This window comes from Lethenteron reissneri, chromosome 41 (genome assembly GCF_015708825.2).
Source record: "Lethenteron reissneri isolate LAM-NWPU_2019-01 chromosome 41, ASM1570882v1, whole genome shotgun sequence".
In the NCBI taxonomy this organism is placed as follows: Eukaryota; Metazoa; Chordata; class Hyperoartia; order Petromyzontiformes; family Petromyzontidae; genus Lethenteron; species Lethenteron reissneri.
Window position 1 is genome coordinate 3,078,285 of NC_083819.1, and position 141,489 is coordinate 3,219,773.

Here is a 141,489-nt window from a genome sequence, read left to right on the forward strand (position 1 = left end):
GACAACCTATTGGCTCTGTGATATGGTAACACATGATTTCCATCTCTTTGGACGCAAGAATGCTTAAAGATTGACCTAAAAAATGGGACCGTCCTGGGAAAACCATGGCAGGTGACAGCCCTCGTTGCACCACCTGCACACTCAACAGCTACACACAATCAAATCCCAGCAACGGTGTTGGCGTCGTCGTGATGACACTGGTTGGAATGCGGTGGTTGTGGTGCAATGTAAGCCGACAATTCATGCGCAGAGCCATCTGTTGGTAAACTCAAATGGCTATAGTTGACTGGCGATAGGGTGAGGTCAAAATCAAAATAGACATCAGGCACCAAGGTTTGGCCCCAAAGAAAACTGAACCTGACATGCGCATTAAATTCTGCATTAATGACTTAGAAATTATTTAAATTTAATTGTCTTAGGGCTAAGCCAAATCATTAAAACAGCCATGGGTATTTCGTAAATTCAAATCCAATAAGCTCATTTTGTACATTAAGCGAGTGACTACTTGTGCATATATATATCAACATGAACAAAGATGTTAAATAGCAAAAAACGATACAGAAGCACTGCATAACCATTTTGCATATTCTGTCAGGTGGGAAAGTCGACTGTTGGCATTGGTTCTGACAACCTTTTTGGGGACACAAAATCCATCTTGTCCCACCGAGAACATTCACAACATGCATAGATTTTAGGGCTGTAATTAAATACTTATATGACCTGGTACCCGCAGGGTCAATAGTATAATCTGTTTTTTTTTTCGTAAAGACTTGTCAATCATGCAACACACTTGAAGAAATCAGGAATTCTATAAAGGTCTTGCCCTACCATTTAATTACACTCAGCTCCAGGGATTGCTAAATGTTAACGCTTTGCATAAGTGGCGTGGGTTAGCCAGGGTGGCAGCAAGGATTGGGCTACTGAGCATTCTTACCAGCAACCTGACTTTAATGGCAGCTGCTCCCAGTCACGTATCCACCGCAATTTAATTTGCCCTATGATCTTCACGAACACGTGTGTGTGATAACAGGCTCATGGTTCCCTACGTCTTCAAATCATCGAGGTATTGTTCAAAAACGGAGCGCAGTGTGTTTATTTTCTGCATTAAAAAATCGGGTGAATTCTAAACTCTTTGGTTCTTTCGGTAAAGTCACGTAGGTATAAAATAAAATAAATTAAATCACGACGTTTCGGGCGCAACACAATTGCCCACTTCAGCAATTGTTTCTTGCTGGGATTGTCCCAACTGATGACGGGCACTTGTGTTGCGCCCGAAACGTCGTGATTTAATTTATTTTATTTTATACCTACGTGACTTTACCGAAAGAACAAAGAGTATGGATCCCTGCCGTCATGAAAACTTCAAATCTAGATTCAGGTAAATTCTGTACTGTAGCTCAGCGGGAGAGTGAGCGGTTCACAATAGTAAGGTTGCGAATTCTAATTTGGGCTGACTTGACCCATCATCCTTCGCGAGTTGATAAAATTAGTACCACTTTGTCAGGAAGTCAACGGTAGTTACCCTATGGATATACTCACCCCCGCCATAGGAATGTGGGTATTACAGCACTGGTTCAGGGCTGTGAACATATGGCCATGGCCAAAATGTTCTTTTGAGCAGGATATCACTTTGATTCTGTAGTTTTAAACAAAAATTAGTTTTCTTCTTTGATGGCGTTCAAATTAAATTTTACAGGGTGCTATGAATTTAAAACTAAATTTAAATAATGAAAAATAACATACTAACAGTCCTAAAAGAGGAAACCTTCAATCAGTGCACACTAACTGCTATCCTCGCTTGGATCAGCAACATGAATACTCCCAAATATATTCCAATAGAAGCTAAAAGCAGTCACAGCAGCATGGGAATTATATTGTGAAACCCAAAAAAAAAATCCGCATGGTTCAAAGAACAAACGCCCATTGGAGACATCATTGCGACTTTAAAAACAGATTGTCAGCTTGGGCAGAACGCATTGTTTGAAGGGTTGACGGCTGATGGATGAGTCTGATGATGGAGTCGCAGTAGGGGGAGGGATCACGCCTCTCAGTGTGACCACAGTCGAGATGGGAGTGATGAGATGAGCTCGTGCCAAAGTGAGACGGATTGTGGAATCGCGGGAGTGCGGAGAGCGGCGATGATGTGCGGTGGCCTTCATCCAACAGTGGAGAGAACACTGTTGATGGTGATCTATTTAGCTGTTTATCTGGATGATATATGTTGTTCCATGATCATTGCTGTCCTGATCGTTATTATGAAGATACATTTATACATGTATACTAGCAGTAAGTACCCGGCGTTGCCCAGGCGAAAAAGGCAGACATACACATGGACTTACACACAGACATCGACCCACACACATAGAAACACATAGACTTAGACGCACACACACACATATGGTTAAACCCAGGATGGATCATTAGCAGGCCAGCCTAAATGTTTCTAACCGGCGAAGATGTTCCATTAGGGGGGTACAAGTTTTGCAAGCGTAGATAAGGGAAGGATTGACCGTGTGCGAGATGACCTGGAGGTTCGTGCGGAGCGAGAGAGCAGGTAGCTTCCACACAGTGTAACGCAGTCAATGAAAAGATAATGCCGCTCGACTGTTCAAGTTCAAGTTCATTTATTAGGTATAGCCCTGTGAGCCATTCAGCTCTTGAATCGGGTGCAACCGCAACAACAGACTGATTCGGGGTGAGACCTCTGCTGTGAAACCGGAGCTGGTCATGAGCACACTGGCCAGGTATGGGAAACTCTCCACTCTCTCCACAACTGCCCCATCACCAATTGTGAGTTGTGGGGGTGGATTGGCCGATGGTACAAAATAGCCAGGCAGGTGCCTAGTTTTGGTGGGGCTGATGGTAAGGCTCCACCTCTTAGTGGCAAGCTCCAGTTTCAGCAGCAGTGCGTCCAACTCCTCCTCTGAGTGAGCATCAGGGCTTCATAAATTAATCACAACAGATTTCATTATTTTATGTTCACAAATCGTTGCTGTTCAAATACACAATCTCAGTCATTACACGTTGCACGCGAACGGTTGATGGTTGGTTATTCACACGGGAGACATGCGTACACACACAATATGGGAGACACAAAGACACACACAAGATGGCAGACGCACGTTCATACACAAGATGCAGTGTGTATCTCCTAATCAGCATTCTCAATGTCACTTTAGACATGTGTAGCAAATCATCAGCGGGATTAATACACTATAAATTGGAGTTTCACTCCCACTTTGATTCGGGTCCGTATTATCCAATAGACACAGTAGGCACTGTGCCCAGGGGCCTACGAAAACTAAAGTGCCTACGAAAACAAAATTTGACCATGTTTGTATGATTGAAAAAAATTGTAAGCAAGATATCTTCTCGAATAAATATATCCATATCGCAAGGATAGGCGCAGTGTTGCAAATTAAATCTGCTTATCTGCGGCACACAGCGCGCTCCCATCGAATTAGGGCACAGACTAAATAATGAACGTGTCCGTAACGACGTCTGTCCAGCGGCTAGACGGAGTACCGCATGCAACAAGCGGAGTGACAGTGGCGGTAGTAGTGGCATGGGGCAGCAGCAGTAGCAACTGTTGGAAAGTTATCACTGAAGGCCGACGAAACAGAAGTGCCTAGGGTCTACAAGAACCTCAAATCCGGCTCTGCTTTGCATTGCAAAGAAGATTAAGATGAAACAAAAATTGGCGTCATTCACAGACATGATTTTTTTTTTTATATGGATACATTTAGATATCTCCAGAAGAATCTGAATCTCCCAGCGCATGGTGCAAATGATCGGTCATCCATGCCGAAAAATGCCTTTGGACAGACCAGAATCGCATTGCAAAGTTATACAGCACAGTCGTGAAACCGACGCAGTGGATTAGTCACTTGTTATAGAGATATGGGCTACTGAATTCTAATTATCTATCTGGACAGATGTTCAACAGTGGTCCGTGTTTATGTAAAAATGGAACTCTTTGAAAACTGTTTCACAATGTCTCGAGTAAGACATTTCGTTTTCGAAAGTTTACTTTTATTATTTTGTCACGGGAACTTTCTCTGCATGCACGAGTGTTTTTAATCAGTGCCTACATCCCATGCCACATATAGATCTGAATGAAAAATCACGGTGTTTGCAGAAGAAAAAAGAATAACGCGACACTAAACGTGTGAAAAAGATGCATTGCATGCAAATGCATTAAATTAAAACAAGTAAAACTTGGACAGTGCCCAAACTAATATAGCGATTTGCCTTTCTTTTTTCTTTTTATTGTGCCTGTCTTACTCAGCGTTGTTATTATAAACCTCATTCATTGGTTAAGATAAAACATAGTCAATGTTATGAAAAATGAAGGCAGCTCTAACGAATTAACTTCATTAAAAAAGTTTTTTTGTTTCGTTTCACCACTTTGTATTCCAGCATGAGGCTCCATGCACAGAATGTCTTCACAGTTTCTGAACCTCTGCGGACGACACGGAGGTGGGACGCAGCGTCGTGAAGTTATCAAAGGTGGCCAAAGGTCAGAGGTCGAAAAATATGACGTAAACGAAGCTCGCGGAACACACACTGTCGTCATCTTCTTAGGTTTTTTTCGGTAAAGTCAAGTAGGTAAAAAAATTAAAATTAATAAAAGTTAAATAAAAAAAATCACGACGTTTCGGAGGCAACACAAGCTACTGTCGTCATCGCCAGCCTCGATATATCCACTGCTGGATGGAAGGCCTCCCAAGCCATCACACCGTCACGCATGGATTTTTGATGTAATGATCCATCCAGCTCCTGCGCGCAAGCTGTTATCGTCGCTCCGTCTCCTGCAGCAGACGTTCACTCTCGGGAGTGTTTCCCACTTTTGACTTCCACTCCACTGCTAGTCTCGCCCACCAGCTACCATCCCTTCTTGCGACGTGTGATACCCAGGCACACCTACTTTTATACTCTCTGGTTCTTTCGGTAAAGTCACGTAGGTGAAAATAAAATATAATAAAAATAACTAAATCACGACGTTTCGGAGGCAACACAAGCTTCCGTCATCAGGTGGAACAAGCCCAGCAAAAAAAAAATACACCTACTTTTCGATTTAAAGCTTTCGTGACTGCAGTGATTCATCTTCTTGGTTCTTTCGGTAAAGTCACGTAGAAGGGAAATAATAAAATAATAAAACATAATAAAATACAATTCTCACGACGTTTCGGCCACAAGGCAAGCAGCCGTCCTCAGGTGAAGAACAGGTCTGTCGGAAAGACAGCGTCTGAATGAGCACCACCAATCTTGGCAGCGTATATTTAAGCTGGGTTGGAGGGAGAAGGGCGCCTTGACAAAGGAATTTACATATCAAGAGGAATTTAGCATATTTATGGGAAATGCAGATATGGGATTAGTCATTACTTGTGGAATGCGTAGGAGGTGGGGGGGTTTCAAAGTCATATTATGCCCGTGCATTATGTAGGATTAGCAGCATCAAAGGGAGGGATGTAGGGTTAGCAGTAATTAAGGGAAGGAATTTTAATAGTAACGAGCTGCAGCAGCTAAACTACCACGTAAAAAAACTAACATATAAACTACATCAGTATCATCAATATACTAATTATACTATCCAATAAGCTGAGCTACTAACAGTAAGTCATACATTACAATTCAATGTCGCAAAAAATATAATATGCCTCCAGCTAAACTTTTTTTCTCTTACATCTTATTTTGTCTTGTTATGAAAAAGAGACTCATTGTCCAAAACTTCACCTGTTGTATATATTTTTTATTTTTCAAGGCAGTGTTATTGATGAACATGTTTTTTTTATGTGCTTGTTCACCAGCCCCTACTCTGTATGACACAATTATTGTTTATTTCTCTGAACAGTCAATGGGACATCACCATCTGGCGTCTATTATTTAATCCATGTTGTGCTCTTTCTGTCTCTCGGGAAAATTTCCGAGCTCGCATCTCTCCATGCTTCCTCTCTGTGGACGTTTCAGTATTTGTTCTCGCATGTCCATGTTGCTGTTTCATTAGTCATACGTTGTGAAATCCATACCGACCTGATATGAGACGGACACTCCAAAGTAGAACGTATCCATGTTCCAACTGTTAATACGCTTCCCTGTCCTCAAGACACGCTGAACACTTTGTACATATTTAAAATAAGCTGCGGATTTATCAACGTAAATTTTTGTAAATTGTTACTCCATTGCAAAGGCTTCACTTGTCGGTGATTATAAATATGTAACCGCTCAACTTCGATTGCATAGCTGTGCTTTTTGTGAATAAGGATTTGGAAACTAAATAAGAAATGGGGCACGCGAGAAGCAAAGCAAATAAAATATGCATTCACATCAATGTACATTCTCCATCTTCAGGGATCATTTCAAAGTTTCAGTATTTTTTTTAAGTCGATTAATTAATGCTTTCCAACTGAAGTTGTGCTATGCATTATTGCTGTTCATCTGTGACAAGGGGCACGATTTCTTGCGAATATGATCCAATATGAACCAACTTGTCATATAAAGTTGTGTTGCTATTCAGACGCTATCCTTTTACAAAAAAAAAACTGCCCACATTGATCAAAAAGTTGCCTAAAAGTTGGATACACTAAACCATTTTGCCGTGACAGCTGTCAGCTTCTGTATCTAATTAAATACTTCCGAAGACAACTGTTATGATGCATTAATATGTAATGCTTTCTGTCACAGTTGGGGCTTATATATTTACCCGGCGGCTTATTTTTTTCCATGTTTTATTCATTTCAAACATATTTAGACAAATATCATTAATGACAGCTGCTGCTGATATGTATCTATATACACGATGGAGTTACGAATAAAGTTATAGTTCTTTTTCATTTCGTAAAGTGTATTTTGTTGAACTCTTAACTCATCCCTTTGTGAACACTACAGCTCTAAACTCAATATTTATATGGATATATACACATAGGACCTGACATTTATTTTTGCACAAGCTATCATATATTCATGATATTGTATACATTGTAAATCCACTGCTGGATGAAGGCCCCCTTACTCCATATCAAGATACTCACTTGTACCACATTGGTCAGTGCAAGTTGGTGATTTGGTGATAGCTACTGCTCAACAACGATGTTAAGCCATGATTGGAAACTGAACTCAATGTTACCAGGTTCATAGCACAGGGCAGCATCAACTTCCTCAACTGCTCTCGCAGTAAGGATTGTGGCACATTAGGAATGGATCACCCACGTCCTTCATCTCGAGTGTGCAACAGGATGAACTTTCATAGCCGGAAATGTTTCTAATACAATACCCGCAAATTTATATTGGCAATCGAACAAACATCACGCATTTGTGTTCTTTAATAACGTGGATATAGTTGAATAATTAGTCAGGGTTAATAGTGTACGTACATAGTAAATGCATAAGCAGCCTCCGCTTTCCTTTGGGCAATTAAAGCTACGTGGGGTATATTAAACCACTGAGCGTTCATATGAGCCGATCAATAATCAAGTAATGGTACTTGATATACTTTTTTATTTGCAGAGTAGTGTTTCTTCTCATGCTGTGAAACAAAGAAAAATACATTCCATCTCTTCTCATCCCCCAATGGATGAAGGCCTCCCCATGCCACAGTGGGCGAGATGTGAACTAGCTCCCCTGGTATGCAGGAGGCCGTAAGTTCAATCCCAACCCTGACGCTTGTATGTTGGAGTTTGCATGTTCTCCCCGTGGTCGCATGGATTTTCTCCAGGTCCTCCAGTTTTTCCCTCCACATTTAAAACATGTGTTTAGAGTATTTGGCTGCTATAAATGCCACGTGATAAGCCACTTTATTGGCCTATCATGTGTGGCCAGGTTATTTCAAAATAAGTAATATTAAAAAGTACTTTTTTTTAAACACGCTTGAATGAAATGTACCGTACGAGTATTGGAAGAACTCCACGACTCCAGGAAGTGGCCCCGAGGCTTGCCATAACGTAAGGGACCGTGGACAATTACAGCCAACGTCAGTTGACCGTGGACAATTAGAGCCAAGCTGAAACATAACATATTAAAAGATGGTTTAAAAATATGTTTTTTATTTTTAATGATAGAATATAGTATTGTCATCATTATGACATAAGTATACCAAGTTTGCAGTCGACACCATATTGGGAAGTGGGTTAAAATTGAGTTACAAGATTTGAGGATACGACAACAACAGACAGAGTGAGTTAATAGAAAGCGCGTATAAAGATTGTTTAAAATATATATTTTATTTTTATGATAGAATATAGTATTGTCATCAGTAAGACATAAGTATACGAAGTTTGCAGTCGATACCATATTGGGAATTGGGTTAAAATTGAGTTACAAGATTTGAGGATACGACAACGTGGACAACGTGTAAAAAGAGCCATGTAGCTCAGTGGGCCTTACCTGGTAAATATCATAATAAATTGATTAGTTTAGTTTTTAGTTCACGTCAGTCAGATTTTAGTCACCATATTTCACCGCACTGATCAGTCTTGGTTGATGAAGGTGTGAGGAGGTGGAACAGGGCTAGTTCTGCTATCACTCGCCAAAGATGTTAGTCGTGACCGTTAATCAAATGTACTTTGGAAGACAAACGCAGATTGCAAAGCATTACATCATCCATGCATATGCATTGTCGGGTTCATGGTGAAGCACACGAACCATTGCATTACCACTGCTCCCTTCCATGCTGTAGCTTAGCATGATAGGCGAAAAGAGCCACATATTAAATTATGTACGTATGTTGAACTTAATAATTGTTTTTTTACCCTTCTATCTGGCAACAAAACTGACATCTTTTTTTACAAGGAATCATGTTTGCATAGGGAGTGTGCATAAGGAGTGCGCCTTTTGGCGTCATCTGGTCCAACCCATGTGAGACTAGGCTCTAAGGAAAGCTGTCTCGGGTGTGGACCAATCAACTTCAAGGACAGTGCATACATTATCAGAGTTATGTTTTTTGTTTGCATTATGACTGCAGGTATTGTGGTCTAGTGCAAACATGACTCCTTGTAAAAAAGGTGTCAGTTTTGTTGCCAGATAGAAGGGTAAAAAACCTATTATCATATTTTTTACTGGCAAATGAGGTTCCAATGGTATGTTGAACTTCTTACCAGCTTATTTAGTTGTCCTTCCGCCGCACCTCCGATTAGCACGCTTGGCTACGTATCATGCGAGAGAAGTTCAACATACAGGGTAGTCCAGGTGTCTTGTGTCAACCATATAATTATCTAAATCGTAATATTTTATATGTGAGGTTGATTTAAAACGGAAATGAATATGCAAGACGTCCGGACCACCCTGCACATACATTCGCACCGTACGTAGCCAACCGTGCTAACCAGGTGCGAAACTAGAGGTTAACGCAGATGTAGCGGTACACATGTCTGTGCAAGTGTAGTGACTGACTTGGAGACGTAAGTTCTTGGAGGCAGTTCTTTAATCAACACCGAGCACACTTTGTACAATACACAACCTACACTGGCATACACTCTGCTGTCTCTCACTTATACGCAACTCTACACAGGTTGATCGCCTACACACAACGCTAGCCGTCTGACACTGACGGCGCTGAACCGCGACAGCCAACTACCGTCTGGCAGCGCAAGTGACGACGACAGCGACGAAGGCGGCTAGACGACAGCGATGGTGGTGACGATCTTCTTGGTTCTCTCGGTAAAGTCACGTAGAATGGAAATAATAAAATAATAAAAATAAAACATAATAAAATCATTCTCACTGATGACGATCTTCAGCAGCAACGACGACGGGGATCCCACTCCAAACGACAGCCCCGAGGTCCCATCCCGGGGCCCCTCTTATACTCTCAGCGTGGCCTGGCCACGCCCCCTTTCTGGAACCTTCTAGCGGGTTCCCGACGTGCCCCTTCCGTAACCTTTCCACTAGATCCCTCTCTGGTCTATCACGTGGCCTGCTGTCAGTCAGGGCTGCTGTAAGCTGCAGATCCCCTTCCCTGCCAGCAGCCAGCGCTGTGCTGCTCAGTGACCAATTCTATGTCACTACACAAGCAATGAGCACTCAGGTGTCTTCCTTGCATATTGGCCACAGCCTTGTGCTAGAGCACCCGGCATTGGCTGGGCCTGGACACAGACCTCCTCAATATCAAAGGCTCCGCGCCTCAACCTTATGGCTCCTCACTAGGGAGTTGCCACCTCTAGGGTACACACAAAAACACCGAAACATATACCGGGAAGAAGAATAGCTCACGATCAGTGCCGGATTATCCTCGTAGCAAAAGTAGCTGCACATGCGGCGGGCCTCGCACTTTCAAGGGCCCCGCGCTAAATGCTTTCAAGCTATCAATTCCGGTTCAGTGATTCTGCACTTGCTATATTACTATAGTATTATACTGCCTTCAACTTTTATGAACGAGTGGGTATTTAAAGTTAGCAATTTATTGTATTATCTGGCTTTATAGCAAATTAAAAAAATACAATTACTTTACTATGCAAGTTAAAAACGTGTGTTTTAATATTTATGTTTGTTTTTATTTAGGGCCCCTGAATAACATATGCTACAAGCCCCACACCAGCTTAATCCGGCACTGCTCACGATAGCAGAGGCAGGGAGATCTACATGTGACTGCATCGTCTTGAGTGGTGTATTATGGCACACATTGACAACAACAAAAGATGGGAATGTCAATGTCCAAGGAAGACTTGCACATTTCTCCACGCAACTACCTGCACAACAGGGTGATCCTGGGAAAACCAGGACAGGTGGCAACGCTACGTTTGACCTTTACCTTAGCCTTGGGTGTCTCATGGGGGCCTTGAACCCAAGACTAGCGAGATAATCAGGGGTGGTGCAAACATTTTTAGGATTTTAAATGCGAGTGTAGAATCCACTCCATTCCAGCTAGTTGCCCAATTCCTACGAATCTAGCGTTTATTTCTGTTCCCATTGTGCTGGCCGTGGTAATAAAAAACGGTTGAATGCATGGGAGAGCAGAGGCCGGTGGCTGCTGCCACATGTTAGACATCTGCTCGATATAATCTGCTGCAGACTGGTACAGTAGAGGTGATAATTAAGCGCACCACCCCATACCTCACACGTCCTCCGTATTCAACAACGCCCGATCCTTACCACTGACCCACGCCGATTATGAGTGGCACCTAGGTTTGTTGACGCACATTCTATTACCATCGGTCAATAAATCAATCCTTCATTTATGAGCAGGTGATAGCCCGTTGACACCAACGGTCTCTTTTTTTTACGGGAGAAATGGGTTAGAAACAAGAATATCAGGGTGAGGGGGAAAAACCAAAGCACAAATGAGTAATCATCACCACCACCATTGTCATTAGCCATTGTCAATCAACTTTTGACTGAAAGGCTATGCACGCCATTACCGGTCCACATGGGTCACTCGATGACAGAATTCAAGCCACTCCGGCAAATGGGCTGAGCTTGTCACTGCATAGCCGTGGCATCACTCACGCCGTGAGAAGATGTATCCACTCGGATGTGTCGCAGAGCAGTGCTACCACCTCATACTAGAGAATGGCCCACAGAAGCAGACATCACAGAGTTACGTCTGAGACATCGTCAATCGATCTATGTTCCGCAGAGTAGGGGGCCAGCGCTTAACCCACCCATTCTGCCAGAGAGAGTAATGTTCAACACGTGACGGTAAAAATGATAATTCCATCCTCAGAACGAACATTGTTTTAAATTAAGTGTGGAACCAAATGTGTATTGATGGGCTTGTTTAATGCTGTCATTGGTGGCTGCTGGATTGAGAACCTGGGATTAATCAGAGGTGGCTGTCTATGTTCTAATACTACTTTTATATTTTAGTGGGTAAGGCCCACTGAACTATGTAGCTCTTTTTCAGAAGCGACCTGGCCACGGATGATAGCTCAACGAAGTGGCTTATCATGTAGAAATGTATAGCAGCCAAATAATCTAAACGTGTTGTAGTCGATTCTAAATGTGTAGAGAAAAATCGGAGGACCCGGAGCTAAATCCACGCGACAACAAGGAGAAAGACACGCAAATTCCAAATATGCAGCCGTCAGGTTTAGGATCGAACCCACGACCTCTTGCATACCAGGCGAAGTAGTTAACATCTCGCCTCCGCGGCGCTCCTATATTCATCTCCGAGGTTTTCTTGGTTAAAATGAATAATGATGATGGCGAGAATCACAATGATGATGATGATGATTAAAGGCCTTGGAAACGGCCTCAACCTTTTTTTGTTACGATAGACATATCAACGTCTGACATGTCCTCCCCTGCGGTGCTCAAGCTAAGCTGTCCAGTTGTTTATGGTAAAGTCCCTAATGGGGCTCGGCGTTGAAACATTACGAATGTGCACAGTCCACCCACCCACCACTGCTCCGTATCGCGAGCGCGAATACAAAGAATGCGCTACGGCTCAATGCATCTCCTTTTCAGACGCGCCGGTGTGGATAGTGCGCAGTATAGATTACAGGCAACCTTGAACCATTGTGCATTAATGTGTAAGTGTTTCCGATACACGGGCATATTTAGTGGTATCTGTAAGTGAATCCAGAACAAAGGTAACCATTTATAGAATATAAGAGAGTGGACCCCTTTTCTTGTGGTCGACTATCCACAGTGTATAACCAATATTTTTTACATTAGTCTTACAATGTAAAAAAAAGCCAAGCCTGATTCCGCAATGCCAATAGTTATTGCCGATTATGACACACTGTACTGGCTTATACAACTTTCTACATATATATTAACTACAACAATGAAAGGAGTAGCAATGAAAATAATAATCTGCTAAAATGCTATTACGGTTATCCCGATGAATTGATGTAATCTTATTGTAAACACCCACAGCTTACAAATCTCTCTCCCGAAAGCAGTAACGTTCCAATTTCTGCGTGGCTTGCCACTGAAATGACAGCAAGTGCTTGAAGCGTATAGGGAGTGGGTCTAGACACGACGAGATTACGTCTCACAATTCACATCTTCCACGACACCATTCCCCGGTGCATGGCTTTTCAGCCACTGCCTGGGTTGTTTACCTGAAATATAACTGTTCAGCAATTTTTTTTAAAGCCTCCATAATGGTGCGAACATAGTTAACTCGTGCGTATTAAGGGGGAGGGGGGGAGGGTTCGTGGGGTGCTGCTATGGTGTCGTGATTATCGCAGTAGACTTGCAATCCAACAGGTCGCCGGATCATCCCAGAGCAGCACGTTTCTTAAATCCCAGCAGTGGTTAGCCGATGCGAAGGTTGCGCGTTGGTGGGGTAAAGTGTGGGGAACCCGGCCTCTTCCCAGATGTCTGATCAGCGTGGGAGAGTAGGCCAAATACCGTCTAGCGAGGCTCTCTGGAGCTCCATAAAGTGAAGGCTAATTCACCAGCGGTGGCGTGAGCAATAATTTGCAGGGCTGCTCTTTTGCTCTCTTGCCGATGTTTCCAGCGACGTCTGTGGCAAAGGAATGCCACCGAAATATCTGCGGATAAACTCTGAAGTGAATGTCGTGTCTTCTTTGTGTTGTGGTCTGTAGTACCCAGACAGTAAACTCTCTAGTGGATGCCTTTTTTGCTGGCAATGGCAGAAGCAAGCCATTTCATAGTTGTACCTTTACCTAATGAGGCAGATTTTTTCTCTTTTCAAAGGAAACCACCTTTATTGTGCTGTTTTGCTATTTCTCAGCAAAGCCACTGCAATCCTACCCATGCACACCAGACATGCCCGATCTCCCCAGCAGTCAAATCATATAAAATATGTCCCCCTGCATATAACGAATGAGTGGGAGTAATTTAAATCTGCAGGAGTAATAAAATGCAATACAATTAGGATTTATATAGCGGCAAATAAATGCCACAATGTCTCAAGATCCTGTGCGGAACATTGCGTGAATTTCTTTTACAGACAGAGACAGTCAGTCATCGTGTAAAAACAAAACTGGAATAGCATGCTGGTTGTCAGGTAAGCAGACATGCAGACACAGTCAACACACGAATATAATGAAATGTAAGTTAGAATCATCCGCCCTGACTCTTTCCCTCGTGGCTCTGAATATTGGCCATTGTCTGAAATGTTAACATATACATGATAATTGACCAATATCATAATTCACAGCCCTTTGTCAAAGCACTGCTGGATAAAAGTTATCCCCATGCTGTCGGTCATGGGATGTTTGATTGGTCATTCAACACAAAGGTCAATGCGGGTGGGTGAAGCGAACGAGAACTGGTTCGAATATCACTCACCACTGACGTTGGTCGTGACGTGGAATCGAACTGCGGTCACCAAGGTTCATAGCGCAGCGCGTGGCCCACTGCACCATCACTCCGATCGGAGCGGCGGTGGGTCTTGCTCATGGCAATATTGGCATGGCATTTTTTGTTGATCATCAAGGTAAAGTAAAACAGCTATCATCATCACTCTCAATTAACATACAGGTGAACTCAGTATTAAATATATTTTTGTGGCTAGCCGCACGGTCGACCGTGTGAGTTCTGTGGCCATATCATTCTCCCGACGACCGTTTAGAGTCGGACGGTAGATTAATCGGCGTGGTCCGCCACTCTGACACGCATTGTTATTCATGTTTGTGGGCCGGCTGGTCCTCCGCGGTGGTGAATCGCAACCATCGGGCTCCTTAATCGCAAGGGGGGCACTCCACTTGCACTCTCGCGAGAGAGAACAGCGCTCACGAATCGCAAGCCCCCCCCTCCGCCCACCTTTCCGGAGATCAAAAGAACGGGGGTGTGGGGGGGGGCATACACAGATGTTACCTTGCAAACAGGCACTCACACAGAAACAAACAAAGATCCCCGTATAGCGTGTAACAGACTGTTGAGACAAGTGCTGTTAGCGAGCACCTATGAAGGCCGGCACAGCACACGAGGGGGTGGGTGGCCAACACCACGTCCGGCTCTGATTTTTTCACCCTCGTGGCGATGTTTACACATCGCACCAGGTGCTCATTTGCTGCTGAGTCGACATAGGGGAGGCCCAGGATCGGTTCAGATAATTATTTCTAGATTTGAAGCTTTCGTGACTGCAAAGATTCATCCTCTTCGTTTTTTCGGTAAAGTCACGTAGGTAAAAAATTAAATTAAAATTAATTTTAAAAAAAATTTAATTTCATTTTTTAACCTACGTGACTTTACCGAAAAAAACTAAGAGTACAGATAATTATTAATCATTCGTGGTGTTGGCCGTGAGCGGGTATGGAACCCGGGTCGCAAGGTCTGTAGCGCGGCGCACCAACCGCTGCACCACCGCTCCCTACGGACACGCGCACGCACGCACGCACATCAGAGCTCAGCCTAATTGTTCCCCTTTGATTCCAACAATCATTACAGTGGCAAGATCACGAGCAGCCACGGAAACACTGTAAGGCAATAGAATGTTAACATCGTTTCAGACGCTGCAGTTATTATTATTATACATGCCTTACGATTTACCGACGCTTTTTTTTATATCAAACCCTCCTTGAACAGCTCTAGCTGCAGAATAGACATCGTATACTGATGTGACAGAGATCTACTGCAATGCGTCAGAAGTTCACCGACAATCATATTTTACAAGCGTTCGTTGAATGCATTGATGCTGTAATCAGCTTCTAGATGTAAAGTAAATAAAATGACATCTTTCTACCAGCAGAAGCAATATACCTGAACGGGTATGAACGTAGGCGTATCGTAGTATATTGCATTACAATTATCACCAGCATCTCAAAATAGAGTTAGCCTATAGTACACGACAATATCTTACAGTGTGAAGTAGCTTAATAAAACTAATTTAATGTGAATGCAAACATATATTACATTTATGCACATGACATCATTGCTTCTATTACCTGAACAGACAATGTACTTGTGTCCCAACTGCAAAAGAGCATCACGCTTTTTGCATGAACTTGCAAGTTTAACGTTATGTCCATACTCGTACGTGATGAGTCTATAACGGTGTAATAATCGCACGACAAATTATAACACGACACATTTTTTGGTTTGGAATAGTGTGGGGTCTTTCTGTCCTGTGCAGCCCCAGTAATGTCCACAGGCAAACTACAACGCCAAGAACTGTGATTTTTTTTGCTATCGCCGGAGCGAAATGAATTCCAAATGGTTTCCTCCCACGGCAAGATTTGAACGCAAAAAAACCCCCCAGAGGCGCGGGTTTGTCCTATTGTTGTGCCGCCCGAGTTTTAACCCTCTAAGCCACCCAAGGGCATTTTTAAATCAAACTTGACATTCATCTCATAATGAAATTATTTTTTTAACGTAATTGACAACTGCAATACTGTAGACCATCGTAAGCATAATTAAGGATAATTGGAAGAACCTGACAGTAATCCTGTACTCAGGAGCAAAGCTGGATTATTATTGAAACAATTTAGGGGGGGTGGGGGTATGAAATGTAAGGTTCGTTCTGGGCCAACAACTCCAGAGAGACACCACAAAAATATATACATGACATGTTTTATTAACATTTTTTACAACTGTTTATTGAGCGCTTGGCATCAATAACCGCAGGGGACGGTGTATCTGTGTGTGTTTGGGGAGTTGGATTTTACTCTGGTGTTCTGGAAGCAAAGATACCCAAATCTGACCCTCCACAGGAGGTAGGAATGGTAGAATGATTCTGGATCGCGTGTTTGTGTGTGTGTGTCAGACAAGGTGGAGTTACATTCATGGTTTGCTAACCTATTTGAATAATAAGGAATGAACAGCTGAGGCACGGGCTGCAACTGGTAGGCCCTCTACTGAGGAGATGGAATGATGAAACTCGCTCGTGTGCAGGTGCAAGGGGGATTATTACATTGCAGATTTGTGGAGGATGGCGATGGCTTGGGGAGGACCTTCATCCAGCAGTGGATCGATCACTGCCGATGATCATCCTATTTATTTGCATTTTTATCTCGTCAGTCTCTTGTGCACATTTTCATTGGGCAATTCAGCTTGCTTCTAAAGTAAACGGACAGCGGTTAGTAATCAATTGGGCACTCCTTTTTTTAGACTTCAAATTACCAAAATATTTCTTATGATGACAATGCGCTTTGATTTCGGTGAATGGAAACCGTTACAAGGGCAGCACTCTACATTATACAACACTGCCCTCATGTATCCCCTCATGGAACTTACCACGTATTTAAGCCTGGAGGTTTGAATATATGGAACGTTTCAGAAGAGCCCAGATTAGCCAATCGTAAGGCAGCGGGGTTAATATATTCACGTGACTTATCTATTGACCACCGCATGCATTCACACTCACTTATGCACTAGTGCCGCCTCACGATTGCATGTTGAATTTATTTTGCACCGTACGTAGCCAACCGCGCTAATCGGAGGTGCGGGGGAAGGACAACAAACTAAACACTAAAATCAGTTCTAAAGAAATTAGTTTGGCAATCGAGATGATGATGATGATGATGATTTAAAAGTGCATCATAGCTCCCAGCAGCTTCATAATATCGGAAGGAAGAGCGTTCCAGACGGCCGCGGAAGCGCATCTGAATGCGCCGCGTGATGGCTCGCCAAAAGTAATTTATGTGGGCATGATCAGAGTTCGCGTGATGGTTTATACGATTGGCCACATCCCACCCGGTTCCCAGCTGCAGTACCCTTCCCAGCACTGCAATAATACTACTACTGTATTGACATCTCAATACACTGGGAAACAGCTAGGAATGAATTAGTTACACATTATCGCACACTAATTGTTAACGATTATCATGTTGCAAGTAGAGCAGATGCGTTTAGGGCATGTCATGCATTTTTTATGTTCAATACAGACAATGGAGATTGTATTATCAAGCACAGCGGTACTAAATTCTTAAAGTTATTGCAGGTGCAGTCTAATTTTAAAATTGATGCCAATAGAATACATTACTGTGCAGGGCACAGCAGAGCACTGGGAATTAGCCGGTGCTCATGGAAATGTGCTCTGATACTCATTGAGCCTTTTCTGAGTAAACAAAGGCACATACGGTATAACACATTTTAGGATGAAAACACACACACACACATGGTTTAAAAAATACTTTTTTTTCCAACACTTGGAAAAGTCCAAAACATTACATTTTTCAATTTCGCTCGGCAGAAAATGTCCATATTGTTATGAATGCGTTTATTTTGAATATTTACGCGTTGACTGGAACTGAAAATAAAATGTCAGAACAATTCTTCGGATGAATCCTCAGGCAAGTATCAGGATAAACATTCCTGAGATTTATTTTCAGCTTGGTCCGTGCATTCCGTGGATCGATGTCCGACGTTTCGCCCCACCAGTTGCGCTGGGAGAGCTTCTTTAGATCCACGTACTGCTGGAAATTCCTCTTCACGCAAACAACAAAAGAAACCTCCCAGGGCCTGGAGTGAAAGATACAGACGTCGTGCTCCACAACAACCACGCAGTACAACCCACAAACACACCGGAGAGCGATACAAAACAACCAAACAGTAGATTTTATATTCTGCGTGCAGAGTTAGAAATCTTGTTGGAGCCGTTTTTTGTCTCCCGTGGTCATATTGCCGACCCCCCCTCCTCTCTCCGAGGTGCAGTTGGCAAAGCGTTCTTGGCTGAATTCAAAAAGGACGTGGTGAGCATTACAAGTTTGTGAATGAGCTACATAACTTTGCAGTGTGAAGACCCCTTTGAATGTGGCGGAATGGGGAAGGAGGCGGAGGGGCGGTCTATGACAGATGCGTGACTACAGGCAGGTCAGAGAGACACCAAGAATAACCAATACCCAAAACTCGCCCCGGTGAATTATGTTTGAACTAATCCATGTTTTAAATTGAAATTGTAGCATAGCGCGCGTGGGGGGTGGGGGGGGGGGGATCTCCACTTGGAATTGATGTGTAAAAAAAATAAACGAACGTTTGAGTAATGAATTCCATTTCAAAGAACTGCAGGATAAAAGTACGTACGACCACCATGACCTTAGATTGAAGCCAAATAGTTAACAGACTCTGGCGATCACAATTCCTCTTCTTCATCCCCCACGCTCGCTTGGCCCCCATGTGCGCGTTGCCTAACGTCCACCAATCAAGCCGGCTGGGCGCATTGCTGCCCAGCCCGCAACTCGCATCCAACCCCCACCCGCCTTCCAGGCTCAACAACAAAAAAATCGAGTGGAGCAACTAAGCGCTCCACTCTCTCTTGCCCTCTCTACCTTGCCCCAATCGACCAAGCCGCTGCTAATCCCACAAAACTTCCCCGAAACGAGACAGCTCCCCTCCCTCCCTACCACTACCACACCACCAATGCTCGTTTACGCCTCAATCATTCCACCCACCCACCCACCCCAAAACACTCCACCGCCACACACCCACACACCCACGGACAAATAACATCCACCGGTCAAACTGAACAGCCCAAAATGTCGAATGGCAAACTTATCGGCTGCCACCGGTGTGATGGGTGTCCCGACTTGGTAAGTAATAACGCTGCTTGGTCGAGGTGTTTGGGGGTCGCGTGCGCGCACACGGAGGGATAGGGAAGTGTAGGGCAGGCTGGGGTAGAGAAGGGGTGGGGGGGAGAGGAGGAAAGGCAGATAGGTGGAGGCACGGGGGACTTTGTTTGGGCGGAATGTGGTGACGAGTGCAGGCGGAATGGGGTGCTGATTGTTGTGTTGGTTTGGCATTCTCGTTGTGGAGGGATGGGGGTTGATTGGAGGGGGCGTGAAGGGGGGGGGGGGGGTGCCACCCTGCCACTGCCGACCTGGGGAGTGGAGCATGAAGGTGAAAGAAAATTAGATGTAAGACACGGCCGCGTTGTCAGCGAGCGAAGTGCTGCCGCCCCACAGGCGCAAGAGCATAATTGCTGCTGCGTGGAACTGCACTCTATCCACACTGTCACTTTGCTTAAAATGTTTTTGTTAATGCAATAGATATATAACGCGGGGGGGGGGGTGTAAACAAATAAATAAACAGGCACGAAGCATTTTTCACTCAACGGGAATAAAGATTTAGCATTGTGCTGACAAATCTTCCTCAAGAGCCGTCCGATGAAATATTGTCACTTTCTTATGCATTCAGCATAAATTGATTTTTCTCTTCTTCCTTAACTCGTGAAATGGGCGAATAATCACAAAATGCTGCAGCGTGTTTTTACTTTTGTATTCTCTTGATATCCACTACATCGCATGTCCTTGCACACGATCATATTCACGATATATACAAACATTCATTACCATCTAACTAGTTTATTACTTTGACATAATGAATGGCGGTATGATGTACCACTGGAAAAGTGTAAATAAATATTCCATGAGCTGCAGTGCAAACAGGATTTAATATCCCTGTAACGCTGCAAACCATCTAATACATTTTAGAAGCGTGACACGAATAATGACGTTTATACACTCGGAGATCTTGCAATCAAGCAATTCATTTGACGCATTATTGCCACGCGGTTACGGTAACTGACACGCGCTATAAATAGATAATCGAGACGATGCTCTCGCGATATTTCCAAATGCTTATTGTTTGCATAATTCAGGCACAAGCAATCTCATTTATATACAGACGTAACTTTTAACACGTCCCCTGTGCATTTCCTGCTGGAGACAGAGGCAATATTGTGGAGTCCTTTAAACTGGAAAGTGCTGAGATTAAGATGTAATCGCTTAGACATTTGTAATGCTCCTGCATGCCCTTGCCACGCTGTCACTTTGAATCTGAAATGCAAGTGGCTTCATCTTCCGTCTCAAGTTTTACATGTCGACTTAACCATATCGTGGAGCCAGTTTGAGTCTCAAATTGCTCGCAATTAGCGCACGATTGTGCAGGCCAATTGCTTTGCACCACTGAAAGCTTGGAGAAATGAATACATAATTGGCTTATATTCTTGGTTCTTTCGGTAAAGTCACGTAGAAGGGAATAAATAAAATAATTCAAATAAAACAACAAAATTCTCACGACGTTTCGATTGCAACACAAGCAATCATCATCAAGTGTGAAAACCACAGCAAGAACATTTGAAAAAAGTGGCGATTTTTTTATTTTCTTGCTGTGGCTTTTCACATCTGATGATTGCTTGTGTTGCAATCGAAACATCGTGAGAATGTTATTGTTTTATTTTTATCATTTTATTTATTCCCTTCTACGTGACTTTACCGAAAGAACCAAGACTATGAATCCCCGCAGTCACGAAAGCTTTAAATCGAAGAAAATCATTGCCTTAATTAGAATGTTTTGTAAGCAGGGATTGAGGGTGCACGTTTTTTTTTAAAAATCGTTTCTCTTCGCAAGAATATGTATACAGCATTCGTTTCCCCATCCACATGTCCCGCTATCGTCGTTGCCGTCTATCGGTTGCACGAATGGTTTCGAGGCAATAGGGTCGCCTCGACACCGGTAGGAGCTTCTATTCAAAACCCTGCAAACATTCGTCTTGAGGACACGCTTTGTGCTCGGCTCCTTCTCCGTAAAACAATACCAATTAATCACTCGGCGCGCATAAATGGCGCGATCAAATCTGCCCGTCATATTAAAGTTCACACAAAATTACTTTAATCGTAACAGCTCCAGCCATGCCCATCGTCACCACCACCACCACCATTATTGTCTCCACAGCAATTACCGCTTCTTTTTGTTGTTGTTGTTGTCAAAAGCGAACGCAAAGTTGAGTCGTCTGAACCTTTCCCCGCCGACGCTGTGCTCACAGCTAACGAATGCCACTGCCTCGTCTCGGTCCCACATCCCCACCGCCGTACTCCCCCCCCCCCTCATCTCGACGGTGAAGTGGTTGTGCCCACCTGTGACCTCATCGCCTCGTGGATTTGGTGCCGAGAGCGGCGTGCAGGAGGGGGAGGGCTCCGAGAGGAGGGCTCCAGTGAGCGAGCGCACACGGCGGAGGAGGAGGTTGTGGCTTGCGGCCGCGGCTGCTGCTGCTGCTGCGTCGGTTATCAGTGCTGCGTCTCTCGCTGCTCATCCTTACCCACCAACCCCCCACCCCGCCACCCTCCTCGCCCTCCAATCTCTCTCGCGCGTTCTCTCTCTCTCTCTCACTCTGCCTCGCGCTGTCATCTGTGCCGGCCAGCAAGCTGCGCTCACAGGGCATGACAAGTGCAAGTGACGGAGATTCTTCGAGGAAATCGCGTGTCACCACCATCTGTTCTTTAAAAAAACTTCATAGCCCGTGGGTTCGGAGAAAGAAATGAACAATTAAAGAGGCTCCGGGTTGTGTTTGCGTAATCAAGACAGAGGGTGGTGAGTTGCTGTTTTTCATTATTCTCCTCCGACCACCCGACCCCCTGCGTCGTATTTGTTGATGAATACCATTAAACAAGGAAAACTGTTCCCGTGCGTACATGCGGGCATGCATGCATGTGCACACACACACATGCACCGCATGCACACACATGTGCAAACTGTACGTGCTGAAGTGAAGTGTGAATGACAAATTAAGTAGGGGTGTGAAAACGACCGTTCGTGTGGGTTTGTGTGTTTTGCGTTGTTATCGATATGTGCATGTCTGGCTTTCTTTTTTTATAATTTTCGCTCGCCGATTTTGTTTGTTGTTGCGGGGCGCACATTCGCTTGGGCGTGCGCGCAGTGGCATGCCGAATTATTCACTCGCGTGCCTTCGATGTTGTTGTTCCTTGAGCGTGCGCTGTCCGATGGCCGTGTTCGTGGATTGCGCGTGTGAGAGTGCGAGTGTGGGGAGCGGCGCTCAGCGCTACGCTGCGCTACGAACCCGGCGACCCGAGTACGATTCCCGATCACGGCCAAACACCGCTGACGATTATCTGTACCGGTCCTGGGCCTCCCCTAGGTCGACTCAGTCTCAAATGGGTACCTGGTGCGGTGTGTAAATATCGCCACTGGGGAGACAAAGGCGGCCGGGCGTGGTGCTGGCCACCCACAAACCCTCGTGTGCCGTGCCGGCCTTTCATATGTGCTTGCTCACAGCACTTGCCTGTGCGTGCACGCGCGTGTGTGTGCGCGCGCGCGCGTGCGTGTGCGTACGTGCGCGTATTTACCAGCGAAAGTGTCGGCTCAGGAATGACCTAAAGTGTGCGCGGCTGTGTGGTGAGTATGTCTGTGACTCACGGCGCTGCACCGTCGCGTTTCAAGTGCGCTGCGGTTTGTGCGCATCCACGCGTGTGCACACAATCGCCAGTCGGGAGACAAAGGCGGCCGGGCATGGTGCTAGCCACCCACAAATCCTCGTGTGCCGTGCCGGCCTTCCCGTAGGTGCTCGCAAACGGCAACTTGCCCCAACAGTCTGTTCAGGCTATGCGGGTGATCTCGTCGTCTTTGATAGCTCGCGTGAACACGTTGCGCTGATGGGTGTGTGTGTGTGCAGCATTTTGTCCCCTCGGTCCAAATTGCTCGCAGTGTGCCGGTCGGATGGGTTTTGAATGGAAAACGTTGAAACCCCCCCAAGGAAAATATGCGGCTATATTGGGTTCCCCCTTCGAGAACCAGAGCCATGGAGATGGACAGGGGATTTAGCGAGCAGGGGGACTTTGATTTCCAGTTGTTTATTTGAGACGCAGGTTGCTTAGACGGATAAAGGGGGGGGGGGTGGTGGGGAGGCTGGAGTGTGGAGTCAGACAAACCAAGAGAGGTGAGAATGATAGCAATTTAAACGTTGCAGTGGATTTGAAATGTGACTGTGAAGATTAGGCTGTGAAGCCACTCGGCAGCTCTCTGTCTGCTGACATCTCTTTAAAAAGAGAGGAAAAAAAATTGAGGTAGTAACAGCATCGCTTCGCCAATTTCGAAGAAATGATTCCAATTCGCATGACAGACGGCACACACTCTATGCCCTAACCCCAACCCCAACCGAAGTGCCCCCGTGTTCCATTTAAGATGCGGGTAGAGGTTTTGGGAAAAAGATAGCAGAGATAAGACAATCCCCGATATTATAGCCTGCGCTGATTCCCTGAGCTGTAGATGGTTTAATCTGTTTATATATAATACATGATGTGCTGTACATATCCAGATTCTGGCTTAAATTATTCACCAGTGTGCTTTTAGATAACGAACCATCAAATACATATTTAGAAACCAACAATACTTAAGCAAAATATATGATGGCGATCATACTAAGAGTAAAATATATCGCAACCTCTTTTCACAAATCACTATAGAGACAAAATTCAATAATATAAAAAGGAAAAAATGAACTGCTAAATTAAAGTTTAAATTCATATAGTGTCATCTGTAGAGGCTGAAAAAAGAGAGGCAATTTCAGGGTCCTAAATTAAGTTTTTTTTTTCAAGAGAGATAAGACATTTAAAAAAAGGAAATGAAAAGTGAGACGTAGGTGTCGCATTTGTCAGTGGTCCAGAAAGGCAGTGAGAATGAAAAAGTGACCAATATTGCAATCTGTTTGTCCCTAACCATTTTGCTCATTTTTTGTTATTATATTTCTCTGTCTCTCTCTCTCTCTCTGAGGTCCACACTAAATTGATTTTTGTATAAGACTATAAAATGAATTAAGGGCACGTGTTTCAAAAGATAAATTTCCTTGTGATCCGAATGGTGGAGAGAAGGGAAAAAATAATCGAGCTTAATTCTGCTGTTATCTAGAATGGGTCTCTCACCCCCCAACTATTGCATTAAAGGCTCAGGGCTATGAAACAGCAGCTCACACGAAGCTTCCAGCGTCAGCTGCACACACGGTCGCAATTGACTGCTGTTCAGAGTACCACATCGCGAGGTGGGTCTGTCTGCCTGTGTATTATTATTATTCCTGAATATTAGCATTGAGCAAATCGATTTCCGGTAATGAAAGTCGTTGTAAAAAAATTGTATATTGTATTTTAAGCAGACACAATCGAGGATTGTATGACACTCTTCACGATGTTCCAATGCGGGTTTTCTGCGTGATGTCTAATATTTCTAGATGCGGCCACGCTGTTTGTGTTTTTTTTTGGGACGTATCTCACAACGGCTCGTAATTTGTTATTTAATATTTTTTTTCCAGTTAATGGTTAACACACACACATACAGAGACGGTATTACAAGGTAGAGCATTGCCCAGGGTTTGTGATCAGCGGCGCTGTGACGGTGCTGTGATGTGCGTCGCTGTGCATTGCGCTATTGCGACCATCGCCAGTTGCGTCCATCCAGCGTTCAGCCTGTCCCCGTACCATGAATGACCGAATGCAGTGGTCTACAGAAGAGGCTACCGGTTCTTAATTCATACTCTGGGGCTGCCCGGTCGCTGAAGGAGAGAGTGTTTGTGAAGGCATGGTTATTTCACGCGCATGAAAACGCAATTAGCGCGCTAAGCACTAATACAATCGCCCAAAGGAAATCGCACAAGGCTTCCGTTATCAAGACTGATGTAAATATAGTGCACCCGGGCAGATTTATTTTAATCAGCTCAATGTGACTAGTTTCACCACTTGCTTCTTAAAATAAAAAAAACGTTACGTCCATGTAGATTTTGATCATTTATTTTTACCATATGCATTCCTTTTGATTCGTTCTGAAATGTAATTCACTTGGCTGCATTGCTTCCACAATAAATTATCTTGGTAACACATTTCATTTGCAGAAAAAGAATATTATTTTTTATTTGATCTCAGCTGATGAATGCTAAGAAATCAAATAGAGAGGATACCTCGTGCACGAATGTGGAAACTGAGAAATTGCTTTCGATGTTGCCTTTCTTTGGGGGGTGGGGGGGAAACATTCCAAATAAAAGATGATTATAGGTGTATCTCGATTGGAATACGATGCGTTAATCATGCATTGGAGATAACCTTGACTAAAAAAAATGCAACACAGAGAGAACAACTTTTATTCATAATTCACGAAACAACACCGAGCAATGAGTGCAGCAGTATTCTGTGGATACGATAGCTGACCTGTGCTTCGTGTGAGACATCACCCAACGTGTCTCTGAAGGCATTTACGAATGCATTCAGAGCTTAAGCATAAACTCGACCAACCTGACGACACACCACATGCATGTATGCACACACAGCCATCAGCATGCATAAAAGAACACGAAGCAAATATTATCTCATATATTAATAGAGCCATACGGATTCAAAATACTAACCCCCCTTCCAACCGCCCATAGCGTTTATCAGACTATTAGAGCTCGATAGATTTATTTATTTCAGCAGGAAGGGCCCAATAAGCTGTTAGGCTCCATTTCGTGGGCGTCCTGCAACGGTACAGATGTGATTACACGGTACGGATCTCAGCTACAATCATGGTTACATATGTCGCAAATGGCGAGTATTGGAACAGGCTTAGCATGTTACAGGAATAGGGAATATGGTAAGAGCAAATGCAGTTAGGGGGGCACTCATTAAGGCCAGCATGTTTTACAAACGGGTAGTGTGACACAATAACACGTCTGGCCATCTTTGTCTTCCCAGTGCTGATGTTTATACACCAAACATGTTACTGAATTCATTATCCAAGCCTGGTTCAGGTGGCAATTGACACTGATGTGAGCAGTGGCTGGGAGTCGAACTCAGGCTCGAAGTTCAGGGCGCCAACCGTTTCAGCACCGCTCGCAATATACCCAAAGACACACGTTCACACATCGGCGACGATATACTCTCGCACACATATACACACTGAGCGGCAACCTCTATTCGCATCTCAAGTCTCACATACCTCCTGTAGATACATACACACCATTAACAGAGCAGCACCAGTGTACTTTAATAATTGTGGAGTGGACCGTTTTCGTAAGTGCATAATGGTATATATATATAGAATGACTCATCAGATAAACAAGAGCAAAATGAAATGCCATTCCACTATAGTTCAGTATATTGTTTGTTCATACAAATTGCCATAGGTATGCGGCTGTCAATTTATGCACGCTTTTGTGCCGCTATTAGAATAAACCAATGTTTCCGACAAAATTGGTAGGTTTTGAGCGAGAAGGTGGTAATTTACAGAGGCAGTGAGCATGGAGGAGATTAATGAATGTGAAAATAAACTACTAAATACAACACACACAGACAACAAAGAGACGTAAATACGGCAAGGGAAATACGGACAGACAGGAGAGGGAAAGTGAGTGGGGGGATGAAGCAAATCCACAGACGCTCCACATATTAAATGACTATGGCAGAAAAAAGGCATGGAGAAACCATGGCGTTAGCAGCGTCTGCACGATGTCATGGGAATGACATCGCATGGAAACAAACGAAACATTGTCAGCTCTAGAAGGGCGAAACTCAGATATATTCGTGAAATAATTGGGGTCTGCAGAAATAATGATAATGCACTATTAAACTCTTTGGGTATTTCGGTAAAGTCACGTAAATAGAAAACTAATGACTTTATCGAAAGACGCAGAGTATGAATTCCTGCAGTTACGAAAGCCTTAAGTCAAGAATGCACTATTAGGTTTTTTTTTTGCAGATTCTCAGATGCTGCTGATTCGTTTCCATTCTGCGCGCACCTTAACGACGGAGTGAAGAGGCCTGCGAGCTGCGAGCAGCAGGGGATGTGACATTGGTGGGGCATGCCGATACATTCTCGGAATCATATTTTGCAAATGCAGATGATCAATTCTTCGGAGTTTAAACGGTATAATAGACCACCATTAATTATTGCTGTGTTTGTTTTCTGCAACGCACGTAATGTTTTGTTACTGTACCAACACATATTGTAGCATGGACCAAATGGCCCAAGTTTGAATTCTGGCCAGGTCTAACATCCATGGCGAGTTGATATCTGAACCAATCCTGAAGCCCACCCCCGTCCCCCAGTTCCCTTCACACTGACCGGCGTGGTGAAGTATAGCGAAGCAATTCACATTACAGACACACCATGGCAAATCCTTTATACAGCAGTGCATTGACAAGGGGCTGTAGACACGAGAAATAAAAAGCTTACTTAATGTCAGCACAAACACATGCCAGCACTTGAAAGTCTTTACTGTCAATGACAGGACCGTGGATAGATATATCATTTCATCAAGATTTGTGTCTGATTAAAGCTCTGCAGTTGAAATATTGTCAGTACAAGTGGGAGCTTCAAAAGGGACAATCGAATGCAAATGTTGGAGATTATAGCCGGTTGCTATGTGTGTTGTTGTTGTGTAGCGCCATGAAGATGTGAACCCACCAACAAAATGCAGCACTTGTTATATAAATGGTTGATGATCATCAATAATCCTGCTCCAAGCAATAATGATACATTACAAGCCCATACGTTACAAGCACCCCAGGGCACGAAAGAAATGTTAACCCTTTTGTAAATAGACATCCGTGATATAAACCTGCTGATTTTCTAGCTATCCACGTGGTCTATTAAACCAGCCCTTGTTTACATACACGTATTGTAAGATGCTGCCGTGGCAGGATTGTGAGTACGCTGGACTTCCAAACTAATGGTCACCGGTTCAATCTCCCAGCGTGGCAGTGAAAGCTGGGGCATGTTGGCAAATCCCCTCGCCTCTGTCCACCGAGCAGTGTCGTTGAAAACACCGCAGTTGACCCGACAGGCCGCATGTGTTGGAGTACAGTGTGGGAACTTCCACCTCAAGAGGGGCTCACTAGAACACCCTCTGGTGGAGGCCATTCCACCAGCAGTGGTAAAGATCCCCCGTATAGCCTTTAACAGGCTGTTGGGGCAAGTGTTGTTAGCGAGCACCTATGAAGGCCAGAACGGTACACGAGGGGGTGGGTGGCCAACACCACGCGCGACCGCCTTTGTCTCCCCAGTGGCGATGTTTACACAGCGCACTCATTTGAGGCTGAATCGACCTAGGGGAGGCCCAGGACCGGTACAGATAAGTGTCACTGGTGTTGGCCGTAAGCGGGCATTGAACCCGGGTAGGCAGGTTTGGAGCGCAGCGAGCTAACCACTACACTACCGCTTCTCGCTATCCCATATATGTACACACACAGCATATAAATAGACTGATCTAACATACTACGCTGTTTTTCTCTGCAATTTTTGCGAATTTTTGAAGGGAAGCCCATTTGTGTCATTTGCAATGTTGTTGTTAGATGTGACATTTAATTTGATGCAAAGTATCTTGCATGAGGCAGTACAACAAGTAAGCGGTTGACCCATCTATGAAGATATTGAACATTATACTCTCATACACGTGGGCGATGGCTCGTCTAGCAGTGGATAGATAATGTCTGATGATGATGATGATAATGACTGACCAAATGGTATTTTATTTTGCATACGCTGATCAAACGTCCCTTGCAGTCTTCGTGAACAGAGTTCCCTGACTCAGTGGAGACTTTTTCTTTTCCTGAATTAATTCGGGACCACACAACTGACGTTATTACGAATGCGAATTGCTAAAATTTAAGATTGCAAGATATTTCACTGCATGGAAATTCGAACTTTTTCAAGTGATGTCGGCTATACATAGTATGGTGAATAAAAACAGATCACAAAGAAAATATAATACTGTGCCCTTTAATTCCAAAATACGATTTTTATTTCTGGTGGTGTATTCATAGCAATGAATTTTTAAAATGTGCATGCCTTTGCAAATGTAAGAAACAAAAGTTAATCTGATATCTAAGTGTGCGTACATTTGCTTGCACCCTTGTGTGCAAGCTTTGCATGGCATTTGAAACGAACAAGGAAATGCAGAAAGATTAAAGATTAATGCAACGTAGAGAATACATGACTGGGGAAGAAGCCGTTTTATGAGATAGAGAAAATATACATTACAGTAGAGTATAATCTTGGTAGTGTATCTGTCAATTACGTAGAGAAATACTTTGAAGGGAAATTAGACATATAGGCAGTAAAACGGTTTAAAATTAACAAAGCCTAATAGAATATGCATCACACTTGACAACTGCCATGGGTCCTAAGGAGACATCAACTCTTAAGCGTTGACCATTTGCGCCAGTAAAACATGTTTACGATAAAACTGCGTGGCTACTGTGGAGTGAAAACCAAAGAATCAAACAGCAATCTCACAACAGGTCAAAGAGGTCAAGGGGCAGCCATGAAATTCCCTGCTGAGGCCGCTGCTGGCAGAGGGACATCCACAAGATGGAGCTCAAGAGTCGGGTATTTGCCCTACTCTTCCACATTGGTCAGACAATTTGCAAGAGTTCATCTTCTTGGTTCTTTCGGTAAAGTCACGTAGAAGGAAAATAATAAAATAATACAAATAAACCATATTATTTTATTATTTTCCTTCTACGTGACTTTACCGAAAGAACCAAGAAGATGAATCCCTGCAGTCACGAAAGCTTTAAATCAAAATTTGCAAGAGGTTGGAGTACCCAAACTAACCCACACCACACGTAACCTGCCAATCGACGGTCACGTGTGGAGCTGTGTATAGCGCTGGGTGGACCGCGGTGGGCAGATTAAGGACACGTGTCCATTGCCTCAACCGCGGCGCTGGGAGATCGAATCAACCTCCAGACGCGGCAAGTCCAGTGCCCTGACTGCCGCACCACGACTTGAAACATGTCTAGTTACTTTGTTCGTCAACTATGCTTGATTCCACATCCCCTCTCACATCACACATTGCAACATCCTGTATCAGGCACACCAGATTCATCAAAGCAGGTGGGTGGGGGGTTGGCCGGTCCTTGCCATTCTGGGCTTAGGTATTTAAGACTCGTCTAAGGTTTAGCAATGGACCCCATGCACGTGCTGTATTCTTCTTCCTTGTCTTTGAGCTTATGGCTCAGATGCTCATACATATACAATTCTACATGCGTGTGCGCGTGTGTGAGTGCTTAACAATGGCTTATATTTTCAATGTTAAAATGGAAATGTGGCATTTTTCAATTACCCTAAGCTGCCATGTAAAGTGATGATGCATGCAAGGGAGAACAAATAGTAAACAGCAGCATTGCAGTCCCCTGAAAGTGGACAACAGAGGCCTTACAGCTTTTTGGGAAGTTGAAAAACAGCATTGCTGGACAAACATAAACCTCCGTGGCAAATCATAAATCTCCCTCTTCCGTGATGGTCTCAGCATCGTCGATGCGTGCACGTGGGCATAGCGTGTGTATGTGCTCTGGAAGTGGCACGTGTGTGTGTGTGCTCTGGAAGTGGCACTCATGTGTGTGTGCTCTGGAAGTGGTACGTGTGTGTGCGTGTGCTCTGGAAGTGGCACGTGTGTGTGTGTGCTCTGGAAGTGGCACGTGTGTGTGTGTGCTCTGGAAGTGGCACGTGTGTGTGTGTGCTCTGGAAGTGGCACTCATGTGTGTGTGCTCTGGAAGTGGTACGTGTGTGTGCGTGTGCTCTGGTAGTGGCACGTGTGTGTCTGTGTGCTCTGGTAGTGGCACGTGTGTGTGTGTGTGCTCTGGTAGTGGCACGTGTGTGTGTGTGTGTGTGCTCTGGAAGTGGCACGTGTGTGTGTGTGTGCTCTGGAAGTGGCACGTGTGTGTGTGTGTGCTCTGGAAGTGGCACGTGTGTGTGTGTGTGTGCTCTGGAAGTGGCACGTGTGTGTGTGTGCTCTAGAAGTGGCACGTGTGTGTGTGCTCTAGTAGTGGCACGTGTGTGTGTGCTCTGGTAGTGGCACGTGTGTGTGTGTGCTCTGGTAGTGGCACGTGTGTGTGTGTGCTCTGGAAGTGGCACGTGTGTGTGTGTGCTCTGGAAGTGGCACGTGTGTGTGTGTGCTCTGGAAGTGGTGTGTGTGTGTACTCTGGAAGTGGCACGTGTGTGTGTGTGCTCTGGTAGTGGCACGTGTGTGTGTGTGCTCTGGAAGTGGCACGTGTGTGTGTGTGCTCTGGAGGAGGCACGTGTGTGTGTGTGTGCTCTGGTAGTGGCACGTGTGTGTGTGTGCTCTGGAAGTGGCACGTGCGTGTGTGTGTGTGCTCTAGTAGTGGCACGTGTGTGTGTGCTCTAGTAGTGGCACGTGCGTGTGTGTGTGTGCTCTAGTAGTGGCACGTGCGTGTGTGTGTGTGCTCTAGTAGTGGCACGTGTGTGTGTGTGCTCTGGTAGTGTCACGTGTGTGTGTGTGCTCTAGTAGTGGCACGTGTGTGTGTGTGCTCTAGTAGTGGCACGTACGTGTGTGTGTGCTCTGGAGGAGGCACGTGTGTGTGTGTGCGCTCGCGCGTGTGCCCTTGTTCGACCGTCTGACCAAATCTCTCTTCTCCCCCCTTATCCGCCCGATCTCATCAGATCTCGCAAACTAATCTGGATTGAGCTTGGCTCGTACATGGATTGGAGAATGTCTCGGAATATCAGGCAGTTGTAAGCTTGAGCTGTGAGGCAGCCGGCAGATGAAAGTTCAGAAGTGGAATATTGCATCTATCTGTGCTGAGAAGAGAGAGAGAGTTTTACCTCCTCGTGTGCGTGATGGGTTTTCTCCACGGAGTCGAGTTAACTCCCATACGGAGCCAAAAGTTCGTGGGTGGAATTGGCCAAACCTCCCAATGTAGGACACTGCTGAAGTAGTCTTAAAGTGTCGGCGACGCTCGCCTGGAGAAGCACATGGCATGGTTATTACGACACGTGCCAGTGCTTATGTATTCCGCTTTTCTGGATAAAACCGCGGTCGAGTTACGCTGAGCTTGGCATGCGCCGTAATCCTCTGTGTAAATTATTGTCAGTGTAATTTTTTTTAAGCACAGCATAGATGAATAATCTCCGAGTTAATGTTGTTTACGTAATTGCTGTACAGAGCCGGACATTCAACGCACAATCAAGTGATCTAATTTTTAGATAAGTTAAGACAAGTATAAATTAATTTGTTGTAATAAATGTCCTAGCCTTTCCTGGAAAGTAGTTTTTAAATATTATGTAAATTTTTTTTTATAACTGGTGACATAGTTATCCGTTTCTTCAAGGATACAAATCCATATAATTTAAGATTCCATTTGTTGAATTTCCAATGGTCGCTAATGATGGCGGATTTGCAGTCAAGGAATGGAATGCCATCTGAGAGGATGCGCACGAGGAAGATGTAGCAATGAAATCAGCTTGCGTGCAGGTGCCAGGTGGATTATTACGTCATGTCGACAGTTCACATGGCCTCGACGTGCACATAGACCAGGGGTCGAGAACCTTTTTGACTGGCAGAGCCATAAAAGCCAAATATTTCTAAATATATTTCATTGAGAGCCATATAGTATTTTTAACGTATAATAAATTAAATATGTCTTACTTTGAATGCGACTTCTGGTGCTGCGTGGTTTTGCTGATGGCCTTGTAGTCTGGTTCATACGTGGTGAGGTTGAGCTTCATGCAGGCGTGACCCGTGAAATTTATCTTCAAAACTAATTTCTGTTTACTTTAAAATGACACACTATTATTAAGCAATATCACAAGTATTTAAAATCAGTTCCAAACTGATTTTTTTATTATTTTTTTTCAACTCAAAATTGCCTGGGAGCCATATGCCGTCACCGGAAGAGCCATATATGGCTCGCGAGCCATAGGTTCCCGACCGCTGACATAGACTGACAAAAGCGCCGTGGTGACGTCACCGTCACTTCGTGGTGAATGGCGGTTGTTGTTATTACATCACAGGATCAGAAGAGATGGTGATTCAGTGGGGGAAGGCCTTCATTCAGCAGTGGAACGATCATGACTAATTATGTATTTTTAAAAAATTGTTTACATGTTGCTTCTGTTGTTGAAATAAGATACCATTGATATTAAGACGACCTATAATGTAAACGTGAACCGTTTTAACGTATTACAAATTGCCAGGAAATATTTGTGCTTTCACGTATTTTTGTTATTTCCACAATGTTACCAAATGTCGGGTCAATTTAGGTGAAACGACGCCTTAACATTGCACGGCTGGTAACGTTTTTGAGCTTTTAAACTTAGAAACACCGGGCAAGAATTGCGCGTACATTTGTTCCCAGAATTTCAATTTGTCGGTTCGGTCACATCTTTACTGATGTTAGTGACTTAACAATTAGAGTTTCATTCCCAGCCACGGCTAACATAATTTATTTTATTTTATCAGGTAAGGCCGTCCGAGCTTTCCAGCGCTTTTTCAGCAGCAATTTGGCTGTCACAAATGAAAGCTCAGCGGAGTGGCTTATCACGTGGACATTTAAAGCGGCCAAATACTCTGCACCAGGGGTCAGTGACCTGTGGCGTCGGAGCCGCATGCGGTGGATCTTTAAGGAGCGTGCTTCGTGACGTCGCCTATTAAAGAACCACCACCGTCTCCTATTCACCACGTGCATTGCAGCTCTTGAAATATTGAGTTGCTTTACCGAATTCGAAAACGAAAAGATCTTCTCGTTGTTTTGGTTGCCGACCCCTGCTCTGAACGCGTGATGTTGATTTTGTAATGTGGAGGGAAAAACCGGAGGACCCGTAGAAAAAAAAACATCCACTAGACCACGGGGAGAGAGACATGCAAACTGAAAATATACAGCAGGTGTCAGGGTCAGGATCGAACCCATGGCCTCCTGTATACCAGGGGAGGTAGTTAACATCTGACGAGGGATATTCTGAACTGGTCCTGCCACCCTCCCCCTTCCCTCTCCACTCCACACCACACAACCACCTTTTAGAAACCCCACACTGACCAGCGTGGTGAAGTATGGTCAAACAACCCCCACGACCTAGACGGCGAGGGAAGAACATTCATCCGGGCAGAGAATTGACAAGGGACTGTAAATTATAATTGTTATTTTTCGCATGACCTTTAATGAAGAGAGGGAGGGAGGAGAGGCTCGACTTGATGTATGCCGTGTCAAGTAAGCGCCAGGAAACGCCGGGCAGCATGCATTAAGCGTGTGGTGCTTAATAAACGCGGAAATAAAATTCAGATGCACATCCATTCCAGATATTTATACGGTACTTACCGAGGCAAACGATGCGCATTGTGCACGTTCCGTTTGAGGGTGTAAGCTTGACGAAGGGAGTTCTTGGAAGGACGGATGTTGGGACAGGGGCCTCGAGTCAGATGCTTGACGACTTGTAAGGAATTGGGGGCTGGGCCGTACAGTCAAATGATGAAGAAAGCTCGAGATTGGATAGCGTCAAAGGGGGTTTTCGTCAAACAGATCTGCCATAGGGCAGCGGATTCTGAGTATTTGCATTTTTTTTATTAAACGTAGAGCTCACGACAACACCTAGGATGATGGACTAGCTCACTTGATGGGCATATAAGCATACTCACAAACACTTCCACGATCCAGTTGATCCATCAACCGACTGACCTTAGTTGAATCCGTTTTGTGACAATAAATAGATTGACAAACGGATTGATCAGAAAGCAGCCCCTTTTGAGAATGTAACTCTGTTTTGTTTGGGCTTTGTGTTCAACGTGCTGTTTACACCACCGCAGAAGTACGCTTTTCACGAAAAAAAATTACGTCTGCAGATGGAGTTGATTTTCCTTCGGGCAGTAAAACATGATGACTAAAACTCCATTTTCTTGCTCATCTGTGAGCAGTCCCTCTTCTCGCCGTGGCTTTATTTACGCTTTAGCTGCTAAACTATCTGGGGGGAGGAGGGGTCTAATGACCACAGGGTTTTGTCGAACGGAGGATGAGATTGGAGTGGCCGTGTGGTTGAGATGGATGTTGTGTTGTGCTGGTGGAACTGGGTTTTGCTCTTATGCCCTTCGGGTATCGGACTTTGTCTCAGGGGACCGGGTGGTGTTTAACCTTGGTGGCTCTTGCGCCCCTGACAGGCCGTGGGCAGGGTGTTTGGATGTCCTCTGCAGGATTTTTAGCCATCAGCATTGTTCTCCTTATTGTGTTTTTCCTCCCCTGTTCTCTTGGCCGTGCCTCCGCTCTGGCAATATCGGAATTTCTTGGCGACATGTTGCAAAGCGCTGTGAAATGCGGTCGCACATAAGCGCTAAATATATGCAAATCCGTATCCTAAATTTTCTGTACTCCATATGGCCATTTGTCAGAGCTTCACAATACAAAATATAATTAACATTGATGACTTTTTTTTTATTGGGGAAAACATTCGCAATTACGTATTTTTAGCTAAAATAACACACGGGCACAACGCGTTCGAAAACAAGAACCATTCATTCACAGTTTCCATGACCAAAAGAGCCCCTGAAATTCACACGCACCCTAAGCTTCTCTCCAATATTCCCTAAACACGTTAAGTCTGCCTCCTTTCACAACGCTGCACGGGTTCACTCACAGCACCACGATACGGCTCAGCCTTTCGGTCTCAAGGGACCACTGCGGTCCAACTTTCTAAAGTCTACCAATCAGCAGATGCACTCGCTATAATCTGCACAATTTACATGTAAACGGATACCTCATTTACATACAAATGGAGTCGTCTGCCTGATGATGAAATTTGGACGAGAGTGGCCTCTGTGGACTGGAGGATTGTGAACTCACGGCTCTACGACTCTTCAAGGAAGAGACGCTTCAGCAAGCTCACCGTTGCGCTGTTTGTCGCATGGTAAACAGGAACTCTCGTTCCACGGGATGCGTTTGAATTAAATATTTTACATTCGCAAGCCCCATTAAACTTTTATTATTATTATAATTTTTTTTAAACCTCCCATCACATTCCCTCTTCCACTCTCCACTGCTGCAATTAGTCCCAGTCCCTTCAATCTGTCTTCTTTGCGCACACGCTTAAAGGTTATTAATGTGATTAATGTGCACTTGACGACCTGTTTAATAAACTTAACCTTTTTCGGCATACCCAATTTACGCCAAAACCATTGTAGGAAATAATATCCATTTAAAATAGAATAATTAATGGCAGCGAGATATGGCGTGATGTACATTTGCATGTTACATGCTCTGCAAAGCACATTTATAATTGGGAGATATTTTCGGTGCGGTGTCCAAGTTGTATATTACATATTCGTGCGTGCAGCGACGATTCCCTGAGTCTTGTATCCAAAATGCTAAGCATACGGCGGGGGTTGATGTCACGCTAATAAGAAAACATTAACATGCCCCTTCAAAATCCAATTTACATTGATCTAGACATTGGCAAGCACATTAAGTGTGTTGCTATACTCGGACTACAGCCCCTCGCGAATGGCTACGCGTAGATGCTTGCCCCCTTGCGACAGACACTGAAGGAGCCCCAACCTCCCACCCTCCCGCACGCCATTAGATTCCATTTCTGACCACCATTCACACCGATAATTGGTGGTAATTATGTCCAGTGGGAAAAGGGGCCAACACTGAGTGTGACCAGGCTGCGAGGAAATAGAATTCAGCTCGGTTCCCCCTGTTGCAACACGAGTCTGACGTCTCAAGATCGTGACCTTGCCTCTGCCTTGCCAAGCGTCCGTACACATATGGACCAGGAATGTGATCATGAATACAATGCTTGAGCTGGATTCAGGCTTGTGTGTGATTCCACCTTCTATGAATGCGCATGCATACATGCATGCATGCTAGGTAGTGTGCCTGTCTTCAAGACAAAGAACGCCCATTTTGCCATGCAGATTGTCAAAGCAGATCGCAGTCCGTGCCTGCACTGCGTGCTAGGGACTTGTATTCCCAGATTTATGTTTGTCTGGCCGCTTGTTTATTCAATTTGTGCTATCGGAATCATGTCATGAGACAAAGTATCCACTCAGAATTCTTGCAAAGTGGTGAATCACTCCCGTGTTAGAGAATGATCCGCAGAAGGAGATATCGAATTCAATCGGAGATCCCTTCAAGTGACCTATTGAGCCATAACGGCTGGCAGAGCATTTCAGGACGCCTATCCATCGGTCTCGAACGCTCTGCCAGACGACCGTCGGTCCATCCCATCTCACGAGACGTTAAAAGAAACGTTTACAAACAGCTTTGCTTCGCGCAGCCTTTGGGACTGGGACCGATAGTCACCGGCACCTCTCCGCACCCCGAGCATCACCACAGGTCTCGTGACATCGCCTCTGAAATATGGCTCCGGACAAATAAATGTGATTATTATTATTGCTGCTGCTGCTGCGATTCAGATAAGTATTCATCACGTGGAATGGGAACACGCCAAATCAAGTGAAACACCAAATTTAATATGATGGGGGCATTTGTGTGCGGTCATTGGTGCCTTGACCAAGACTGCTCACTCACTGCACTTGAGAATGCAGTTTAATCACGTGTTTCTGAAACCTAGATTATGTGGCTGAAAGCTGGATTTTAACCCTGGATTTGAGGAGTGTTCGCTAAGTGCTCTTGCCACCTGGGTCACCTGGTTATTTCTCCCTCTTGCTGATGTTGATCGCACCATGGCCAGGTGCTCATTTCGGGCTGAATCGACCGAGGTTCAGACATCAATTTCTATTGGCGTGTATGGCCAGGAATTGAATCTTGGTTGCTAAGATTGTAGCACAGCAAACGATCCACGATGCCCCTGCTCCCTACGATTATATTTAATAACGTGATGGCTTTGTTTATCTTTCGTTTTTCATTTCAATAAAATCACAGTCAATGTGCTTCCATTGTTTCTTAGCACAATGACTTTGTATCAGCTTACAGTTAATAGCATGCAGGGTCATTACCACATTCAGTTTAGCGTTTAGTCTAGCAATCTTGCACTCCAGACGCACCCATATTTTAAACTGGACATCGGCTGCTGAAGTCACCTTCCACGCGGTAAGAAGGATTTTAAATTTCGATTTAAAGCTTTCGTGACTGCAGGGATTCATCTTCTTGGTTCTTTCGGTAAAGTCACGTAGAAGGGAAAGAACATTTTATTATTTGTATTATTTTATTATTTCCCTTATTATTTTATCATTTCCCTTCTACGTGACTTTACCGAAAGAACCGAGAAGAAGGATTTTAAACTCATATCAACTGGGAGTGGTGACGTAGTGGTTCGCACTCGGCACTATGAGCCCAGCGTCTCGAGTTTGATTCCTGGCCTATGGTTAACACCATTGCCGTGTGATATATGAACGAGTGTGTGGAGCACCCCCTTCAACCAGCTGGCACCGAGCAGCGTGGAGAAGTATGGCCAAACAACCCCCATTATCGGCACAGCATTGGAAGACCTGTATTCAGCAGTGGGTTGAAACTGTGCTGAACATTGTGAATTGTAGATTTGAAGCTTTCGTGACTGCAAGGATTCATATTCTTAGGTTTTTTCGGTAAAGTCACGTAGGTAAAAAATTTAAATTACAATTAATAAAGTAAAATAAAAAATAAAATAATAAATCACGACGTTTCGGAGGCAACACATGCTTCCGTCTTCAGGTGGAACCGTCACAGCACGATTGTTGCATCAAGTAATGATGCAATGATGCAGCAGTCGTGTTGTGACGGTTCCACCTGAAGACGGAAGCTTGTGTTGCCTCCGAAACGTCGTGATTTTTTATTTTATTTTTTATTTTATTAATTTTAATTTTTTACCTACGTGACTTTACCGAAAAAACCTAAGAACATTGTGAATTGTCATTATATATATAAACGGATACAGAGAACTCTAGGGGCCGTTAATCAAGACTGGTTTTGGCTCCTAATAACCCCAAGCTGAAGGAAAATTATATTCGCAGGATATTTTAAGAATGCAGCCTGATTTTTAAGGGTGCAAAACATTGCTGAGGATTGGCATTCATTATGGTTTTACTTTTCCAATTGACATATATAATTCCAAAACTCTTACAATTCATCATCGGTGATAAAAAAAAAGTTTCGTCTGTGATTGATTGCAAAATGCCTTACAGCAATTTAATAAACCGGTTTCTAAAATAGCAACAAACAACCTGGTGGAATTTTCATGTTTTTGGTTTTCATTTTAACTTTTTTTGATCAGCTGGAATTTTGAAGAATACCCAAAACTTATAAGTGGACAAACATAATAATGACTTGAGTTTTAATTTCGCAGTCATGCTGCGGTTACTTTAACTTTTCAGAAAATTGCTGACCTAACAACAAAGCACACTCTGGGATTATTATGCAGTGACAGTGGTACCTGTCATGGTCATGCACTTGTGCTTGCAAATTAAAATTCAGCCTCAACTGCTTTTTGGCTGACGGAACAATTGTCTTTGAATGCCTCTCAGCCGCCTCTCCTTAACGTGTGCACGCGCAGCATGCGAATGTGTGGGAGGCCCAGGTGACAGTCCAACCCGGCACCTGTCTCAAAGAACCTACGCACCAACCCTCTTCAGTAACAACACGGGGGGGGGGGGACACTGCGGCTCATGTATTCACTACAGCTGGTCAACCCGTGCACACATTTGTCTGTAATCTGGGCCTCAGGACTATAACTCTCCTAAGCCTGAACCAATATAATTATTATTTCATTATAATGAGTAAACATGTGTCATTTCATTACAGTAATTTGCAGGTAATTTTTATTTACATTGGGATCTTTGGCCAATACCAGTTACATTGTACTGGTGTTTTAACTATAGCAGTCAACCAAAGAAAGAGCAGGAACTTCTGCAGAGAAGGGGCAAAAATATCCATACTCCACACTGAAAGGTGCTGAAATTGGGAATAGAACCCATGCCCTTCTTGATGTGAGCTGCGAGTGTTACCACTGCGCCACCCTGGGTAACAGGCATATGCACCTGAAAACCGGCCAATTCAATCACACGGTTGTCACCAATTTGCGGACCCAACCCAGAGCAAAAAAGGACATCGTGAAAATATGCAAATGTATTTTGCCCTGACAGCTACAGCTACTCATCAGCTTCCAAACTTGATTATTATCAAATACTTCCAAAAGACACACGTTGGAAAACACGCAATTTTGTTTCTCCTGGCTTGTAATTTTTTTGTCTAGCGGTGTAAATTAACCTCATTGCAGATCACGCTTGCTAAGTGTGTCACGAACACGGGCGAAAAACGGGCATGTCCACGTACAAGCTGGGTGCGCGCAAACCTCACCACAGGATAATGTGCGTCAACACTTGCAAGCACAATGGCAGCATTTTCTAAATTCCACCCCACCACACATCTTTCCCCTCCTGCACAAGTGCTTCTTAATTAAATGTAGACGAGATTATGCACGCACTAATTGTGAGCCGCTGACCGAAGCGAACTAATTAATGCCTTGCGCAAGATGCAATTAATTACGTGTGTGAGCTTTACGGAGGATGGAGGTTTGTTTGATCTCAGCAGGTAGCTGCTAAGTAATTGAAAGAGCCCAACAATGATGCTTATTTGGAACCTTTTTCGATAAATACTACCATATGTTTAAGTCACCACGTCGAGTGAATTGCCAGAACCATTTACAAATAGGCCTCTTTTAATATAATGGTAAAATATGTATAAGCATGTGACTGAAATCTAAGTGTTTACGTTTGCAGGACATTTGAATGATGTTCAAATACACGAGTATATATTGTGGAGTGTGACATATTGCGCGTGTGTGTGCATGTGTGTGTATGTGTGTGATCACACTTATTGCAGAATGCCATTTGTACAAAATATAACAGTAACACTATCATCAATACACTTATTCTATGATCAATATACAAAGATGGGGGGCTGAAAAATAACCTTGACAATAGGTCGTAGTGGCGTTTTAGTCTCTCCTCCGCCAACCATGTACATCACTTCGTTTCGCGTCGTTTCCATGTCCGGCGTCGCACCTTTCAGGAACCCATCCCCGACTTAAAGCGGGGTATTGCCGTGCTCGCATTCGTAAACGATTACAGAAGAAAACAAGTGACACAAACTGAGACAGAGCAGCCGTTATTGTTCACCCCAATAGATACCCGTCCACAGTCGTACCAATCCTTCCGAACAGAGGTCGCTAACGGGTTTTGATTCCTTACCCGTACCGGGCCGCATCAGGGTCGCAAACGGGTACCCAATACCCGTACCCTACCCGATACCCGGCTACCCGTACCCGGCCGGGTATCGGGTAGGGTACAGGTACGGGTACCCGATTGCGACCTCTGGGATGAAGCCATGTTGCAGGCGCGCGTGGGTTGATTCTAGGAACTTGAATTGTGAGAAGAGACAAGACGTTGGGAAATGAGTGACAAACGGTGATTCACCAGTGAATCACGGCTTACACGTACCCGTACCCGGCCGCACCAGGGTCGCAAACGGGTACCCGTACCCGGCTGGGTACAGATAGCCGGGTATCGGGTAGGGTACGGGTATCGGGTACCCGATTGCGACCTCTGCTTCCGAAGCAATTGCTAAACGTGCATATACTGGACGTAAATAACTGTAGATAAATGCTGTATGGATGGTTTAGGTTAAACTTCAAGTAAATAACCATCCCAAATTCGTTCCGTGTCCCCACCACCACGAATATCATTGTGGAAGCATCCAGATTTGTTAAACACTTAACCTGGCCTGGGCACCGTGCTTATGTCAGGAGCGCAACAATAATGTTGTACAATAAATTATATTAAAGCACCACCCCATGTTTGTCTCTTCACGTAAACAATGTAAATTTATTTACAGATTCCATTAACCACACCAGCTTCTGGGAGCACACTAGATACTTATAATATTCAGTGTCTAATCAACAGCCAGGCTTTGCTTAAAGCAATCATTGTGAACTGCCTCACGTTTAAAGGCACTCTCTCCGTTCGAAATTGGTGGTAGTTCGACACAAAACTATACCCACACCACGTAAAAGGAACGATTAATCGAGCGTCGTTATGATGAATGTAAATTCCAAAATTAATGAGCAGACAAAACGCATCCTCTCCATATTTGTCCGTCCACTTAAATTTTTTACAGTTTTACTTTTTTACACATTCCACCGGTCACACATTAAACGTCGGGCAATTTCAAAAGGGTGTGAATCCTTTGGGGGCGTGTGATCTGACAATGTCCTCTTTACATCTGAACCCCGGGTTGAGAACAAAGTCCTCAGTGACCAATCCAATACTGCCCGTTTCGCATTGGCCACACATGCGCAGGATAATGCCACCACCCACAGGAGCCACTTTAACCATGACCCTGAGAGTTGTGTGATGGAGACACTGCTCCACTGCCATTGATTGCCACTCGGTAAAAAAAAAAAAACTTGAAATTCCTCTCGCTGCACTGTCCCCTCTCCGTGCTGGTCTCGTCAAGGTGCATAAACCATCGCGGGCACTCTGGTCTCACAAGCAGCAGCAGCAGCTGCTTTTGGCTGGCCATCGAACAAAGACGGTCACCGTATAGCACACTTTCAGGTGCGCTTCTGCGGAAAACGCTCTTCTTTCCGATATTAGGAAGCCACTGGAGCCATGCACTTTTAAATCTAGATTGAAAACTCGTTTTTTTAGAACTGATTTGTACGTGTAGTTTGTTGTCCTTCCCCTGCACCGCTGATCAGCGCGGTTGGCTTCGTATATGATGCGATAGAAGATCAGTACCAAAAACATTCATATTCTTCTCTCTTTCTTTCAATCGGCGTCCAGATTTGCAAGAAATATTGTTGTGCAGATTCGAATAAATAATTGTGCTTTCATTCTGGCTTCTTAAAAAAATAAAATACGAAGGAAAACATTTTTAAAAAACACGATGCAAACCTTTAAATAAACATGAAAAACCGCAGGAGCAAATGCATCTGTGGATAGAAAGTAATCAAACTGTGGAACACGTTGACTCTGACGTGACACAAATTGCATTTTTTTGGAAATACTGTAAACGCCAACATGCGTGATGTATGTTGCGCGAGAAAAAAAAATGTTGGTCTATTTCACTCTCGGTACAATTTTCAAAAGATATCAAATAAAAGGCATTTTTAGTGTGCAGCGTTAACTTTGAAATGAGAGTACCATAATCGGAGCAGTCTAACATCATATTTTTTTTAAACCTTGACATTTATACAAAATCGAGTCCACAGCACAAAACGTTACTTAAAGAAAAAGCAGACGAAGACATCTCGGTTAATATGTTCAAAAAATATGTAACATTAGCAAATGATTCTGCACAAAAGAAGGATCTTTACCCTAATAGCAAAGTAAGCCACCTCCCTGCACAGTTACACGCTCCAACACACACAATCACACACACACACCTTGGCTTGAATGGTGCTCCTCCTATCTCTTTGGAGCAGGTAAACAATATCGGCAAAATCAATACCAGGTTGTTGTGTGCACGTACACGTGTGCTCGTGCATGCACACGCCCATCCCTCGCCTCCCCTTAACCTTGCTCCTCTAATCAATACTCCACCCCCCCCCCCCCTCCAAATAGACCATCGAATTGAATCCAAACACTGGGCCACCTGAGCCACAGGGTTAATGATATAGCAGTGGCACACAAAAAATAAAGAGAATTACTGAAGAAGTCAATTTTTACTTTATGCCACTGTTATTCCAACCACGTAGAAGAAATCTCTTTCAAGTCAAAACTTCTCTGCTGCGTGGCTCTCCGTTGCGTTGTCGGTTTGTTGCCGCACGTCGTTCGGCAAGACGTCTGACGTTTCGTCGCCCCCCCCCCCCGCTCCTGCCTGCTGCGAGCTTTCTCCAAGAACGAGTCAATTCGTGGAGAAAACTGCTCGGTTGCCGAATAATCTCCTCGCGCGCGAGGCGAAACGCCCGACGTCACGCCGTCAATTCGCCCGTGAAAAAAAAACCAGGCTAGGAGCAACCCGAACAAAAATCTATCGGGAGGGCCGTATAACAACAACTGCACAAAACCTGCACGGCGCTTCGTTGGCTTGGTGAATGATTTATTATCCAAGCGAAGAGGCGGCGATGCACAACAGCGAGGGATCCAGTAATAATAATAACAAGCCGGCGTGTGCACATGCGCGCATTCACGTGGTCCAAGGGTGAGGCAAAGAAGAGTGGCCAAGCAGCACGGTTGAGACGACATGGCGCCACTACGGTACGTTGCACGATTCTAGATCCGCAACAAATGGCGAGATTAATTTTGTTAAATGTTGTCATCGTCGATATTATTGTTGTTGTTGTTGTCGGCCTGGAAAGTCGAACTTTTTTGGGGCAAAGGCCTCCCCCCCATCTCCTTCCATTGCTCCCTTTTTCTTCGCCAGCTCTTGTTCAGCAGTGGCCTGTACGTGCAGTATTGTGGGGCTCACCTCGCACCGTACGGAGCCAGCCGTGCGAATCGGAGGTGCGGAGAGAAGGACCACAAACGGTGTTATGTTGATCTGCTCATGGCTTCCTTTGTTTCCGTCTCATCATTTTGCCTTCTCTCAATATACAATACAGCTCTCTCATCATTCTCATTACTCATGCTCTTTCACTTTCATGTTTTTGTTCCCAAGAATATGCATATTGGTAGAATAACAAAGGTACAATAATTACAATTTGTAAAAAGTAATAAATAGCTATTGCCAATTAAATTTAATATTTACTACAAATTTACAGCACAGTAGTTATATGACATAATTGTTGTTGAATTGAATGTTATTTCTGTAATCATGTCCTGGTATAGCTGGCAGCATATCCATTATAAGCATTAGGGATTGTAGAATTGCAATGTCTATAAATCTTACAGCAGGCTTATGCTGAGTGTACTGCAGTTAAGAGAAGTTTTAGGCAACATTTAATTACGTATGCTAAGCAGTAGTACAGCAACGCGATACATTTGAATCGCCAAGTAACATTGCAAACCGATGATAATCTTATACCGCGGTAACGGTCATATCGTGCAAAGCGATATCATAGCGCTTCGTGAAAAAAATGCATTTTTTGGCAACCTGACCGAACTGGCATTGGTGATATACCCTTAGAGTCACGCAATCTCAACCTCTTCGCTTGTCCAAACAATCAGACAGTCCGAGCCTCCGCAAGCTTTCCTACGAACCCGATGGATATTTTGAAATGCTTTGCTATTGATCTGACGGACGGTTTGTATGGCCACAGAGCATGAGATTGTCCGTGCTTCTGTGGCATTTTGCACAAAGTAGGAGCCTTCCCCCCCCCCCCCCCCCCCGTTCGCACTGGCTTTTGTTGTTTGCGATGACATTGAGCGGAATGGGATCAGACACCCGAGTGGACGCTCCAGGAGCCTTGGTCTGGCATGAGTATGAGCTTGCCATTTAAATCAACGCAAGATAAAGCATCGCCCAGACGCTGCATTTATCGTGCAAAGGGACCGATTAAAAGAAGCGATCCTTGAGTTGGAACCCGTGCCTCGGTTTCCGCGCAACAACGCGGTGCGAGGGTGAGTTTTTGACTTGTGAGGCCAAGGCAGCAGACACTAACTGGGACCCCGACAGCCACCGTGTGTGTATGGGAGGGCTTGAATTAGGGTTTTGCCGACATATGGCGATACTACAAAAAATCGCATCGTCCGAGTTTCAAATTATCGCCAAATCGTGATTCTCGTTACTTCGTCTCGTGTTCTTTAACATACATTTCATTTCCTGACAAAATACCATTTGCAGTAATGATTAAAGTGGCCAAAAAATGATATTACTCGTCAAACTAATGCTTCGTAAAACATTTCCCAGAGTCTTTGATTGCATGATTGTTTTATCATGTAATAGCTTCGTATTAATAATATAATTAAATTCATTAACTGACAGCGTGTGAATTACAGATTGTAAAGTTACAATGATTTGACGACTTACTTTGAGTGAACTGCAGCTGAAAGAATTTTAATTTGTACTCGACGTGGATCAAAGCATAAGAACAAGACGATTAGAACTGAAATACACGTACAAAGTTACAGAAAAAAAATATATCATGATAAATATAACATGTTTAAATTTATGTATATTTTTAAATCCTTTATATTAAGTTCACTTGCTTGCTTGCTTGCACGCTTACGACCGTGCAAATCTTTCGGTCGTTTTTTAACCCACTTCCCGTGATCCAATCGAGCTGACATTTTCCACACAGACTCGTTGTGCGTGACAATTAATTTTCGTGAAATTTTTTTTCAAAATTGTTACACTTTTTAGGAAAAAATAAATTATATTTAATTACCAATTGCTTAATGGTGGCAGGCAATCATCTGACCCATAGGTGGCAGCCATCTCAAGCCAGAGGACGAGAGGACTCTAGCCACCACGCATATAAAGGATTTATAGTGAAAAACTTTGTTTTTACGGGTAATTTTTTACGTGTCAACTTGGGTTTTTAGCTCTTTGTCCATCTCCTGCTGGATGGAGGCTTCTCCGCGCTGTGTTGGTTATGGGTGATATACTGGTAATATTTCACCATGCTGGTCAGTATGGGTCAGTGAAGGCAAGGGGCCAGAACCGGTTGCAGATGTCTCTTACCATTGATGTTAGCCATAGCTGGAATTCGAACTCAGGCTGCTGAATTCATTGCGCTGTGTATTTCCCACTGTACCCATCACTCCCCCATATGCTTTATAGTAAATCTCTGTTCCATATAGCCACATAATCTCTTTTCAATACAGGCACACGCTTTAGCCAGCAATCATCTAGTGCCTTAAACCAGTTTATTGTTGACGTTTGAACTTCATCACCTTGGCTCCGGAGCATATCTTCAGACGTAGAATCATGTTTAATCTTTGAGCACCTGAATGCACTTTGCACTGAACGCCACTCGTCAGCACGGACAGCCTCATACATTTTATGGATTTCACCACGCGGGAGGATTTTTCTGCCAACAAAAAAAAAATGAATAACAGCAGACATCATTTATTTTGCCACAACACATACCGGATGCCACAAACTTTTAAATTAAATTCCCAGAAGTGAGAGGGTCATGTAGTGTGTGACTGTTGAGTAGGCGGATATTATCCTGGTGACTCTGGTATTCGCCCCACCGTTGTTATAATTTCAACATTGCATTTAGAACTGCCCGTTTGAACTTGTGGGTTTTTGTGTTTGTGCTTTTCTCCAATCCTATCGTAAAAGAGCTGTATCGGTGTCATAATAATAATGTACATTTATTTGTAAGGTGCCTTCCAATAATGTCCCAAGGCGCCTACAAATATACGTTCAGAATCCTTGTTAGAAAATAGTCCACAGAAGCAGATATTACAGAACTGCTTCTGAGACCCTTTCAAGTGACTGCAGGCCCACGCAGTGGATGACGGGCACTCTTCCATCCACCCCGCTACAGAGTAATGTTCATCACAAGACGTTCAAAGCAATTATTTTCAAACGTTCAGAGCTAGAATTTCTGCAAAGTGATTGCAAAACCACATTTATCCTGATGGGGTCTTTTGTGTGTGCAGTCATTGGTCATCTGGCCGAGAGCATCAATCCACTGTGATTGACCTCCAGATCTCAGCGGTGACCGCTCAGTCAGTGTTCTTGACATTTGAACCAACTGGCCATCTCTTGGAGCCTTTAGCTTTTAAACTCAAGATCTAATTTATTAAATAATACATTGTATTTCCAATGAAGGAACATAAACAATTAGAAACCTACAAATCAATTGCCTATTACTTAATCAATTCTCATATTCCCCATTTGACCACGGATCTCCCAGCTAGCAAGCCACACTTTTCCTGGAGGTAGGATGGTCTATTTAGAGCAATAATTAGAGATGCAGATACAAGCGATTGGCCCGCTGAATTGCTTTGAGAGTTCTTGAATCGCGAGATACACCATCTTCTAATCTATATTCCGCCCAGTGTGAGTTTGTAGTGCTCCACAGTTTGGAGTTCGTAGCCGCCGTCGCACAAAGGAGAGAATCTGATTTCCTACTCGTGAGGACAGACCCCGATTTGTCAACCACCAGCCACATGTTGGCTCAGTATCAACCTTGATTCTGCACATTTCAGTTGATGAGTGGACCTGACCAGGACCTATGTGCTGGGTGCAGCGGCTGACACACAATTGGAATCACTCAGATGTAAACACGGCGGTGCATTAGCTACGCCACTGCAACTAAAATTGTGAACGCGAGACACTTAAGCGGATTCAGACATCCGCATTTCAGAAACGCGATAAAAAAACACACTTGCGCATCACAGCTAAAAATGTACGTGCGCCAATAAGGCAATGCAATGCCGCGAAGCAATTTAAATCTATAGCAGGGTTTTTTTTTCATTATTTAAAACACACACTGAACTCTCCTGCGGCCCTGATTTTTGCACCAAGTGGCATTGCATTAGCAGTTGCAATTGTCTCTTCTTATATTGTGCATGCCATCGCTATCCAGTAGCTAGAAGCACTGCGATTCACTTGATAATATTTGAGATTAGAAGAACCTGTTTTATTGAGTTACCCAACGTGTTAAATACGGAGATACTTGCAAGGCATCAAACGGGAGGCAAGCTTCAAGGGACAGCTTTGGGAAATTCAATGCATTATGGATAGCTTTGAGATGCAATATTTACTTACATTTATCCAAATTGTATATGTATGTGCTTTTAACAATTTATCACCTTGTCTTGAAAACAGTTGATGTAATTTGTCAAGAGGCAGCCATCGGTGGGATATTGCCACACACACACAAGCCCCCCCACACACACACACACCCACGCATCCATTTTTAATAACAGTGGCTCGATCTGCACGTGGGCTCTGCGAATCTGTTCTGGAGACAACGAGCAGTTTGAGGGATATTCTCCCGCTACGTGTCAGAACACCAAACATCAATTACGCTGAGCTAGGCCAAATATACAATTCATTCGGGGCAGTTTGTGGTGCAGGATTATTAAAAAGTTGTCACGTGATTAATTTAGAGTGACAGGTGCGCAACTTTACGCACGAAGCCAACAAAAAAATTGCATTAAAATAAGTGAAGGGAAGAAGCAGGTGAAGAGGTTCATTTTGGGGATGCGATGATTTTACCCCTCCAGAAATGCAATAAATGATGATTCATGGTCACGACGAATAAAAAAAACATTTCGATTTAAAGCTTTCGTGACTGCAAGGATTCATCTTCTTGGTTCTTTCGGTAAAGTCACGTAGACGGGAAGTAATAAAATAATAAAAATAAAATATAATAAAATAATTCTCACGACGTTTCGGCCACAACGGCTGTTTGCGTTGTGGCCGAAACGTCGTGAGAATTATTTTATTATGTTTTATTTTTATTATTTTATTACTTCCCTTCTACGTGACTTTACCGAAATAACCAAGAAGAAAAAATAATTTAATTCGTCTATTATTTCCTGTATCGTTCGGACAAATTTGTAGTCTCCAACAACCCGAATGTTACATTAGCATACAATTTGAATTGCGTGTACGAAATTCTCACCTTCACGACTCGATACACGGCGCTGTGAAATATATTCATTGGTGCGTTGTGGCATATGCCTGGTTATTAACCAGGCATTTGCAAATATCAAAATGAACACCATCTTTGTGGGGGCCAGTGTTTGTCTCACGGTGTCGATTGCTGCACGTTCGCCTTCCTCGAACACTCCTTTTGTGGTTTGGAATGTGGCTTCCCTGTAAAGTGTGCCTTCCCACGTGGGGTTTCACCGTGCACTGTTCTGACTGTTGATTGTTTCCGCTTAGGTGCTTTGAAGTCGAATGGGGGCATACAAAAGTTGCAAGCCACGTGGGGCTTTTTTTTTCTCCACGAGCTACAAAATTGGCATGCGAACCCAGCTTTCCAAAGCGGGCTCTGCCTGAGAGAGCCTTTTGGGGGCTGTGGACGTGACCTCGGTGGCCACCCGGAACCGTTGTTTTTTTTTTGTTGCGCACGGCCGAAAGGAGGGGCGCTCAATTTGAAGCGGAGCTTTGGGTGAAGAGAGCAAAGTGGGCGATGGGTGGAATGCAGCGCAAGCTTCTCGTCCATCACACAGTCCCACTGGGCAGACTTTGCAGTGCATAATATACTTGATTCCGAAGCACACAATGCATAGTGCATATATACATATGTGAATTGGATAGGATTGCGTTGCTTCCGTGATAATGTTCAAGTAATAATAGCAATTTGTAACCCATTGTCAATCCACTGCTGGATGAAGGTCTTCACTTGCTGCAATGTTCGTATGTATTTATGTTGAACTTCTTTTGCACCATACGTAGCCAACCGTGCTAATCGGATGTGTGGGGGAACGATAACAAACTGAACGCAAAGAGCAGTTTAAAAGAAATGAGTTTTCAATCTAGATGTAACAGGCATGGGGGTTTGTTTGACTATACTTCACCATGCTGTACTATGCGGGTTGGAAAAGTGAGTGCCTCGGGCCATTCTGATATCACTCAGCACTGCTGTGCAATGTGGCCAAGAATTGAACTCGGATCACCGAGTGCATAGTGTTAAGTGCAAAAACCAATACACCACCAACCCCCAAAACCGTGTAAAAGTTACAACATGACAAAGAAAGCATTTGTTTTTGAACAATATGAACGTGCCTCATGGGAGAGAAGGTCAAATAATGGTATCCGTAATTGCAAAAAATTCTAATCATTGACATTTAAATATAATTTATTAATAGGGCCACGCAATGAAACATGATTGAAGCGATTAGAAGACAAACAAATTGAATGTTGCCCATTCATGGCCATTCAACCACGACAAGTAAATAACGATACTCTTTGGTTCTTTCGGTAAAGTCACGCACCTGATGACGGACGCTTGTGTTGCGCCCAAAACGTCGTGATTTATTTTATTTTTTACCTACGTGACTTTACCGAAAGAACCAAAGAGTATGGATTCCTGCAGTCACGAAAGCTTCAAATCAAGAAGTAAATAATGAGACTGACATTAATAGTTGGAGGTGTATTCTGAGGACGAGGTGTATTCATATCAGAACGCAGGGTTCCTGGGTTGGAATATGGATGACCACACATGCCTCAATCAGATCCTCACAAAAGAGCCGTGAATTAATGGTCTTGCGTCTAAATGGAAAAGAACATCAGGTTACCTTTTTTCACTTCATATTCGGTTCATACATCAGCTGTAAATAAATATCTAATTCTGCTGAGCATGAATCAGAAACGATTTGCAGGACATGTAAAGTGGTACAACCTTAAATTTCGATTTAAAGCTTTCGTGACTGCAGGGATTCATCTTCTTGGTTCTTATGAATTTTTTTTTATTATGTTTTATTTATTTTTATTTTCTTATTTCCCTTCTACGTGACTTTACCGAAAGAACCAAGAAGATGGTACAACCTTGTACAGAGTAAATATGGCTGTCGAAGTGATTTTAGAAGTAGTTCCATGCCTTGATTATCTTCACTCATTGTCAAGCACGAGATGGTGTGTCCTTGCGGAATTGGAACACGTCTTTGTCTCATAAAACGTTGACTCGAAGAGCACAATTTTAATAGAATAGCGAGAGAAAATGAAAATGATACGTAGAAAGAAGATGATTTGTACTGAGGAGCGATAAATATAATTTCAGGCAGAGTAAATAACTCTTTAAATTAAGCAATTACTCCGACCCACAATGGTGCATAACACCTGGGAAACTATTTCAAAGGATCTTAATATCCACGAACATTCGCAGATGGTTAGACTGTTTCATTATTCAGCGGCTGAAACGTCTTTTTAAAATAATACAATAAAAATCACATCCCTTTATGAGTCACCAATATGAGACATAATTAATATTATTGTAAAAAAATAAAGAAATTGCGCTACTACTCATGCAGCCCGCTTCTCGGCGAATAAGCCATGAAGGCGATATAAAAAAATATATCAAAGATAGATTTATTTTTTAATCTCTTTCTCTGTTTCTTTAGCCGAGCGGCAAATAAAAAAAATCGTATATGTTGGCCATTTGATGTGACAGTAGACTTGGTCCCGTAAAGCTAAGGTAAAGCAGACGTGTGTACGCTTCATGCGAATGACAGCACTTTGGATGCGACATGCACGAGCACATGCAAATCTGGGAAGAAAAGAACATCTGGTCCGGCATGATAAATCCACAGAAAGGGAAAAAAAGCCGGCTCAACTGACAGCGTTTGATGTTTTTTTTTGTCCCTAAGCATGCCACAAACGTGCACTCATTTTTAAAGTATGGCAACTAAATGAATATTTTATACAATGGAACTATTCCCGTGACATATTTTGAATGCAAACAATAAGGCATTTATATTTTTTTAGGGATGGCAGTTCTAAAACATTTTAAAGTTCCGTAAACGTGCTTTTATTTTGTCACAATGTCAAGATGCAGGCATACGAACAGGCCCTAATGGATGGTGACTCTGGCATATTGAGTCATAAATAAATAAAAACAAGCCGTACAGAATGTGCACATTTAGCTTTCTGGAAAGCAGCTATTTCACGATTAATCACAACTGTGCGCACTATGCATACGGCCTATGGACAGAGGTTGGTAGGACAAGAATATTAAAATAAGACATTCTAAAAGCTATTCCGAATGCACAGCACTTTTCAACTCACTGGTGGATGAAGGCATCCCCACGCCATGTCAGTGGTAACACTCATGCCTCACAACCAACAAGTCCGAGGTTGGGAGTCTTTCCGTGTGGACTTTGCATGTTCTCCCCCTGTTCTACGTAGGTGGTGAGATATTAACTACCTCGCCTGGTATACAGGGGGTCGTGGGTTCTTTCCCGACCCTGACGCCTGCTGTATATTTGGAGTTTGTATGTCTCTCTCGCTGTGGTCGCGTGCATTTTTCTCAGGGTCCTCCGGTTTTTCCCTTCACATTTAGAATCAGCGTGCGTTCCGAGTATTTGGCTGATATAAATTTGCACACGATAAGCCACGGCGTTGAACGATCATTTGTGGCCAGGTCGCTGCTGAAAAAGAGCTACATAGCTCAGTTTGGACCTTACCAGGTAAAATAAAAAAAAAGTTTATAATAGTTATAATACTTCTTTGGTTTCCTCCCATAACTAAAAGCGCACAATGTAATTGGTGTTGGCCAACCATTCCAATGCAGGAATTTCCTGCTCAGTATGACTTTCCTGGGTAAGGAAATGAGCTTCACTTCACCATGCTTGGTGAAGATTTGGAGGAGAGGCGCCGGGGGGGAGGGTGTGGGGGGGGCGGCTGGGAGAGATGGGAGGAGAGGCCAAACCCAATTCAGATATCACTCGTGAATGATGTCAGCACACGGCAAGACTCAAACTCAAGTTAACGCGTTCATAGTGCAGTGAGCAAAGTACTGTGTTACCTTTCCACCCCAAAAGCTATACGCTTTTTCTCTTTCATTTTACTTTCTAAGAAATTTGTGTTTCAAAAGTCGGCTGGAACATTCGATATATAACCGATGCTCGAACGTGTTTGCTCAGAAAGTGTGCAGTTTCATGAAACTGAGAAGTGCCGACATGAGCACTAATTTTGGAGGATATGCCATTCATTTATTGATGACTGCTGTACTAAGAACTTCCCAGTGCAGACCCAAATCAGCAGGAAACAATGTACACACTGCACTGTTTACCCTAACGGCTGCCAAGTAATGGGAGAGAGTGAGAGAGAGAGGACAGGGAAGACACTGAGAAGAATCTTGCATATCGAGAGAATATTAAACAAATGGACACGAGGCTTTGAACAGCGTTGTGTCCAATTTAAGTCTCGGGCCTCAGGGAGGATACTGCCACGGTGTAACGGTTGGCACCTCTAGACTTGCAATCGATTGGTCGCCTGTTCGATTCGATCTCCTGATGCGGAATCTGAAACAAGGGGGGGGGGGGAATTAGCTTAAATCCCCCCTCCCCCCCCACCTGTGTCCACCCAGCAGCGTCGATGGGTTCACGACAGTCGATGGGCAGGTCCACGCGTCGTGGGATGGAAAAGTAGGCCAACTCCCCGCCCCCCCACCCCGCCCTGGAGGAGCTCTCGAGAACTCCCTCGAACGAATTGAGGCCCTTCCACCAGCGATGGCACAGGTCACACATTTGAAGGATGCACCGTTGCCTTTGCTCAGGGGGTAGCAACGGACGTGAAAACTCCTCTTCCTCCGATGCACCACAATGGATACGCTCGGACATATGGCAGAGGTCGTAACCGGGTACCCGATACCCGTACCCTAGCGATACCCGGCTACCCGTACCCAGCCGGGTACGGGTACAGGTAGCCGTTTGCGACCCTGGTGCGGCCGGGTACGGGTACGGGTAGGCCGTGAGTCACTGGTGAGTAACCGTTTGTCACTCATTTCGGGTAGGGTACGGGTAGGGAACGGGTACCCGTACCCGGCCGGGTACGAGTATGGGTACCCATTTGTAACCCTGGTGCGACCGGGTATGGGTAAGGAATCAAAACCCGTTTGCGACCTCTGCCATATGGAGCTCTGCAGCTGTGCAAGATGTCACAGTGATGACTGTTAGCCAGAAGGGAATCGTTTTGAACAAAACTTGGAATCTTTCAAGTTGGCAATTATATAATTGAGTAAATGTAGTCACGCAAACTGATCAACGTGTATGCAGAGAAAAAAAAAATCTTATGCTGAGATCAATACTTTTGTTCACAAACAAATTATCAGACAATAGGCAGTCGGGGGCGGGAGGTTACACATTGATATATCAACGTCGTAGTTTCCATGCGGGCCTTCAGATTCTTAACCAAACGGGATACAGATCCGTCTTGGTGTGTCAGCAGCAGCAGCAGCGCGACTTTGTTCAAAGGGAGGCTCAGGGTGGCACAACGCGGTCAATGTTAAACTTTTAGCAAATGTTCATCGTTCAAGGGAATGAGTAACGATGCCCATCTGCGATTGTCTATCGGGCATTCTGCCCTTTGCCCGCCACGCCCTGTGTATAGGAGGGGAGGCTGCGAGGCCTATGCATTTATTGTAATAATTTTTGCATTTCCCCCCCAGTGTTTAAACACTACCTCAGACGTTTTTTGTTATATATACTGCATACATTAATATCATATGACGTTTGGACATGATAAGGACACCATAGCAGATCAAGTGCAATCGATGCGAAGCTTCAGAAAAAACCGCGATCATTTGTTTTAAAATTTATACCAGCAAATGTTGTTTTTTGGACTTGACCATGAAAAATATTGAAGGGAAGCCAAGTCTTCAGCATCGACAGCGGGTAGTTCAGCCTCCTCCTCCCTGTCTCTTACAGCCCCATCTCTCCAATAGCTCCCCCCACCCCGGACGATTCGGGGCTGTCGGTATCAGATTTGAACGCCACATCAATTCGGCAGGGGGGGGGGGGGGGACAGACTGCATAGAAAACAAATCCCCGTGCTACTTTCTTGGTTCCCCAGAGTAGGCAAACGACAGCGACGAGGCCCTGGATCCGGCCAGCGTGGCGATGCCGCCTTGTGGAGTGAGTCACGCGACGTGAGACCCGGGGGGAGGTGGTGTGGTGTGGTGTGTGAAGGGGGGGGGGGCATTGCTGAGAGCAGAGAGCAACTCGGGAGGCCAGGTAACACCGCCCTTCTCTCCAATTAAGCTAAACGCTTACGCACACGACCCGTACAATGGAGCACATGGCAGCATGATGAATGCCATAATTGAGCTCTTTGCTTGCTTAGTGGCAGCTGCTATTAATGCAAAATGTGCGCGCCGCGTATGGCTTTGCGCGCGTGTGATTTATTCAGAATTCCCATCACAAAGGGAAGTTTTTTGTGAACGTTTAACCCCAGTGGGCTTGTCTGTCACGTTTTCTTTAATAGCGAACGCATTTCCTCCACTCTCTTTTACGGATGAACAATTTAAAAAAGTGATTTTTTTTTAAACGTAAAAAGACTCATCGATAACTCCCGCGACGTTATACTTAACCCCTCTTCCAACCCACGACATTAAGGTTTGTCATAAATTGCTATCTGGGATAATTACACAAATATACTTTACAAAACTTTCAAGCAATTTAGGAAAGAATTTAAGTGATTGTGTTCACGTGATGATTTTTTTTCCAGGAATCTTAAGACGTGCAATTACTTTCTTTCGAGGCTAGCCGCGTGTGTGCATCTGTTTTTGCTGCTGCTGCTGCTGCATAAGCACGGTACAGTGACATCACCTTGAGAGAGACAAATGCAAGTTAATCACAGCACCATCAGTCAGGATATTGCCTAAAGAAAAAAATTCTCACTCGGTGTCACCTTATTACCCCCTCCCCCCATAAAAGCATTAATCACATCGTCAGTAGCTGCATCGGTAGAGTACTTTAACCGTGTATATATTTTTGTTCATGTAGCACGTGTTGTTTTTACTGGCAGATTGGCCATTGCATCCCCTCTTTTGCGGGTGAACCCAGTGTCCCACTCATTGCACTAAGTGGGACAGTGTGGCAGTTTGTAAACGGGAATGTGTTCTTCCGCTGTCTTTGGGGTGTACATTGCCTCTGGTTTTCTCGTTGCCAAACCCCATACGTTGGCCAGCGAAAGAGTAGCGATCTCCGCGCCGAGTCACGTATCACTCGTAGTGTTGGGTGGTTAGCCTTTCCACCTGTCCTGGTTTTCCCAGGATAGGATCATCGTCGGGAAGTCTTCACGGACATTTACAGTCCCTACGTTTCTTAGTTGATTATAATGAATGCAACACCAAAGACAATGATGCATTAACATGTGACTCTACCCTCTTCTGGTATTGTGAGATGTTCTTATTCTTCTTCCCTGGCTCATGCCCTATTTTGTTTTCTACATTCGTAGGTGGCAACTCTTTGGGGGCACACTCAGCTACGTGGCGCCACGGAGGCTAGGAGATGTTAACTACCTCGCCTGGTTTACAGGAGGTCGTGGGTTCGATCCCAACCCTGACGCCTGCTGTATATTTGGAGTTTGCGGTGTCTCTCTCCCTGTGGTGGCATGGAGTTTTTTTCTGGGTCCTACGGTTTTTCACTCCACATTTAAAATCAACGTGGATTTATAGTATCTGGCTGCTATAAATGGCCACGTGATAAGCCACTTCGTTGAGCTATCATTTGTGGCCAGGTCGCTTCTGAAAAATAGCTACATAGGTCAGTGGGCCTCACTTGGTAGTAAACAAAAAATTGAATCTCTAGTTCCACGCGATATTGTGGCACGTGCATCGTCATATGCCATCATTACTCTTGCAACAAATGATGCAGTGAGTTTAATAATGTGTACTGATTTCTCTTTAATAAACAGCATCGAGACTGCCATTACAATTATAGAGATGTATATATAGATATACGTAGCCCTTTGTCAATGCACTGCTGGGAGAATGCATCTCTGTGCCATTATCGGTCGTGGGGTTTGTTTGAACGTTCTTCAGGAGCTCGGCAGTGTGGGTCGGTGAAGAGAGGACCCACCACCGGTTAGGATATGAGTGGTCATTGTTGTAAGCCGTGACCGGGAATTCAATGCGGGTTGCTAGGTTCAGAGCGTAGCATGCCAGCTGCTGCACCACGGCTTTACCGCCCACACAACCACGGCAGTGATTACACAACGTGGTTCCTTCACGCGTGACCATTCGTTCAATCGTCATCGATCAGGATAGCACTGTATCACGCGCATTCACGAAGGCACGAGCAACTGTAGAGCAATTCTCACGCTTTTATGGGGGCTTCTCCGTTAAACGAATAACCGGCAAGCGAAATTCCTTTCGCAGCTGAACGCTCGCACCTTTGCTGTCATCAGCGTTGCGTTTTCCCATTCATTCCGGATCGAGATTAAACATTTCCACAAAGGAAGATTAGTTAAATGTAACAACGCATCACAGTGATGCGTTCCGATTGTGGCGCTTGGCTTTTTGAGTAGTTTGCAGTTATCACGAAGAGACGCGTCAACCCATGCGTGCAGCTCAAATGTAACGAGAGGCGGTACAAGCCGATGAGATTCCACTGAATTATGTTCCTTGGCTTGCAGCTTTGTTGAAAAATAATAAAATATACACGTTTGTCTCTTTGCCTGTCCGCTAACGGGATGGAGTCATTGCGCCTTGTCAATCGTGGGACAGGGGAACGACACTTCTCCACACTGGTCAGCGCAGATCGACGAAGTGGAGGAAACACACAGGACCTGTTCAGACATCGCCCGCCACTGATGTGTGAGCCGTGCCCGAGAGCTGGGGTCACCGGGTTCACAGTGCCCGCGTGTGAACCGCGCCTCCGCGCCGAGTGCTAAAATGAATCTACAAAGTGACATACTCCGATTGCTTTCATTATATCCGTAGAGTGTGGCTGGGTCAGCACCGCCGCCGATGGGGCGGTGTGCGATTGGATTGTTGCGAGCTCAAATCTTGGTCGGGAGAAACTTGAGCTTTTCATCATCCCGCCAGGAAGAAATGGCACCGCTTTGCGCGGGAGGCTGGTTGTCCTATGGATAGACTTGCCCCCGCCATAGGAATGTGGAATGTCCAGCACCGGCTCAGGGCTGTAAGCTGAAGGTTAGCTTATTCTCACGCTCACTTAATCGGTAAACCACTTTGACTTTCAAAATAAATACGTGTAGTGCTACAGTATTATTATTACAGAGGTGCGAATTGTTAAAACGGGCATGCGCTAATAAATAACGAACGTCGTTATTAGGTATGATGATGTCATTTTCCAAAATGATCCAGCATTTATTTCCTGTCTGTGGGCTTAGGGAGGAGACTTTTGGGAAAATAGCAAACATAAGCCTGTTTGTGGGAGGGCAGACATGGAACTGAAGGACTTTACAGTTTATTGGTCAAAGCAATTGAATGCCAAGTTGAGAACGTGTACGTCTTCATAGGATGAGCCCAACGGTAGTGCTGTAGCAGTGGCATTGTACAATGCGGGGGGGGGGGGGGGGAGACCTTATCTCGTAATTGAGTGAACCAGCCAACGTGGCCCCACTGTGGCATTTGGACACTGCTGGTAGAAAGATGCAGCACTTTAATATCACCCAGACGTTTTTTTTATTATTTAAAACTCAACGTGCAATTCTTCGCATGTCAGGATCATTTGTCTTTTCCATAATATTCACAAAATTGGAAGCCCAGTGAATTATGCAAGCGAAAAAAATATAAACTATTACGTGCGGAATATTTCTTAACTGTAAGCATTATTTCTTCGTGTAGCAAGTAACCTCAATGCGGAGGAGAATGTAAACGTATTTTTAGCAAAATGTAATGGAAATTTTAATAGAAACAGCTTTTTAAATTTTAAGGATGTAAGACTTTTTAAAATAAAAAAATCTAAAAATAATTTACGTTTCCTTTCAGACGATTTTTTTAATGTTATATCCAGTTGCATCTCTTTCAATGTTTAACACAATACAACGTTTTTTTAGATATGTTATTTTCATAATGTTTGTTTTAAGGAGCAGAGAATGGGAATAAAATTGTTCCACCTAAAAAAATACGTTTCATAAATGTGCTTGCCACACGGGCTGGTGCCCTGTGCGTTGCACCTGCTAACCTGAGTTCGATTGCTAGCCATGGCTAAACATCAGTGACGAGTGACATCTAAAACAATCATTCTTGACTGACCAATGCGGTGAAGCACAGTAGAACAATTGTCATGAGCAACATGGAAAGGGGAGGCCTTCATCCAGCAGTGGATTGAGAATTGCTGAAATGTAACTTTTTTGTGTTATGAATTGTATTAACAGAATGGTAGGGTGTCTCAGCAGAATAATAGCTACTACCCCAAGCCATGGCACCTCATATAAAGGGCTGTACATTGACAAAGGTTTGTAAACTAATGTTGATATTATTTGCTTCGTGTTAAAAACAACATGTGGTTCCATTTCTCAATCCTTTTTAAATATTTTTTTTAGTTAATAATTTTGTAATTTTCACTCAGAGAAAAAAAAAACCCCTACCAGTTAAAAGTAACATTTTAAATATCGTGTTTAATTATGCTTGTCGAGTTTATGATAATTCCACAGAATGTTATCTATTAAGCAGGTTTGAGTGGCTCATAACCGTATTATATATTATTCAGCAATGAAGAGGCTTTTGTAAGGTGGCTTAATATTGGGCAGTATCTTAAAAGGACACGTATAGAATCGCTTATCTGTCTCAGTGATTAAAGCGGCTTGGAACTGGATCTTAGGATTGCAGGCCCATGGACATTGTCGCGCTGGTACAGCAGGTATGGCAATACGGTGACATTAATGGGATGAAAGTAGGGCCATTACACAAAATAAAGTGACATTGTTTCATTAATACCATAGCCCTAATAACAGCTCATGCCACAGTGCCCGGGTACCCATTGCAAAGCGTTCCACAAAATATAGCGTTCTGGATGAATCGGCGTTGTGCCCTCTTTGTGTAAAAATGGCCACTTCAACGGGAGGTGGGGGGGGAGTTAATACACTTCTATTACAATAAGTACGGTATCATAAAGACCCTTCTCTGCTCGTACATACTCTCCAGTTGTGTGTGTGTGTGAACAGAGTTAGGGAGCGTGTGTCCGCGGCAAACTACGAGATAATACTAAACCAATCTCATGCTCCGATAGCCCTTTTCATCACCCGCTCTGCCCCCCCCCCCCCCCACTACGCCTCCCTGCCACTCACAGAAATACACAGCACCTCCTAATGCGAGCGCTTTGCTCCAAGAGGCTGGATCATTAAAGCGCGCTTCCCGAGATGATACAGTGGCCACTGCCAGGCACACACCTGACACAAAACAAAGACTTTGCTTTGTGCGTGATGTCTGTGCAAATCCACAGACGGGAGGGTTAAGGAGACTGCGGTTTTTTTTTGTGTCCGTTTGAGATGATTTCGTGTTCATGCATAAATAAAGTGGCTGCATTGATGATAAGAAGATGACGATGAGTTTATATGTAGATGATGAGATGACTCGCGATAATTATTTTTGATCACTGATAATTATTAATTAAAATTTCTGCTGGTGACAATGATTATGACTGCTGATGGTGTTTCGCTGCTCATGGTGATGACAATAAGTGGTGTTGATGCTGCTGATGATGATGATTGCTGCAAATGTTTTTATGATGATCTTTGATTTTAATGATGGCTGGTGATGATGATGATATTATATGATGATTGTGATTGATATTGATTACTGCTGCTGAGGAGATGATATAATGTTGGTCTGTGAAATGCCTGATACCATTGTTACGTATGTGTTGCGAACATATATTGTAAACATTGATCATAATTACGTAACTACTGTATATTGACATTGACAGGTTGTAATTCAAAAGCTATGACGTCTGGTTGAATGACCATGAAACGATATTAAATATAGCAATCTACTCAACTGCAACAATACGTATTAATACAATCATATCACATTGTTATTTGAATCACACTTAACTTTAATTGCCAGTAAATTGAAATTGTATAAAGCCACTCGTAGTTTCAGCCCAAATGATGTTAAATAAAAAAAAGTGTCCCGTTATTTGTATCATCGCCATTAATCACGCGTGACCATTGATTCGGCGTTAACATTCAAACAATCTCTTTGATTAAGTCATAAAAGCTATGAACTGGTGTAAATTAAACATTCATGCTCCTTTAATCGGTAAAACACTGACTGTGACGGTGCAGTGAGTGGTTCGTGCTTTGCACCACGAATCCAACGGCATTCGAGTTTGACTCCCCACTCGCTGCCAACATGAGCAAAGTTACAGCTCCACTTGTCCCGGGCTCCGACCTTCATTAACGTGCAGTGACCAGCGTGGTGAAGTATGGTCAAAGAACCCCCCCCCCCCCCATTGACTGACATGGTTACGGGAGGACTTCATCCATCCAGCAGTAGATTTACGAAGGGCTGTGAATTGTTGTTATTAAAACCAACATGGATATGTGCATCTAATTGTATGACTTTTATTGGATAATATTTCAAAAATTCCCTCACATGTATCGAGAGATGAAACAGTGAGTTTGCTGTTACAGCCAATATAGCCGCGGCACATATTTGGTATTTAAGTCTAAAAATGAGATAAAGGACACTCAGAATGTGATGCTTATTAAATGTAAAGCGAAGAACGGCTGTTGCGTTGGCGATTGGCAGCCATGAATATTAAACAGCAATACGTCTTTTATTAGCTCCGAATGGAAATTTTTCATTGTCATCCTCCTTAATAAACACCGTCGTGCAATCTTAACATGCAGCGCACCATCAGCCGATGCCGCACACGGTGACCTTTAGTTGAGCAGCAACTTCCCCTCTCTAATTTCAAATTCTCGAAAGCCACTCCCAATGCACAAAAGAAAGCTAACAAGTTGAACTTGCCGTTTGACACGTGCTCTGACCGCCGTAATCACTGCCCCGCTCGCAATGACACGTGCTTTAAAATCCGAGAAATCCAAAAAGCACATGTTCCTATTTCAGCGGCTAAATCCTGACAACTTGAAGCTTTCTACGAATCAGAGTAATCTCTTGCCAATGGCGAGTTTCCACATTTACGCATAGAGACATCAAACATCCAACGAAATAACTGGCACCAGGCGCCTCGGTGACATTACAAACTGCAGCAGTGGGAAAACAAACTGAAAGCACGCCACCCGTGATTTCAATGGCTGGGCACCACCAGGGGAAGCACAGGTGGATACACAATTCGACATAAATCTGTGCAATTCACTCGGCGCCTAATCTTAGTAATGTCCCTCACTCCGTGACGAGGGGGGGGGGGGGGATATTATTTTCTATTCGACGAAGGCTGCAGTGACCCATGCGCAAGTGTGGGCAGTTAATTGGAGCGTGCGACGTGGAGCCTTCAAATTTACTACAAAAGCTGGGGGGGGGGGGGGGGTATTGTCCACTTCCACCTTCTCGACCAGTGCTGGAGGGTATGGTTCTATTCTTAGGGTAAGGACCAAAAATATTCAACTTCATTGGTAAAATATGTCGGCCTAATGATGTGACCTATTCCAGGAACACTGAAGATCCCACCGGTGTGCGTGTGCTGTGTCCGTGCGTGTGTGACTGGGAGCAGTGGTTCAGCGGTTAGCTCATTGCGCTACGAATCCTGTGGTGCGAGTTATTTCCCGCTCACGGCTAACACCAGTAACGATTATCTGAACCAGTCATGGGCCTCCCCTATGTCGACTCAGTTTCAGATATGTACCTTGGTGCGGCGTGTATACATCGCCACTGGCGTGGTGCTGGCCACCCACCCCTCGTGTACCGTGCCGGCCTTCATAAGCGCTACTCGCTAACAGCACTTGCCCCAACAGCCTATGAAAGGCTCTCAAGGGGATCTGTGTCTTTGTTGTGTATGCGTATAAGCACGCATGTGCTCCATTGAAGTGCGCATGACGTGTATGGCAATGTGTTTATATGTATGCGCGTGCTTATATCAGTGCCGTGGTGTGAGAAGTCTTGCCACAGTTGGTTAGCGCACTGCACTATGAACCTCGTAACCTGAGTTCAATTCCCAGCCACAGCGAACAGAAGCGAGTAATCAGTGCCAGAACTGTTGCTGGGCCGATTCTACACACTTAGCTACGATTAGCACGGTTGGCTCCGTGCGGTGCAAAGGAAATTCAATGCACATACATACGGACACGTGGGCGTACATAATCTTAGGTTTTTTCGGTAAAGTCACGTAGGTAAAACATCAAAATTAATAAAAAATAAAATAAAATAAAGATAACAGATAGGTGGAATTCCTCCCCGTAGAGGGCATTAATTCTAGATTTGAAGCTTTCGTGACTGCAAGGATTCATAATCTTAGGTTTTTTCGGTAAAGTCACGTAGGTGAAACATGAAAATTAATAAAAATAAAATAAAGATAACAGATAGGTGGAATTCCTCCCCGTAGAGGGCATTAATTCTAGATTTGGGCGTACCATGCAGCCATGGGCATCTGCAGAGAAGTGTTTTGTATCCAATGGCCAAGTGCGCGTCCATTCAACCGGGTGTCGATAAAATGTTGCAGATGTCGATACACCGGCCCGAGAGGCATTTTCATCTGTGGCCACCCCCACCATCACCACCACCCATTCCTTCTCTCCTGGGCATATCTCTGGTGAACCGCGCTTTAGGCGGCGTTCCAACGCTCTCCCGACTTATAGTCAACAGCACAACGAGAAGCCAACTCACGGACGGGGTTCCCCCCCCCGCCCCCGCCGCCGCCCTCGTTATTTCTGTAATTGGACTGTCACTCGTCGTGAACGTGAAACAGCGGCGCGGATTCGAGCGGAGCCTTTTAGCTCGCACCCTCAGGTCGGGCGCAGAGGCGACGCATAAACGGAAACCCGCACCACACCCCGTGCCCCCCCCCCACCCTTTGCCCCCCACCCGCTGCCCCCCACGATCGCGCGGTGCACGGAATCTGAGCGGCAGGGCCAGAGCGAGGCGCGCCGCAGCGTGAGCGCGAATGACGAAGGGTCCACGCGCACTCTGAAGCCAATTAATGATGAATTCATTAATTAAAGGTGGTGTGGGGAGTGGGGGGGGGGGGGTGCTGGACCGAGGCGAGGAGGCAATATGGATGAGGCGAGAAGTGTGGGCAGTGATTAAGAAGAGAGATGAGACAGCAGAAAGAGATTATCGCAGTGGAGAAATATGTGACATTTCCACGATTTTTATTATTTCGAATATTAAAAAGATAAAAAGGCATCCCTTCACGAGAGGAGAATTACAGGTTAAAGATAACGGTAGGAAAGATAAAATAGCACTCTGGGTTAGTGAAGAGAAACAAATAGTAAAATAATAAATTGGGGGTTTAAACATTTTTTTGCGTGAATGATCATGATGAGTGAGAGTGCCCAATGCAGTCGTACGCACAACACGGCCGGCCGGCAAGTGACAATGAACGTTTTTTGTAGAACGCTGATTTTAATTAATGCAGCTTGTCCTTGCCATTGGCATATTACACGCGTAACCATCATATATTTTATTTAGCAGTGAGCAAGTACAACTAATGTGCACCGGGCGTAGTAATTAAACGCGCTCTCGCATGCACACGTGTGCGCATGCGAGTACTCTTTTTTTATTGTTCACAAAATGTGTGTTAACAGGAGAGACTAAAATTGGATTGGCGCATTAGGAGAGGGAGAGAGAGCCACTGGGCGAGAGAGCACGCTGGTGTGTAAGTGCTGCAGGCAAACTACACTGCATTAGAGCGCAGGTAGCAAGTGGCGCTTTCATCCACCCAAATTTTGCCGTGCCGAGTCTTGCCGCCGATGCACACTCCCCAGCGCCCTTTCGTTCGTTTTAAAAAATAAAATTGTGAAAGCCGGGGTTAAGATACAGACGGCCAAGGGAGTCAGGAGGAAAAAAAAGAAATACTGGTAAGGGATAATAATAATAATAATATACACGTAGACGAGAAGTAGGTTTGTCAGCGTGTGACCACGCTCTTCAAAACTTCAAGCCTATTGGGTTCATAATTCCTTTCGCTCCCGGCGAGTAGAGGCTAAAAAAAAAATCATCTTCCGCCGGATCTTCAGCCGAGCAAGGTTTCGTGCAAAGAGGCACGTGGAGCAGGTCACCGGCGGCGTGCTTGAAAAGGACGGGATGTGACTGGGTGTTGGGAGCAAAGGAGTGCAAAGCCTCCTCCACTCTACACACGCAACACTCACTGGCAGGGAATAACGGCTGCAGCTGAAGCCCACCCACGTTCGCGCGGGGGAGAGGGGGGGGGGCACTGACAGCGACCGGTCACTTTGTGGTGGGGTGTTGGGGGAGACGGGATGAGCGGAATGATAGTTGCTGTGAGGGCTCACGCAGCGAGTGAGCCTTTCTGATCGAGGGGGAGAAGCGTTAGGAGCCAGCGAGCAAACCACGTTATTACCTCGGGAGGAGGCACTTTCTTCTCAGGCTTCTGCTTGGTCCAAGGATGCGAGCAAAGGGACTCGAAAAGTCAATAATGTGATGTGAGCATTAAGCTCGTTGTAAAAAAAAATGTGTCTAACGATGGCCGGCCTACCCACCCATCTGCGTGCCCTCGGGTAACAAGCTTTGCTCGGTTGTGCCGACACAGACCAACTGCCAGCCCGGCTTACAATCATATTATCGTCGCCACGGCACAGAAACGTCTACGGACACCAACACATATTACGTAGAGCGTTCTGCGCGGAGTTGGGTGGGCTAGTCGGCGCAGAGGATCTTCGTAGAAATAGACCCCCGTGCATGTCGACAGCGCGATGGGTTCACGTCCGTAGGATTTGCTTCCAGTGGGAATCCCTCCTCGAGGCACGAACAGGCGTGCTTATAACATCGGACGAAGGTACGCGTTGGTTTTTATTTTGCTCCCCCTCTGTCTCGCTTTGCCACGGTTTTTCACCCACATCCCTACCCCACCCCCCATCCTCGTGTAATATTTCTGGTATTATTTTTTTGGAACAATGCTGCTGATGTCTTTGTCTAGTTGGATGCTTGCTGCATCGATGCTGCATCATGGTATGGGTTCATGATTTATTGTGACAGCTGTGGTCGTTTATCATTCGGCGCCTCTGCGTAGTGTAACAAGGTCATTGTATGTGTTCAGTTGCTGAAAACCAACATACCATTATAACATTAGTAGGCATCGTTGCTTCTCAACAATTTTACCCCTGGCTGATCTTAACAACGGAGTTATTTTCAAAATGGTAGTTTTTTTTTTTGCTAGGCACTCCCAATTAATTTAACACGTTCGTTTGTGTGACCGTAATTCTGATACGTATGGCCCCTGCTGGCACATGCGTATTCTCAAATTAGTTTCATTTTTTTACAAAAATTAAACGGGACGTTTGTTTATTAAGCACTAAATGAGCTGTCCATTTTATTATTGATAATGATTTATTACCGAATCCTTCTCGATTACATTCAAAGCGGCTCTGTATTCCGAGAGATGACGGCGATTTAGGGGGATAGACAATGGGGACGTTATTTGAGAGCGCGGGACACATAAACGAGTCACTTCTTTGCGCACAACTGACTCATGCGACCAGAGTGCTCAATCAACCACAATGCTCTTACTGTACAAAATCATTTCCAGCCATCAACAGCAAAAAATCCACAACGATATTAACAACAACGAAACTTCATTAGCCCTTAATTAAAAATTATTCCTTGCAAGCTCCAACGGAACGTTTGTCGAGTCGAACTCTAGCCGCTAATTATTTCACATTGAAGAGAAAAAAATGACGAATTTCGCCGTGATGCCCCCTTAAAAGAGGCCGCAATGGCACCGCTCTGTTGAGAAGGCCGATGCAGGAGAGACGCGCATTCCACAATTGACACTTTAGCTGATCGAGAGCCAGACGGCCTGTCACGGGCTTCTTGGTAACGGCCACCGACGGAGTTGCCCAAAGGACATGGGCATCTGCTCTGACAACTCTCTTCGCCCCCGGCAAACCCTCCCTCCGCGCCCCCCCTCCCCCACCCTCCTTCACTCCCTTCTTTTTTTTCTCTTTTCCGTGTACTTTCACAGAGCCCAGCGCAAGCATCCGCTGCCCCGGTGACAACGTGTTATCTCGATAGCGATGTTGTGGCAGTAATGATATCCCAACCGCTGGCTGGCCCGGGGCGGACCAGACAGCCAATTAGTGGGCAGGACAAAGTGAAAGCGGCTCTCGGCGTGCCGCAAGGGCCACTTTGCAGGGATGCTAATGAATGTTTTGATGTCCCCCCCCCCCACTCCCACCCCACCCGCCATCCCCCACCATCTTTCGCCTGCAGAGGCGATGAATGGAACCAGGCCACTGGCGCACATTATCCGTGACGTCCCAATCCGTCTCGTCCGAGTGCTGACTAACGACTGCCATTAAAGGAAGGGACTTTGCGAGGTGGACAGCGCGTGGTGCGCACGTGGCCCAACATGGCGGCGGGAACGGGTCACTCCGTCGGCGCGGCCCCTGGACGCGAATTGTCACGGAGGAACCCGACGGCTACGCGAGCCGGCGGGGTCGGATGTCACCGCGGCGCGTCGTCGAGGCGCTCACGATGTCCGAATCCACAACGGGCCGGGCCCGGCTCCCTCGTGCCATCAACACACAAGTCGCTGCTGCACTCGCTGCTGCTGCTGCAGTTGCTGCTGCTGCTGTGCCCCGAGACGGCTGCGGATTCGTGCCCGGCTGTGTGCCGATGCAACAGCGGCTTTATTTACTGCAACGACCGCGGTCTCACGGCCGTGCCGAGCGGGCTGCCGCGAGACGCCACCACCATCTACCTGCAGAACAACCGCATCACCAACGCTGGCCTTCCCACCATGCTGCAGGCGCTGTTGTCCGTCGAGGTCCTCTACCTGTACGACAACCAGCTGGAGGAGTTCCCGGCGCACCTGCCCCCGAACCTGCGTGAGCTCCACCTGCAGGAGAACAACATCGAGGTGGTGCCGGGCGTGGTGCTGGAGCGCACGCCATTCCTCGAGAAGCTCCACCTGAACGACAACTCCGTGTCGAGCGCCGGCATCGAGCCCGCCACGTTCCACGGGACGCCGCGCCTCAAGCTGCTCTTCCTCTCCCGCAATCACCTGAGCAGCGTCCCCCGCGGCCTGCCGAGGGGCCTCGAGGAGCTGCGGCTGGACGACAACAGGATCTCGCGCATCCCCGACCGCATCTTCGGCCAGCTGACCTACCTGAGCCGCCTGGCGCTCGACGGGAACATCCTGGGAGACGCCAGCATCTCGGCCTCCTCCTTCTCGGGGCTGCCGTCGCTCACCGAGCTGTCGCTTGCTCGGAACGTTCTCACCACCGTCCCCACGCACCTGCCCATGCTTGGCCTGCAGAAGCTGATTCTGCAGGACAACCAGATCTCGCGCCTTCCGCCCGGCGTCTTCTATGGCCTCAAGCAGCTGCAGAGGATCGACTTGTCCGGGAATGGGCTTCGCAGCCTGTCGCAGGGCTCCTTCAACGGCCTCGAGTCCCTGAGCCACCTGTCGGCGTGCAACAACCCATGGCACTGCGACTGCGGCCTCATCTGGCTGCGGAACTGGCTGCGGAGCAGACCCAATGTGAACGCGAGAGGGCTCACGTGCCAGACGCCGGAGCGGTTCAAGGGGACGCTCATCCGTGACTTTGGCCTCAAGGAGATTTCTTGCATCGGCATCTCAAAGGGGATGGCGCCGGCCGGCATTCCGCCCATGCCCCTGGCCACGGTGCTGACGGAAGCCGATGACTTCTCCTCCACGTCGTCGTCCGTATTCACGTACGGGAGGGAGGGCGGGGGCGGCGGCCACGCCAAGGTCATCTCCTCGTCTTCGAGGATCCACGTGCCAGGCACGATCTCGGCTCCGATGTCCGACGGAACGCAGCTCGTCTTCTCCCCGTGCCCGGACAGGGAGAACAGCGTGCGCCTGCACTGGCAGGACGCGGGTGCGCGCTCGTCGCCCACGGCCGCCTACCGCGTCAGCTGGGTGCGGCTGGGCCTGGCCGCCAGGGGTGCGGGCCCCCCGCCGTCCGCCAGCGAGCCGCACCTCGACAGCCACGAGGCCACCGTGCTGGGCGCCGGCGAGTTCCTCATCGCCAACCTGGAGCCGCGCTCCACCTATCGGATCTGCGCCACCCCGTTGCCGCATGCCAAGGGGGTCCAACGCCGCGGGCAGTTCGCGCAGGAGCAGGGCACGGCGGAGGAGCGGCCCGCGGACGGCACCTGCGTGAACGTCGACACGACGCGGCTGCAGAAGGCCGGGGCGCGGCACCCGGGCAAGGGCCCCGCGGCGGCCTCGTCGGCGGTCGGGCCCGGCGGCGGCGGCGGCGGCGGCGAGGAGCAGCGGCCGCGGCAGCAGCAGCCGTCGCTGCTGCCGCTCGCCGGGATGGTGGGCGGCGCGGTGGCGGCGGCCCTCTTCGTGGCGCTGCTCGCCGCCTTCTGCTGGTACGTGCACCACCACCACCGCCGCCACGGCGGGTCGCGCCGCTCCGCGGGACAGCCGCTGTACGGGCGCGCGCAGCAGCGCCCGGCGAGGGGCCGGGGGCGCGCGTGGAGCCAGGGCGGCCGCCGCCAGAGCTGGAGCCGCGGACGCGCCGAGGACGGGGGCGACGTGGGGGACGAGGACGAGGAGGACAACGACGAGAGGGCGGAGGTCGGCTACTACGAGCCGGCCACCAAGCCCGGCGGCGGCTCCATCCTGGAGATCTGCGAGACGCGCTTCGAGGCGGTGCCGCTCAACGAGCCGTGCTGCGCCGGCGTGGCCAAGTCGGCGTACGCCATACGGACCATCTTCCCGCCGGCGCGCGGAGGGGAGCTCATGGTTTACCAGCGGGACACGAGCAATAGCAGCAACAGCAGCAACCGCAGCTACAGGGACAGCGGGATTCCGGACTCTGACTACTCGCACACGTGATGCGTCCCGTCATGCTTCCCCATAATAACAGATTATTGTTGTTGTTGTTGTTATAATAATAGCGTCGCTAAGGTGGCACAGAGCAGGAGGGCTACGACGATAATCACGCCGCTCGCACGGGAGTACGTACCCAGACTTGTCGATGCAAAGCAGAGAGAGGCAAAATTAATCGACGGCATAAATATATAACGCGAAACGTTTCACGAAGAACAAAACAAGAGGCGGGTGGGAAGGAACAAGAAGATGAATACAACTGAACACGACAGCAATGTATCAAATATTTTATATTGTTAATATGTCACTGGACTGTCGAAAACTGGAACCAATTATTTTGTTTCTATAGGACGAAACTGTACACGTTTTATTAGCACTTGGACTTTTAGTGTGGTTTATGGGTATTTTTAAAATTGACAAATGTGTTACCTTTGGTTGAGTGGTTTATGTTGCTTACATAAAGGTGCCGAAAGCTATCGCTCGCTGTTCGTTGTGCATAAAACACTATAAGGTAACGTTCGCTGCATTTGTAAAAGCTTATTTAGGTAAATAACACTTAAGGCTGGTTTATTTTTTAATGTTTAAACAGCCTTTGCTTCGATAACCTATTTGGGGAAATACGATTTAAAAAAAAGTTGCGTATGCTTTTGTTGTCCAGAGATAAGACTGCTGTATAAAAAAAAATCAAGAATCTGTTTTAAATATTTATGCACTGTTGCTGCAGGGTTACTGGAATGCAGTTTTTCAAGCCAATGGCAATGATCAACACACATCGACCGAATGACCATGAGTATAGCGCTATCGATTGCATTTGAATGGAAGCACTGTACATATTCACGTTTCCATTTTACACCGCATGGAGTTTCACATTTTTGGGGGGGTATTTTTTTTTTACACTTAACAAGCGTTCAGCAGGGTACGGAGACTTGTGATCTTAGCAGAAATGCATAGCGATGACACCCCAGCCACAATCAGGCTCGTCGAAGAGGTGCTTTGCCTGCTCTCTGCGTCTGCTGGGGCGTGAAGGCAAGTCGTTATTTTTTGTAATCAAATGAAGGGGGGAGGGAACAGCTGAAGGCATTGAAAATCTCCCAATATTTTGTTTGTTGTTTAAGTACACGCTACCCGAAAATATGTCCTCATGTAAATTATTACTATTGTTATTAACACTGCTGTCATTAATTATCCGTAAGGTTTTCGTTCAAATGCTTTCAGCAAGACAGACGTCAGGCATTCTTGTGTTTTTTTTGGGGGGGGAGGGAGTCCAGTCTACATTTCGCGCGAATCGCAAGACATTCGACTCACTTTGCTCGTGAATTGATCGGGGTCAAAAGACGTCTCTCCCACTCAGACGTGGCATTGACGATCGGTTGAAGCAAAAGTGTAGGCGTCTAAAGCCTGGAATGCGGTGAGTTATGAAGCTGTGGGTGTCCTCAATTTTTGGGCCCTGGCCCACAAGCGAACTTTAAGGCACGTCAATTGTAATCGTCCGCGGGGACGCTTTATAAAACTTGGACTTGTGTTCCCCAAAAAAACATATACCCTCGAAAGCAGATGGCTGTTGTTTACCTGGCAGAAGGGGAAGCCTCAAATTGAAAGTGGCAAAAAAGCTGCATCACCGCAATTTCCTGCTCACCCCACCATGGTGTTCGGTAACAAAAAAGAGTAGCGGTGTGATTATTACACTTTGCTTCTGCCTCCCCCAAGGTACAGCAAATCTCGCACGGTCCCCCATGATCCACACCATTTCATGCGGCAGAGCAGAGCAAATGGTTGTGATTGTTTTAAAAGAAACACACACACACACCGGGGGCGGACGGGAGATTAGCGGCTCAGATGATTCCATTTGCAGCTTCCGCAACTGCAACTGTGAGAAGGTTCACAAAAGGAGAGCAGCGGTGACGAGCCTCGGGTACGAACGAAAAGGCGTCTCCCGCACGACGTCGATTCGCGCGGACAAAAATGCGTCCGACCCTGGCGCACGCGGCAACGGTCTCGCAATGTTCTCTGCGCACGACGCACGGCAGTCGAGACGGGGTTGTCCTGTGCCGCCACGCGTTATGAACGGGTCACGTTGGTTCGGAGACCGCTCTTTGTTGGTTTTTTTCCGGAGACTGCGGAGGATGGCGGTGGGTGAAGATTTTTTTGAGGGGCTATGCAGAGGGACGTTGCGTTTCTCCGTACCCACGTTTTTTTTTTAATCTATTTATTCCCTTACCGTTCACAGTTCAGTGGGTGTCAAGCCTAAAATTATTTTTTATTCTGATGTAGTGTAAGAACGTGCTCGCTACATGTATATACTTATCAAGATAATATATATAATTTCGGTGAAACATACTTCAATTTATGTGGCCAAAATTTGCTAATATGCATTGGTTCTTAATTTTACGCAACTGCACGCACACACACACATCCACGCAGGAATTCATACATATTCATGGCAGACGATCACTACAGATTAACAAGCACGCATGAATTACGGCACGCAAATACATGCGCGCGCACACACACGAGCATGCATACCCATATACACACACACACAGAGAGTTACGAAAGGTCAGGCTAAGGTTACGTTTACATTGGCCTAAGGGAAGTTTCCTTCATTTAAATAACATTGCATTTTTACACGTCAAAATCTAATCCTAATTTTGGTGCATTGATTGGAGTGTTATACAATCGTCTGTGTCATTATTGCTGCCTCTGTATTTTAGTTTATTTTATTTACTTTTTAAAGCGGTAGCTTTTTTTTTATCAACCAAAGCCAAAATATCTGATTGCCTTATGGCAGCGTGTGCCTTGATGTATCTCCCTGATGAGTCGCTTTGGGAGCCCGTGTGTGCATTTAAATGTTTTGCACAAAAAAGGAGAGGAGGAAGGGGGGAAACAAAAAAACAAATCGTGTGAATAATTAATGAAAAGTGTACCTTTCCTTTGTGCTGAAAATAAACGGTCCAATAAAAAAAAACACACACTCCCGAAGTTTGTTTTTATTTGTTGAATATAAAACGTCATTCGAATGCTGCGAGCTCATGGCTGTCATCGTGTCCTTAAAATACCCACACCCCCACTCTAAGCCACCCACTCCCCCATCCCTTTAGTCACGTAAAAGCTGGATGTTTAAACCTTTGACCCCAACGGCCTCCGATTGTTTAACTAAAGTGTACCATTTGTCATTTCATTATCGTCGGTTTTCAGGCAAATCATACAAAGACAAACATCCCTCCCACCCACACCCCACTGCCCCCGTTGAGCTTTCAACAGACAATTTTGTTAACGGGTAGCACCTACTGAAGGCTGACACCGGCACACAAGGGGGTAGTGGCTGGTCAACACCACACCCGGCCGCTTCCCCTGCCCTGATGTTTACGCACCGCAGCAGGTACTCATTTGAGGCTGAGCTGAGCTAGGGGAGGTCCAGGACCGGTTCGAATATTCGTCACTGTTATGAGCCGAAATCGTGCGTAGGAATGGAGTTCTGGTCGCAGGGCCCTTAATGCAGTGCGCGAACCGCCGCCACACTACTCTCCACCGCAAAGACAAAGATCTCCCGTGTAGCCTGAAGAGACTGTTGGGGCAAGTGCTGTTTGCGAGCACATATGAAGGCCGGCACGGCACACGGGTAAGGGTGGCTGGCCAGCACCACGCCTGGTCGCCTTTGCCTCCCCAGTGGCGATGTTTTTACACACCGCACATTTGAAGCTGAGTCGACCAAGGGGAGTGCCCAAGACCGGTTCAGATGATAATCGTCACCAGTGTTGGTGGCCGTGAGCGGGATCAAGACTCGGATCGCCGGGTTCGTGGCACAGCGTAGCGCTAACCGCTACACCACCGCTCCCCGGACTCAATCAAACACACACACGCACAATCCCACACAGGCGGAGAAACGAAACATACGTGCACGGTCACGCACGCCGCACACACACACGGGAACACGGAGGGCACACATGTAAGGTCCCCAGGCACCGTTACTTCTGCTCGCAACACATTCAATCGCAGAAAGGGAAAATTAAGATACAATTACGATAAGCCTACGCGTGCACGCACCGAGGACCACGGCAACGCTGACAAGATCAGAATTTTCACGAGTAAGCACACACTCCGAGCACTTTAAACCGTGGCGCTTCATCAACGGACGTATCTCAATCACCAGCAGAAGAATATCTCACACATGCATGAACCGCCCCCCCCCCCGCGTCCGCCCCCCTCCTCGCATGCAAATTACATTTGTCTCGTTCAATCATCATTACGTTGCCTCCCCCAGCTGTCCGCCTACAGCTTTGGCAATTTCTTTATTATTATTATTTTTAAACATCTATTTGTATTCCTAACCCCCCCCCCCCCGGCCCGTAACAGTCACTTCACATATCTCTGTGTATGTTTTGTTTTCTTCTATGATACGTAACAAATAAAAACAAAAGCTAAAGGTGCAGCCCCTGCAATGGCTTCGTCACGCCGCTGCTGCTGGTGTATGGATCTCAACGAGAGGGAGTTCCAGAAAGGCCCCATCTCTAGAATGCGTTTTGGCCGACTCCGTCTGCCACCGTGGCCAGAACGCCTCGGAAGAGATGGGAAACGCACCGCGCCTCCAATGAGCACGGTCAGCTACGTACGGTGCGAAAGAAGTTCCAAAGTACGAACTTGACGTTCATGCGTTACCAACAACTTCACCATAACGCGACTTTGCCGATGGGCCCTATTGTGGCGCGCAACACACAACAACGATCGGCGTCGTCGTGACGGAATGTAGCCAAATCAAATACAAGGAGACGTTGCTCCTCGACATATGGGGATACATAAAAAATTAACGTTTTAATCGGGAGGGCTTTAGAAAACGTGCCCCATTGCTTCCCCTGCCACGCCGGGAGGTTCAGTCGCACCCGAGACCTCTCTGGGTCGCTGGTCCAGCGCGCTGCTGACCATTAACGCCACAGTGGCAGCATCTCCCCGCGCCAAACTCCGCATATGAACACACACACACACATCTATCTATGTTTGCGTAAACGGGTTTTTCCTATTCTTCTTCTGTTTGTGCAAAAACCCATACGAGGCGGCACACTCCCCCCCCCCCCCCCACTGAGGGGAGATAATTAGGGCCAAGGAGGGGGGTTAGACATGCCCATCTGCCGTCGCTTGCGTCTCCATGCGCCCGCACGCACCACGCGCAGACATCAAAACCAAACAGACACCCCCGCAGACAGGCCCCCCAACATACCTACAATTGGGGGGGTGGCGGGGGTTGGTGGGGAGAGATCTGCAAGTGGGTGCTCCGCACACGAGAGAGATGGCACCGCTGATCCTTAATTCTGCAGAGTCGGCGATCGGAGTGATATCTCCCGCGTGGACAGATCTGAAGCTTCGCTTTCCCTGCATTGCCTGCAACCCAATCGTCCGTGTGTCTCTCGAAGGAAGATAATTAGCGTATTGGTTTTGTTGTTGTTGTTGCATGCGCGTAAATAAATACCGCACCCGTGTTTGCTCAGGCTGGGTGAGAGACAATCGCGCTATTAAAACGCGGATGTGTCTATTTGTTTTGTCGGCTGTGTTTGGATAGCTGAGCATGCAAGGGAAGTTGTATGAAGGGCCGCGGGCACAATCGTGATTTTAAAATTGTGGCTCGAGTTGGCTCGGCCCATCATCTCCTCCAGGGTGTATAAAGCAGGCAACCACCTGGTGAGCGCCACATTGTGGGAAGTCAGCAGCGATCACACCATATACAGGCACTTGTCCCTGTCATAAGAATGTGGATTTTCCCGCAACGAGCCCATGACTATCAGTAGAGACATCTAATTGTCCATGCCTCGCTTGATCATTCAGGCATGGATATCTATGTAATAACAGCCATAGAGGGTTCACGTGGGGATTGGCTTGCCGGTCCTGCTCGTAGCCAATAAGGGTTGAGATTGGGACCATGGCCCATGCGTCATCACGACAGGTCATCGGAAGTGATTGGCCTAGCCATTCGGGGCCCCAGCGAATGGGGAGCCGGATGAGGGGCGTGGTCCCGGGATTGACAGGGAACCATCGAGAATGGTGAGAGCTGTCCATACATGATTGGCTGGGGGAACCACGTGACGAAGGTCTTAAGAGCGAGCGAGAGGGAACGATCGAGAGCAGACTGAAAATAACAGAAGCAGGGTCACGTGTGGACGGGGCCTCGGGTTGCCACGTGCGCGAAGGGAACTTCGTGTGGAGTCTGTCCTCTCTCTCCGTTGTCTGCCAGCAACGGAGAGTGAGTAAGAAAAGTGTATGGTGGAGTGGAAATAAAAGGACCGATTCCGAAGCCGTCTCCTGGAAGATTATTACATATATATAACTAGCTTTACTACCTGGCTTCGCCCGAGACTTGGATTCACGACGCCCGGCCGCCTTTGTCTCCCCAATGGCGATGTTCCCACACCAGTTACTCGTTTGAGGCTGAGTCGACCTAGGGGAGGCCCAGGACCGGTTAAAATAATCGTCACCGGTGGTGGCCGTGAGCGGGAATCGAACTCGGGTCGTCAGGTTCTTAGCGCAGCGCGCTACCCGCTACACTACAATGCGTCACGCTTCCACATGCGCGGGTCACATGACAGATTTGATGTCACAACTCACTTGCCATGAAAAAAATGTATGCATTGTTGAGCTCCCCCCCCCCCCCCCCCCAATGAAAAAGTGTATTTTTTATAATTTTTGCATGGTGTACAGTCTGGAAAGTACCCAAATGGCAAATTTCAAGTTTGTTGCATGTCGGGAAGTACGCTCAACATTTTGAACAGACACACATAATCACAACTTTGCCTTTTGAAGTGTGTAGTAAATGGGATATTTGACATTTGGAGTAAAATATGTAGCAGAGGAATGCAAGATAAGTGTAAAATATAGGAGGGAATGCAGTGCTACATTTTCAATTTCAATGTTTCTAATTAAATTTGCACATAGGGTAGTAAATTAGTGCCGAAAAGTGCTCATTAATACCAGGTGCCACGTCGAGAGAAAACTAAATTGCCTCTTTCCTTTAAAAAAAAACGCAGTTTACTAAGCATGGCATTAAACATGTTTTGACCAACAACAGTAGCCATTCGCCCCTAAATGGTCGTGACGTCACCGCCATGCTTGTGCCAGGCTAGGTGCACTTTGAGGCCACGTCAAGCGTCGAAGGCTCGCTGGCAGAAGGTCACGGGACGGACCCAGGTGCCATGGGTGACTGACCGAGATGACTGGCAGATGCACCACCTGTGCTCCCGACTGTGCCAGCTTGCTGTGTTTTAGCCACCCGAAGCTTCGCTCGTTTTTGTGAGCGTTGCTCCTCTGCCTTTCGCTGTTGTTGGAGGGCGACAGTACCTACATGGCCGTGCATATGTTGACACACACAACAACAGCCGTCATTCGCCACTGAGTGACGATGACAGTCACCACAGGCTGTGTGCCAGGCCAGGTGCACTTTGCAGACACACACAGATAGACATGTGAGCATACTCACAGGCATATTCTCAAGAAACATGCTTTTATACAGAGGCAACTCTTGTACACATCTTATCCCCTCTGGGCATAATAGACCCTTACACTTACCCTACGATTACCCAAAGCTGAAAAAAAAATTTAATGGGAAAAAAAGTCAATGTTATTGTTCTACTAAATTCCTTCACTTGTCTAAAATGCAGAGCCATCGTGTTCTTTTTTTTGTCAACAGCAAAGATAAATGTATGGCCCTGGTGTGTGTGTTGCCGGGTGTACTACAACATCGTTGAGTTCAGTCCCTGAAGAAGCTCCAGCCAGCACGTGGAGCGAAACTTCGGACAGAGAGCTGTACAGCTGAACCGTGAAAGCCTACACCAGGGGTCGGCAACCTACGGCTCCGGAGCCGCATGCGGCTCTTTACGGGCTTGCTTCTTGACAATATGTACGTGAGTACAGTATGTACTCAGATGCATTGCGGCTCTTGAAATACTGAATTTTGTACCGAGTTGGAAAGAAATGGCTCTTCTTGTTATTTTGGTTGCCGACCCCTGGCCTACACAGTAAAAAAAATGCATGTATATTATGATGATTCTGGCATGCGTGTAAGTAAAAACGAAACATGTATGATAATCGTGTGTTTGCAAAAACACATTTTTCTCTCTCTCTCTGCACTGGCTCATTCAGAAAATATTTCCTTAATTAATGTTTGACGTCACTGTGCCTTAAGGAACTTATTAAACTTAGATAGTTGTGACGTTTACAACAGCAAACATATAATGGCGTTCATTTGGCTTAGGCAAACTAATAGGTTTGCATATGTGATGCAAAATGAATGCGCGGTGTAAGGACAGCTGTTTGTCTCTCGGAATAAATAAATACGATGCGTCGACATGCATCCGAGCACATTGCGAGAGCTCGTCAGAGGAATTCAACCTGAAACTTCACCAAAATCGCTCATTCTGAACATCAAATTTAATGAGTCTGTCCACACAATGGAAAACATCAATAGCCATCTGCAATTCGAAGGCAAAGCGTATATATTTACGCATATTATAACGAATAAACAGCTTTCACGTGATTATTATTCTTTTATTGCGCATGGAGGGGGAAAAGGCAGCTCAAAGTGACAAAATCTGAATAACACCGAGACTGAGCGATTGCGCGGAGCAAACATCTGTTCAAAAATCCCGCACTGTACATAAAAGCGGGGTTTTTTTCGCCACCGTAGCTAATGGGTGGGTTATTCAAATGCATGCGCATCTGGAACCCCCCCCCCCCCCCCCACTTATAGTGCCGTGCTATAAAACGCATTTGCTTAAAGACACCAAAACGTTGTGGGCAGATCGATCACAATATTCACCGCGCGCGGGTAATGTGCGCATTATCTGTGCCTCCAGCCCCCCCGGCTTTGAGAGTCGCCGCAGAGAGACTGCGACCGCTGCAAATGAGGGGACACAGCAGCTCGCACGCGTAGTCCCTTCGGTTCACGTGCATGGTCACGCCTTGAAAAAGGGGTGGGGGAGGGAGGAAAGCCATAATGCCACCATTCAACGCCACAGGGGGCACCTTAGACGCCACGTCAGTGAACAACATGCCATGCCCGATGGCTCTAGGAGATAACAGAATGACTAAATGCTCTCTTGATGAAGGTGAGCCGTTCCTTGGCAGTGCGTGGTGAAGACTGCAAGGAGTGGCAGACATTTTTTTTTGGGGAGTGATGGCAACCCCAATGTTAAAAGCGAAGAATGCCACCCAGGGCACGAACATTCCCGAAAGCTCCATTTCAACCGTGTGCTATTATCCGTGAAGTGATGCTCTCGAGCGTGAACGCAGTCGTAATGCACAAGTGTGTGTGTGTGTGTGGGTCTGCCCAGTCTCTTTGTGTTTTATAGATGTAATATGATGCCAGAGTGTACCTCCACAGGAGAGCGAAGCCATGTTAATGAACAAACGTAGCGGACAACACACTGGGCGTGCAAGTATATGCACAAGGGTGCACAGACTGCACTTTAAAATACCGGTTGCAGTCCTCGTGTAGAATGCTAAGCCGCGAGTTTGTGATATTTAAGGCCTCCTTGACTTTATGGAAATGTATACATGCAACAAATGAGAATAAACGGGCAGCACCTAGCCAAGTTGGGATGGAGGGGATGAACTGTCATTTTGATTCATATTCCAAACACTGCAGCCCTGCATTGTTTGAGACCGGGGAAGCAAAGGACTATTAGGATGATTTAACCGTCCGCCATTAAGTAGCGCCACGGTACAGCGAAAAATATCGGTCTGCAAATTAATAATTAAATTGGGAACAACACATGGGGAGAATATGAACCGCACAAAGCAGCCTCCCTGGGAATTTCAAATGAGAAACTGCTGGGTGCGAATACGAACATCTTCCATTATTACTTAATTTGCAGGCGGCGTTATTTTCAAACTCTCGCCCGCGTGTGCAACTGATTATTATTTTTTTCACTTCCAAAATTGCATTTTTCATATACATATTTTTTTATGCTCAGGCAATCGCAAAAAAGTACTTTAGGTGGAAGAGTACGATTAATATGTGATTGATAGCCCGTGTAATTGGCATGTTAATACACATCCCGCTGTGTGCAGCAACTGGATAGGACCAGATCCCTCTTAACATCGTTGCCAGCTGCCCACAATGCGGTACGATGACAAGCGACGCGTATGTTGCAGGGCCTTGCCAGCACTCATTTAATGCAACCCTCATTTAAGGCCTATGCCATTAGCTCTTACATATATTGATCGGTCCCAGCTTTTAACAGCTATCACTCCAAGAGGCACCATTAACAATTTAGAGTAATTGGTCTGAAATGCTGATCCTTTAAGTCGGCCTTCAAGCGTCCTGTATACGCGCGCGTGCACGTCTGTATGTACACTCGGCCATAATAAGGGCATCGTTCTTACTTCTTTTGGCCTTGACTTTGGAAAGTTTTTTTTCTTTTGCTGGTGTCTTTTAAACCATTAGTATTGGGATGGAGGTCAAGGTCACCCTGTGGCCAGAGGTAGAGAGGTACGCTTAGCAGCGAGTCGCTTGGGAGATAAAATAAAACAATAAAAATGCCCCGAGCATCTCAGCAGGCAGCGGGCGTAACGATCGCTGGATCCACGTGTGCCGCACGCACACACATACGTCCAATGAGCATCTCCTTCAGGGAGCTGACCGATGGTTGAGCTTTGACCCTGAATTTCTGAACCGTAGGCTCTGTAGACTCTAGTACGGGAGTCCGCAGCGATGGAATGGTTAGCCCACTGAACTTGCAATCCATAGGTCACCAGTTTATTCTCCCAGCGTGGCAAATGGAACATTGGGGAAAGTTTCTTAAACTCCCCTCGCCTCATTCCACCCCAGCAGTGTAAATGAGTAGTCAGTCGATCGGCAGGTTGTGTGTGGCGTGGTAAAGTGTGGCTACTCCGTCCTCCTCCATGAAGGCTCGCTAGTGTGGAAGAGTAGGCCAAAGAGCCCACCGTAAGGATTGTCTAGACCGTCCTCGAGTTGAGGCCATTCTGCCAGATGTGGAACGGACAAGCAATACCCTTGGCTTTCATACCAACTGCGCTATACTCTCTGCTACATACATATACCTGCAAGACTCAAGCGAACACAAGTGTGCTAGAAACGTTGCTCTATTCAGTCTACACATTAATTTTGCTCGAGCTGGGTTTTTTTTTATAGCAAAAACCCATTTTTTTCCCCTTTACCACTTCATCTTCTCGTGCCCTTACGATACGTAACAGGGTCGTCTCCTCCCCCGCTCTCCCACACACACTCTCACACTCACTCCTCCGCACAATCCCATTTTCTAACCCCGTCCTTGTGCCTGTCCTGAGGCAAAAAATGAAAAAAACCCAAAAAAAAACCCACCAAGAGAAAGACACCATGCGAATCTCAAGTTGAACAAAAGAAATCTGCACGGTAATCTCAGAAAATCTCTTATTCTCAAAGGCAATCTCATTCAAAACGAAAGACAAGAACTGCACCAATGTGCACCCCCCCCCCCCCCCCCCGTTTTCAAGTGGCAGGCTTCCAGCACACATCCTTTTTAAGCCCCATCCCCAGCCTCTAATACATAGCGATAGGCTCACGCTTTGAAATAGAAGCAAGATTAAATTGTGGCAGGTTGGTTGATCGGCCTAACCCCCCCCGCCCCCGCCCCCGCCCCCCCAACAAACCTCCCTATTTCAAGGTGTTGAGCTGGCACCTCTGTAAATCCCAGTTTGTTTAATGTGCGATTGGCTAAGCGTACGGGCACGTGCAGATCCGGTGAGGCGGAGGACAATGGCGGAGCCAGGATTTTCAGGTAGGCGGGGGGGATGGCAACCCCTCCAGCAATGACAAATTATAGGAGTTGTTAGTAAGTAATGAGTTGTTAGTAAGTAAGGACTTGTCCCTTGCTTTTTATTCGACGCGTGTGTGGCGTCGATCGAGGGTCGAATTCGAACCGCGTGGTGTGATCGGCATCGCGCTTGCTGGAGGTGTTGATGCCTTCAGGTAAGTCGTGTACTGTAGACGCAACTGCGCACAATTCTGTGAGTCACTTAGTAACTGCTTTGCCGTTACTTATTGACAATTGTCCTATCATATTCTACACAGTTGTAGTGGGAGTCGCAAAATGCCGATTTATTACTAATAAACCCCAATGATCCCATCGAAATTAGGGATTTCGATCGGATCATGGGGGGGGGGGGGCACGTGCCACTCCCACCACTGGCTCTGCCACGATCGCCGGTTTAGCGCCGGTCTGAGCTCGCCTTTCCCTCAGAATCGCCCCTGCCACTTTAAGTTTTCTCCTCCCTCCCTCCCTCACTCACCCCCCGTCCCTTTCCGCCGTGCCAAAAACCCCGAGGGGAGAACGGGGCCTGAAATCTGACGGGTGATGCAATTCACTCCGACGTGGCTTCTAATCGTGCGCGAGTGTCGTTTGATGACGGCGATGTGAGCTGTTTCGCTGAGCGCAGTCAGGACTTCTGTTCAATCCCGACTCCTATTAAAATATTAATTCACTGCATGTGAAGGGCTTTTATACGTGTGTGTGTGTGTGTATGAAAAGGCGGCATATTAAAATGTTGCGAAGAATTAAACGATGTATGACTTTGCCGACATGATGTGTAAAGTAATTTATATATCTAAGAGTTTAAGTCGTAAAGTATCGAGAGCGAGATGCTGAAAATGCCACTTCAACTTAATATCTTTGTCGTGGGTTTTAAATGTTCAAATGATTATCATATTTTGGAATCGGTGAGAAAATAATATGTGAGAAAAATTACAGTTAGTTTACTCAGCAATTTATCAATGTACTGATGGGTGAAGTCCTCCCCGTACTGTCGTGGTCAAAAGAGGTGTTTGACCATACTTCACCAGGCAGGTCAGTGCGGTGTGGTGCAGGGGCTCCCTGGACTCATTCAGATATCGCTCTCCAATTATGTTATCCATGGTCAGGAATCTAACTCAGTTTGCGAGGTTCAAAGCACGGAAATTGAACCAATGAGCCACCACCCTGCCCACGATGGGTGTGTACATATATACATTTAAAATCAAAGAAAAGTTAAGAATGTGAGTCCATCAATTCTCTCAATGTCACATTCTCAAAACATAAATGCAGTACGTATGCATGCAAAGATGGTAACATGCGGTGAGAATTTGAAATCAGGCATCTAGAAATGCCTGTGTCCTAAATAATGCTGTGCTTCTGGCACGAAGGCATTACAACACCGATGGGACACGTGTGTACATGCAGCAGGGGAATACCTTGAAAAATTGGGTCAGTTTCAATCACTCCCCTCTAATTTTTTTCCCAACTAAACATGCAGGTTAACCTTAAATGGCCCTCGTATAAAGAGTAGGGTGACACTTCAATGGTTCTTCTTCAGTTCTTCAGAGCAGATATAGGGGAGGGGGGGGGGACAGGGATATTCACTGGCTTAGAGTCGGTGATCATATTCTAAATTATGGGGCCCGGATAAACCAAGGAAATATTAAGTCAAATAAATGTTAAGTTGATAAAGTATAGCTTTGAATTGACGTATGAAGAGTGTAGAGGGTTTTCAAACTATCAAGTCAGTCAAGCTCTCTCCCCTCCCTCTCTCTGCTCTGAACAAGGGGCAATTGACAAATGAGGCCTCATGATGTGAATGCTTACCCCTAGCCCTAATACTCTGATAGTGCGTTGTCCTTGAGTTGTGTGCCTTTTGGCGTCATCTGGTCCAACACCATGTGAGACTGGGCTCTAAGAAAAGCTGTCTCTGGTGTGGATCAATCAATTTCAAGGATAATGCATACATTATCAGAGTTGTTTTTGTTTGCATTCTGACCGCAGGTATTGTGGTTAATGCAAACATGATTCCTTGAAAAAAGGTATCAGTTTTATTGCCAAAAAAGGGTAAAAACCTATTATTATAAGGGGCATTGCTTTAAATGTCAACCTACTACTGTATATATTTGAATCATTATGATCATTTACAGCCCTTTGTCAATGCACTGCTATGTGAAGACCCATCCCATGCTCTCAGTGATGGAGGAAGGTTTGACCATATTTCACCATATCCTGGTCAGCGCAAATATTGGTAAAGTAAAAGACCCAAGGCAGGTACCACTGATGCTAGTCCTGGCCAGGAACCGAACTCAGGTGGCTGTGTTCAGGTGTTCAGAGCGCAGTACGTTAACCACTGCATCCACGGCTCCACGTCTCTTCTCTTTTTATCATGCAGTGTAAATACCAAATATGGCGAGTCTTTTGTTGTTGTTGTTTACGTCATGCCTGTGCATCCAGTCTATGATGTTTTTGTTATTGTATGGGTAACATCGACGACTCTAAACTGAAAACTCATTTCTTTGGAAGTGCTTTTTGTGTTTAGTTTATTGTCCTACCCCCGCAGCTCCGATTAGCGCGGTTGGCTATGTACGGTGCGAAAGAAGTTCAACGCACACACGATTTGTATACCCTGTATATATTTATACAGAAGAGGTTTTTTGGGTTAGAGTTCATAAATATATGAATGTGTCGTTAAACCCGCCACCACCCGACACAGCCAATTTAGTAAGGTTTGTCACGTAAACAGAACTTGTCAATTCGTTACTAGTGTAGTGACTGTCGGCCTAAAGGGGTAATCACGGTTATGGGCATGATATGTGATGTCTAATTATTAGGAGGGCGTAACAGGGGTAAAGGTGACAGGCGGAGTCAGTCGGGAAGCTCCGGAAAACTGTTAGAATGTTCTAGAAGGGGGCGTGGCATGGAGGCGGGGCTTGGCCACGCTGGAGTGTATATAAGGGGGACTGAACCAGAGGCTCGGTGCTGTTGCGGGTCCTGCCTGCGTCGCTGCTCGCCGTCATCTCTCTTCGTCGTCCGGCCACGTGGCCGATCTTATGCAAGGCTCTTATCGTCGCCATCGCTGCGCGAGTCAGACAGCTGTGTAGTTGGACGCCGACGATGGGGTTGCGTAGAAGGGTCGGCTCTGTGTAGCTACGTAGAACATTACATAGATGATATCGCCCAGTGTTGTGCTTAAAGTTTGAGAATAAACAAGAAGCCTTCGACACGACGTGTCTCGGAAGTCGCTCACTACACTAGTGTAACACTAACCGGTGTGTTGGAAAGCAAAGCCACAACATTTACAATCTGAATACGACGTTTCGCCAGTAATTACAACTAGCTTCATCAGGCGACAGCCAGATTTTTGGAGAAATCCTCCTGCTTCGTTCCTTAAATAGAGGGATAGATGTGATGGCATCACTTGTGTGCCATTATTGCGCGAAGTGGGGGAGGGATTAATGAATACACATAAATGACACTGGGTAGCCATTGGCGGATGGGTTATTTATATGGTAATCAATGTATATTATGCATCCACATTATGCAAGCCCATTGTTCTTGTAACTCCTGTCGATTGTGTGTACTAAAATAGCCGTACCAACAGCAATCCCTATTGAAGCATGGTGACCTGTATAGGCATGCATTTAAACAACTTATTATTTGATGATTCGCTTCCAAACAGCACTAAGTCTGTAGCTATCTGAAAGATTACATTTATTTTTATTTCTCTCCATTTCTTGCCCAGTAGTAACTAGTTTTGCAAAGAACTTCAACATTATCAAAATCAATTGAGTGTCCTTGGCACACGTGCTCTATCACTGCTGACAGTTGTATTTGGGAATATTTCATATTTCTTTGGTGTTCTTTTAGTCTCGTGCTGAGCATTCGTCCTGTTTGCCCAACACAGCATTTGCCACAAGTGCAATTAATCCAGGATACATCTTCTGTTGATAGCTTTGGTAATACATCTTTTGTACCAGATATACATTTCTGTATTTTATGTACAGTGCCAAATCTGACTCGGATGTTTTGTTTTTCCAAACATCTGGCTTATTTATCAGTTATTCCCGCAATGTATGGTGTTTTATTAGTTTTTATCAATTGGTCAGTTTCAACGCTCGTGTTATTTGATTTGGTTTTGGCATTCAATGCCCTATTGATTTGTGCATCATTGTAACCGTTCAATTACAGCGCTTATTTAACATGTTTAATTTCACTTCTCAGACTATCACCATCTGACACTTTCTTAGCCCAATGCACGAGCGTCTTGATGAGAGAGTATTTTTTTGCCGGGTGATGTTGTGACTGCATTCAGATAGGCGTCAGTGTGTGTTTTCTCTTGGTAAATGCTGTGTTATTTTGCCATTTTACCCGCACCCGTGCAAAATATCCAGAAATGGAAAAGTTCTATCAGCTTCCACTTCCATGGTGAACTGGATGCATGGGTTTTCGGAGTTAAGATTATTTATAAATTCGCTAAGCCTTGTGGCCAGACCACCAATGTGTCATCCACATATATAAACTAAACAGAGGGTTTTAGTGTGCTTGAAGCAATTGCTTTTGTTTCAAAATCTTCCATGTAAAAATTCGCAATCACAGGTGACAAATGAGAGCCCATTGCTGCACCTTCTTTTGTTTATAGAAGTCACCTTTCCACAAGAAATAGGTGTTCTTTAGACAGTCTTCAGCAAGTCGTGGCATATCTTTGGCTAAACCTGTGTTTGGTACCAGAGTATCAAGTAATTTAATTGACTCGTTGACTGGAACCCTCGTGAACAGAGAAGTTACATCAAAACTTAAGAGAATATCATTATAGTTAAACTTAATTTCTTTGATTATATTTACGAGAGTTTTTAATGAACAAAGAGGTCCTGCCGATGTAGGGCTGCATTTGTTTTATTACGTATTGTGCTCATTTGTATGGTGTAGAGCCTATTGTACTAACTATGGGTCTTAATGGAACATCAGGTCTGTGAATCTTTGGTAGGCCATAAAGTCTTGATGGTTTTGACGCCCTTGATTTGATCAAGTATTGCTCTTCCTTGGGAATTGGTGACTTGGCAATGATTGCTGTTGTTTTGCGTTCTAAGGTGTTGGTTGGGTCTCGCTCAATTTTAAGGTAGGTACCTTCACGGAGTAAAACTTTGAATGTATTACCTTAATCCTCATGGGGCATCACAGTTGGTCAGCAGCAATAATTTTTATATATTTATTTGCTCTGAATTCTTTTAAGGCTTTTGTTTCACTTAAACTAAAAAATTTTTGCCAATGTACTGTTCTCAATAATTGAGCAACCTCACGCCTAGTCTTCTTCTTCCTAGCGTTGTTCCCGCTGTGGCGCAGGGTCCGCTTTTCGGCATTGTCTTCTCCATTTGGCTCGGTCCAGGGCATCTTCAGGGGATGCGTTGACCGTCTTCATGTCTTCCTTTATTCGGTCCATCCATCGCTTCTTCGGACGTCCGCGTGGACGGCGGCCCTCTGGCTCAATACGCACGGCAGTCTTGGCCACTGATGACTCTTCACTTCGCATCACATGGCCGTACCACCGAAGCCTTGCCTCAAGCATCTTGTCCGCAATGGGGGCCACACCAAGTCGCTTCCGAACGTCTTCGTTCCTGACACAATCCCATCGAGTGAGCCCGAGGCTCCATCTGAGCATCCTCATCTCCATGGTGTGGAGAGCTTGTTCGTGTACAGTTGTGGCTGGCCAGCACTCGGATCCATAGAGTGCCACCGGTCGGACGATGGTCTTGTATATTTTTCCCTTCAGCCTATCTGGCATTTTCCGATCACAGAGGACTCCGGTGACTTGCCTCCATTTCATCCACGCCGCATTGACTCGTGACCTCACATCAGTCGTGATGCTACCATCTGAGCTGATGGTGGAGCCCAGGTACTTAAAGTCCGTCACTTTCTTCAGATCTTCTCCGTCAATACTGATGGTGCCGTCGGTTTGGGGGCCACACTCCATATACTCCGTCTTTTTGATGTTGAACCTCATCCCGTTTTCGTCCAAACGTTCCTTCCACAGGCGCGTTTGTCTTTCCACTTCTCCTCTCTCTTCATCTGAGAGGAGGACGTCATCCGCGTAGAGAATTGACCATGGGAGGGGCGTGTGCAGGTCGGCAGTGATCGTGTCCATGCACAGGATAAACAGGAGTGGTGACAGGGCCGATCCTTGGTGCACTCCAACGCTGATGGGAAATGGCGGTGATATGCCCACTGCACACCTGACTGCACTGGTGACGTTCTTGTATAGGAGTTGCACCCAATGCACGTAGGTTTCAGGGACTCCATGGGATCGAAGCGAGTGCCAGATGAGGTCGTGGGGGACCCTGTCAAATGCCTTTTCAAGGTCGAGGAACGACACGTGCACAGCTTTGTTCTTCTCTCTGTGCCTCTCCAGCAGGAGCCTCGCCGCGAATATGGCGTCCGTAGTGCCACATCCTTTGACGAAGCCGCATTGGTTGGGTGATAGGGTGATGATGTTTCTAATCCTCGTGTCCAAAACTCGCTCAAAGATCTTCATCGCATGACACAGGAGCCTGATTGGCCTGTAATTCGAGCATTCTGCCACGTCCCCTTTACCCTTCCAAATTGGAACCGTCGTGCTGGTCGACCAGGCTTCTGGGACCTCACTGGTGCTCGTGATGGTGCTGAAGAGCTGGGTAAGGAGGGCAGCACCCTGCCTGCCAAGGATCTTCCAGGCCTCAGCAGGGATATCGTCCGGGCCAGTCGCTTTCCCATTCTTCATTCTCTTGATAGCTTGTTCCACTTCGGTGATGGTGATAGGTGAAACCGGACCGAGGACGTGTTCAGCACTAATAATAGGTGGGTGGGGAAATTCCTGGTTGCAGATTCCAGAGAAGTAGTCGCTCCAGCGTTGAAGGATGGCGGGCGGGTCTCTGAGAGCGCTGTGATTCTCATCCTTTATGCATTTGACCTGACCAATATCCTGAGTCGAACGATGGCGCGCCTCTGCCAGTCGATAGATCTTATTGGCACCTTCTGGGGTGTCCAGTTCGACATACAGTTGGTCGTATTGAGCTAATTTCACCGCTGCAACTACTCGCTTCGCTGCCGATTTGCAGTTTCTGTAATGTTGGTAATCCAGATCTGCGAGCGTTTGGCGCCACTTCTTGAAAGCTAGCTTCTTCTCTTTCACTGCTAGCTGAACTTCTTCGTTCCACCACCATATTTGCTTGTCAATGAAGTGTTTTCCCGGCTTAGTTAGCCCCAGTGCTTCCGTTGCTGCTGTGCACAGTTGGCCGGCGAGATCTTCCCAAATCGCATTCGCCGGTCGGTTGGTGTTCACGTCAATCTGATTAAAGGCAACTCTCAGCTGATCCTTGCATTCCTTCATCCGCCACCACTTAATTCGCTGCTGTCCAGTTGTTGGTGGGCGATGTCGCTGGCCAATGTCCATTTTTATGTCCATGACCAGGATGCGATGTTGTGGGGCGATGTTGTCCGATGGTATGACTTTAGTGTTTGTCACCGTTTTCAGCTTATCCCGCTTGACAAGCCAGTAATCAATTTGAGTTGATCTCCCACCACTGGCGTACGTAATGAGATGGGACGGTCTCTTCTTGAAGAAGGTGTTGGCGAGGACAAGATCATGGGCTTCCGCAAAGTCTAGGGCTCGGTTTCCCTCATCGTTCCGGGTACCATATCCTTGGCCACCATGGTTTCGAGGGTATCCATCCCGGGCGCTTCCAACGTGTCCATTTAGGTCTCCACCAATTACTAACTGCTCTTCTCCATATATCGATTGCATGTGTCCATCAAATTGTTCCCAAAATTCCTCCTTGGTATCTGCTGGGCAGCCGGGCTGCGGCGCATAACAAGATACCACCCGGAGGCGTAGGTCGTTTGAGTCGATTTCGAAGGACATGAGGCGGTCGGAAACACGTTGGACGGCCACGACGTTGTCTCGTAGATTTTGGCTGACTGCGATTCCAACGCCGTTCTTGGTGTTTCTTTCACCGTTGTAGAACAGTTTGTATCCTTCTCCAATCTCCCTGGCCTTTGCTCCACTCCACTTCGTTTCTTGGATGCATACGATGTCGATACGACGGGCCTTTAGGGCAGCTGACAATTCTCGACTTCTCCCTGTCAATGTTCCGATGTTGAGTGTTCCCAGCCGTAGTCGGACTAACTTCTTTAGCCTGCCCCATCCATGAGCAGGTAGCCCTCGTCCACTTCTCGCGTCGTTTGGGCGAGGACGGCGCGCGTTTCCCCCGAGGGGTGCCCTAGCTTGTTCCAAGTTGATTTGACGTTGCCATAGATGCGACACAGAAATACTTTGGCCGGTGGGTCGCTCCATCTGACGCCAAAGACCCTCACCGTTGGTTGGAATCCAGCCGGCACCGCGTGGAGGTGGTGATGGGATTTTGCCGGCCAGCAACCTCACGCCTAGTCATCTCAGCTTAATTATGTGGGAAATATCTAACGACTGATTCCACTTCAGCAATGATCTCAACAGGAATTGTACGTGGGGCAACAGCAAAGTTAAGACCTTTAGACAGGACTTAAACCATATTGCTGGATAATTCAACGTCAGTCATATTGATAACCGTTTTGTTTATAAAATGTTCATTTTTATTAGAGAGTTGTTTGTTAGTCAGTCTAGCAAATGTGTTCACTTGGGTATTGTTAGTTTTGTTAAATACATTATCAGCTGATTGCTGTGTAATTGTGTCGATTATATTCCAGTAATCTGTAGAGACACTGTTACTAATGTTTTTACATGTAACGACATTAGTTATTTAGAAATGTGACTCCTATTATATTGTATTCTCTCTTTTAGCAACAATTCACTAGCTTTATCTAGCATTTGATTCGCTTTAAGTGACTTAATGTGATGAGTTACTTTAACTGCGTGTGGTATTACCTTTGAATCTCTGCATCTTTTGAAGAACGCCAGTGAAGACAACAGCTCCATCCGCATAATTCGGAGTTTCTCAAATTTTCTGGTTTGAAGAAAAATATCCTCCCCATAGAGGTTAGTTATTTTAACATGTAAGCTTTCGCGACCAATATCATCCATAAAATAAGTTTGTTTTGGGTTAGATCACGTAAATATACATTTATACTTACATTTGTTACAAGTGTAACGACAACTATAATAAGGGGAGCGTAACTGGGCTAAAAGTTAAAGGCGGGGAGTCGGGGAGCTCCGGGAACCTGCTCGATGGTTCTAGAAGGAGGCGTGGCCGGAGGCGGGGCCTGGCCACACCCAGGAGTATATAAGGGGGAACGTGACCAAAGGTTCGGGGCTGTCGTGGGGTCCAGGTCCTGGCTGCCGTCGCTGTCTTCGCCGCCATCTCTTCTCCATCGTCCGGCCGCATGGCCGATCCGCTGTACGGCTCCCATCGTCGTCATCGCTATATTAGTCAGCCAGCTATATAGTTAGATGCCGACGATGGGGCTGTGTGGATGGGTCAGCTATGCGTAGCCCTGTATTTATACATGTATCGCTCAGTGATTGTGCCTGTAAGTGTGAGAAATAAATAAGGAGCCCTCTACACGTTGTGTCTCGGAAGTCGCTCACTACACAAGCATTACGTTATACTTGGAGCCACAGATATACATTTGGAGTATAAATCAATATTGCCCTTGGGCAGGACACAGGGGATGATGGGAAATAGTCCGGACTGGTGATGGAACGGCAGCCGATGGACACAACATGCCCGAGAAGTCGCCCACCTCGGAGATAAAGCGGCGAGATCAGCTCAAGTGCCAGATGGATCATTGCATCAAGAGACCGCGAGAGTTTGGTGACATCTTCTTGGTTCTTTCGGTAAAGTCACGTAGAAGAGAAATAATAAAATAAAAAAAATAAAACATAATAAAATAATTCTCACGACGTTTCGCCACAACGCAAGCAGCCGTCCTCAGGTGAAAAACAGGTCTGTCGGAAAGACAGCGTCATTCAGACAGTGTCATTCAGACGCTGTCTTTCCGACAGACCTGTTCTTCACATGGGGACGGCTGCTTGCGTTGTGGCCGAAACATCGTGAGAATTATTTTATTATGTTTTATTTTTATTATTTTATTATTTCCCTTCTACGTGACTTTACCGAAAGAACCAAGAAGATGAATCCCTGCAGTCACGAAAGCTTTAAATCAAAGTTTGGTGACAATTCGGGAGGCCTTCATCCGGCAGTGAACAGTTGTGTGTGTGTTGAACTTCTTTTTGCACCGTACGTTGGCAACCGTGATAATCAAAGGTCATGACTGATTACAGTAATGACGATAACAAGCAATCTTTGCCACGCTTGCCACTCATCATCATCTGAAGCAGTGTCAAGCCACTGCCCTCCGTGCACACGACTGTGGCAATGAGGGCACGTGCCTTTGAGCAGACGCCTGTGGCAGGCCAAAGATGATGAATTGAGATGTTTAGAGAGATGCTGGGTACAGCTATGATTGTGCTATTGATTGTGTGGCTAATGCATTTCTAGATTATTAACCTCATTGCGCAAAAACAGAAAATGAATTAAGACTGCTTTGAAAGAAGAAAATAATTACTTTGTTGCAAAGTTGAAATGCATTTCATTGTGCGGTTAAGTGCCTTCTTATGGATAGTGATGGGGAAAAAATACAATAACATAAGTCTGGGTTTTAGCTCGTATAAACTGCAGATGTTTAATTAAGCTAATTATAGTGTTGTCTTGTAAATACAAATTCACCCCGTTCTCGGTCTTTCCAAAGCAAGTAACTACACGGGGTTTCTTCTGTGGAGTTTTGTGCTTGCAGATGATGCAAGGGCACATTGAACAGGGGGGATGTGGTATGAGATTTTTTTTTTAGAGCTAACTTTAAGTGGGTTGGCTGCGAGATTAATATGGAAATAAGGACGAAAATAAATTACAGGGAGGATGAGATTTATCAACGGTAACACCAAACCAAAATGGATTGGCTTCAGTTAAATAATCCGCATGGCGATAGCTGTAAAGCGAGCATCAATAACCAACCCTGTGTTCTCTGCTCGACGGTGAGACACGTTTATAACGATGGTGATTTATGGTGATAAGGATTATTATTATTTCTGCAGCGGCTAATCAAGTACCCCGTATACACACTTTTTACATTTACATGGCGTTTTGTCATTGTTATCCTTATTTATGTATCACTACCATTTCCGAGACAGCGGCCTAGGTTACGTGGAATTGTGAAGGTCTGTGCCTCAAGTGTTTGCGAACTGACGATCACAATCATCCTCCGTGGCGATGAATACACCGCTGGAAGAAAGACTTCTCTCTAAGCCATCACCACCATCCATCTCTCGCTCTCTCGCTCTCTCGTGATCCAGTGATGTAATAATCCACTGTACAAGAGCCGATTTCATCCCACCATCCATCTCCTCGGTGGAAGTCCTTCGGAACGCGTTCGATCCCGTGGCTGCCACTTCCCTCATTATTCTGAACCATCACTCAATCGTCCCGTCTAGCCATGCTGTTCTGCCCAGGCCCATTTACTTTTCTCAACATTTGAAATTGTATCTTTAACCGGCGTTTGTTCTCTAATTTGTGCGCTGCTTCTCTCTGCGCCTGTCAACGCAATTTAAAGCATACATCTTAACGCAATTATTTATGTTCATGTTTCTCCTTTATGCGGGGGCTCGATTTGGTTAACCAGCAAAACACACACACACAGAAGTATAAATGAATGCACCACAGGTAAGACTAATGGTCGGTCACGTGGTGGGGTGAAGTGTGGGTACTCCAACCTCTTTCAAGATGTCTTACCAGCGATGTGGAAGTGTAAGACAAACACTGTACTCTTTAGAAGTGTCTCCGTATAGCCGCTTCTAATGGAGGCCGTTTCGCCATTTGTGGTGTGAAGAAGTAATCACAGGGCCGCACCTAAAATCTATTTACATTGTTTGGAGATGTGAGGATGGCAGTTTTATAGCCAATATTCTAAAACAAACAAATTGCTAATGAATCCCATAATGGCATGGTGAAATTGTAATGTTTGTTTTGGTCTTTTTTATGGCGGCGGGGGGGGATTAAGTAAAATGTTATTTCCTTTAATGTTTTTAGTTAGATTTTTCACCAGCGGCAGCTTTCTTGTGCCCAGAAGTGGCTCTCAAATCCTGTTGCCAGGGCAACACGTCCCATGGGATTTCAAGAATAATCGTGCACAGTGTTTAATACAAACTGTTTAATGGGAAATAATTAAAGGGGTTTGTTTGTTTGTTACATCTTGTAAGGGTGAGTCCCGGTGCTTGTGCCCGATTTGAGCCGAGAAGTATCTCTGTCACAAACAAAACTTGAAACCTGATTGCCACCATGTATCCGAGTATCTCGCAGATAAAAAAAATCAATTTCCCTCACAAGGGCCAACAGCGCGTGGTTAGAATACCCGGCTTATCGCCTTAGATATCTGCTCACGCTTTTGGTAGCTATATAAAACAAATCTGTGAATTCATAGAACGGAGGAAGAAGCGTGGAAAAGTCAAACGTTTGACAATTCTATAGAATAGGTTTATACAGTTTACGACGGTTGTGCCATATAGTAACTATGATCCTTGCCTGTGTATCGATAGTTCAATGTTGATGTGCCATTTTATTGAGGCACTACTGCTGTATGGTGTTATCGTGGTGTGGTCTGGGACTGTTTTGTTGTTGTTTTTGCTGCCTTACCCAATCTTTATAAATCGTAATTATATAAATATTATTTTATTATTAAGTGACTTGCTTACTTTTTTCTCTATTTTGTACTATCGTTTTTTTTTGTTTACTGTTGTGACTTGCTGACCCACCCATGATTGGACATCTGCAACATAGAGCTGCATAGCTCATCGGATTCCTCCAGTCTAAATAAAGATTCTGATTCTGTATGAAATCACACAATGGCACTTTTGCTCTCCTGTGCGTTTCCAAGTCGTGCCTGCGCGTTTCCAAGTCGTGCCTACGCGTTGTCCGGCAAGATGTCGCAACTTCATCAGTTCTTGACCATTCTCTGGCGTGGTTTGGGTGGTGATGCACCTCTCTCAGAGCGTTCCGAATGGATTTTTTTTCCTCTCGTAAAGTGAACCTGATACCACAACCGGGATGTAAAATATATATATATATTTTACAATCCCATCAGACTTCTGCGATTGGCCGCCAAATCCTTACTCGTGATTCGGCCGACCAGGATGTAATGTTCTGGTCGGCAGAATCGCCTCTCCATCGGCCTCAAATGCTCTGCCAAACGACCTTCGGTCCATCCCGTCTCGAGAGACGTTCAAAGAACGTTTACAAACAGCCTTGATTCGCGCAGCCTTTGGGACTCGGACCGAAAGTCACCGGCACCTCTCCGCACCCCGAGCATCGCAAACAAGCCTTGGCCCCTCGTGACATCGCCTCTGAAATATGGCTCTGGACAAATAAATGTGCTCAATATTACGATTGTTTTTTATTTACATATACGTGAAAGTTGTAAAACACATCCACTTTATTTATGATTACTTCTCAATGGGATGCTGCGGTGGTACAATGGTCATAATGGTTAACACACTGGACTTGCAATCAAGAGGATCGATCTCCCAGCACAGCAATTGAAACAATCGGTACGGTTTTATTTTCAATCCCTCCCCACCCCAACCTCCTCTTCTTCTCTTAAAATGCACCTCCATCCTTCAGTTTAACACGTAGGCTTTCGCGACCAATGTTATTCATAATCAACGATTTTTGGGTTTAGATCGCGTTTATTTATAAATGTGTCGTAACCCTCCACCACCCGACACGGCCAATCAGTAAAAAATGTGTCACGTTGACAAAGACAAATAGTTCACTGCTTTAGCCCACCGGTGTGTTGAAGCAGTGAACTATTTGTCTTTGTCAACGTGACACATTTTTTACTGATTGGCCGTGTCGGGTGGTGGAGGGTTACGACACATTTATAAATAAACGCGATCTAAACCCAAAAATCGTTGATTATGAACCTCCATCCTTGTTATGTGCACTTTGCATCAATCGCGAATTGTTTCCCAAAGGGATGAACATTGTATGCGCCGAGTCAATCAGCGGGCGGCGTGTGGAGGGGTAAAGCGTGGGTCCTCCCACCTCTTCCAAGAAACAATTTTTTAAACCATTACACGATTTCTACTTTACCAGGTAAGACCCGCTGAGCTATATAGAGTAACTCTTTTTTCAGAAGCGACCTTGCCACAAATGACAGCTCAATGAAGTGGCTCATTACGTGTAAATCGTATTGCAGCCAAGTACGCTAAACGTACGCCTACAAATGTGGAGGGAGCGAACTAGAGGAGACACAAAGACAAATCCACGCGGCCACGGGGAGAGAGACATGCACACACCAAATGTAAAGATGTCAGGGCCAGTAAGGAACCCAGAACCTCTTGCATACCACGTGAGGTATTTAAAATCTTGCCACCGCGACGCTTGACATCTCTTCAGCGTGAACAAGAAGGCCAAATACCCTCTAGTGGAGCTCTCTTGGGCTCCCTCTAGTAAAGGCCTTCTCGTCAGCAGTTGCGTGAGCAAGTAATTGCAGGCTGCACCTTTAACCTAGCTCATAACATCCTGGCCATCGTAACCTACCGATAACGCCGGAGTCTGCTAGATCAGACAACGACAGTGGCATATCGCCCACTGCCATGGGAGCTACCCACACTGGCTGGTGCCCTCCTCGGAATATAAATGACACCGTACTCACGCGGCTTGCACTTCACCCGCGTCCAAATGCAACGCGAGAACAGTTCATCAACGCGGCGCCGCACAACCCGATGCGTCGCGTCCCCGCGGCAGTGCAACAGGGGAACGGCGAGCGCGGTACTACGCGACACAACTCGGTAACGCGGCGACAGAGAAGGAGGTTCGTGCAGCGACGACACAGAAAGAGCGCTTGGGTGCGGTGCGGCGCGCAATACGTTGCACTAAGAGCTGAACGCGGCACGAAACAGAAGCGAATACGAAGCGACGCGACAAAAAACGATCCGTTGGGCGAATACGGAGCACGGCGCATGACACGCGATCCCCAATGTTGCATAATGGCACGTGATGTTGTGCAGTAAGGCACGGTAACGCGTGCCGTTGTTTTTTTCTCATCCGTTTTTATTGTTCTTTCCCCCAAGTCGCCAGTTTCGTGCCAAGCGATTGCTACTGCTTCCCCGTGCGCCGTCCTTCCAGATGGCTGCTGACCACCACCCGTGTGACCGGCATAGCAGTGGACGCTCGCTTCCTTTGCTCGCCGAGATCTCTTTGTGGGCAGCCCGAGCGGCCCCAAGTGTCTACTCACGTAAACCGACAGGCCCCCGCTTCCCGCACCTCGATCCCTCGCCTCTCTTTCCATTCTCGGCCCAAAAAAAAAAAAATTTGAGACGTATTCTGTGTGCGCGGCGAATGAAAAACGCTTCGGACGTGGATCAACAATTAATTTCCCCGATTTTTTTGCAAGAGCCGGCAGGAGTCGAGCACGAACATTTTCGCGGCCAATTCCGGGGACAGGCGCGGGCATCGGCACGGCGGCGAGCCCAGTCAACGGTGGCCGTGTGACCTTTTCTCATATGCCACACAATCTGGCAATATCGGCAGGGCGAAACAATAACATCACTCCATCGCCCAATAATTTATTTTCTTCATAATCACTGAACCAAGGTGATGCACGGGGTACCTTGGGAAATAGTTTGCGCTATGTCAAAAGCATAGCACAATTCCTGGATTTTAGGGGCTTGCAGGGGAAAAAATGGAAAGAAAAAAGCAATCATTTGAGGCAAATCTGGTCGTCTTTCTATTCTCTTTCTTTTTTAACCCTTGGCTGGCTCTGGTAGGTTAATGTATAACTCCCTGTCCTGGCTACGGAAAGCATGAGGTGGGTGGAACTTCATGCACATCACACTTTGTTTCTGCTTGTAACAGAACAATCCAACACTGCTTGACAAAACAACAAAAACACATTAAAATGCAAGTCCGGGGACTTGTTAGAAGGAATTCCTCTGGCACGGTGGCATCGCGCATTCTAAATTCATGACCGCCGTCAAGCCTAATGGACGCAAAGTTTCTTGGCAGCATTCGTGACGCCGTTGGAAATCGGGTGCAGATGAGAGCTGGGCAGGAAGCGTCCAAATTGTGATGGCCTGCGAATTGCCACTTTCGGTTTGTGACATCGCAAAATGCACGCCTGTGGCATCGTGAATTCACTGTGTCCTTGGCCAATGTTCCCGCAAGGATAGGCGAGTTGTTTCCGTTCCAAGGTCGCCGTGACGCCGCTTTGCTGGGTGCCCCTCGGATGGCCACCCTGTCTCGTCGGGAATTGTGGGAGATTCATAGCATCGCGGAGCCAACCGGATGAATCACACGCGTCGGGCGTGAAGATTCACGGTGTGGCGTCGGAAATTGTTGCACCATTGCGACTCCACTGCAATGCCCACAAAGCATTCCCCGTAAAACCAAACACGCACTATTCCAGGCTTTCAATCACTACTGCCCCAATACCTGAAAATATATAGTTGATAGGCCTATACAGTTAACATCTCGGTGGCGAGATGTTAACTACCTCGCCTAGCATGAAGGAGGTCATGGTGTTCGATCCCGACCCTGACGCCTGTATATTGGGGAGTTTGCATGTTCTCCCCGTGGTCACGTAGATTTTTCTCTGGGTCCTCCGGTTTTTTTCTCCATATTTTGAATCACCGTGCGTTAAGAGTATTTGGCTGCTATAATTGTCACCTGATAAGCCACTGCGTTGAACTATCATTTGTGGCCAAGTCGCTTCTGAAAACGAGCTATATAGCTGAGTGGTCCTTACCTGGTAAATAAATAAAAAAAACATTGTATTACATACTCGATAACAATACTGTTCAGCATAAAAGCCAGTTGTTTAGTTTCATTATATTAGCTGCAAGTGATTTTCAAGCAGTGGGTACATTGGGCGAAGCATGTAGCAATTACGATTATTTTCTTCATCATGATAACCATTACGATCACTGCATTAAAAGTGAAACGGTTGGCAATTATTTTTAAACGTTAAAGAGGACATCAAATAGTACGTAAATTTTGTTGAAGGAAAACAATTATGCTAAAGGTTTAAAAATAAAATATTTGGCTTCCTCTCGTACAATTTCACAAAAAAAATGGTTTGCAAAGTGCATGGACCGTCACGAGCCAGTTTGGTGAAGTATGGCTGATTAAATCGGACAACCTGCAAGGCGTAGGAAGAAACTCATTCAGCAGTGGATGAACAAAAGGTTTGTACAGTACACGTATGTAATTTGGTAAAAAAAAGGCTATTTCTCTTAGAGGGTCTCATTAGCAAAATAAATATATACATTTATTATTTTCAAATCAGCATCTAACATATTGAAGGAAAGCGGGCTAAAATACATTGCGACTAATGCTGTAATAATGAAGGTAAAGGTGCAGCCCTGCAATTGCCCTCGCGTTGCCATAGCTCGCAGAAGGGGGTTCTACGAGAAGGAGCTCAAGAAAAAAACCCTCGAATTATTATTTTGTCCCAGTCTTGCACGGTGGCTCGGAGTTTTCGTGTACCCACACATTACCCCACTCACACGCAAATTACTGATCGACTAACCACAGTGTACTCAATAATACTGCCTGGTGCTCAGATGTGGGCAAGCTGGGGTGGGAATCGGGGAAGGGATTTAAGAAACTTGCTCCATTATTTCAATTGCCACGCCAGGAGTGCTGTGATGGGTAGCACAATGAACTTGCCACCACGACGTCGCCGGTTCTGTAGAGTAATAATAATTTGGCCAATTTGTACTCCATAGCAGGAACGCATCTGGCAAGTTGGCCCAACCTAAATGTTTCGTCGCATTAAAAATTCCCATTTAAAAAGTAATTCTGCAAATCTAATAATTTGCTCGGTATAATGTTTATTGCTTTTGATGTCTATTACGAAGCAAAGCAGGGGAAGCAATTTTTTGCTGTGGGCATAGCGGACTTGCAACACCTTGTTTAATCTGCGATAACAGGTACAGACGAGAAAAAAAGCCAAGTTATAACAAGACTATTTAAAATCAACGTGATTAAAAATGCATTTTCTCTCAACGTTATTTCTGCTGCCTCGCGAGCTTGCGAATTTCTGCGCACGGTGCAAATCACCGAGCCCTCAACCATTTGCAGTTTTAGGTCCCTGACCCTGGGGTGCAAGTCGCGCACATTTATCAGACACAGTCTGCGGACCGGGGCTTTAAACACGACAGGGTTAACAATGCAGCGGGGCTTTGCTCAACAGTAAATGGCTTGGAAATATGGCACAGAATGAATTTTGCACAGCTGAGCGGTTGCCAGGGCTGCAGAAATGTGAACCATGGCAGATGTCCCAGCCATTGACAATCCAAATGTTGCAATGGGGAGTATACTTGCAAAACTATAATGCCTGGGTACGTGCGTGCATGTTTGCACATACGTAATATACCTACTATGATCACCCAGGAATGTCCTTAACGCCCGTGACGTCACTCCACGTCGACCAGCCGCCCTCATTAATATTCATGTGCACGTGACGTCCTCCAATTGGACACCCCCCCACCCCTCCTCATTAATAATAATGTCCCAGTGACGTCACTCCACGTCAACCAGCCTCCCTCATTAATAATCATGAACAGGTAACATTGTTTGGGTCTGCAGTCACGAAAGCTTAAAGTCATGAACAGGTTACGTCCTCCACATCGACCCCCCCTCATTAATGATCATTATTAGGTGACGTCTTTCAAATAGACACACCCCCCCCCCATTGATAATAATTAGCAGCTGACGTCACTCCACATGGGGGGAGGGGCGAGGCGCCTCCTCCCCCCTCCTCACCGTCAACTCACAACACTCACTACGAAGGCAGAACCCTCACGTCACGTGATCTCCGTCACGCTGTTGAGACATTGAAGTAAAAAGGACGTCATGGTGAACAAGGGATTAGAACCTTTAAATGAAATAAGTCTGTGTCACCTTACAAATTGCACACGAATGGATGCGATGCATATCACGTCGCGGTCTGCTTTTCGCTTGCAAGCTTCAGATTTACTACAATACACCCGTCCTTGGACGGGCAAAAGGCTAGTAATATATAAAGAGCTAAGCCGAAGTGTGTACGCATATCGGCTCACAAAAATCCGCTGCATTTTGAGAGCATTTGTACACCGGCAAAGGCACATGAAGTGGGGGGAGGGGGTGTTTGTACAGCACTTTGTATGGCCACCGCTGTCTCCCCAGTGCTGATGCTCACATCGGGTATTCATTTAAGGCGGAATCAAAGCCCAGGGCAGGTTCACATACCAATTGACACCGGTGCTGTGCATGGCCGTGAATCAAAGGTGGGCTGGATGGGATTGCAGCGTGTGTGGGATTGTATGTGCTCGCATATATATATATGGCACATGGAGACGCGGGCACAAATCATGCGTACGCATGCACAAGTAAGTAAGCATGCTCGCCGTGCGTGCAAATACTACTTAACTGTATCGAGCAAGCCAAAATTTTACCAACGGAAAACATGTGCTTGTATTCTGATTATGGCTCATTAACAAAAATCCTGCTTTCTTAACTCGCAGATGGCTTCTTTCGAGAAAGTGTGAATGGCACGCATGGCATGACTGCGGTTTATATCCACGTGCAAATGGAATGCGATGTCGACAGACAATTTACGGCATCTCGTCGCATAAAATTGCTCGCGTAACCCGATGTCAGTGCCATTTTTTTGTTCCACATTCCAAAAACAAAACCCCGTACGAAAAAATTGTCGTTGTTTTTGGCCGCATTTGCATTTTACGTTCGTGAATTATTGAATATTTCCCGTTACGCGCTACATCTTTCGTGCAGCGAGGAGAGCTCGTTTACAAAGACACCTGCATTGCTTTTAGAAGTCTGCGGCTGCTTCATCTTGCCACAGCGCGTGCCTCACTGCACGTCCCGTGTTGCACCATCAATGTCTGCAAGCGCATTGAATACAGACTCCTCGGAGCGTAGTGCTGTTAGCGAGCGCCTATGAAGGGCGTCACTGTCCGCCTTTATTTCCCCCAGTTGCTGATGTTCACACGCCACACCAGATGCTCATTTGAGGCTGAGTCGACCTAGGGGATGCTCAAAGGACCGGTTCCAATATTCGCCGGGTTTGTAACCGCTGCGCCCTAAGCGCAACGCGACCGCTCTCCACACAGAGACACACGCACGCGGGCGTTTAAAGAGCACAGAACCCTGCATTTTCTTAGTAATTCCCAATTTCATTACATTCGAGCGATCGTTTTTAGTGTCAACTCCGTCATGTTTTTTTGCTGACATTATCACATTGCCTATTGAATTTGTACCCGCACCATGACCTGTCATTTCTGTGGTTTTGTTAACCACTGTGTATGGTGTCGTCAGCTCGTGGATACAAAGATCCACCTTGTACGTTCTTCGACTGTTTACAAAAAATATAATACACTGATGTGTTGTCACTGTTGCTGAGCACAGGGGGCACAAAGTTGCACAATGCAAAGCAGTCGGCAACTGGGAGTACGAACGAGAGCACAGCGAACTAAACTCGTTTATTGAACTGAGAAAAGTTATTCGGACTTGGGAAAGGAGCAGCGGGAGGGAAGGCCTCCGATTTCAGCATACTCACAAAGCCAAGCAGTTTGAGAAAGGTATGAAAATGAGAAACGATTTTCCCTTCAATAACCACTCACAATGCCCGCTCATTCACGTGGAATCCGCGGATGTGTGTGGGAGGATGGGTGGGGGGGGCATGACGTCAGCACGCACAAACCAGACTCATCACTGTGGCATGCGGGTGACGTCACCTACGCAGGTGTGCGTGGTAAGACGTCATCCCGACGCCCTATCCGTGCGCCAACCAGCAAAACTTTTTTTAAAATATATCTATTGCGTGATGTAATACGGCGGCTGACCACATTATGTGTGAGAGTAAACAGTCAATTTTGTTGAATAAGTCCTTTAAATGGGCCGAGGTATGAAGGCGTGAAAGCAATAACCGTGGAAAGAAAGCAACTGAACGATTGTGGCAATTACTGGAGTGAATCAGTCTCAACAGGATAATCAGTGAAAGCAATCTGCTTTAAACTGAATTCTATCAGCATTAGGTCGGAATTATGAGCTTCGGTCCCATCCAAATGTCAAAGCACTGCCTCAATGCAAGGCTAAATCTCTACTTTGTATTTACTTGCATTTATTTACGCTCGTTTAGCCATGCTGCCGTGTATAATCCCACTTGAATGACTTAAGGGTACATTACAGCATTGGCATGTTTGGCCAACACCAGTTGCATCGTGTTGGTGTTTATTTTTATTTTTAAAGAAATCGCCTTAAATGTTTAGCTAATGTTGCTCTGCTTTAACATTTAAGATCACTCCGACATCTTGCGCCGTTTTCTTTGGTAATTGCTGTTGCTGTTTTTTCAACGCCATGGGCCATTACATGTGGGTTCAAGTTGAGATGACACGGAAATTAAGGAATACACGCTTAAAACTGGCGCGGATTACATGGGAAAACGACGATGACGTTTTCACACCTGGTGCTCTCCGAGGCGAAATTTATTAACCTTGCAAATTGAATATGTGCGCCAAATTACCTTCACTTTCCTTACTCTTATGTTTTTTCGGTAAAGTCACGTAGGTAAAAAATAATGGAAATAAAATAATAAAAAATGAAAATAAATCAATTTACTTGATACAGTAAATCTAGCTGTGACGGTCCCACCTGAAGACGGAGACTTGTGTTGCCTCCGAAACGTCGTGATTGAATGATTTATTATTATTATTTTATTTCGGTATATTTTTACCTACGTGACTTTACCGAAAAAACATAAGAGTATGAATCCTTGCAGTCACGAAAGCTTCAAATCTAGAATTCACTTTCCTCATTGTTTCATTAAAACATTTCCACCGTCTCGCGGAATTCTACGCATTATAAAACAACGATACATTGCCACGACCTCTTTTTCATTTTTTAAACACGTAAAGTCTTCTTCTATCCGAACACACGCGGTCATTTGCCATGATCCTGTGTTACGCCGAGCTCTCAGCCTGCACAGCCCCGGGGGTGTGCTGGCAATGGGTCCGCCCAGGCCCCTTCCACGCCACGGCACCATCGCTTAGAGGCACGGATTACTCAGGGCACCGTAATTCCCCCCCCACACACAAATTAATGGCACTTCAATTAGGCACGGTTCGCCTGCCATGCCAATCTGCCGCTCCGCCACCACAGTCACGTCGCCAACAAAACCTGGCAGTGAATTGGACAACGCCGACTTCATCGCTCAGTGTTGTGTTTTTCGCGTTTGGAAATTGTTGTAATGTGTATGATGAACGTAATCGTCGTAAGAATGACCCTTTTTCTTCATCTCGGAGAACCTCGTTGAGTCGTAAGGCTCGTCTGCAGGAGGGTCGCGCTACTTTTGGGATCATTGGCTAATTCCGTGAACGAGTTGTTTGGCTTGTGGGAGAGAATTGGTGTACCCGGGGAAAATCTGTGCACATTGGGGGAAATTACTCTACACTGAAAGAGCCACACAGATAGATTCACTATACTTGCCTTTGTAATGTCATCTCCTGGCGACTTGGCAGCACAGTGGGGTTTGAGAGTCCTACAGATGTGTGCAATCCTCCAACCCTTACCTGCATATAGTGCACAGTGCCGGATAACTACTGCACATTTCGCCACTTAAACATAACTATATACAACCCGCTCCAAAATAAACTCCGATTGTTTATGTGACTGAGATGGAAAGGTAATACAGCAGACATTTGGCGAGCATATTGGACACATCTCTATGTTTCAACTGCATCAACAATGGCTTGCTTCTTCCGCCCGTTGCCATCTTCCACGAATGGCAAGAAAGTGATTTCAATGCCACAATTTTTGCTCGTGCGCAGCAGAAACACGCGTCCATAATAATGTTCCCTTGGCGACTTCAGAATGTCTTAACAATACGCGTGCCAATTCATGTGAAACCGGGTTAGTCCAATAAGCGCTCAGCGATGTAAATGGATGTGATGTGTCGGGCGCTCTCCCTCTCCGTATAGCACTTTCTTTAGTTTTCCCTTGGGGAAATGTCCCTTGCAAGATACCGGCATTCACGCAGATAAGTACGCATCAGATATACGATGTTTTAAACGATGAATGTACTGCCATTTTTTGGGTTGCAGAGATCTCTTTGCTGACAACATGTAACCACTGGTCGTATGAGAATGTAATGGAAGTTTAACACGTAGGCTTTCGCGACCAATATCATCCATAATATAGTTTTATGGGGTTAAATCGACTGATGAAGCTAGTTGTAATTACTGGCGAAACGTCGTACTCAGATTGGAAATGTTGTGGCTTGGCTCTCCAACACACCGGTGTTGCTGTACTAGTGACGAATTGGCCACGTTCTGTTTACGTGACAACCCTTACCTAGTTGGCTGTGTCGGGTGGTGGCGGGTTTTAACGACACATTTATATATTTACGTGATCTAACCCGAAACAAGCCTGTATTATGAATACAATGGCAGTTTGCTCTCGGCTATGTTTCCGGGTCGAACCGGGTCTCGTTCGGCACGACGATCGACGTTTCGCACCACGCCCTCGGAGCTTCTTCACGCCGCGGAGCGAAACGTCGAGACATCGTGACGGGCAACACGTGACACGAGCCGAAAACAAACAAAAACTCGGAAGAGCTTCGCCGCACAACCTCGACAACGCGCGAGTTGCACTCCGGTGGGAGCAGAAGACATCGTCAAAGTTGAATATTTATAAATCGATTTCTTTTTTCGGAAAGCTTTGAATCACATTTTTCGGGCACGAATTTTGAAGCAGCAACAACAAGAAAAAGCACGTGTTTTCTGCTTCGCAATCGTACTCAGGTCGCCAGAGACTGTGCAATGGGCTCCATAAGAAGGGACAGACGGTGACATCATGCCATCCAATATCGGGAGAAGATATCCGATGAAGAGGCCCTTAGCTAGGGAGAGAAGGGCCATGCTCATTAGTTTCATTACCTCAGTTATGCCAGCTATTATTGTAGTCTTTTGCGAGGGCTAATTTACGGAAATAACAAGCCTCTGAGCACTGGGGTTTTTTATCCACCGTAGCACAGCGTCCTGAGATCCACACACGCTATTAGAATGCGTTGTTTTCTTCGTATAACTCGCATAGGTGGAGAAAACTCGATTTATATTTTGCTATTGAACCCTCGTTGCGTAAGTGAGAATGGTTTACATGGACCTCCTAAACTACCGAGAACCGGTGCTGCCTTTCAGTGGCTACAAGGTCAGTTAACGTTACTTGATATGAAGTGCAGAGGGATTTAAATCAAAAGCGAAAAAAGACGTACAGCTTGTTTCATCACGAGAGTGTGAATGCTGAGCCATTAAATCTGGTCTTTTGGATTCGAGTTTCAGGACACTCAGTGGCACGCTCTGATGCTCGAGGCACAGCGGTTCCCGGCCTGTGGTACGCATACCCATGGGGGTATGTGTGGCATCTCTTGGGGATGGGGTGTTAAGAAAGATAGCGACATAATGGCGACGGGCACGTGGGGTACGGTCAAAAAGGGTATGAAGCAGTGGCGGCTCCTGCAAAATCTCTCAGGGGGGGCAAATGTCTGGATGATTGATAAGGATAAGGTTCACCCATGCAATGGATAAATTAACAGCTTAAGCATGTAAAGGCAACTTCACTTCTTTAATATTAATGAAAAATAAAGTGACTCTTACAATACATCTTGTTTGTTTCTATACTCACTATTAATACAATCCACTCAAGTTTATTTTATTAAAGATTCCACTATGTGGCGACAAATTATATTATTGGATGAAACGTGCTTACGTATGATGACGTAAGCACGTTAGTGCGAGCCCTCCCGGAAGCCATAGAGAATGCATTGCAGCGCCCCCCGTTCGAAAAAAAACATCTTTGAATGTAAGTCTATGGGGTCCACTCGGGGCGATTCTCAGCCGGAGTGAAATCACCCAAAAAGAGGCGGTACTCCACAGAACGTGACCTGACGCTGATTGGACTATATCCAGAGGCACAGTGACGGCTAGCGTGACTCTGTAGTTGAATGACATTGGTGGTGCGTCGCCCAATCGCCCTAATGAAGAAACCGTCCCTGGTGCGAAGTGTATGTATATTGAAGTTCTTTCGCACCATAGGTAGCCAATCGGAGGTGCGGAGGAAGGTCAACAAACTAAACGCAAAAAAAAACAGTTCTAAAGAAATTGGTTTTCAATCTAGAATATTTAAGAGTGCATAGTGCCAGTGGCTTCTGAATATCGGAATGAAGAGCGTTCCAGACGGCGATGCGGTGAGCGTCTTTTCAGTTTCAGTTTCATTTATTAGCTATAACCCTGTGAGCCATGCGGCTCTTGACTCGGGTGCAACCGCGAAAAAAACAAAACATGAACAAGATACGTCTTAAAGTGACTAACACGCAACATACAAAATCCTGGAAAAAACATCAAAGTCTTCCAGAAAAAGCACCGCATTTCAACGCCGTGTGCAAAAATCCCAGTGGGATGCAAGTCAAACGTCGCTGCTGCGAGGATGGACCGGAGTTCGCGTGATGGTTTATGCTCCTTGACGAGATCAGTGAGGTGTTGTTGTTCGTTTGTGGCTACCACTTTGTGTGTAATGAGTTCGAAGTTGGTGCTGCTCTTTGCGTTTGTGCACTTGCAATTATAAATCAATGTACTGTCCACTCATCTGTCGTGTTGAGTTCAGTGAACCCGTTCGCTCGAATGCCATGGCCACCCGCATGCTCCACTCGGGTTCTCGCTCTCTCGTTTTTTATAAATATTTTATTTTACAAATAAACTAAATAGTCACGCCAAGCTCATCAGAAAATCTTTTCAGCATTCCATACCCAGGGTTCCTCAGCTTTCATCATCTGGCTTCATGGGTGATGGTAAATCAATCGGCTGAAAATGTACAGGAGTTGTGTTTTAAAAGTGTTATTAAATTGTAAGTACTAAATAGTTTATTAAGTTAAGTGTGAACGTCTTGGCTTTTATTATTATTATTATTATATCACAGATTCTGAGCACAGAAATGATAGGCCCCAAAAAGTCAAGCGGCCAGCAATGAACAGCACAATCAATATTGCAACAGATTACAATTATTTACGCCACTTTAATTAAAATACAAGTTATTGTAAGAGCTAGGAAAGAGATATGGATGATGGAAGGAAATTTTCAAAGTCGGGCAGTACAAGGGAAGAAGCGTAAAGAGAAGCGTTGTGACCTGCAGTGTGGTGGTTGAGTGGGTGAGTAGATGGGTGAGTAGATGGGTGAGTACTGTGTCATTGTGACCTGCAGTGTGGTGGTTGAGTGGGTGAGCGGGTGAGTGACTATATGGGTGAGTACTGTGTCGTTGTGACCTGCAGTGTGGTGGTTGAGTGGGTGAGTAGATGGGTGAGTAGATGGGTGAGTACTGTGTCATTGTGACCTGCAGTGTGGTGGTTGAGTGGGTGAGCGGGTGAGTGACTATATGGGTGAGTACTGTGTCGTTGTGACCTGCAGTGTGGTGGTTGAGTGGGTGAGTAGATGGGTGAGTAGATGGGTGAGTACTGTGTCATTGTGACCTGCAGTGTGGTGGTTGAGTGGGTGAGCGGGTGGGTGAGTAGATGGGTGAGTATTGTGTCATTGTGACCTGCAGTGTTGTGGTTGAGTGGGTGAGTGGGTGGGTGAGTAGATGGGTAAGTACTGTGTCGTTGTGACCTGCAGTGTGGTGGTTGAGTGGGTGAGTGGGTGGGTGAGTAGATGGGTAAGTACTGTGTCGTTGTGACCTGCAGTGTGGTGGTTGAGTGGGTGAGTGGGTGGGTGAGTAGATGGGTAAGTACTGTGTCGTTGTGACCTGCAGTGTGGTGGTTGAGTGGGTGAGTGGGTGGGTGAGTAGATGGGTAAGTACTGTGTCGTTGTGGCCTGCAGTGTGGTGGTTGAGTGGGTGAGTGGGTGGGTGACTAGATGGGTGAGTACTGTATCGTTGTGACCTGCAGTGTGGTGGTTGAGTGGGTGAGTGGGTGGGTGACTAGATGGGTGAGTACTGTATCGTTGTGACCTGCAGTGTGGTGGTTGAGTGGGTGAGTGGGTGGGTGAGTAGATGGGTAAGTACTGTGTCGTTGTGACCTGCAGTGTGGTGGTTGAGTGGGTGAGTGGGTGGGTGAGTAGATGGGTGAGTACTGTGTCGTTGTGGCCTGCAGTGTGGTGGTTGAGTGGGTGAGTGGGTGAGTGAGCAGATGGGTGAGTACTGTGTCGTTGTGACCTGCAGTGTGGTGGTTGAGTGGGTGAGTGGGTGAGTGAGTAGATGGGTAAGTACTGTGTCGTTGTGACCTGCAGTGTGGTGGTTGAGTGGGTGAGTGGGTGGGTGAGTAGATGGGTAAGTACTGTGTCGTTGTGACCTGCAGTGTGGTGGTTGAGTGGGTGAGTGGGTGGGTGAGTAGATGGGTAAGTACTGTGTCGTTGTGACCTGCAGTGTGGTGGTTGAGTGGGTGAGTGGGTGGGTGAGTAGATGGGTGAGTACTGTGTCGTTGTGACCTGCAGTGTGGTGGTTGAGTGGGTGAGCGGGTGGGTGAGTAGATGGGTGAGTACTTTGTTGTTGTGACCTGCAGTGTTGTGGTTGAGATGGGTGGGTGAGTAGATGGGTGAGTACTGTATCGTTGTGATCCGCAGTGTGGTGGTTGAGTGGTTGAGTGGGTGGGTGACTAGATGGGTGAGTACTGTATCGTTGTGATCTGCAGTGTGGTGGTTGAGTGGGTGAGTGGGTGGGTGACTAGATGGGTGAGTACTGTATCGTTGTGATCTGCAGTGTGGTGGTTGAGTGGGTGAGTGGGTGGGTGAGTAGATGGGTGAGTACTGTGTCGTTGTGACCTGCAGTGTGGTGGTTGAGTGGGTGAGTGGGTGGGTGACTAGATGGGTGAGTACTGTATCGTTGTGACCTGCAGTGTTGTGGTTGAGTGGGTGAGTGGGTGGGTGACTAGATGGGTGAGTACTGTGTCGTTGTAATCAGCAGTGTGGTGGTTGAGTGGGTGAGTGGGTGGGTGAGTAGATGGGTAAGTACTGTGTCGTTGTGACCTGCAGTGTGGTGGATGAGTGGGTGAGTGGGTGGGTGACTAGATGGGTGAGTACTATGTCGTTGTGACCTGCAGTGTGGTAGTTGAAAGCAGTGTAGGCAGATCACAGTGCTCAACATGGGTGGACGAATCAATTCGTGACGTTCACAGCAACAGTGACCATGGTAGTAGGAATAGAAGAGTGACAAGGGGGTGACTGACCACCAGTAAGCGAGTGACTGTCGTGAAAAATGTCTGAACGTAACGAATGCAGTAATATTTTAATTAGTATAATTAAATACGTAACATATCCGGAGGTAGGTATAGGTGGATGGTCGTTTCGGCTGGTAGGTGATACAAGAACAGAAAAAGTTGAGGACTACCGCTACAGCCTAATAGGGTTTCTGGAAAAGCTTCCAACAATAATCGCACACGTAACGCACGCGATCAACAATAAATAAACCATAGAGGCGCGCTTAAGGGTGCCAAATGTACGAGTCTTTCTAAGGCTTTTTTTCGTGTGTTCCCAGGTCTGTGGATTTAAGCAGCGGGCACCGCTAGTAATTCCAACATTGCTCAAAACAAAACAAAAAAAGCGAAGGCAATGGACAGAATTGGTCTCATTTCACAGACTCGCAATTCTGTGTGAGACGAGACCTTCACAAGATGCTGCGCTGCACAGACGTTAAGTAGGGCCCTTTTGTGGGCTCAGTGAGGATTGTTTGCTCACAGATGCGCGCGTGATTGCCACTGCCTGCCAAAACAACTAAACAAGCCTCCGCACCCGTAATGGTAATTGGCTGCAAAAAATCTCCATGTCTTCCAACGAAAATATTAAAGGAACAAAAAAGGTCGCAGCCCTGCAATTACTTGCTCATGCCACTGCTAGCTTGAAGGGTCTCAAGTAGAAGAACCGCTAGAGAGAGAGTGCCTCTAAATGGTATTTGGCCTACTCCTCCACGCTGCCTAGACGTCTTGTAAGAGGTGGTCATGACCACACTTTAGTCGTTTGTATTTCTGGGTGGACAGAGGTCGGGGATGAGGTGCAGGGCAGGGCGCGGGGATTTAAAAAATTGTGAACCATTGCTCACTACTTTTGCACCAGGGGATTAAACCCAAAAAAATCAACATCCATCCAAATTAACCTCAATTTGGAAAAGGTGGTAAATATATATACTTTTTTTAACATGGATGACAATGAAAATTATGAATAACGAGACCCCATGTGGAATTTTTCCCTGGGTCTACAACAGCTCTAATTACGCCCGTTGCATCGAATATGTTTTTTTTTGTTATCCCAATTAATATTGCATGGATGTTGAAAACCTTTCACAGAGTGGAGTCCACACACACTATTGACTTGACTTTTTTTTCTGTCAATGATCGAGCTCCATTTGTGCAATAACTATTCATTACACACAAAGTGCTCGCCACAAATGAGCCACATTCGCTCGCTCATCTCGTCAAGGAGCATACACGATCACGTGTCCTCCGGTCATCCTCGCAGCAGCAGCAGCAGCAGCAGCAGCAGCAGCAGCAGCAGCAGCAGCAGCAGCAGCAGCAGCAGCAGCAGCAGCAGCAGCAGCAGCAGCAGCAGCAGCAGCAGCAGCAGCAGCAGCAGCAGCAGCAGCAGCAGCAGCAGCAGCAGCAGCAGCAGCAGCAGCAGCAGCAGCAGCAGCAGCAGCAGCAGCAGCAGCAGCAGCAGCAGCAGCAGCAGCAGCAGCAGCAGCAGCAGCAGCAGCAGCAGCAGCAGCAGCAGCAGCAGCAGCAGCAGCAGCAGCAGCAGCAGCAGCAGCAGCAGCAGCAGCAGCAGCAGCAGCAGCAGCAGCAGCAGCAGCAGCAGCAGCAGCAGCAGCAGCAGCAGCAGCAGCAGCAGCAGCAGCAGCAGCAGCAGCAGCAGCAGCAGCAGCAGCAGCAGCAGCAGCATTCTGGCTCGGCCATCGACCAAAGACTTTCACCGCATCGCGCACTTTCAGATGCACTTCTGCGGCCGTCTGGAATGCTCTTCTGATATTAGGAAGCCACTGGAGCTATGCACTTTTAAATCTATATTTAACGAAAAAACTAATTTCTTTAGAAACATTTAGTTTGTTGTCCTTTCCCGCAACCTCGTGTATACCGGGCGAGATTTTGAACATCTCGCCACCCTGGCATAAATTATGATGATATCATGTAAATATGGTTATCCTCACACTATACCGACTGATGTCACTCACAATGAAGGTGCCATTAGCCCCGTCCCTAGTACAGCATTCTTCCTGAGCTAGATTTGGGTATCTTGTGAGGCCAGCGTATCACGTTTGGGTTCCAGCTGAGCAAAGCAAATTGCCAGTGTAAAATACCATTACTGTAATTGTCCCGTGCTGGCTTGGCTCAGATGTGCTCGTGGAAAAGAGATATAAGCTCTGTCTGCCTAACTAGAACTATTCAAAACAGCAACAAATGGGCGATGCACCAGATAATACCCCAATGGGGCCAAGCTCATGTGAACACTTGATTTTGGCTTTGTTTGAGAACCTGCAGGGCAGATCGTGCCACCTGACTTAATTATAACATTATCATCTCCCCGGCTCGCTCCACACATCTGGAAAATGTGCCGGTGCTTGACGACTCGGAGCAAAGGCCGGCTGGCACTCAGGCTTGTTTGGTCCTTGTGTTAGCCTGCCAAAATTATCCACAGACAGCGGATGCACTCCAAACGCCATAGAACTGGGCCAAATGCCGCATGTTACAACAAAAACTGAGCAATAGATAGACTGGTGGCTCTGGAGGATAATTTCCCTATTACTATCCATTTTTATTTTATTTTAACCAGATAAGGATACTGAGTTATATAGCTCTGATTCAGAAGCGACCTGGCCACAAATGATAGCCAACGAAGTGGCTTATCATCTGTAAATGTATAGCAGCCAAACACTCTAAACGCACGGCTCTAAATGTGGAGGGTAAAACCGGAGGGACTAGAGAAAATCTATGCAGCCACGGGAAGAACATGCAAACTCCAAAGATATAGGCGTGTATCAAAGCAATGCGTCATTACCACTGACATCCTAACGTTTTCATTTGAGAAGACAGCTTTGATTAAATAAATTTGGCAGTCGCAGCCTGATCATCAATGACTGCACAAAAAACCCCAATTTATTGTACTTTTTTCACTGAATTCGGTATTGTTAACTTCTAGTATCATTGAAAGTGTCTGTACAATTCCCACCTCTTAAGCAGATTGACAATATTCATTGTAGAACAGACGTGGGGTCATGTGCATCACTTCCAGATCGATATTCATACCTCCGCTCCCTTGAATGGACGCATGACAGCTCAATATAAAATATAGGTTTATGAAAGAACACAATAAATCAACGGTATTCATGAACTTCTGCTCCCACTCTTTGCAATCTTTCAAATACGTTGGCCCATGCTGTGGCAGTACATTATATCCGGTGTAAACATATTGGTGCTCAAAAGAACCGATAAAACAGAGGAACGTCCGGCAGAGTGGTTTGAAGGAGTGACGTGGGTAGCAGAGGGACAGACGCTTTGTTTTGAAGGGGAGGGGCTCATGCGCACAGGGGAAGCTCAATAACGCTCCCAATTGCACTGCCCTTGTAATGCGTGACCCAAAAGAGGCCAGTGGCAAATGCTGCATTTCCATTATCATTGTAAAGCTGTTCTGAGAATGGCCTGGCATGCATCATTTCGTATCCCATCGCTTCGTGAGCTGCACTACTCAGTGGCCTCAAGCCCTCCGGCTGACGCTTCTTCCTCTCCATGTGACCACAGGCAAAGCGATATCGTTTTAATGTTGCAGTCAAGAATTCCTGGGTTAGCTTTTGCTCTCCGAAACCAAAATGAATTTTTTTAAATATAGTATTCTAGATCGCTTTTCTTAGTTAACAAAAACACCACGTTTCGATTTAAAGCTTTCGTGACTGCAGGGATTCATCTTCTTGGTTCTTTCGGTAAAGTCACGTAGAAGGGAAGTAATAAAATAATAAAAATTAATTATTTGTTATGTTTTATTTTTATTATTTTATTACTTCCCTTCTACGTGACTTTACCGAAAGAACCAAGACGAAAAAAACACCAAGGTTTAACACGTAGGCTTTTGCGACCAATACTGTATCATCCATAATTGAGATTCTTTGGGTTAGATCGCGTATAAATATATAAATGTGTCGTTAAACCCGCCACCACCCGACACAGCCAACTAGTAAGGGTTGTCAAGTTAACAGAACGTGCCAATTCGTCACTAGTACAGCACTAGTGTATAGTGTAGTGTATAGTGTAGTAGTGTATAGTGTAGTAGTGTATAGTGTAGTGTAGTAGTACAGCACACCGGTGTGTTGGAGAGCCAAGCCACAACATTTACAATCTGAAGGACGACGTTTTGCCAGTAACTACAATTAGCTTCATCAGACGAAAGCATTACTGAGTCAACGTACATTATGCATGCGTATTATGCGAGCCCATTGATATTGTCGTTCCTGTCCATTGTGTATATTTAAATAGCCGTACAAACACTGAAGTTAACCCCAATGAGAGATGCCACTTTCACGTTGACAATATGACATCATGACTTTACCAAATGTGGGCTGCGTGAACGCGTGGAACTCCCTTTTAGGAGAGGTAGCCACCCGGCACGGCTGCTGCTGCTGCAGAGGTCGCAAACGGGTACCCGGCCGGGTACGGGTAGCCGAGTATCGGGTAGACTCTGGTGCGGCCGGGTACGGGTAGGCCGTGAGTCACTGGCGAGTAACTGTTTGTCACTCATTTCTCAACGTCTTGTCTCTTCTCACAATTCAAGTTCCTAGAATCAAGCCACCCGCGCCTGCAACATGGCTTCATCCCAGAGGTCGCAATCAGGTACCCGATACCCGTACCCTACCCGTACCCGACCGGGTACGGCCGGGTACGGGTACCCGTTTGCGACCCTGGTGCGGCCGGGTACGGGTACGGGTAAGGAATCAAAACCCGTTTGCGACCTCTGTGCTGCTGGATTTGCCGGGCAAGGCCAACGTGAGCATCCAGGCTCAACCCGATTCGGACGGTTCACAAATCCTGGACAGGCTCACTTGTTCCCCCATTGTTTTCGTGGGAACGTGGAATGAATGAGAATCGCACGGCTTCATATTCTTAAGTTTTTTCAGTAAAGTCTCGACGGACCTGGTTTTCACCTGAGGACGGCTGCTTGCGTTGTGGCCGAAACGTCGTGAGAATAATTTTATTATGTTTTATTTTTATTATTTTATTACTTCCCTTCTACGTGACTTTACCGAAAGAACCAAGAAGTCACGTAGGTAAAAAATTAATTAAAGTAAAATTTAAAAAAAATCAAGTGATACAGCAGTCGTGCTGCGACGGTTCCACCTGAAGACGGAAGCTTGTGTTGCCTCCGAAACGTCGTGATTTTTATTTTATTTTTATTTCACTTTTATTAATTGAAAATTTTTACCTACGTGACTTTACCGAAAAAACCTAAGAATATGAATCCTTGCAGTCACGAAAGCTTCAAATCTAGAATCGCAAGGCTGCCTGAGGCTCCTGTTGAATCTCACGCGACTAATTAACACGTTCCAGCTGCACCTGTGTCAGAGCCTGATGTGCCATGACATGACATGACTGTCGACCGTTCTCCATCCACCACGCCCGATGGAGAACGAAGCAAGCTGCCGTGAACATTACGGGGAAAGCAAACCGTCGAATGAGACGCGATGTCTTTTTTGTTATTTACATAGGCAAGCCTCATTTAGTCTCAACACTTTTGTTCTCAGCAGGATCCTGCCTTGAGTCGTTTGGACAATTCTACGAATGTTTGGCATGTTGGGTGGAAACCCGGGGTGGTCTTCGTGGATATATTTTAACATCCGCAGTTGGACTGACATCTCTTGACCACTTAAGTGGCATCATCATAAATTAGACATTTGGTGCTCAGTTGAGAGCTTCCTAACTGACGTTATGAACCTGCAATAAATTGTCACGTGTTATCATTATAGGTTAGAAAAAGGGAATCATTCAGACGCTGTCTTTCCGACAGACCTGTTCTTCACCCGAGGACGGCTGCCTGCATTGTGGCCGAAACGTCGGGAGAATTATTTTTATTATGTTTTATTTTTATTATTTTATTATTTACCTTCTACGTGACTTTACCGAAAGAACCAAGAAGATGTAGTCAACGTGTTAATCTGCAAATATGCATACATGTTCAGATCCATATCTTTGAGAGAGAAAAAATCACTTTACCTCACCATCCTTGACACGGAAGACTGCCTTAATCATTCCTGCGTGCATTCGGAAAAAGCTGCCAACACCTCCATCAAAAGCAGGCAGTTTTACAGAGCAGCTGGTCACCCTGCAAACTAAGTAATTGCACAAGACAAGATCCACTTCCTTTTTCTGTTTTGCGGGGGGAACGTGGCCAAAAACGTTTTTATTTTGCGTCTTCCATTTCCAGCCAAATGCCCAACGGGCACCGTTCGCGCAGGGAACAGCAGAACAACAAAGATCCGCTCGCCTTTCCGAGGCTTGTATTTGTGAGTAGTAAATGAGCGCCGCACGTCCTTGTTAAACCGACAAACACAGCGGACAAACGCACTGCCTTGGAGCCCGCTCGCTGTGATGTTGGTTACCTGGCAACATTTCCTCAAAGGTGAAAATGACGGTTATTTTGTTTTTCAGTGCGCGCACGTTGACAGACATGTACCGTGTTATGTGAGCAGAACGGGCCAGGCTTATTTTGTCAGAATGAAAAAAATATATACCGTGTTTCAGGACATTGTATCAGAAAATGAAACAGTGTTATCTAAGCTATGGTTTATTTATATAAAAATAAATAAATTAACAACAAATTATAAGGTCTGGTTTGCCTTTTTTCTGATGGAAAAAATGTCACTGGTGCTTTACAACGGGCATTTAATCCCGATGATTTTAACAATTGATGAAATGACCCTGACACTCAATGCTCCCTGTTAAAATGGGAGATATGGCCCTCCAATGAAAGCATTGCAATTGTCAGAGCGAATACCACAATTGTGCCTTTCTGAAAAATGTATGGGCAATTGGGGGAAAATGCATAAATAAATACATGCTAGAATTGTCTCTTTGGGAAACAAATAAATTATTAAGAAGCCACTGAAGTCTTTCTTCTTTTGTCAAAGCATCGAACGGTTTACATTTTTGTTGGTGCATTCAGTACTCAATGAAACAGAAGCTGATGTTACAATGATGTCCCTCTTCGTGGGCACATTATCACCTCTGAAAACCCGAATTAGGAACATATGGTGCCCTAGGTGCGGTACAAGATCTCGCCTCTATCTCTTGCCCACCACCCAAGTGATGACACAATCAGCATTTGAGAAACAGGACTGCACTCCGGCACTGCTTATGTCACTGCAGATGGAAAAGAGCAATGCGGCAGAACGTAATTGGTCAACAATTCAAACAGCTAAATATCCCAGGTGAAATGTAAACTCATATATATCGTGCTAAAGGTACAGCCTTGAAATGTCTTGCTCGTGCCAGTGCTGCTGAAAGGACCTCCATTAGAGGGAGCTATAGAGAGAGCAAGAGAGACCCTCTCGAGAGTAGTTGGCCTACTCTTCCACACTGCCCAGGCGTCTTGGATGAGATTGGAGTACCCACAGTGCACCTCGCCACACGGGACTTGCTTATCAACTGTGGTGTAAGTATTTATACGAATAGATGGACAGAGACTGGGGGATTAAGAAACTCGCATGCTCTTTTAACCGCCACGTCGGAAAATCGAACCAGCGGTGGTTGGATCGTATGCTCAGTGTGCCAACCATTACATCATGGCACGAAACTATATGGGCTGTTAATTCTAGATTTGAAGCTTTCGTGACTGCAAGGATTCATATTCTTAGGTTTTTTCGTTAAAGTCACGTAGGTAAAACATTAAAAAAGTTAAATAAAATAAAAATCATTTTTATTTTATTTAAAAATAAAATAAAAATCATTTTTATTTTATTTTACTTTTTTTATGTTTTACCTACGTGACTTTACCGAAAAAACCTAAGAATATATATGGGCTGTTATTCAAAAATAAAGAGGCTTTTGTAAGATGGCTTGATCATGGGAGGTATTTTCAAAGGGCACGTATGGAATTGGTTACCATATATATACATGCAGCATCCACATATATATGAAATAGTGCATAAATAGATTCATAGATGTCACATATATTCCAAATATGGCTATGAATAATTGTTGTGAAAAGTATGTTGTTATTATTATGATAAAGTGAGATATTCAAGCCAGGTCTCAGTTTGGCAGTAATTCTCCATCTGTGCCCGTTCACTGCTGCCAACACCTTCATAATTAAAGTCACGAGAATAAGGTTGTTTTTCCTTGTCACTGTCGATAATTTTCAGCACAAAAACAACAACCATGCCTTCCTCCCAAGGCCTCTTCAAAATATAATCTCCTTTAAGTCTGTAATAGTTTACCACCCACCCAGATTTGCAGGGAGTTGTCGCGATTTTGCCTTCAGTTCGATGTAATATTATGTACTCTGTCAGTTAAACACGTAGGCTTTCGCGACCTATATTAATGACACCTTAATATTTGCGCGATCTAACCCAAAAACCTCTATTAGTATAAAGTCACCAATTACAATTTCGTGATGAGTTTGACCACCACTAATAAGCTGGTTAATGTCTTCATACATTTGGTCTACTTCTAAATATTCATGGTTTGTTTTAGTTCTCAAAGTTGCGTGTAAGTTTAGCATACATTGTACGTACGATCAGGGATGCAACATTTTTTTAAATCTCATTTTTTACAACAACGAGAGCAATTGAAACATATCGTCTTAAATCTTGACTTAAAGCTTTCGTGACTGCAAGAATTCATATTCTCGTAGATAAAACAATAAAATAATAATAAGTATAACCCGTAAAAACAAAGTTTTTCACTATAATTCCTTTATATGCGTGGCGGCTAGAGTCCTCTCGTCCTCTGGCTTGAGATGGCTGCCACCTATGGGTCAGATGATTGTCTGCCAGTATTAAGCAATTGGTAATTAAATATTTAATTTGTTTTCCCTAAACAGCGTAAAATTTTGGAAAAAAATTTTCACGAACATTAATTGTCTCGCACAACGAATCTGTGTGCAAAATGTCAGCTCGATTGGATCACGGGAAGTGGGTTAAAAACGACCGAAAGATTTGCACGGTCGTAAGCAAGCAAGCAAGCATGCAAGCACGCAAGCAAGCAAGCAAGCGAACTTAATATAAAGGATTTAAAAATGGAAACAAAGTGAATAAAAAATATCATAAAAATATATCACGACGTTTCGATCACAACACAAGCAATCGTGACTTACCGAATATAACTGAATCTTAAGATGCTTTACAATAAATATACATTACAGTTGAAGTGGGGGGGGGGGGCACAGGGAGGGTGGGTGGGGGGAGGAAGGGGGGAGGGGCAAGACTGTGGCAAAGCCCAGGACAAAGCAAATATGACCCAGCAACACCGACGATGACGACAACTACGATGGCAACGAAGCAACAGGACAGCTGTGCCAGCCACGGCAGTCTCGTTTGTATTGGCCAAACATCCCAATGTAGGACAGCAGAGCTTGGGTAATTGTTGGCGTGGGCCCTGATGGCCTTTTCACATCGTTTTAAAGCTTTCGTGACTGCAGGGATTCATCTTCTTGGTTCTTTCGGTAAAGTCACGTAGAAGACAGCGTCTGGTTTCAGACGTTTCAGACACTGTCTTTCCGACAGACCTGTTCTTCACCTGAGGACGGCTGCTTGCGTTGTGGCCGAAACGTCGTGAGAATTATTTTATTATGTTTTATTTTTATTATTTTATTATTTCCCTTCTACGTGACTTTACCGAAAGAACCAAGAAGATTTTCACATCGTGTCTGTGGTTCCCCGCGCCTCCGTGCGAAAACGGTGCACATCGCAAATTCCCCCGCGTTTTGAGAATGCAATTTCGCATGAATGCCATTACGTACAAATGAAACATTGTCATTATTATTCTGTCTTGTCGGTACAAATGTGTTTGCCACATTATCCTATCGTCTAACACCCTGTATTTGACGTGTGTGTCATGAGCATGCGAATCGATGTCAATCGATGAATGTATACATCGATGCACGTGTAATATGAATGATGCAGGTTTTTACAATTCCATAAAAATACAAATAGCCTCATGGACTGTTTGGGCAATTGCTGTTCATTCGCCACTTACGTTTGCAATGACCCAGACAGCGAACTCTCAGACCGCCGGCTTCACGGCACAGTCTGGCATGAACCCTTCGCAAACCAACGCGCCGTTGCCCCTCAACGCGCGCTCGCACGAAAGGAGTTTTCGCAGCTCCATCATACGAAGTCATCACAGCATCCGTGTGTTTTTTTCTTTCTTTCTGAAGAGCTGGCCTCACGGAACGGACACGCATGAGAAAACACAACGGGGAGACGTCGACGCAGAGAGGCGCATGTGTGTGTGTGTGCATCCTGCCGGACGATGGCCTCACAAAAGAGCGCGCGGCTTTTACTTTGCAACGCAGCGAGCGCCGAACGAAATGCATTAACCGCTATTGGAGGAAAGCTTTCGCGCTGGAAAAATGACCACGGCTCTTCGAATGCTTTCACATCTTTGAGCTTCAGTTGTAAGTGACGTTTGCTGATAACAAGCCAAGCCGTTTACGGGATCCATTGCTCTGGATGTTTTCAAGGCTAGCGAAAAGCATTATCAGCAATGGATGAGCATACAGAATAAGTATATTTTAACACAACGGAAACTTTCTTGCCTTTATTCCTGTGTATTTCATCTTTACACTTCATGGGCTAGATGTTTTGCAATGCCTGGAAAAATTATTTTTGATACATTTTAAGGTTCACATTTTCATGCCGTTGAAAATGGGTAGCAAGATTATTTTATGATTAAAGTTATCGGGAAAAAAGTCCCATAATTCCATACGAAGACATATTTGTCCTTTAAAAAATATAAAAATAATATTTTGTACGACTGCGTCAATTAAATATAATTTTCCAATTAAAATAAGCTACCGTACAAAACACGCAAAAAAAGATTGTTCAACAGAGAGGAAAGAATGCACATTGCGGCCTAAATATCTTAACGATGCATGCTACAGAAAAAACCTCCCTGGCCGAAACTTTAGCGTCCCCTTTCAATCGTACGCATTACTGGAGCCCATTTGTGTAGAATAAAAGCGCTAAAATAAAATGGACAGTTTAACATCGGACGGATTAAAAGACACTCACGTAGTAATTGGTGCGGATCACTGGCCCAGAACGGTGCCACTCACGCACTCACTCCCGTGACACAGTGCCACTCACACGCTTCCGTGACACCGTGCCACTCGCTCCTTGGCCAAAAAGACATGCCGTCCAATTTGGCGACCGCTAAAGATATCTCCGCGGGTTTGTTCAGTGGCAGTCGAGACACACGAAAAAAAGCCAACAGTATTTCCAGCCCAAGTAACATCGCAGTATCCCAGCAGCCAATGTCAAATCCCTTTATGCTATGCAATGGCCCCATGTTGGAGATCGTAAGACACAACACAGGACTGTTTTGTCACGAACAAAAGGTCCGAACTATAGTCAAGCCTATGACAAACAATGGATGCAATGTGAAAAGGCTATTCAATTTTCTGTTATTTTTTGTTTGTTTTATATTAATTGCACTGCATAGCTGAGATGATTAATTATGTTTAGAGGATGGCAATCATATTTTGTGTAGCATTTTGTTTTTATATAAATGGAATTCTGGATTAGTAAAACAGACTGCTTACAATGCTTTGCAGTGATTTCTGAGAATACGTAATTCAAAAATGTTTTCTTTTATAAATAAATAAAATGTACCACACAGTGGGCTGCTTATTATCCAGACAAAAACATTGAGCGAATATGTTTTAGGCTAAACAACCCTTAGCCACTCTCCAAAACAGCCAGATTTAACGTCAACTTTTTACATCATTAAAAAACCACTGGTGAATATTTGTTTTGTTTGTTATGTAAGCCTTAGTATGGCCTACTGAAAATAAAGGGGACATTGGACGTCTAGGAATGGGCACGTCCGGAGGGATGGGCAGAGGCTTCGATATTGGGCAGCATCAAAAATAAAACAATGTGGCTCGAGCAGTGGCAAATTGTGGTTTCGCGTGCTATACGACGAACCATGAGGCTGATTCCCAGCCATGGTAAACATCAGCGGCAGGGTGCTTTCTTTGTTTAATTCACTGTTTAAAATTAATAACAAAAAACATATTGATAGTCATCAAGAATAGTACATTGAGATGACATGGGCAACTCTGAAAATCCAATGCACCTCGTCGTGTAGCAAGTACACTGCATTATGTACCGAGCTACATGAGTTCGATTCCCGGCCACAGTTAGCATGAGTGGCAACAGTGGCGGCTCCTGCAAAATCTCTCAAGGGGGGCAAATGTCTGGATGATTGATAAGGATAAGGTCCACCCATGCAATGGATAAATTAACAGCTTAAGCATGTAAAGGCAACTTCACTTCTTTAATATTAATGAAAAATAAAGTGACTCTTACAATACATCTTGTTTGTTTCTATACTCACTATTAAAACAAACAACGCAAGTTTCTTTTAAAGATTCCACTAGGTGGCCACAAATTATATTGTTAGATGAAACGTGCTTACATATGATGACGTAAGCACGTATGATGACGTAAGCACGTTAGGGCGAGCCCTCCCGGAAGCCATAGAGAATGCATTGCAGCGCCCCCGTTCGAAAAAAACATCTTTGAATGTAAGTCTATGGGGCCACTCGGGGCGATTCTCAGCCGGAGTGAAATCGCCCAAAAAGAGGCGGTACTCCACAGAACGTGACATGACGCTGATTGGACTATATCCAGAGGCACAGTGACGGCAAGCGTGACTCTGTGGTTGAATGACATTGGTGGTGCGTCGCCCAATCGCCCTAATGAAGAAACCGCCCCTGAGTGGCAATGCTATCTGAACCGGTCATGGATGCTTCCCTTCACTAACCAGCACAAACCAGCTTTGGTGAAGTATGGTCAAACAACCCCAATGTCTGACACGCCCGTGGGAGGCTTTCGTCTAGCAGCAGATTGACAAGGAGCTGTAAATGTCAGATACAGAGAACACGAGGAAGATGTGGAGGCAGATAATAAAGGCTCAGTCATTTGTTATGTAGTCTATTACCATCTACATGGCAGAGGCTCTGTCTCATATGCAGCATTTTGTTATGTAGGCTAGGCGTAGTCACAAACCGCACCTCTCCATAACAAAGGCTCAGTCATTTGTTATGTAGTCTAGCCGTAGTCTCAAGCCGCACCTTACCATAATAATGAAAAGTGAGCCATTCCTGGCCCTTCCCCCCCCCTCAACCATTATATATACGGAGTGGTATCTCTTGTAATCTCTCATTTACTTGATACAGCTGTCGGGCTGTGACGGTTCCACCTGAAGACGGAAGCTTGTGTTGCCTCCGAAACGTCGTGATTTTTATTTTTATTTTACTTTTATTAATTTTAATTTAAATTTTTTTACCTACGTGACTTTACCGTTAAAACCTAAGAATATGAATCCTTGCAGTCACGAAAGCTTCAAATCTAGAATGTGGAGGCAGCTTTGGGAGCGCGCTGTTGACGTGTGCGACAACAGCGCGCCGATATGATGAACGACCGAGGCTCGCTAAATTGGCTGGCTTGCTCAGTTCGCCGTCGTCCAAGGTAGTACGCCGAATGCGAGACAAGGTGACTGCCTATGAACGTGTTGATTTGTCACGAGTCGCTCGTGTCGTTGTTGTTTGTTTGGGCCGAGAGGGCATCTTGACATGACGCGGAGCGAGTGTCTCAGCCCAGTGGCACTTCTCCGGCAGAAGATGAATCTTTTGATGCGCGGCTCTCATCCAGCGTCCAAATGTGTTGATTAAAAGAGCCTCGTTTGGAAGGCTGAACCATTTGGGACCCCCATGCTCAGCTCTTTTAGCGCAGCTACTGGACGTGATGGCTCCGAGTAGCTGATGTGCACTTTCATTTGATAAATCAGCTCCATTGCTTTGCACTTAAGAGACAAAACTTTTACATTATGGAATACAATTATACCTACATATGACAAAGATAAAAACCGCCCCCCCCCCCCCATAGCCTTAACAAAGTGTTGGCGCAAGCGCTGTTAGCGAGCACCTATGAAGGCCGACAGCACTCGATGGGGGTGAGTGGCCACCACCACGCCCCTAGTGGCGATGTTTTAGCATAGCACCACTTTTTATTAGCCGTTAGAATCAAACTCGGTTCACGGGGTTCATAGCGCAGCGCACTCACCACTACGCGCCTGCTCCCCACATACACTGTATATGCATATACACAAAGACACATTCACACACTGGCACACAATATTGGTTCAATTAGATATACGGTGTTAAACGTTTGTATTTCTGAACTGTAACACTTCTCATATTTTAGCAAAATTAAACTATGGCTCACAATGATAATTAGCTGACTGATTGTGACTGATCAAAATGTGACATCTGAGATACCTTCAAAAAAGGCAATGTGGTCACAAAAATCCGTTAAACTATCGGGGATGCTTTGAAATGTACATAAGGTTTTTGTAGAATCCCTTTAAATGTATTCAATGACATATGACAGTGGAAACAATTTTTCGTAAAACTAGAATAATTGGTAGTTATGAATTTACTTTCTCCAAAAAAAATTGCAGTCACTATTTTTGTTCTAAGTACTTATATTCGTTTTAAATGTATAATAAAGACTGATCAAAACAACACGGTACATATTAACTAATTAAACGCGCATGTTGCTTTCTACCAATGTGTTTAAAAGAAATGCATTTGTTAAACATTAAAGGTCTTTAAAAAAGAATTCTAATCACCATTAACTAGCATGGCATTTAATTAAGTTGCAGTCTTCAGAAGCAACGCCAGGCAGCAAAGGATTGTTCAGACAATTGCAATTACTGCCTCAACAAAGATTTTGTTTTCAAATGAAAAGCCCCAACCAAATGTGTTTCTGTTGCTATCGGTCTCATTTCCCATCTCGAATGAAGATAACGTGGCAGAAAATAAACGACCTTCCCTTGTCTCGTTGCGATTGACCTCGGGGGGGGGGGGTGATGCCCCCTTCCCTCCGAAAAATTGGCATCTTTTCACGCGAGCCTATCCCCCTGCCCCCCACCACAAAGTTGTCGGTGAAATGCACATAAATTGTGTGTCAGACGTCAATCCGTGCTTCGCCACGTCCCAAATCAAACTGCTCACATCACTGCATGGGGACAACAGGCGCGGCCAATTTTACGCCACGATCATCAAGGGGAAATGTGAAAGGTTTGGAGGTGGGTGGCGGGGGGGGCGGGAGAGTAGTCATCACAGTTAGTACGAGGCAAAAGATGGACTTTCTCGTATTTCCCTCCCCCTATTTCAGTCCTGGAAACTTTCTTGCAAAGTAGCAAGGGAAATGGTCGCGGGGTTAACCCTTTCAGTAGAAGAAAAACAAGCAAAAAATCCACATCTTAGGGCCAGCCGTAGCCTGTGGCGAGCATTGCCAATTGGATTCCAAAATCACCCAGGCGAGAGGTAAGCAATGAAAGTTATTGCAAGTACACTAATAGTCACACGCTCTGCAATTAGAATACCTCCCGTTGGCCACACCTGGCATATGAGCTTGCACAACTGAAAGTAAATTGCTGCGTTGCCAAGGACTGCTGACTGGCAATTATGAACTTAAATTAAGAAAAAACATTTAAACAAAAACAATTTCCTGAGCTTTGTTTGGTGGCCTTGCCATGGTAGTGCCACCAACGGCAGCTATTGGGTGCGAGAGTCTGCAGACAACGCGAAGGAAATTCTTTGATTTCACGTTCGTTTCCGAGCATGTTGCGCATTTGCTTACGGACAAGTTTGCATTGATTCGGAAATCTGGCCGTGAATTTCCACAAAAATAAATTCACACCGGATTATTTGCCTCCGAAAGAACCTACTCCCCACCTACCCACCACCACCACCACAACAACAGCAAGCTGCTTAAGAGGTATGGATTTTGCTTTGAGCAGCAAGTTAAGCAAACCGTTAATCGATGGCCACAAAAAGGGTTAACATTTGCAGCCCCACGCTCAACAGACCTTTCTCGCGGTCCTTGGAGGGCGTTAGCAACAGGATGACTGATGTCGAGGTTCCCGTTGCCTCAAGTGGACTTGTCTAACAAGGCGAGCTGGGTATGTTTTGGCAGGGTTCCTCGCTTGGAGGTGGCGGGGCAGACGGGGGCGAGCGACGACGGGTTGATAAGGCATCTCTTATCGCCGGGCGCGCGCGTGGCGCTGTGTCTACTGAACTGGCTAGACCGTAAGTACCGAATCTGGCATCGGCAGCATGTGTTGCTCCTGGAACAGCCCTTGCCAAAAGAAAAAAATACGAACAGCTTCACCATCACTTCAATTTATGGTGCCCTCTCTCTCACTCGGGTATTTCTTCTTAGGGCAAATTTAAATGAGACAAGGTAGCGAGGACCATTGTAGCAGGACCATATGATTGTTTTCTTCTTTGCTTACTAGATAAACAGTGTGGCCTCTTTGGATGCATCAAAATAACGTACTGCCGCCCATTAAGGCGGTAATTATTACAGCAATTACCGAGCCTGTAGACATTTCCTTGAACTTTGAAATCGTTCTGAAAAATTAATTGCGGCGGAGTGCGTATACAGCCGATGAATTTTGTTTTCCACGCGTTACAAATGCTCGCGGACTGTGCGGCTTCATCCGTGCCTCATCGCGCTCAAAGGCAGCTAAAGGCAATTTTTCCACTTAAATTGCTTTTATTTGGCGTAAGCGGCCAACGTGGTGGCGGTGATGACAGCGGCGCTTTAATTCATGCAACGAGGAAGGCCGTTCCGCCAGCCGTGGCGTGAACAGGTCATTTCAGGTCTGCACCTTTAACTCGACCGGGACGCGGAAAGTGGCGGCCGGGCCTGGTATTCTCTGGAGCGGCGTCTCTCCCCCCAACTGCTCCCGTGCCATTTTCAAGCTCCCGCTCCACTTCCTTTCCGTCCGCGTCAGGGCAGTCGACCGCAGGGAACGAAAAGACGTGAGGAGTGAGCCGAGCTCCCACCACCACCACCACCCCCTCCCCTCCCCTCCCGGGGCAATAGCTGCAGGTACGTGCCCGGCCACTTGCCTCTCTGGTTCACTTTATTTTTGACATAAACAGGCTGCCGTGATGTCAATAGCGAGTGGCGCGAGCGTGATCGTGACAGATGGCTGCCCTGTTCTGGCCTCTCTCTTGAGTGCAGGCGGAGGTGTAGAGTGGGTGGGGGGGGGGGGGGTCGTAGCTAAAATATATTTTTACTTAAAATATTGTTTGCTCAAATGTAAATGCTTCGTCTGGTTGTTTTTTTGGTTTACGTTGGTTAAACCGAAAAAAGAGGCTCCAAAAATGTCTTATTACTTCAACACTGATAATCATAAACGTATATTATAATACTGGTAACGCAAGTATGTTATCAGTATTATTACGGGAGTGCCTTTTTGAGAAAACCTAAACAGGTTTTTTTGCAGGAGGGTCCTACATTGGCAATGTCTGGTCAATTACACTTGTAAGTCTATGACGTGTGGGAGGAAGTCAGAGTACCTGGAGACAACCCACGCACACAGACATATTCAAGAATCCGCTTCTTTACTGCTACCCCCTGGTCACCTTGCTGCTCAAGCCTACAGCACCTGGTATTCTCGGGAAAGTTTCCCATCGAGGTACACGCACGCTCAACCATGCTTAGCTAAGGACAGCGGACAACGTTGGGTACAAATTTCGATTTAAAGCTTTCGTGACTGCAGGGATTCATCTTCTTGGTTCTCTCGGTAAAGTCACGTAGAAGGGAAGTAATAAAATAATAAAATAATAAAAATATTATTTTATTATGTTATATTTTTATTATTTTATTACTTCCCTTCTACGTGACTTTACCGAAAGAACAAAGAAGATGAACGTTGGGTACATTCATGGCGATTTTTGTGTAGGCCGTAACGTGTTGCACGCATGAATCGAGTTGTTTTAGATTCGGTCAATTCATGAATCACAGCCTCTAGGACCAATCGCTCAGAATGTGCCCGGCTCATCAGATCTCACAAGCTAAGCATTGTCAAGCCTGGATAGTGCTCGGATGGGTGACCATCCATGTGTATATGTGAAAAGTAGAGGGCAGAGCAGTAAAATCAATTGTTGTTCTGCACTCCTCCTACCTTAACCAGTGTGGTGAAGTATGGCAATTATTTCTAGATTTGAAGCTTTCGTGACTGCAAGGATTCATATTCTTAGGTGTTTTCGGTAAAGTCACGTAGGTAAAAAATTTAAATTAATAAAAGTAAAATAAAAATAAAATAAAAATCACGACGTTTCGGAGGCAACACAAGCTTCCGTCTTCAGGTGGAACCGTCACAGCACGATACCTACGTGACTTTACCGAAAAAACCCAAGAATATGGCAATTATATCCCATAAGGCATTGTGGGGTGGCCCTTATCCAGAAGTGCGATTGACAAATATGGGCTGTACATTTTGCGTGTAATGAATTACCAGCATGCATTTCTCACTCGCGTGATCTTAGATGATCCACCGCTGAGATGGCCAATTGGATAAAAAAAACACCTGATGTGCACTGCAGTTGATTAAATAATTAAACGATATAAATGCTCAAGGTTCCTAGGTAACATACACACGTCTACCTAAAAGCTTTCCCTCGCGCGTGCATTAAGATAATTTTGAAATCAATTAAGTCCAATTTCAATTAAACCATTCGCCGAAAACAATTTCGCTAAGTGACATGAGTTGGGCATAAAAACACCGCTAAATTGCTTCGAATGAACATAAAAGCACCGTGCACGTCATTTTCACAATGCTAGGTCAAAAATTAATTGGCCAATGCAAAATGTCATTAAATTGACAAGGTAAACTTAAATATACGCGAGGCCAATATTAATTCTGACAGGTATACGGTCGTGCCGAGTTGTAAGGCTGGCGATCACAGCACAGGACCGTCATCAATTGGCGTCCGGGGCAAATGTTTATCCGCGATGAGACCGCACTAAAAGCACAACACACATGAATTCTAGATTTGAAGCTTTCGTGACTGCAAGGATTCATAATCTTAGGTTTTTTCGGTCAAGTCACGTAGGTAAAAAATTTAAATTAATATAAGTAAAATAAAAATAAAATAAAAAAACTTTTATTAGTTGTTACTTTTATTAATTTTTATTTTTTTACCTACGTGACTTTGCCGAAAAAAATCCTAAGAATAACAACACACATTGTCTAGCAGTCATCACCATCAACCAGCAGCAGTGGCTGATGTTGTGATTTCAAAAAGTCTTGTTGCAGACTGCAGCTGTGGCCCATCATTTATCTTGATCGGTGACAGAGGACATCAGGTCAAAGTCGGAAATGACTTTTTTTTTGGGACCCCGCTGGGATTTATGAGCTCAGGTGGACTTTCACTGAAAATGGGTAGAAGTCACGATAGCAGGCCTTACGTAATCCCACCATCACATGTTCTTACACAATGATATGCTGGTTGAAACCACTTTCTTAATTAACCCAGCATTTTTGTAATACTCCTTCACATTGCGAAGTAAAAAAAAAACGATGCATTCAGTTCTATCAGCAGTCCCAGAAGGAGCTTATCAGATATCAGCAACAATGTTGTGAAATGGAGCTCTTCGCGACGATTGGATCTATGTGGTACGTGAAGCTGGCGCTTAAATAATTTGTCTGTTCAAAATTCTCAGCGAACAATAGGCGAAAACATCAATGCCCTGTGGTTTATTTCTCTAAAAGCAAAATAACTGCAGAGAAGCACTGGTGGCTTTGGCATTCACACTGAGCAGTACAATATGTTTAAGAGCAGAGGGCACATCACGTTTGAGTACAAACGTACTCTAATTCCAAACCTATGATTACAGGACATGAAACAACAGGAATGAAATGCAATTGGATTTTTTTTCCATTGCACACAATCTAACGTGACATTTACCGTGCACTGCAACTCTTAGCGGTTATGAAGTCAGCATTCACATTATTTTCATAGACATTTTAAGTTGGCAAACCCACCTTTCCCCGCTAATTATGTTTTTTTAGGCCACAAGTCCACGTAACTAAACACACACAAAACAACTTATAAAAGAGGAAAGCAGGACAGAAACGATGAAAATAACTGTGAACATGTAGAACGTTGGCTCCAAGTTCAAATCAATAATACCTTGCTTGAGTTTATAAATAAAATAATATTAGATTTTTAAGCAATAATTATTAATTATCAAGTCATCCTGCTATGGACCCAACAAAAATACTTTTGTAGGATGAAAAAAAGCCTGGGAGCCATTACAATTCACTAAAAAATCAACTTGACAGTTTCCATTGCAAGTACAATTATTATGACACCATTAAAAATAGCAATACAAAAATCTACATGCCAGGATAATTCTTTTTTAGAACAATTCTGCTGTGAAAAGATGTAATTTAAACCGGCTACTAAGTACCCACCCTTATTTGTGATGTTACCATATTAATGCCATTTATTACTTCATGCTCGAGGGATGTAAAAAAATAGATAATTTAACATTCAACTTAATTATGCCGAAAGTATGTCATTTTATGGACGGATTTATTATACGATTAAGCAATGCATTCATTATAAACTGTTTTGTGCTAATAACTTCATTATCAGAGCTAATACCAAATCATTCAGTATATCTGTTCCTATCAGATATCGGAAGCGAACCCTGTTCAGTGCATGATTAGGATACTGACTGAAAATACCATATGCTGCAGGCTTTGGATGCAAGGAAGCTGGGAGATCGAATTATAGCGATAGATTCGTGAGCTATCCGAGTTGAGTTGTAAGCCTTACCCCATCATGTGTGGGGTGTTCCGATGTACTTCTAAAATCCCAAACACAGATTCCTGTAAATGTCCAAACATCCCAATGTAGGGCACTGCTAAAAAATAAGTGTTGATACTCGCCCTGGCTTTCCTGGGTGAATAGCATGATAATGACATTAATATTGTCAATTAATATTGCAATGAACATTTTATAAATACTCTTTGGTTCTTTCGGTAAAGTCTCGTAAATAGAAAAAATAACTAACGTTTCGATAGCAACACAAGCCATCGTCTTCAGGTGAAACAATACAGCAGGCGGACTGCTGAAAAGGAAATGTAGCGAGAGAGCTACTGCAGCCAAAGGTTATAGACGTTTGTGGTGGGTACAACCCGAGGGTAAGTGAGCGGGACTAGGGATGGAATTTGTAAGTAAATGTAATCGCAGAGAGGGTAGAGGTGGGTGACCTCGGCTAATCCGAGGAGGGGGGAGGGGGGCCGCCGCAACGGGCGAGAGGGTGGGGGTGAAATTTGCAGAGGGAAAAAGGTTATAGAGAGAAAAAAAAGAAAAAACTTAGCAAACTCAGAAATGTAATACAACTCAGAGAGTCGGCCAACACAACAGTTAACACTATACCTGGTTGCTCATCGTCCTTCCAAAGATTGATAAATAATATTTTATGAATAATAACCTTAGAAAATGAATAATGTGTACATATAAGCATCATACATTACAAAATTTATGAATATCTTAATCAGACAAGATACTATGTATCTGAGATGCGGTGCACGTTTAAGCAAATATATAAATATAAAATTCGTGTTCAAATTAACCAACGTATTTTATTTCTCATTAACATCTTGATATAATCCGGCAACGTCAAAAACGTAAATGTGCCATTTCAATTTTCAACAACAACATTATTGACATTTTTCTGATTAAGAAAAATAAATTGACAGTTTTCTCTGCTCGATCTACATTTAATCTCCATGCAGGGAGTTCAGCGCTTGCTAAATCTCGCTCCCAAAGTCAACATTAAGACTTAATGTTCGACACGCGTGCCCAGTTTCCATAGGCAAAAAAAAAACACGAGTGCGCCATCAAAGTTATGAATTTGCTTTAGTTCCCTTATTAAACCAACCAAGCATGCGGTGGCCGATCGCTAAACACAGATTGCATTTATTGTCAAGTAGCAATCGTTGTAGCGGTTCACAGTTCCAAAGCCATTGTAATAATTCCTGGAAAAAGCCACTGCTGCCGGCCTAATTGGACATCACACGCGCGCTCACACGCACAGACATTGGCTTGCGGACACACACACACCCGAGTTGGGCCACGGCGGTCTTTCGAGGCCGCTCTGTCAGCCCCCCCCCCCCCCCCCCAGCGCTGCCCGTCGACACAAACGAGCCCAATGCCAAACTCGGGGGACAAAGAGGGCAATGGGGAGCTCGTTCACGAAAAGTCATTGTGCACGACGGAGCGCATTTTTTAACACGCATCTCAATGCCGCTTTTCATCAACTGATTTTCCACATCATTATGGTGTGCCTTGCGTTGCTGTGTTTCTTTTTTTTTGCGTTGCATATGAAAGAGCAGCGAGCAAAATAAAAGTGACCGGATAATACAAAAAGGGGCGCTGGAAATTGGCACACCGACTATAAAGCCACAGTTTTGAACCCTCGCTCCCCCCCCCGCCCCCCCAAAAAAACAACAACCCTGGGTACAATCAATGTTTATTTTTACTTATTTATTTCCACAACGGGGATAGATGTAAAAACACGAAGCAAAGGACAATCGCAGAAGTAAATAACCCGAGAGAAAGAGCTTGGTACGAAAAAAAACCTAAATAGTTTCCCGGCATCTTCTTGGTTCTTTCGGTAAAGTCACGTAGAAGGGAAATAATAAAATAATACAAATAAAACATAATAAAAAAATGCAGTATTTTTATTTATTTAATAAAATATGTTGTATTTTTTTTATTTTATTATTTCCCTTCTACGTGACTTTACCGAAAGAACCAAGAAGATGAATCCCTGCAGTCACGAAAGCTTTAAATCGAAGTTTCCCCGCAGCTTGTTTGACGACTGCCCCCCAAACATTTGGGGCAATGTCACGCCTGGGCACGTTTTCACTGCGTGACGATGAACCTCGCCTCCTGCTCGTGCGGCGAAGGGAGAATATAATGGGTGGAATGTCCGCGAACGTATCGACGATTGCCACTACTAATCTGTCAGTGGGTGGACGTCGTCAGGGCGGGGAGCAAAATAAAACGCTCATTTACAAGATATAAATTTTCAGATAAAGCGTGCACAGGGAGGGACCCGGGCGTGCATTTGTGTAGATTGCTCGGCTCATTTGCAGTGCCCCTGCGTGATTAATGTTGTATAAATCTTCCCGGCAGAACCAGTCCGTCCAGGGCAAACATGCAATCCTGTCCACAGCTGCAATCATTTCTCCACACTGCAAAGACGTCTCTGCACCTGGCTGCACCGTAGCTGCTTTGAAGTGTACCCGGTTGCTGCTCACTGGTTATTGTATAATTTGCACTGTCACTACATGGTTCGTTAACTACATCAGAAAAAAAACTCAATAAATCTAACTTGACTTAAAGCTTTCGTGACTGCAGGAATTCATATTGTTTGGGTCTTTCGGTAGAGTTGGGTTTCTCAGTAAAGTCACGTAGATCGGTTAAAAGTCACGTAGATAGGTTAAAACCTACATTATGGAACCTCCTTTGCCAGTACCAAAATAAGAGGTTTTCCCCTTTTTTCTGGCAACAAAACAGTTGTTAGGATGTTAAAACACCAAACTGAAACCTTTTACAAGGAATCCTGTCTGCATTAACCACAATACTTGTGATCAGAATGCAAACAAAAAAAACGTACTCTGATAATATATGCCTTGTCTTTGAAACGAATTGGTCCACACCAGAGGCAGCTTTCTTTTGAGCCTAGTCTCAAAACGGTGTTAGACCAGCGGACGCCCCAATCTCATGTTGGTCATCAGGTTTTTTTTTGTTGACTTGTGCTTGTTTAGTGGTGTATGGGAGAGGGTAGTGCCATGGGCCAGGAACCAATCTCATGTTTCTGTATTCATATTACAGCGCACTCACCACCGTGCTACCACTCCACCCTATAAGGTGCACACAAATGTGTTATGGATTCTCACCAACATTTTTCAAGTTTCCCCTTTTTCACGTGAATGTAAATGTCAGTCGAGTTTCTGAAATCAATAGCTGAATGTTAAAATCCTGAAAATCCTAAACACATTTTATCGTGCATTATTTTGAAAATTAAACTAAGAAAATGCCCTGCCTATAAACACCCGTTTATGCTTTAATTGTAATCACTGGAAATACATCTTGAATGTCCCCTCTTTAAGCGTTCGTACAATTTTCCACCTCTTAAGCAGTTTGACGATATTCATTGTAGAACAGGCCTTGGGTCATGTGCATCATGTCCTGATCAATATCTATACCCGGCTGTCTCGAATGGATGCATGACCGTTCAATATAAAATATAGGCTTAAAAAGGAACGCTATAAATCACGCCGTATTCATGAAGAGGCATTAAGTGGCCTATAAGCTTAATGCATCCCCTGTATTGCAGCCAACTATTTACATATTGGTAAACAATGCGTCACAGCGCATCCTTCGCCAATACATTAGCAGGAGGAACGCTTCCTGACAGGGAAAATACTAAGAAGCAGCGGCTGCTGCGGCAGTGGCGTTCACCTGTAAGCAGCCGCTCAATTGGTGAACGGTTGTCGGAGGCTCATGTGCATGGGGCGGACGATGCATCAGCGACGTCGTGTCGCTCCGCACCTGCATGTCACGCAACTGAGATGATCCCTGCATGAAACGAAGCGGCGGTGCTGTCCACGCAGCACATTAAAACCGACACGTTTGGCAACATGCCGAGCCGCGTTTGGTGGTGGTGGTGGCGGTGGTGGTGGCGGTGGTGGTGGCGGTGGTGGTGGCGGTGGTGGTGGCGGTGTGGGGGTGGTGGTGGCGGTGGTGGTAGTGGTGGTTCTGCAAGCCTATGGAGGATGGGATTGATGGATCACAAAGTGATGTGTGAAAGTCCGAAAACTGCTGAGCTGTGAGGTGGTCAGAACGTGGCAGTACAGCAAATGGGTTGTGAAGCCATCTGTACAGACCGTTGTGTGTTATCCTCCACTCACGAGCAACATCTCGTGAGAGGTGTCAGTGAAGTTTCATGGAGAAATAAAGAGGATTTCAATATTTTTACACGTGACATATATATAACACACATTCATGTATTTTGTTTCGCATTCATGCACTGTTCTATGAATCTGGGCCACGATCAACATTCGTGGCAATGGTATCTGAATCTGTCCTGAGCAGCGCTTCCGTTGATGCCACCTTAGATGAGTACTCGGTGTGGTGTGTACAACACCCGCACTGAGGAAGCAGAGGCAGTCCCCCTGGGCATGGTGCATCACGATGGCTGTTTGTAGGCGCTTGCCAACAGCTTATTTTTTGCCCGAAATGTCTGTACACGGTCATACAGGAGGAGATCTTTTGTGAAGTTTGCATTTCGTATTCAAAATTTAAATTCGAAAAAGGGTTCTGGTAGGGAGAGGAAGGCAATAAGCCGCAGCGCGCCATGATTAGATCATGATTGGAACAGACAAAAGTTTGGCAGCGAAACATACGTCTTGCGTGCCAACGACGAAAGTGAGATCGATATGATCTAGTTATGGCAGCAATAAGAGACAATAATGCATGCTGTGGTAACAAACAAGGGTTTGTTTCTCCCAGACAGCTAGTTGCCGTGGCATAAAGAATGCACCTAATGGGCTGGAGGAATTGCTGGCCACAGGCAAAAGTAACATTGGTTCATAAAATCGACAAATACATTTTTACGAACAACAAAAGAACGCCTGCTGTGCATGCAATCGCCTCGCCAACAATGGAAGGACAATATTAATCTAACGCATTGTCACGCAGCCAGAATAATCTGATGCCTCGCATTGCACGAGCGCATACGGAGATTTAACCTGAAATCTCACCGCCGGTGAAATGCAATGCCCAACAGCATTTATGCACAGATGGTGTTTATATATTAAAAAAAAAGTTAAATACAAAAAGAGCCTGGCTCTGACACTAAGCTCGTTTTATTTTAATGTTGAAAGAAACTCCCTTTAGTTGCAAGCACTTACAGGTTTCAAAATCTGCCTGCGAAACAAAATGCATACGTTATCAGCACAGGGTATCTTTACCGATGGTAACATATCCCCATTAGAACCTAAATTGTTTTCTACAACACGATGAGCAAAGAGTGATCTGATAATGGTTTCTGGATGTTTTCACGAAAATAAGCAATACCGGCAAGACTAAAAAGGATGCTTGAATTATCACGATGTGACGATAAGGAAGCCAATTGCTCTTTTTCAATTTGAATACGTAGAAATATTTTTCCCCCAAATTGTCTATTTTGTATGGGGACAAAAAGAACAAAACATACAATTCCAGTCGAAAATGTACTACAATCTACAAATTGACCTGCATTCGTGGAGCCAGAAAATATATTAGAGTTTGTCTCGTGATGTTTTTCTTTTTTACCAAAATACAAAAATGACAACAGCAAAAATGTAATTCAGGCAAATATAAAGGAATGATATTGCTAATTTGAACTCACTCACTACATGCAGAGCATGCACCGTACAACCCCTTTGTGTCAATCTGCTGATGGGGTTCCCCTCACTCCTTGACGAGGAGTCTTTTCAAATCTTTCCGGGCCACGGGGTTTACTTTATTAACACACGCAGGCAATGCTAAACAACAAAACCTTCACTTTGCATTATAAAAACGTCATTACAGACCAGGCAAAACAACCGATCATTTCACTCCTGAACCCAAACCACGCCACCAACCACCACCAACAACAACCAAAACACAACGCCACGTGGTTAGACAGATCATTCTCATTTGCAGCACCACACCTCTGGAACAACCTCCTGGAGGCAATCTGCACATTCAACTCTACCACCGCGTTCACAGTCACAGCTCGAAACACGTGACTATGCGAACTAACTCACAGCCACGGCATGCTCTTATATTAATGTTAATGGGTGTAATGATGTGATGGCGCTTTAGGTGGCAGATATTTGCCATAAGAGTGCCACGGGTTGAGTAAAAATAAATTGACTTGACCACGTAAAAAAAAAATATCCCCTTCAAAATAAGAAAAAATCACATCAACAATGTAACGTTTGCTTTTTGAGAAATGTTTTAATGCGTGTAGGACACCGTTGAACGTTCGTAACCATATGTAATTACCTAAAACTATTGTAACTTGCATCGAATTTGACATTGTTGGCCTGGCACATAAACTAACGTGCCTCTAAAACTTTGTGGTTGCACTTAATACAATTGATTGTATCCATCTATAGAAGTAGACCATGAGTGACTGCTTGGAACAAGGCATTTTTCAATTTTTATACATCATCTGTTCTTTAACTCTTTCAGAACCCTCATGAGACACCCATACCATTGCCAGTTGACGGGACTCCACAGTGACTGTGAATACACACGCGTGCCCTTCGGAAAGAAAATGATGTTCCAATACATTTTATGTTACAATTGCACCTTTGGTTGTCACAGCACTGGGTAAAATAAAAAAATTAAAACTAATGCAATTGAAAATGAATTCGGAAGAAAATGTGCTTCACGTATACGGTCATCAAGTTCCCTTTGAAGCCAACCAAAATTTATAATTCATAATTTTAAAGGACACTTGTAAAATCATGAAAGAATCCTGTTCCAAAGACGATCTGACATTGAGAATGTCAAGTGTATCGAGGTTTCTCTGCGTTGTAAATGCCATTTTAACTGCCAACTGTGTTAACGTTGCTGCGAGTAAAAAAATATAATCCTTGGAATATATCTTTTTTAATATAGGAGTCTTTACAGATTTCTGTTGACCTCTTGAAAATGTACAAAGCAAGTCAACCCGCCATAAATTTGTATCCTGGGGCATTTAACAATATATCAGATGAAGCTTTAAACAGGCCACACTATATTATATATATAAAAGATGCAAAGGCAGGTTGCCCCAAGCCACAACTTAGCGAAATCATAAAAAACCAGATGCTTTGCAATCGTGGCATTGTGCCAATACGTCTTTACTGAGATTAACCACCTTAAGAGAAGAGAGGGGATTTTTATTTTCATCATTGTACTTTGGACAATTCCCGAAACCGTGAGTTCCTTGCAATTAAATTAATTTTTAAAAACGCAGCCATCCGAGGGATTAATTAAGCATAACTCATGGTATTTAGAGCCACGTTGCATAGACAAACCCCATCAATGCAAGGCTGCCCCTGTAAATATATTCCCATCATTGTTACCGTGGCTCCAATTAAAACAAATGCTACCTCAATGGGACCACAAAATAGGCCGCGACACTGCCGGAGAGCGACACGCGAAATAAATATAATGAATTTCAGCGCCTGGAGCAAATGGTTAAGCTTCCCTTAAAGCCCATTGCTCTGATGCCTTGCGCGTAGTCAAAGATGGGAAACCTCAAAGCAGGGCGGCATATCGGCTTATTATTATTATTATTATTCATTCCCCTTTATTGTTTTCTCTTTTTTGCTTCTATTACATTTTCTCTTTGGGGGGGGTGGGGGGTGAATTGGTGTGCAGGGAGCTTTATGCACGAAGCCAACCCGAGGCTTTCCGAATCGGAGTGCATATATTCAGCGACCTCGTGCGCCCGATAATCAGATCCTGCTCTGCTTCAGTAGGAGGGCATTTTTTAATGCAGATAGCACATGTCAGTGAACATTTGCCGGGCGGGACACATGCTACGGCACACAAGCTATCGTTCCATACCGATATATATATATATGTGTCTGTGTGTGTGGTGAACGCAGATTCACTGGGGGCTCTTTGAGAAATGCCTCGGTGAAAGTTTTAAAAACCGATCTGCTGCTACTGACAACCGAACGAGCTGGACGCACCAAATGGTCCCCTCTCATTTATAACCTTTCCCATGTTCTTATACTGCTATGAAAGAAAATACTCATAAGCAGGAGGGGGGCATGAATTATATGGTACTTCTGTGTTGTATGTTGTATATGACAATGTAGAAATGTATGGTAATAATAGTGATGATGAATGTGTAAATTAAATGTATGAATGGTTGTAACTGAGAGTAGGTAATTTTGTTTTAATTGTATTAAGAATACTTTACATACGCAGGAAATCATCAACTAAGTAACTTAACGGTTTTCTTCTTGTAAATTCCATATGGCATTGTCTAACTGTGTGTGTAAACCACAACAATTTTGTATGCGTGTAGGCCTTAAGGTTACATTTCTATGCACCTCTTTAGAGACAATCACGACTGTGTTTTTTTTAATAATCAAACGCACTAACAAAATACGCATCTTAAAAATAACATGCATGCGATCGCACTACAATTGAAAAGAGCCTTGTATTTTGTCTCAAAATAAAATGTACAGACATTTATCAATCCACTGCTGCCCCACGCTAGAACGATCATATGAGTTGCCTGACCATACTTTACCATGCTGGTCACTGCAAATTGGTGAAACGAGGTCAGGAATGGTTCAGCAATAACCCACCTCGGAACTAAGCTGTGACCGCGAATCCAACTTGGTTTTTGCTAACCTTCAATTTCAGTCCCATGGTTATGTTCTCTGAAATTCATAATAATACCTATAAATGACGTGAACTTCGACGAGCCAATATGCCCTGTGTGACAAAACGTCGCGTTTCTTTACAACAGCAACCGCAGGTTTAGGTAAAGCTGTGTGACTAAAAAAAAACGCGGTAGCAGTCTATTTGCATTACGCAGTCCTTTTTCCATTAAGCTCGCATGCGTTGGTAAGCGTTTTGTAGAGTTCCTGTTACACGCGAAGTGACAGTCACTTTAGTGTCTACTTTTATCGGCGGAATTCTCGCCAGCTCCCAGGTTAATCTCATTGGCAATCAGTGGCAGACCTTGAAGAGAGCTTAGAGATCATCGCAGTGTCTTCACGGCACACTTTGTCCCAAGCACATTTAGTAATAGCCGCTCTCAGAGGTGGGAGGGAGGGCTGGGCTGCTGGATTAGAATGGGGATGGGTGGAAATTGAAAAATCGCAAGTGTGTGTTGCTGCGGTGTAACAGCGAGCACGCTGGACACGCAACCCAGAGGTCGCCGGTTCTCACCGATCTCTTCAATCGCAGCGGTTGTGCGTACGTTGAACTTCTTTTGCACCGTACGTAGCCAACCGTGATAATCGGAGGTGCGGGGTAAGGACAACAATTAAACTCAAAAAGCAGTTCTCTTTACTTGATACAGCAAGCGTGCTGTGACGGTTCCACCTGAAGACGGAAGTTTGTGCTGCCTCCGAAACGTCGTGACTTTTTATTTAATTTTTTATTTTACTTTTATTAATTTTAATTTTTTACCTACGTGACTTTACCGAAAAAACCCAAGAATATGAATCCTTGCAGTCACGAAAGCTTCAAATCTAGAATTAGTTCTCAAGAAAAAAATCTAAAATATTGATCATTTAAATGTGCACAACTCCAGCGGCGTCCTAGTATCGGAAGGAAGAGCGTTCCAGACGGCCGCAGAAGCGCACGATGCAGTGACCGCCTTTGTTCAATGGTTAGCCAATAGCCGCTGCTGTGAGGATGGTCAGAGTTCGCGTGATGGTTTGTTCTCCAAGGTATTGTGGTTCATTTGTGGCAAGCACTTTGCGTGTGAGTGCGACCTTGTCATGTATACGTTCGGCCACCGGAAGCCAATACAGCTCAAGCGAGCACTGGACGGACGATGGCGCAAGTTTCTTCAATCCCCTCCTCACCCTCCCCTCCAATGCCTCTGCCCAGGCAGCAGTATAAGTCGATACACCACAGTTCGTTGACTGGCAGGTCGTGAGTGGTGGGGTAAAGTGTGGGTACTCCAATGTACTCCAAGAGACAACGTGGTCGAGTAGAGGACAGATTAACATAGAGATTCGTTCTCTAGAACTGCCCCTCCACCCATTGGAGGCCCTTCTACCAGCAGCGGTGTAATAAAGTCTTTGCAGGGCCGCACCTTTGCGTTTTGCAGGGCAAGTGTTAGAAATAGTTCCTTCCACAGCACAATGGTGCTGGCATTAGTAATTGTAATGTAATTGCGATGTGCAGCTCTCCGTCAATGCACTGCTGGTGTTTCTGCACTATATGTCAGTCATCGGGGATTGTTGAGCCACAGTTCACCACCCTGGTGAGTGTGTGTTGGTGAGCGGGGAAGTGATGAAAGACCGGTTCATACAGTATGTCACTCG

The 141,489-nt window shown here is 45.2% G+C and overlaps 1 protein-coding gene across 1 annotated transcript; it reads left to right on the forward strand.

Moving 5' to 3' along the window:
* The first annotated feature begins 21,899 nt into the window (after nt 1-21,899).
* LOC133352639 (leucine-rich repeat transmembrane protein FLRT3-like) lies at nt 21,900-73,478 on the forward strand. The gene is made up of 2 exons (XM_061568405.1): nt 21,900-22,158; nt 67,939-73,478. Exon 2 carries the CDS (start codon nt 68,078-68,080, stop codon nt 70,538-70,540), a length of 2,463 nt encoding a protein of 820 aa, XP_061424389.1. The 5' UTR covers nt 21,900-22,158; nt 67,939-68,077; the 3' UTR covers nt 70,541-73,478.
* Nucleotides 73,479-141,489: the final 68,011 nt, after the last annotated feature.

What these genes read in the sequence shown, in the direction of transcription:
- LOC133352639 (XM_061568405.1), top strand. Translation starts at nt 68,078, where the DNA reads ATGGCGGCGGGAACGGGTCACTCCGTCGGCGCGGCCCCTGGACGCGAA.